At 35.8% G+C, this 144,179-nt stretch overlaps 1 protein-coding gene across 1 annotated transcript; it reads left to right on the forward strand.

Annotated features, from left to right (window-relative positions):
• The first annotated feature begins 31,861 nt into the window (after positions 1-31,861).
• Positions 31,862-89,869, forward strand: LOC110444635 (cholecystokinin receptor type A-like). Its single transcript, XM_021489004.1, has 3 exons — positions 31,862-32,735; positions 87,177-87,545; positions 87,866-89,869. Exons 1-3 carry the CDS (start codon positions 32,276-32,278, stop codon positions 88,447-88,449), a joined length of 1,413 nt encoding a protein of 470 aa, XP_021344679.1. The 5' UTR covers positions 31,862-32,275; the 3' UTR covers positions 88,450-89,869.
• Positions 89,870-144,179: the final 54,310 nt, after the last annotated feature.

Here is a 144,179-nt window from a genome sequence, read left to right on the forward strand (position 1 = left end):
GCATTACTTCACGTGTTTTGGAAAATTCATATCCTGAGACGAGACTAGTGCCATACCTGTGTCTTTTGAGATATCGCTCAAAGGACCCCAGCATCCTTCGTAAAACACTTGGTTGGTAATTGTTACCATTTTTTTGCCGGACGCCTATCATGAATTTGGACAAATGTGTATCCAGTTCCACTGGAGGTATATTGTGGGTTTCCCTCATTTCTCCATTTTCAGACAGAAATGTTTTTAATAATTTCATGTGACACAATGTTTTTTTCCTAGTATTGTTGTTCTCATTGTTGTGAACAAATTTTTCAACCTCGTCATCATCGACCGACACAAATCTTGTCATAGTACAGGAGGCAGTTTTTGGAGGGGCTCGTACAGGAGTCGGTGGTTTGGGGGTGAGAGGGGGGTGGGGCACACACACATTTTCATTTGTACTGAATTCAGACTCAGTTGCATCCATATGCATGGGTTCATTAAACAAAAAGCCAAACTCTTCATCTGGCATGCCTTTCACAAGTTCTTGTTTGGCAGCGGTTACTATTTTACCATCCTGGAACAGCTGAATTTTTACATTACATAAGTTCCAAAAGGTTTTACAATGTCCACAATTTTCCCTTTTGACCCATTTGCTCCTATTGTGACCCTGTCTGCAAGTTTAAAAACTTTTTCCATGATGTTGTCAACAACAGAAGTTGTACTTTCACAGTTTCAGCAGACAACATGAAGTTGGGGAGAAAGTAGTACCTATATGGATATTAATACGCAAAATTGCCTGTATGTGTTTCGGGTCCATGTTTATCTTTATTTCACATTAAAATACTGTTAGATATGGGAGAAAAATAATCAATCGCTACTGGTTGTGTAAGATATAGAAATCTCAACCCGAGGACTAAGTTTTTTTGTCCAGAACGAGGCTTGCCGAGTTCTGGACAAAAAATCTTAGTCCGAGGGTTGAGATTTCTCTATCTTACACAACCAGTAGCGATAGATTCTATGAATATAGCATAGGAAGTGGGGAATCGGGCTTATTTAAGAGGTTACAAAATCACCAAACATATTCAGACACTGTTTATACATTTGTCATTGTACATAAATGTAGTTTTAGAATAATTTGGTTTTGATGCCTGCCTAGGAAATAGAGAGGTGTCATCTTAAGGTTTACGATTTTCGGCGCATTCGAATGGGATGTAAAAGTGCGTTCGAGGGAAATACAATTGCTAGGGTCGGAGATAAAAAAAACTAGGGTCGGTTGGGGTACCTGAAACATACGTAGTTGATTATTTTTGGCCTTAGCATATTGTAGAGTACGTGTTTCAGATCCAACCTGTTGTTAGCATGATGACAATAACACGTGCACCAAGTCATATTGTGTACAATATAACATGCTAATTATAGGTATACTAGGGAAATTAATTGTGTCCGGCTTTCATTGAATCTGTGAACGAAAGATTGAACTTTGGATGACACGTTTGTTTGTTGAGTAAATGGATTATATTGACTTTACTCGTACTCCAATTGACAATGCCATCTTTTAGTACATGTATGTGAATGCGAGTCGCATTCTATGACACATTGATGATTATTTTGAATGCTGTTATAAATGTACACATCTTGTTTAATATCGATCTACCTTAGACACGAAATATGTGTTACGGTATTCTAAGTTTGTTCACGCAATTTTATTTTATTGTATGACGGCTATCAAAATATTTTCATTAACACTTTACTAATCATTTAATTTGAAATCGAATTAAATTTGTAATTCATAAGTCAAATGTCGTCTTATCAATTGTTATGAATCTAAAGCCCGAACGACTTTGTAGTGTATTTTTTTTTATTTTGCTTTTTTTTGCTAAATGGTACTGATAATTTGACAGATGTCAATAAAACACAAAAGAACTTTTGAAAGTGTATTTGAAAACATTTCAGAATCTGGATGACTTTCTCCTTCCATCCGTCCGACCGTCTCTCGACCGACCGTACGACCGTCCACTTTACCACCCGCCGACTGACCGTCTGCTCTACCGAACGACCGACCGACCGACCGACCGAATCAACGGTACATCGAAGGGTTACGCGCAGGTTACACGAGTATGTAGGGTTTACAACAAGTTGGTGGGGCTACACTTATTGGTGGTATTACACTAGTGATTAGGATAACCCTAGTTGCCGGTATTACACCAGTGAGTAGGATTACGCTAGTGGGCGGGGTTACAATAGTGGACAGAGTTAAAATAGTGGGCATGGTTACACTTTTTGGAAGAGCTTCACCTGTGGATTGGGTTACACTATTTGGCTAAGTTACACTATTTGGTAAGATTACAATGGTGTGTAGGGTTACACTTGTGGGTTGGGTTACACTATTTGGCTGAGTTACACTACTGGCAAAAGTTACAATGGTATGTAGGGTTTAACTAGTGGGAATGACTACACTAATGAGTAGGGCTACTACTATACTGTACAGTGATTTGGGTTGCACTAGTTGGTTGGGTCACATTAGTGGGTAGGGTTATATTAACAGAAATAGTTACGGTAGTAGGTAGGGTAATCTTAGTGGGTAGAGTTACACTTATGTCTGGGATTACACTAGTGGGCGAAGTTACAATAGAAGGTATGGTTACCCGTGTGGTTAGTGCTTTACTTATGGGGGTGGCGTTACACTCGTGGTTTAGGATATAGTAGTGGCAGGTTTTACTATTAGTTGGTAGTAGGGGTTTCAGTGTGTAGGGTAACAGTAGGTGGCGGGGTTACACTTGTGGGTAGGATTACACCAGTGGGTAGGACTTCTTTAGTGTATAGGGTTAAACAAGTAGGTGGGAGTACACTAGCTTGATCAGGATACAGTAGTGGCAGTGTTTTACTATAAGTTGGCAGTAGAGGGTTTCAGTGCGTGGGGTAACAGTAGGTGGCGGGGTTACACTTGTGGGTAGGATTACACTAGTGGGTAGGACTTCTTTAGTGTATAGGTTTAAACGAGTAGGTGGGAGTACACTAGCTTGATTAGAATACAATAGTGGCAGTGTTTTACTATTAGTTGGCAGTAGAGGGTTTCAGTGCGTGGGGTAACAGTAGGTGGCGGGGTTACACTTGTGGGTAGGATTACACTAGTGGGTAGGACTTCTTTAGTGTATAGGTTTAAACGAGTAGGTGGGAGTACACTAGCTTGATTAGAATACAATAGTGGCAGTGTTTTACTATTAGTTGGCAGTAGAGGGTTTCAGTGCGTGGGGTAACAGTAGGTGGCGGGGTTACACTTGTGGGTAGGATTACACTAGTGGGTAGGACTTCTTTAGTGTATAGGTTTAAACGAGTAGGTGGGAGTACACTAGCTTGATTAGAATACAATAGTGGCAGTGTTTTACTATTAGTTGGCAGTAGAGGGTTTCAGTGCGTGGGGTAACAGTAGGTGGCGGGGTTACACTTGTGGGTAGGATTACACTAGTGGGTAGGACTTCTTTAGTGTATAGGTTTAAACGAGTAGGTGGGAGTACACTAGCTTGATTAGAATACAATAGTGGCAGTGTTTTACTATTAGTTGGCAGTAGAGGGTTTCAGTGCGTGGGGTAACAGTAGGTGGCGGGGTTACACTTGTGGGTAGGATTACACTAGTGGGTAGGACTTCTTTAGTGTATAGGTTTAAACGAGTAGGTGGGAGTACACTAGCTTGATTAGAATACAATAGTGGCAGTGTTTTACTATTAGTTGGCAGTAGAGGGTTTCAGTGCGTGGGGTAACAGTAGGTGGCGGGGTTACACTTGTGGGTAGGATTACACTAGTGGGTAGGACTTCTTTAGTGTATAGGTTTAAACGAGTAGGTGGGAGTACACTAGCTTGATTAGAATACAATAGTGGCAGTGTTTTACTATTAGTTGGCAGTAGAGGGTTTCAGTGCGTGGGGTAACAGTAGGTGGCGGGGTTACACTTGTGGGTAGGATTACACTAGTGGGTAGGACTTCTTTAGTGTATAGGTTTAAACGAGTAGGTGGGAGTACACTAGCTTGATTAGAATACAATAGTGGCAGTGTTTTACTATTAGTTGGCAGTAGAGGGTTTCAGTGCGTGGGGTAACAGTAGGTGGCGGGGTTACACTTGTGGGTAGGATTACACTAGTGGGTAGGACTTCTTTAGTGTATAGGTTTAAACGAGTAGGTGGGAGTACACTAGCTTGATTAGAATACAATAGTGGCAGTGTTTTACTATTAGTTGGCAGTAGAGGGTTTCAGTGCGTGGGGTAACAGTAGGTGGCGGGGTTACACTTGTGGGTAGGATTACACTAGTGGGTAGGACTTCTTTAGTGTATAGGTTTAAACGAGTAGGTGGGAGTACACTAGCTTGATTAGAATACAATAGTGGCAGTGTTTTACTATTAGTTGGCAGTAGAGGGTTTCAGTGCGTGGGGTAACAGTAGGTGGCGGGGTTACACTTGTGGGTAGGATTACACTAGTGGGTAGGACTTCTTTAGTGTATAGGTTTAAACGAGTAGGTGGGAGTACACTAGCTTGATTAGAATACAATAGTGGCAGTGTTTTACTATTAGTTGGCAGTAGAGGGTTTCAGTGCGTGGGGTAACAGTAGGTGGCGGGGTTACACTTGTGGGTAGGATTACACTAGTGGGTAGGACTTCTTTAGTGTATAGGTTTAAACGAGTAGGTGGGAGTACACTAGCTTGATTAGAATACAATAGTGGCAGTGTTTTACTATTAGTTGGCAGTAGAGGGTTTCAGTGCGTGGGGTAACAGTAGGTGGCGGGGTTACACTTGTGGGTAGGATTACACTAGTGGGTAGGACTTCTTTAGTGTATAGGTTTAAACGAGTAGGTGGGAGTACACTAGCTTGATTAGAATACAATAGTGGCAGTGTTTTACTATTAGTTGGCAGTAGAGGGTTTCAGTGCGTGGGGTAACAGTAGGTGGCGGGGTTACACTTGTGGGTAGGATTACACTAGTGGGTAGGACTTCTTTAGTGTATAGGTTTAAACGAGTAGGTGGGAGTACACTAGCTTGATTAGAATACAATAGTGGCAGTGTTTTACTATTAGTTGGCAGTAGAGGGTTTCAGTGTGTGGGGTAACAGTAGGTGGCGGGGTTACACTTGTGGGTAGGATTACACTAGTGGGTAGGACTTCTTTAGTGTATAGGTTTAAACGAGTAGGTGGGAGTACACTAGCTTGATTAGAATACAATAGTGGCAGTGTTTTACTATTAGTTGGCAGTAGAGGGTTTCAGTGTGTGGGGTAACAGTAGGTGGCGGGGTTACACTTGTGGGTAGGATTACACCAGTGGGTAGGACTTCTTTAGTGTATAGGGTTAAACGAGTAGGTGGGAGTACACTAGCTTGATCAGGATACAGTGGTGGCAGTGTTTTACTATAAGTTGGCAGTAGAGGGTTTCAGTGCGTGGGGTAACAGTAGGTGGCGGGGTTACACTTGTTGGTAGGATTACACCAGTGGGTAGGACTTCATTAGTGTATAGGGTTAATCGAGTAGGTTGGGTTACACTTGCTGGTTTAAGATACAGTAGTCGTAGTAATTTACTATTAGTTGGTAGTAGAGGGTTTCAGTGTGTGGGGTAACAGTAGGTGGCGGGGTTACACTTGTGGGTAGGATTACTCCAGTGGGTAGGACTTCTTTAGTGTATAGGTTTAAACGAGTAGATGGGAGTACACTAGCTTGATCAGGATACAGTAGTGGCAGGGTTTTACTATAAGTTGGCAGTAGAGTGTTACAGTGCGTGGGGTAACAGTAGGTGGCGGGGTTACACTTGTGGGTAGGATTACACTAGTGGGTAGGACTTCATTAGTGTATAGAGTTAAACGAGTAGGTGGGGTTACACTAGTGTGTGGGATTATACAATTACATGTAGTTGAGGTTGCAGTGTGCGGGGTTAAATTAGCTGGTGTGTTACACTAGTGGTTGGAATTTAAAAAATTAGTAGGTAATGTTACACTTGTGGTTGTTACAAACCTACAACAAGCAACTATAACTCACATTTTCATATGTTTTCACTGTCGCTCATCAGTACGTTCATATGGCCAAGGGCCGTAACTCAATTCAGTGATTGTCAAAAGTCATTTTGTAACTGAAACGATGATCATATAGGACGATTTTTTGAATTGCATTACTAATTATTTGAAAAATTAAATATATTTATAAAAAAAGTATTGCAACGTCATCGTGACATTCGAATTGCTGGAGTAGATATAAAAATAAAGTTTATAATGAAATAATGCTGGTTTGAATTAAGTTGTGATATCTCAGTGTTTGGTCTTAGTATCCGTGTACTACTGTCAACGCTTTTAATGGACATGAGCCCACTTAAATGAATAATAATATAATTTTGTTCATGACCAAAAATGAAGTATATAAAATAATATCTATATTAAAATTATATGGATCTAAAATAGGTCAATAAGATATTTCTGTAGATCTGTATCACGTGCAAGCATCTTGTTTGAGAAAAAAACCTGTTTTCCCAAAAGCGAAAAAAACCACCCCATTTTCTAATCGCTTTCAACCTCAATTATTTCTAGGTGGTTGGGGGAGGGGGAAGGATCAATCTACAATCTCCTGTGGTCACTATATAATATAAGAGAGGCAAGGGAGCCACAGTCCCCTGTGGTAGTTATGTAATTTATGAGAGGCAAGTATTAATATACAGTCTCCTGTGGTACATTCACAGTGTAGCTATGTTATTTAGACAGGGATTTGTAGAGGTACTAGGGAGGGACTAACTGTAATTAGTCTACCTGGTACAGAGTGAAACAAGTCCATGGTTACCTACCCTGTACTCTCGCCAGAATTAAACGAAAATGTATTATATCTCAATATTTAACTTTCCCATTTAAAATGAAATTTAATTATAAATGTCTAGAACACATTCAATTGTGCGTCTTTAAATTGGTGACAACTTTAAATACTGCAGTAGTGTAACATTATATTATTAAAAACTGAAACAGCTCACAATATCAAATTTTCTAGGTGTATATATAGTAGGTTTTGGTAATTAGAAATAGTTTTGTTTCAAACACACAAGTGCTGGGATGTACTGACGTGTAATCAAAGGTCCCCTAAGTCCCAATTGGTCTGTAGTGTCTTTGTGTGAAAGTGTATATAGGTTGTTACGAGTACTGATAGTACAATTCTCCGGTAGGAGATTGTGGTAGGTGTATTCATTCCGATTGGTTTCTGGAATATGGATGGTAAATATATGTTAGGGAAGGCAGATTTGGAGAAGAGAGAGCGTGACGGAGTTGAAAGACATTTTGGCCCCTGTGATTCCTTTAGGGACGACCAATATGTATAACGAAAGTTTGAAGGTAACAATCACCTGTGTGTGTTGAGTTTCTCTAAAAAGATAAGGGAGTATTTAATCACACTTCCGTGGAAATTCTTGGCTCGTTTTATCAATTTGAATTAAAGACTTCTTTGATGTTTTGTTTTAAATCAAATTAAAAATGCATTAAGACTCTTTCAGTTTAAAAATACCGACAGTAACAAAAAACATTTGACAATCAATTTAATCTAAGAATAATCTCTTACTCATTAAAAAGGGTCTTGTACATGAAACTAACTAAAGCAAAGAAATATATTACCTTCACTAAAAAATATTCTGTCTTGAGGCTATAACCTTCCAAGTGCATTTCAATGGTGTCTGTTGAATAGAACCCCTCATGTTTCACTTTCATAGTAAAGACACTAACAATATTTTATGTAGTGAATGCGGAAACCTTTCAGACAGTGTTTCCCCTATTAAAATAGTGCCATTCACCTTTGCGATCGTATCATGTTAAGTAGTTTGCGTGGTGTAACAAAACCACTGACTGTAAATATAATATCTAAAATAGAAAAGAATGCTTAAATTCCTTCTAAACTGATATCCACCATTATATTTGATTTGTTCAAATCCATTTTCAAAACTCAAAATGATATTCCATCTATAGGACTTTTACTTCACAGAGGGACCATGCACCTCTATTTTTTGTTTTTAAATAAATTACTATTCAATATTCAAGGTCGTTAGTGTACCCTAGAAGTATAAGTGTATCAGGCTTTCGCATTACTTAAGTTTCGGCTATACATTCAAAACTGACACCAGACTTGACGAAACTCAACATAAAGTAGCATTAAAAGTATCAATCTTTTACCACTACACTCCTACTTTAATAAGTTTTAACTGTAGTCACACGATATAATAGTGTTTACAACACTGGACCACTTTACGTCATTATTTGCCGTAAAGTGTCATCCGGGTCTTTGCCAATAAAGAAATAAGGGATAGTGTAAGGTATATTGTCATTATTGTGTATTATTGTATGATTGGCCTATTGGTGAGGATGAGGCATTTGTTTTTGTATTAAAGTTATAGAAGTGTGACGTAAGTTTGTTATTTTATAACGAAACAATAGATTGTAGCGAACGTCATAGTAGAAGGCTTTACATGATAACAAATGTACAAAATGTTCCATGTTGAAGAAATGGGAGATAATCCCTTGCAGATTAAAATAATAACCAGAGCGCTGTCATCCGTTCTCATACGAGTTTATGAATTATCTAATATATACTATTTTTCATCCCGTTGATTTATTCCATTACAATGATACTATTGTTATAACTGTCCTATTACACTTAATAACGTATTTTGTCTGAATTCTATATTGAAATTGCTGCTCGTTTCTTGGGAAATATACAACAAACACTAAGTACAAGTTAAAAGTTATAAAAGATAACTACATGTACAACACAATCGAATGCTTATGTGATGGTGCTACATTGCTAAATATATACTAGACGTCATGATCAATAGCTATACCATTTGATGTAAGCGAGTATGCATAGGAAGTAGTTGCAACATCAAATTTAAGCCCTGAGTTCTGACAGTCAGCTACAATACCATGGCTATGGCAGGTAGCTTACACATAATTTACAGATGGGGTCTGTGAGACGAAACCCCAACATTTAACACAAGTTCTCAGTGAATATACGCATGTAGCTACATTACTACCATTAGCTATTAGTTAACGAATGGGAAGTAGGAAAGTAATGTAAAAACAAGTTACAGTATAAACGAAAAGTAGCTGCAACACTAACATTAATGTGGGGTACATGTATTTGCTATCAGAGGTAACTTCATTGTTAACATAAGGTTGAAGGTATGGGATGTAGCTACTACACTATAAAGAGGTAAAGTGGTTATAAATTGATTGGGTATGCTTTCTTAAAATTACTTAATGGTGAGTTGCTTGCTAACAATTATGAGCTGACCAAAAACATCTTGTGTGATCATCGTTTTCTGTGGTTACTGCTTCACTGTACATGCTATTGTCAATTGCGTTTATATAAGTATTGGTTGTCATATTTTTTGACATGAATTAGTGTGTAACATACATTGGCTTACCTACATATTGAATGCTGCACACTAGCGCACAATGTTAAATATGTAGGTAAGCCAATGTGCATTGTATGTTACACACCAATGCATGTCAAAAAATGACAACCAATACTTATATATACATTTTATGTTGATCAACTTACAGTTCACGCAGAAATAAAGACATAATATTAGTCTGAACACGTTTCAACGTCAGGGTAAATCCATACAGTGAACAGCCACCAGTTGACAGTGGAGCAGTGCAATTTCCAACGTTACAGTGATGACGTCATAAGCGTAGCGACGTCACAATGGCCCAATGTATGTTATACGGAAATATTTACATTTGGTGTGGCAAAGCCCTTATATATTACTACTAAAGTACTGCCAATAGCAGCTTCATCTTATGAGACTATAACTGAAGTTGGTCTTTGCACCTCCGAGCGACTTAACAGTGTCACTACCGAACTTATCGGTATCTTCTGCTTTGATCCCGAACACCAGCTGACTGTCTCAAGTGTCTGTGAGATCAACAAACAATTTTACGCCTGGATTTTTCACCAATCAACCTTCTCCGGTTGCACGATCAACATCAACAACATGCCGGACTGTAAATATAACTCTGACCCGATTACTGCGGGCTTCCGTTGAGTTCGTGCGCCGGATAAAGGTCGCAATAAAATCGGAAAATGTTTTACGACACTTGATTAGTTACTTACAAAATGTCATTTGTTACTATTTATGAATCGAGAATATGATATATATATANGTAGGTGCATTTCTAAATATTTACATTTCCACTGCACAGAGCCTAGATGTTTCTACTGGGCCAAATGTATGTTATATAAGCAATAAACTGCATAGATGTGGCAGACCAACTGGTATAACTGCCACATGTGTCACAGACAAACTAAATGGTGCGCGCTCGCGCTAGCGCACCATGATAAGTTTGTCTGTGACACATGTGGCAGTTATACCAGTTGGTCTGCCACATCTATGCAGTTTATTGCTTAAATAACATACATTTGGCCCAGTAGAAACATCTAGGCTCTGTGCAGTGGAAATGTAAATATTTAGAAATGCACCTACACAGTACTTATATACATTTTAACAAGTGTGTTATTTATTTGTATCAACAATCCTGCGTTTATGTGTTTCAGTAACAAAGATTTTAACTAAATTTGAAATGTGGGACTGTTTTTCAATCCAAAACCGCACACATGTTTGGCGTTGTAAGCGTCTAATTCGGCCTTGAAGGCGAGCGCTTGGAGTATAAATGACTTGAACTGTTTTGCAATACTGCCGACTGCTTCACACTAAACCTTAGTTAAAATCTCTACTCGTATATGTAAGCTAATTACGATGAGGATCAATTTGAGTTCACTTAATCAATACCAGAAACGTATGTTTTTGCAAACGTCATTGCTGAAACAAGTTGCAGTTTTGCTTCATTTGCTAAACCTGATATATCTACTTGCAGTTTAACGACAATAGTTGTCCGCGTGATGAAAAGGTGATCACACCAATTAACTGTGCACGTGCTAGCAGGCGCACGCTAGTAACGCAAATAACGTCTACTTAAAGCGATACATGATTTTAACGAATAGGAAGCTAGCTGTAACGGAAGATTGCTCTTAAAGAGTGCATGACATGCCTTTATCATGTGACGTTGATAAGGTGCGCAGGCGCGATGCATGAAATATCCTAGTAGGATAATCATTCAGTCTCAGCAACTAAAGTTAAAATGTGGTTATTGATGCCACATACTCACTGTCACTTTTAATACCGTTTTAATTATCTCGAAATATAACTTTAACGTAACATGCTATCTGCCCTGAGTTTCCCTGAGAAATAATAGCACTGCTGGTTGCACTTCCGTATTGGAAATCGTCTGTACAATGGTCGATCACGTAACTTCGCCGTTATCATCATGTTTGGAAAAAGGCCAAATCAGAACTTGTCGAACGTTTACTGTATTGATAGTAAACAAAATACATAACCAATATTTCCCACTTGTTTTAATGTCTTCAATAAAAAATATCGAACAAACAATACAGGTCTAGTCGACGTCATGCCACACGGCCCTCAAGAGCATGATCAATAATATTTGACACGAAATGCATTGACAGTAACTACACGGTAACTGATCACCTCCTGGTCACAGCAGCGTCAGCGGAATCTGTATCTTTCAATGGGTCAAGGCGATTGTGGAAACGAACCAATTTCATATTGGTTGTGGATATCCTCGTCAATTTAAATGCTATTTTGGGTTTCAATTATTCATGACAACGGCGATAAAAAACCGAATTTGTTATTCATGGCGTTAAAATTGCATGGATGTTTATGATATGATTTCGCGATCTGTAGATCATCAAACTGTATTTACTAAATGAAGTTTGAGGTTTGCTGCTCCGGTCGTGTCGGTTTCCGTCTGAAGTTGATGAAACCTAATGCAAACACAATAGCCCGGTCTAAAGGATATATTACTTCGGTAATGACTGGCGTCAAAGTCCTCAAAAAAACCTGCAGCGAGACAATAATAGATCATTAGTCCACGATGCTCTTTTTACTTGTCTGTGATGACATCAGGGGTGAAGTAAACTATAGCTCCATCAAACCCTACTACACTGACTCGTTTCTTCCTGGAATAAGATAAAACACACGTCTCTAGCCATCGTAATGGATTACAGCAGATAGTGATAGAGTATGCGGAATACATACGGTACATGTAAGTGATAATCAAAAATTAAAATATTGATTTAATAGTGACAAAAACACACGTTTAACATTTAACAAAAACATGGCAGAGCCAGTGTTTGGGTTCTTTCAAATACGAATTGATAATTTCATATACGTGCTTAGTCTGATGAAGAATTGAGCCAAGTGGCATTTCTCATACTCTTTGTGAAATGAGAACGATTTGTACATGTTACTTTTATCTCTTCCATTATCGCTGTAAATTTTCTTATATAAACTTGGTCTGATTTACAACAATTATGAAACAAGTTATTACAACTAATATATTGATCACTCTTGTGGGGCCGGATGTTAGTGGGCTTGGGGACTTGATGTTGGAGGAAACCGGAGTACCCGGAGAAAACCCACGTGGTCGGGTAAATTTCCTTAGAGATTGGTACACCATGTTTTACCTGTTATTTTCCCTACATCACTTATACCTGTAAATTCCCTTCCTTTTGTCAAAGCAATGATGCAATCTTTCGTTCAACTTGTTACACAATCTGATATTTCTTTGTTCCTTTATAACATCCTACCCCGCTTGCGACCGGCCCTTTTACAACCGAATTTATGCCATGCCGATTAACTGCCCATCACTTTCAACAACGCTTCATTATTAGCACCCCTACTAAATCTTGACTAATATTTGATTTAGGTTGCTTCTGCACTTGTCAAACAATTTCAATTTGCCTCTTTCCTTTGAATGTGGTACGCCAATTGGGACATGTCTGTGGAGCCCGTCACACAACCTCAGCATTGTACATAATTTAGTTATGATGATAACACCATTACCAGTAAATAGCTCAAGTTAAGATAGACAAACCCAGATTTTGATACAATAAAAGCCATCGGACGACTGATAACAAATTCTACTCGAGGTTTATTATACTCTTGAGGTCTGTACGAGAATCATCAAAGGTCATATGAGGATATTCCTCGCCAACTAAGTGTCATCACAAAATGCTCCTGTTACCTTGCAGTGATGCATTCACTGAAAGTGAGCTATTTGATCAAAAACAGTGCTCCACCAGGAATTACATGTCAGTTTAAAAACTTCACATATAGAGTTTGTGGATGCACTTTTCGTAGACGAACAGAAATCTACTCATTATTACGGAATATGGGAAGTCATCGGTTTACAAAAATCTTTTTATCCGAGAAAAACATGCCACCATGAAATACCGTTTGAGGTTTTAAGTCTCCATTAACGTGCCAACAAATTTAATACCTTGCCGTTGAAACGTGTTCTTTAGTATTTAAGGATGTACACCTCTGAGTAGTCAAACATTTCCTGTATTTTTTTTTTCTATATGTTTTTTTGGAAAAAGGAATAAATGGCATAGTAGAAAATGCAAAAAAAAAAAATGTCCGTGTTTTCGTTTTTGTGCTATGATCGGTCAAAGATACCAATTTAACACAACATATGATTTTAGGTGATTTTTTGGGGTTTTGACGATTTGCAGAACAAATTCATACAATGTCTTCCAAGTGTGTTATCAGATATGTATGAATGTTTGTAGAATTGATGAAAATATGTTTTTCTTTTAAATTATGGAAGTAATATTTCTTAATCTTATTCTTTTAACTCAGAAAGCCCGTATTTTTTACCATTTTTTTTACAGATTAAATGCTTGATATATAAAGTTCTGGTATTTAACTTTTTTTAATATTTAATAAGTAAAAATGTGTTTCTCTTTCTAAAACATCTACAAAAATTGGGGGTCAGTGTGCTTCTTTTTTTGTCCCGTTATCATTTGTGTTATTTTTTTGCCTTTTTCGGGGTCAAAAATCAAAAGTGCTTCAGTTACACTAAATACGTAAAAAACTATCAATAATGTATGATTTTCCAGTTTGTTGTATATTATTTTTATCATATTGAACATTATAAAGTTGTACAGCAAAATTGAACCTGCTACAATTAAAAATTGCAACACAATGACATTTTGAAAAGTGATCAATCTAGTTTCAAAAAGGTGAAATTTTGACCTTTTTTGAAGCGCAAAAAATACATATTAATACACATTTTCAAAATGTCCGCCGAATTAGTATTTTTTAAAATTCTTGTAAAAAATGTTCTACGAACAACAGGCAATTAGTTTTGTGACATATTTTTCAGATGCGTGTTTGCTAATAAACTTGATCATAATTGATTAAATATTCCAAAACCCATTACACCAGATTAAAACGAGACTTGAACGTGATTGAAACCTCAGAAGAGAACATCCTTAAGCGTCAATATGTTTAATAGTTTGCTACATACAGCATGATAGATGGCTATGCAATACAATGTTCCTTGACGCACTATTTCCATACAATAACGCTGTTATCTAATGTAGCAGGAACTCCGTTTTAGACGAAACTCGTTGGTAAAGTAAAATACTTACATAGGATATAATCTTAAGTAACGTTTTCCAGAATAAGGAACTATATATATATAATATACATATATGTACACTTATAGGTATGCAGCAAATGGAATAATCACGTGCAGACATCGAAAATAAGTTAATTAATGCGATGTTTACTTCTTCCTGTGAGTGACGAGTACTCGTGAATGTATTCCCCTGACAAAATCTCGCGTTATCTGCGACGTAGGATAAACACATTATAAAATGTATTGGTTTTGTGTCGAACAGCAAATGCTGGTATTTAACAATGTTACAAGCATGCTTAACGTGGCATCATGGGTGTAGTAACATGTACATGCAGTTGTATATGAAACGATTTCCTAATCAGATCAATTACCAAAACCGGTATGAAGAACAAGGAACCATAAATAGGAATAAGAAACATATTTCTTTACTTAGATTCATCAGTTATGTGCAACATCAAGCACAGTCAAAGCTAAACAAATTAAAGGGACCAGTCGGTCTTGAAACGTTGCGACACTTTTACTACGTACATTGTTTTCATAAGCATTTTTGTACTGAAATATACGTCATTAGTCAGCGCTGTATCTGTTATCACTGACACCAATATATCGTAGTTCGTATGTAAGGCACAAGAAATGTGGCGGACTAGCAAAAGGGGACAGGAGGTCGTGTAAACGTCACGGCACCATGAACAGTGATAGAGGCTCTAATGAACAGACACATCTACCAATCAAACCATCATTCTGTGAGTAAATGATTGACGACGTGAAACTAAACTTGGCCTTCCAGACAAATGTTCTAACTGGTACAGTTGTTTTATGACATTTTGCCGTTGGTGATTTATGTGTAGTCGTTTCCCTTGCATATAGGTAGTAATTACTGCTAAGATATTTTAGTCTGTGATGCTGGTAATATACCTAACGTACAGCCTTAATATAGTCTGTAACTTGTCCGGGACAGGTCTACCCTTCATCATCGGTAACAGTCTTGATAGTGGCTTTCGTCAACCAAGACTGGTTTCAATTGGTGTCGTCATCTATATTCGTTTATTTATTTGCAGGTCTTGTTATTCCAAGTTGTCATAAACCGAAGAGTTTAAGTAATGTTTATACTTTGTCTGTAAATTGTTTATATAAAATACATAATCTGGTACAATATTAAGGTATTGAAAAATGATACAAGTGTTTAAATGAAAACAAATGCCGAAAAAATCTGATGGACTACGATATATATAAGGGAAGAGTTTAAAGCTGCTAAACGTTTATTTTTACTAAGTGACAATATACAATTGTGGGACCGCACACCGCACCAAAAATAGCGTGCGCACACCGTGCATGCATCGTTCACACACCGTCCGCACATCATCCACACATGGTGCGCACAACTGTGCGATTTAGCAATCGTTCGCCCCGTTGTGCGCTTCTCTCCGTACAACTGTGCGATTTGGTATCATTTATATCTGTAATTGCTCATCACAATAATCAAGATTATACAATTTCACAATGCGTGGTACGCAGTATTACAGCGACCGTTAGGCTGTCAAAAATGGGTTTGGCTCCAAGGTAACAGAACAGGTAAATAACAATTTTATGAGTTTTACCTGACCAGTGTCTGACACACACAGCTGATATGCGATACCGTTTGACCATAATGAATAGTATTTGTTATTTGCATTCGTTTGCATAGCTCCCCTTCACCTAGATTTTCATACCCCGGCCTTACCCGACGAGTTACGTAAGTGCCCCAGGCGGGGAGAAAACTACGGTCCAGATACATGTACAAAGTGGTTATGTTTTCCTGTATACGGGATTGTGTGGTAATTTTACATGTGTCGATTAAGTTTGTTTAAAAACACAGAAAACACAATTTCTAAATATAAGAATGTATAGACAGAAAGATAAGTTTATAGATGTTGCTAGAATATAGAAACATACGTAAACATCAAGTTTATATGTTTAAACACGAAACCGTATAAATTGTTAAGGCATTCCTCAATTTACACCAACCACGATTGTTATCGCACAACGTCCGTCGTTCGTGCGCACAGATGTGCGCAAGCAATGATCGTCCAGCTTTTAATCGTTCGCCCATCGTGCACACACCGTTCACACACCGTGCACACATCGTGTGCACACCGCACATCGTGTAACGTTGTGCGATCCCACAACTGGCGTGTCAACATAAAAATAGAAGTTTGCAGTATGATCTTGTAATGCAAAATATTTGCAATATTACTTCAGCTAACCTAGTTTTGACCAAAAAAGCACCAGGTTTTCATAAAAATCGTCAACGTTTTCCAGACAGTGCTGTAGTCATTTAAAAATTAATTAAAAAAACAACCCTACAGAACAAACACATAATCACGATGGGATGGAAGGCACAGGACAGAAGAATAACGGTTTATTCTTTGTTTTGTTGTTGTTGAAACACATAGTTTATCTCTAGGTGTAAAGCCGACTATTAACCCTCTCCTTTATTTTCTTACCGTTGTACCTACAACCGACTCGCACAGGAAAACCCCTAGATTTATAAGTATAAATACATGTACATGTGGATCCCTAATAGCAAATTGTAATCATATTCCATTGCTAAAGTGAAGAAACAGGGGTTTCTGAGTGGTTTAGGCATCCTGGCGTCTTCAATCAATAGCCCTTCACCGGCGGTTTCGAGGCCTTTGTGGGGCAGTCGCCATAGTCGGTGGGATTCCTGCGGGTATTCCTGCTTTCATCCACAAGCAAAATCGGGAACGTCCTTAACTTACCATAGCTATCAATAGGACGCACTACACAGACAAACCAAACAATATCATGATTTGAGACTCCCTATCGCTTTCTCATGGTTGATTGACTGAAATACATCTCGAATTTCCAAAACAAATTAAATAATTCTCCCTGTAATTACATGTCACTCTTAATAAAACGCTTCTGTTTCATGTAAGCTATTAACATGAAGTTTGACATCATAAACTTCAGAGCATTATAGTCAAAGTTGCAATACACATCTAAATGTTTACTTCCATAAATCCACAGGAGCACGCATATTTGATTTCGAGTGAAGTAGATCGCTTTGAAAGAAAACTATAGTATCATCACAGTAAAATATTTTGCCGGAATGCAACAGAACTGTAAACAAACACTGGCATAAATATAACAACATTTTAAAAATACTTTAATATACGCTTAACGAATATCCGTGCCTTTATTAAGGTTCAAATATTTAGATAAAGTACAATCTATTTACATAAAGGGGATATTCTGAAATGTATTCACCCGTGAATTTCAAGATGAGCTACGACCACCTCATCTACCCGTGGAAGTGCAAATCTGTCGCTTTCGTATCGACTGATTGAAGACCAAAACAACAATATCTTACATGAATATATTGTAAATTTACCGGACAACTTGGTGTAGTGTTTATAACCCGCCTATTTCACGTTGAACGCACATGTGTTTTTTAAATGCCAGAACTCAACAATAAATTGCTTGTGAAACAAACCGCATATTTCTTTATAAATTTCATTTCATTTAGAATCACAACATCTCGAATAATGCAATTATTTGAGCAAAGCAATCGTGTTTAATCAGCAATTCATATTGGCACAAACTTAGTGTACACTATTACTTTGTCAAAACAATAATTTGTTTCTCTTTGCTCTCTCTGTCTGGCGTGTCATCACTTGGCTTATAACTCAATCACTTTCAAAGTGCAGATGCATGTACAATGTACATGCAAGATAGCTAATAGGCACTGCACGCTGTAAAGAGCAACGTTGCCGGTTATCTGTATTTCATTTATTGGTAAATATTTTAGAAAATGATATATACAATATATAACTAAACACTTATAGTTTTATTTAATTCTAAATATTATAGTAAGTGATTAGACGACCGCGGCTTTGCCAGCGTGACAAAACGGCGATGTTATCAGCATGACCAACCATATCGTAGACCTACTGCTAGCTCCAATCTTGCTGTGGTGCATGAAGCTAAACTGACGGAGTAATGTCCTACTGTGAATGAATGAACTGGATGGATTTCCTCATACAGTACTTTATTTTTGTCAAGTGTATCGGTTTGAGGAAATAACGAGTGTATCTCAGCAAAAAAGTACAGGGATAAATATCAACCTTCCAAAAAACGTTCAGACCAGCCAGAGCATCACTACACTAATGCCAGCGCTTATGTATCTCTAATTGACAGGCTTGGTGTTAATCAAGAAACAGGGATGAGCATAATAAGGATTTCTTTCCTGTTCAGGGAAGCGTGAGACAATCACAACAGATCAACTTTGTCCATGTGACATTTGTGGTAGAGTCATGCAGTGCTTTTCCGTGCATACCATTGAACCTTTCAGATTGCGTCCAAACATCCGAATATCAATATATGAGATATATACTTCAGACAGACTTTAAATAACATGGTCCAAGACAGATTATATGTTTATATTGACATACATGCGGATATGGTATTATGAATTACACTATCTACGAAGCGTCACTAACCACTAGCTATGACGTTAATCTGTCTTCGTCACGAAAATAAATTAAGAGGAAAATTTATCAAGTACAATCTGGTTAAAACCAGATATTTGATTCCACTCCCGATACTCTACGTTCCAGTCAAATATCCTTTGACTGGAACGTACAGTAGAGTATCAGGAGTGGAATCAAATATCTGGTTTTAATCAGATTGTATCAATTAAACAACATACCCAAAGAACATAAGCTCAATTTAGATATTGCGAATATGACTAGATGTCAACGTCATATTCTTATATCAATGGAGATTATCCCTCGGCGTCGCTCATGTAGTACATGTGTATACGTAGCTGGTGTGTTCCCTAAATCAAACGTCATATCCGTTTTCGAAATATGGTATCCTTAAACAATCATAAACGAGTTAGTAGTAGCGTTCGTCTAACCGTACTGTTCTATTACTAAATTCACACATTCGTTAACGAAACTGACGCTCATTTAAACAACATATTAAGTTAGTGTCGGGTTATTTGCGGCACCTGCAAGCCTGATAAACGACTTTGAATATTTCTAACCAAGCTAGTGTTGACATAAATTAATTTTGAAGTATTATTGACAAGGACGTAAATGTCAGTGTGTATTACCACAGCTTACAGTGCTGTAATGCTTAACCGCTATGGAAGTTAACTGATAAAAGGAAATGCCGTTTCCGAGACACGTGCATACGCATAACGTCACGGGCTTAGTTTTAGTAGAATTATAGAAATAGTCGAATTTTGAAGGAAATGTGTCACAAAGGACAAGTGAGATAAAAATATGTAAGGGTCTCTCAAAGGAGTTGACGGAGAGTTGTGCTAAACTTTGATAGACTTTCGAAGAAGAAAGAAGGAGAACATGGCTGATGCGTAGAGAAGATGAAAGAAAATTTCGTTATTGTTTTACTGACGAGATGACGAAGAACCCCGTATACAGTAATTACTAAAGGGCAGAAAGCTGTGTTGGTGCTCTTTTGGCTTATGGTTTTACCGCGTACATAGAATAATCAAAGATGACATGTAAAAAAAACACTTTTTCAGAAATATGAAAATGTATTAAAGATTAAGCACATTTTGAAAGGAATTTTGATAGTCATATCATATTTGTGTACAATCAAATATCTAACAATTCAATTCTGCATTTATAATATATTGCAATTTTAAAAATAAGGAATCGTTTTGCTTAGCTATCGACAAGTCATTAACTATTTAAAACGACACGGCTGTTCGCCATTAACTGTTTTCAATGGTAACTTAATGCTTTGATCATAGCATGAATAAGGAACGTTGGCCTCATTCGATTTCTCTATCGTTATACGCACACGTAATATCTCTGTGACGTTAAAGACAAAATAAATATAGTGTCGTCAACGAAATTATCAACTGTCCGTTTCAAATCGCGGTGAAGAAATTATGGTCACGTGACGTATATATATTGATTCCACTCCCTGAAATCGGATGCGAAAATCCAAGTCCGTTTAAACACTTCTGACGCATGAAATATATATGCGGGGAGTATGGGAATGCCAGAAGGCTTGCGACGAAATGAATATAAAAACCATGTATAATGCCCTGGCAAAAAACAAAATGTTCAAGTTAATTCTACAGTTTATTTAAACGCGCTTTTTTAGTTGGACGGAAGTTTTCAACAAACATCAAACGTGACAGATAATGACGCTTTCAGCAGCCTCTAGAAAGGATGAAAATATTTAAGGAATGTGATTCCTCATCCTTGATGTGTACTTCTTGTCAACAACACGTTGCTGCAAAACATAGCATTGCATTCTAGAAAAGAGACATTATAATTCAAATTTTGTCCAGCATTACCAGACACGAGTATGATTTTAGATACAATCATAATAACCTGAACTGTTAGAAGTGTTACCTTGAATTTTTGGTAAAAATCACTTTCAGCCAGCTGCTATGTTAAATGTCAGGACGGCTCAAATTTAGAGTATTCTGCTATTTCAACATAAGCTTTTAAAGGACAGAAAGGATATATTTTTCAATTTTAGCAACTTTGGGTAATTATATTTAACTTTTGGAATATCCTTTATTTAAAACAACGTACGATGCACTAACGAACGTTCTCTGTGCTCCCACGTACTGGGCACTATAGATAACATCAGTAGCCTGCACAATTTATGTGTTTTGTAGACGGATACAGATGTTATAAATGCGAAGATATTTCTTTACATAGATAAATCTATTTGAACCATAACTAGGCTTTAACGATGTTATATTTTGTATATATCATATTTAAGTCTTGTTTAAACTCCATGATGCCCAAAGAAATAAAGGAACGAATCCAATGACCAGTATCTTATAGATATCACGAAACAGTTTGTCTTCTTTTCTTAAAAAACCACTATTATCAGTAAAAATCTACTTTATTTTTCATTAAATAAAAAACATCAATAACTAGGAATAAGCTGAATGTAAATTTTCAACATTCAAATCTAGGGAAACCTTCCATTGATGAAATAAGTCATTGTTTGCCTTAAAACATAACTTGTTAAACTTGCTGCAATTTCCTTGCTGGTGATAGATATTTTCTTTATTATAAGACAACAAGTAACTTATGGAAATTCTTGTACCGAAATATCGTCGTCGAATATGGTAGACAAGCGCTGCCTGATATAGAAAACAAATCAGGAAAATGATATATTGGAATGCTACCACGTGCCATAAGGTCGTTTCCGTTTCTGATTTTTTAAAAGACTCTCCCCGCTGATTTCCAGCAATGATTCAGTGCTGTAAAGAACGGTTGTTTTTAAAAATAAAATTCAGTTTCAAGTGAAAACAGTCCTTACCTTTCGATATATGCTGATAGAAACACTAACTTCAACAAGAGGCCCAGGGGCCTTAACGGTCATCTGAGTTCTGATATATTTATACAGAGTTTGTTTTTATTTTTAAAACATGAACAGAAATATTATTCAAAGTGACAAAAAACATCAAAACAACATTAATCAACATCTAGCATACAGATTTAAGACTGAAAATTATTTGAAACTAGCATCTCTGATTCTAAACAAGGTAGATAAAGAAAGCTTAGCACACTGACTCCTTTGGGCCCCATCCTACAGCCCTTTGGGGTAGGGATGGCTAAAATTTTCAAAGTATCAAACTGTCAACTCAGGGTTATAATTCCAATCAAGTTATTAACATGTAATATTCAAAGTATCATTTGCCAATATAAACCATAATAAGTTTTGCCACCCTTCCCCATGGGTAAACGTGAGACTTTAGGGTCTTAAAATTCACAATTTTGGTAGAGGCGTTTTTTTTTTAATGAATGTATGTATTGTATGCACTTCCAATTATGTTACCCCGCTATCCCCATATTCATAGTCCGTTCCAAATGTCCAGTTTGACCACTTGAATTGTTCGGGAAAGCCCGGCTGAAAATAGCGCCGATAACGTCACCTGATTAGGCAGCAAACACAAGTGGTGCGAGCGAGATGAAACGGTTTACAAAGGGGCCCTCAGAGAGGGGCCGTCAGGCAACTGCAACTTCTTACCGCACTATGAAACCAAGTTATATGATTTCTAATTCCGTATTCAAACTTATTGAACAGTAATTATTCATCATCAGAAGTTAATTGCACACTTGCCAATATTAAGAATTTAAATTTATTTAGCTTTTAACATAAATTTGTTGCCAATAAAATTAAACAAAGGATGGGGCACAAGTTTTTACAATTTATCACAGCCTTCTCCCGTGACCGGTACAGGTGGTACGGGGCTAAACACTCCCTCAACAATGGGACAAACCTTTCTGTAAAAAGGAATATTCACGAGACGAATATCCCTTTTCAAATGTTTACATAAAGTGCATATATGCAATGACAAACTACACGCGAATATAAAAAGGAAACGTTTGTGAATTTATTTATTACATTAAACAACTCAATGTCTTTGGCCATTTTTTTTCTAGACCATGAATATAAATCTATGTATACTCTCTTTCCCACTTTCACTGTCTCCAAACGCTAACATTTAGGAAGTCATATTAACCATCACACACAATAAACTGTATGGCAAAACCACTACGTGTACATGTAGAATATGTGTCAATAAGGAACGTGTTGAGATACTTGATAATTATATTTTTTCAATACTTTACAGAGATTAAAGCATACTTTTAAATGGACCTTTTTATGCTGAGACAACTTTTCTTTAATCAGTTCCTTTGGTCCGAAACAGAAGCCGTAGTTATCGGCAGCACGCGCCATTTTTATAACGTAATCAAATATTTTTTCCCCTGTTTTCAATACGTATTCCGATTCTATCTGAAGTCGAAAATTTATTCTTTATAGAGAAAAGGTTGTTACATGATCATACATTCTAAGTCAACATCATATGAAAACATGAACTGTTGAAAAATTACGATTAAAAAAAAAAGTGTTATGCAATCCTATTTACTAGGAGTAGGTTCTCCTTCCTCAATTATTCATCCTGGTCCGTCATTTTGACATTTTTAATCTAGCTGCGATAACGTAGCTTTCTGACGAAGAGCGATTTTTTTTTATATATTGCGTCGTCGCGCCAGGGCAGGCCGGGTATTATATTAATTAGTACTAATTTAAAACATGCATGTCAAAACAAAAATCAATCGTTTAATTCAGCAATATAATTAAATCATACCATTTTACTGATCCCGGTAATATTATAAATTATGTAAATCTAATAGCGCACGTATCTCATTTGGCCCCGAGCACCGACAGAGGATCAGAGAACAGAATACGCCGTGGCCATCACAGCAGTTATCCCTTGGGGGGCCTCATGGCAAAATCAAACTAACCAGTCACTTATCCCTTTCGTTTGCATAAACCACTGTATAATTATAAAAAACACAAAGTAAACTCTCTCCGATACATGCCCATTAACATATTAAACTAAGTTCATCTGTGTTCAAACTCACACAATGATACTTGCGAGGTTAATAGTTTTAGATATTTATTCATAACATAAACAGCGCTAGCATTTCTGTCGATTTTATTTCAGCTTAACCGGCCGCTATCCGGAAGAAAACATGCACCGTACTGACTGCTAGGGCAGTTATTTTCTGCTTTGAATACTTCCCACTGGCAATAATGATTCCGTAACGTACCCCTTGCGCTATCTTTTGACCATTTGGCAACTATTCGCTTCGTAGCTGACACGGTACTACAACACTTTTCTTTGGCTTACTTCACACGGCCAGTCATTTTGTTTACAAAGAAATGGTGTGCTATGCGCATGCGCTAGTAGAGGAAAATCCCTGAACAAAACGTTGGTCAGACAGGTAGAAATACCGATGATTATCTTAGATTTAATCATTTTTATGAATCTATTTCAGCCAAATCCGATCGGCATTTTCCATAAGGAGTCTCACTTGATATGTTTATGTAGTATTTGGAAAAAGACAAAAAAAAAAGTTACTTCAGCGTGATGCCCCTTTCTACTATATCTGGGTCTTGAGAAGAAGATTTTGAAATTTCAGTCAATTCAACCAGTTTTGGCCCCACCCATCACCCCCCTCGGGGTCAGTCAGGGCTCATATGTGCATACCATCAAACTTCTATCCAATACTGATAATCCTTACCCAAATTGAATTACTTCCTATGGATATAAAAAAAAGTTGGTCCAAAATGTGATTTCCCTATATAAACTTAAGTAAAGTTTACCCCCTCCCCAGGGGAAAGGTCATGGAATTCACAATTTTGGTAAAGCACCTTAAGACCCTTCCATCTAAGAAGAGTATTTGGTTCTACCATATCTTGGTATTGAGAAGAAGATTTTGAAATTTCAGTCAATTCGACCCTTTTTGGCCCCCCCCATCAGCCCCTGGGGGGTCAGTCAGGGCTAATATGTGCATACCATCAAACTGCTATCCAATACTGATAATGCTAACCCAAATTGAATTACTTACAATGGAAATTAAACAAATGTTGGTCCAAAATGTGATTTCCGAATAATTATAGTAAAGTTTACTTCCTACCTAGGGGAAAACGTGAGACTCCATGGTCATGAAATTCACAGTTTTAATAAAGCACCTTACGACCCTTCAATCTATGAAGATTCTACCATATCTGGATCTTGAGAAGAAGATTTTTGAAATTTTATTCAACTTGACCATTTTTAGCCCCATTCTCATGCTTCTGGGGGCTCTGGACTATATATTCCATACATTTGGTTGACCTTTGGCCATGTAAGGTTTCTGCAAAATTTCATTGAAACTGGTTCAGGGGTTTTGGAGAAGTTGTTAAAATTGTAATTTGTTTACGGACGCACGACGGATGACGACGGACAAAAGGCGATTAGAATAGGTCACTTGATACTTTGTCTCAGGTGACCTAACACGATATTTGTCACAAAAATTAAGAGATAAATTTTAATCCAACCGGCAATACTTCAAAGTTCGCAACAGGACTTTGTTCTAGTAAAAAACACTATACCGAGAGACGCAGGTAACCGCTTCACTCTAAGCAACTGTACAATGCATTGTAGAATCGCCCAGTATTATAGAGCTCATATGGTCACGGTCTAATCTACCCAAATGGGATTCTGAACTGTATCAAAATGTATATATGTTAACCGATATGCCATATTGCTTGTATTTATTGAGCCTTCTTATGCATAACAATAGGAGAATCATAATAGAGATGCCAATAAAACGAACAAAATCAACAGAATATATTTGTATTTGGTTTAGCCTTTAGCTCCTCCACGCTCGTCCCTGCCTCTCCGGTTCCTATTCAGTTCTCGATCATAGATATTCCCATTGTACGAGCTGTTTGCCACACTGTCATTCTGTCACAGAATCTGCGCTTCTACTCATTCAATTCAATGTATATTTCAGGACTGTTGTGTGGAAATGTTGACACTTCTGAGGTGGTGGTAAAATGACACGATTACTATCCTTTTGCATTAAATATAAACAAAGCTATTGTGCTCGAATTGCATGTGTTACGTCGGATTATTTTTCTCTGAATTATTTCTGATCCAACAGTTAGGTTTATTGTCGCTGTGCATTGTGTTTCCATGTGGTTCTCTTTGTTATATTGTTTACACAGTATTTATTACGATGATAGAAAAGTTAGATTTAGAACCATAGAGAGATTGGAGATCTGCCTTCTCACCATCGGGGGCAGTAGATCCGACTAAAACAATTGGGTGGTAACAACAACAACAACCACCAACAACAACCAAAACACCAACAACAACAACCAACAACAAAAACATAAAACCAACAACAACAGCAGCAACAACAACAACAACAACAACAACAACAACAACAACAACAACAACAACAACAGTAATAACCACCACCACCACCACTACCACCACCACCACCACCACTAACAACAACAACAACAACCAACAACAACAGCAATAACCACCACCACCACCACCGACACCACCACCACCACCACCACTAACAACAACAACAACAACCAACAACAACAGCAATAACCACAACAACAACAAGAGAATACCGAACTGTCAATAGAACAGCAAAACCGTAATTCAAATTCAAATTCAATGAAATATTTACAAGGAGAATAAGGCCATGTAAGTTGAAACGTTAAATTTATTATCGTTATATCCTGATAGCGAGAACAGTGGTAATAAATCAATATAAACACTTACAAGTATCATACAAACACGGACTTTGATATATAACACAAAGAAATAACGTATTTTAAAGCATAGCATTTTGAAAATGTGGTAATAAATCAATATAAACCCTTACAAGTATAATAAAAACACGGACTTTGATATATAACACAAAGAAATAACGTATTTAAAAGCATAGAATTTTGAAAAATGTTTTATGGATCAGAAATGTCCCTTTTATTATAAAAATAGTTAGAATAAATTCAAAAATGGTTGAAAAAGAATTGGACAATATTTTCAAAAATGTATAAACATTTTTTTTTACATGTTGGTTAGTATGAGTTATAGAAAGGTTATTATCACAACCAGTAAATGTGTATGTGTGACGTTTCGATGACTTACACTATACGTACCATGCCACTTCGTTAGACAAATTACTATTGAAGTGTATGGGCATAAAGGTGTAACAAATGTCAAAGTTGGCATGTAAAAATAAACGTCAAATTGATTACGATATAAGCGTATGTACAATTACTTGTTATACAAGTTCTAAATGACGCATCAGATCGACAATTTCGTTCTGCTACGCTTTGCTTAAAAACTGGTCATAGATGTGCGAGAGTCTAGGAACCCCCTCGTCTCGATTTAGAACTGGCCCACTGCGGCATATCAACATGGCTTTCTTTATCTGCCGCTTGAATAGATTGCTCTCTCTGTCCAATACTTTTAAATTATCCTATTCAATAACATCATGTTGCTGCATGACATGATTGGTGCTCGCCTATTCATTGATCTGGGACTCTGACTGATTTCTTTCTGATTTGTTCAACGTCTTTCCCTCTTGAGTGACCATATTTTTTCGACGTTAAATATGTCGGACTCCAAATCGCTTTACAGTGTCTCTGATATACGATGTGTCACAGTCCTTGCATTACATTTTGTACACACACTCTCTTACGTTTTCATCTTAATTGATACTATTTTTGTACCGTTTTTGAGAGCTTATTCCAGATATCTCCAAGTGTTCAATACCCCTGCAATGTGGTTTTCCAATGGTTCATAAATAGTCGTGTGTCCTTATTACATTATAAACCAATTTATCCAATTTTAGTTTGCGATGACAATCTATTCATAATTTCTGAATTGCTAAGTCTACAAAAAGGTGGAATTTACACACTGCACATAAATCGAATTGAGTATATACGTCATCAGGCTTGGTTCAAGTTCGATATTCAGAATTCAAATTGTAAAATGTGACCTTGCGTACTTAGGGTAGATCCTCTTCGAATGTTATGGGTGAAAACTTAATTTCTATTCTGAGTCATTTAAGGGAGAAATGCAACAAAACACAAGGTTTTAATGGTTATCGGTGTCGCTATTTCAAATTAGAATACTAGTATCTAGATCAACAATCTTAAACTGTTTTACAGATAAAATGCACCTTTTTGTTCTGTGAAAAACAAAGATAAGGACACACATACCATATTCTTGTCTCTCCAATTATATGTAAACAACACGTAACAGTTCCGTAAGCATCCGCTTTTTTACACCCATTATGGGACATTTTCTTCGTCCATACATTTTACTATGATGTACCGGGGAGCGAGGTTTCATGACTCTCGCTGGATAGTACCGGACAATTCTTGTATGCAAGGGATGGTTACTTGACCTTTCTTTTGATTCGTTTCTTTGACGTGATAGTCTTTTTCGTTTCGATATATTCTTGAGAACCTTTTCTGGATATCTAAATATCTTTTCTTTTTTCTTACCGTGTCTTGTTATTCTTTGACAATTATATCACATCTGTGTTACAAGGTAGTGTAGTTTGGATTTCAAATCACAAATTGTTTCGTGTGTGTATTTTCCCATCTACCCACAGATACCTTGACGTGCCGTTGATTTCTTTCTCATATATGAATTTGATGTTATTCCTAGAAATTATGCTGCTACTGTATGCCAGTATGACTTGTACTCCATTGGGACATTGGTTTTGCCTCTTGCATTAGATGTTCCATAAACAAAGTATCTATGAAGGAAGACATTAGATTGCCTACAGGTATTGCGTAGCCACTGACAGATGATATCTCAGGGACTGAATTTTAAGTATATTATCTATGAGCCATGTAATAAACCAATGATGTTTTCGATTTGGAGATCTGTCTCCTTGCGCCAGGATCTGTCAGCCGCTAAGAGGCTTTAAATGCATCGTCATGCGTCGTGTTTCTAAAGAAAGGCAAAACATCATACGAGACGATGATCTGGCATTATTGTTAAGGTCAAAGTTCAGCGATTTCCCATGTTCGTTTGTCTTGGTCTGCGATTGGTCTCAAGCGTTTAATACGTAGTGGTGTTTCGAAGCAAGGTCACGATCTTGCCTTCATTATCGCCGGGGTCTATGACGACTTATCAGCGGGGAAAATGCTATATGCAAAATGTCTGCTTAGCATATTTTAAATTTCGTGGAAATTAATATCAATAGGTTCCCACACTCCTAACAGACGTATATCATAACTTGTTAATTATCTAAAATCAATCCATAGTTTATGCATCATTAATAGGAATCTCCCAGGCACTTAGCCATTCTCGACACTCCCGGAGTTACGTCCACTTTCGCGCCCTGCACCCCTGAAATATGTCATAGCAAAATCAAAGGTACATGGTTATCTATTTGATTGGTCTCAAGTTTAAAAAAAAAAAAAATGTTTTATGACGTTTCTACTCAAGATTATTCATCGATATCATTCTTTCGTTTTCTTGGACCTTGTTGTTATGTATACTTTAACGATTTCTTATAACATCAAGAGAAATGTTGGTTCAAATGCGAAGGGGCCGCTTTCGCCAATTGGTTAAGGCGTCTAACATATTATTACCACTAGCCCTCCACCACTGGGTCGCGGGTTCGAAGCATACGTTGACCGTCCTTAAGTGATCATAGCTTTGATAGGACGTTAATTAAACAATGCTAAACAAACTAAACCAAGCCTACAATGAGCAGTCGCAGTGTACTGGCCTTAGGTCGGTTTTTTCTCCGGCTTTCCTCCAACAGCAAAACCTGGCACGTCCTTTAATGACCATAGCTGTTAATAGGACGTAAAACACAAACAAAATAAACAGAAATTTAAGTGCGATACGGTCCTAGATTTTATTGCTACATGTAGTTGGTATTTTATTTTGTCAAGGGCGATATCATAATTCAAACCCTTAGTGAGTAACGTTTTATTATTATTTGTCGAATTCTTTTTTGAACATGTTTACTTCACATTCAGTGTGTAACTCAAAGCTACATCTCTCTCCTAGACGATTTAAATCAGTAAAATGACGTTGTTTGGTCGTGTTGAACGCTCGCTCATTTAAACGTTTCATGTACACGTTTTTTTTATCGATACAGTGTCAGGTGATAAGGACTCGTGTGGTTTGGCAGCGACCACAGCTACGTCATGGTTGTATGTGACAATCTCCCACACATCTTTGACCAAGTGTTAGACAAAGCTTTGTTGGTTCAAGTCATCTCGTACACGGTAAACACCTAAGTGTTCATACTCTTTACTGGCCATCTATCTGATGTAGGTGACAGAGTACACCTAGTGCTAGTCGTCGAAACGTTAATTAAACATACCATTGGCTGTTCTTTGTGAACCCATATGCAATATATATTTAACAACCCTCGGTAACATTATTTCGAAATAAACTCTGTTTGTTGTTTTGCGGTTGTTTTGCTAGATTTTCCTGTTCACTAACGAATTTCGAACGAAAATGGCATTGCTTCGCACTTCATTAAATTTGTCTGAGGACCCATACTTCATAGACGTCAACACCACATGATTCGAACCATAGATCCCCATGGCAAAAAACTCGTCTCTGACAATACATCGGAACATAGTGATGAAACATCTATGTCTAAATCTATGTAATGCTAGGTTTGCATTATGTTCCCGGCGGCCACGGCAGCCCCGTTTGCCCCAAAAACGTAGTGCGCTGTGGGATTTTGGCACTTTTCTCTCTTATTCAAGTTTTGTTATTAGGTCTTGCTAAAATGCAATGGCTTAACATATGTCTCGCACCGATACATTGCACAATTATTTAAACAGGAATTTAAAGATAATGAGAAAAGACGCTTTAAGGTATGAGCATAATGTCTTGAATAAATGTTTTAATACTTCAAAAATGATTACCCAGACGTCAGGATGCCCTCTGCATGACGAACGACAGATTACTTTAAAATGGTATTATGCCGTGATAGAACATTCTGTATCATGTTAACCCCTAGCACTAAATTGTAAGAGATATTTCCGGACATGCCTGATCCTATTTTTTTTAAATTTATAATTTACCAGTTTCCGTTTCCGCAATGTGGTATAGTTAATGAAGGGTGTCCTGGTCCGCGATTATTTATGCAGGCGGAAGTAGGGACTTAAATACTTTTATATTAATCACACCCCAAATGATATATTTCGCGTTGATGATACAACACCATAATGGAATAGGTGTTGGGATTGTGTGTCATAAACATACATTAAACAATGGAAATTGTAATGGTGAGCTGGGGTATACAGGTATAATATCAAAATTTATGTTCCCTGTGGATAATGGTAAATTCATATTAAGACACATTTGTGTATTATTGGGAAGCTTTTCAGCACATGTTAGCTTCAGTTAATGTAGGGTGGAGTTATTTAGTGGTTACTAGTGACAGGGATCACTGATACACAAACCATACCCTTTACCGAGTCTATCCGCTCCGTGCTTCCTCTCGTTATCAGGCAAGTGACCGCTTAATTAACATTTACTTGAAGTTAATTCAATAATTTTCACTACACACGCGCCATATTGATCCGTACATGATATACGCCTACCCCCATGCGTCTGTAGCTATTTGAAATATTAAACACGCCCAGTGGATGAACTTATCAAAGGAAAAATGACATGAAATATTACTTGCCAATACACATTTCACGGTTTATTATATCCGGACTTTACACCAATACTAGTGTATTTCTTAGAGTTGGAATACTTGGAGCGACGATAGTAATATATAGGTCATGTAGCGAGCCTCAACTCTAAATATAGCTACCGGACAGTAGAACTATACTTATTATGCATCCAATTGGACTAGAAACCAATTATTTCATTATGAAGACACAAGACCTATGCTTGGTAGCTCATTACAGCTAATTCATTCAATGGTGTTTGACCATCGTTAAGTTACCATCCTTTCGTCTAAATACTTTGGTATGTACAGAGTTATATTATATACAGTGTATCGATGCTAGCCGAGTCCCGTTTCTATTGGACATGACGGGGATCAGTCATCGATAGCTCATATAGTGTACGAACTGTTTAAAACACCCACCTGCTATAGACAGCTTTATAATCAATACTACCGCCGTGTCCTCACGATCATGCGCGTGAGTTTGTAGCGCTGATATTTGAGAGAGCACACTCACCCACTCGCCAGTAGATCCTCCAAACCGCGTCAGGTACACGTTGCTTGAAACGTTGAGGAAACCGTGAAAACCTTTTTTTTTTTTTCAAACTGGATGTCAACTTAAATTGCCACTTTTTGTGAATGGTGTAAATTGCGTTTGGGATAATGGTGAGAAAGGGATTATGATAGAATAATTCCAAATCTACGGGATGATAATAAAACATGAGTGAATAAACCAAAAAGAAAATCGACCATATAACGACAAAATGGCGACGGACATAGGTAATATTAGCGATATGCTTAGTGACGCACCTCTCCTGCTTATAAAAGTAAAACAGTTGACGTTGTGGAACGTTACTCAATCTTTTGATAATATTTCCGGTTGGGAAAATTCTACAATTAACGGAAGTTTTGCCAACATGACCGTCGATCCCGTACTGGAAAGATTTCTTCCGTGGTCCCCGCCTACACTCAACTGGTTATGGATACTTCTCATCCCCCTGTACATTCAAATCTTCATTCTGGCCGTGCTGGGAAACGCCTTGGTCATCTTGACCCTTATACAGAACAAACGGATGAGGACAGTGACAAACGTGTTCCTGTTGAATTTGTCTGTGAGTGATCTGCTCTTGGCTGTATTCTGTATGCCCTTCACCATTGTACCAATGATGCTCAAGAATTTCATCTTTGGGGAAACCATGTGTTACCTCATCCGGTACCTACAAGGTAAGACATACAATAGAACGCTGAAATTTCAATAAGTTAAAATAAAGTTGATTTATCATAGTACAAATTATGACATGTCTCATACGCAACTCTATTTCGCGCAATATGGCTATCTCAATACAGATATATTGAATTCAAATGAATTTTATTTACAAAATAATGAGCTCTCAAACGAACCGATTATAGAAATCATTCATAAAGTATCAGAAAAGTAATTATACTTATCATTTAAAAGGTATCACGCAGGTAAGTAATTGTACCAATGATTTATAAGGTACATGTATCAGGAAAGTAAGACAATAACTTGACTTGGATATAAACAACACACTTTGTTCTCGCGAAGTACAAATTGTACGGGGCAATAGAGCTATAGTTTTCTCTAACGAGATTGTGTAATGATTCCGTCTTTGAAATATATATACCACAATGTCCGAAGGAATGAAAATCTAACGTACACATTTTTCTATGTATTTTATACGCGAAATGTATTACAAAAGTAATTAAACATGAAGAATGTCTGTGTATATATGCATGCAAATTACTAATAGACGTAAAAATTAAATGTAGACTCGGATATTACGGAAAAGTCACAGTACGGACAATTCATATCAATCTGCTACACGAGGTCGAAAACTCGTCAGCCTGAAATATTCTTAGGCAGGAAATGTCCGTGATCTTAATGTTCGAGCATATATGCATGTATATCTCGTAATAGATTGTGGAACAATCATACATATAACAGTATGTATCTATCATCTGCCGAGAACAAAATGGGTATCACTTCACTCCTTAAAGTTCGAAACCTTCTCGAAGTACGATTGGTGACAATCGAGAGCAATGAAACAACTTCATCTATTGAACAACGAGAACAATAAAAAAACGTAAACCTGTAGCACATTTAGAACAATTAAAACTTTACATGTTTGGAACATTCTACATCTCAAGATATTTGAGCACAATGAGTATTCTACAGAGGTAGAACTTAGAGAACAATGAATATCCTACAGCTATAGAAATTAGAGAACAATGAATATCATACAGCTCTAGAACTTAGAGAACATTGGATATTGGACAGCTCTAGAACTTAGAGATCAATGGACATTGTACAGCTATAGAACTTAGAGAATAATGGATATTGTACAGCTCTAGGACTTAGAGAACAATAAATATCCTACAGCTCTAGACCTTAGAGAACAATAAATATCCTACAGCTATAGAAATTAGAAAACAATAAATATTGTACAGCTCTAGAACTTAAAGAAGAATAAATATTGTACAGCTAGAGAACTTAGAGAACAATAAAGATTGTACAGCTCTAGAACTTAGAGATCAATGGACATTGTACAGCTATAGAACTTAGAGAACTATGAATATCCTACAGCTCTGGAACTTAGAGAACAATGAAGATCCTACAGCTCTAGAACTTAGAGATCAATGGACATTGTACAGCTATAGAACTCAGAGAACAATGAATATCCTTCAGCTATAGAGCTTAGAGAACAATAAATATTCTACAGCTCTAGAACTTAGAGACCAACAAATATTGTACAGCTAGAGAACTTAGAGAACAATAAAGATTGTACAGCTCTAGAACTTAGAGACCAACAAATATTGTACAGCTAGAGAACTTAGAGAACAATAAATATCCTACAGCTATAGAAATTAGAAAACAATAAATATTGTACAGCTAGAGAACTTAGAGAACAATAAAGATTGTACAGCTCTAGAACTTAGAGACCAAGGAATATCCTACAGCTCTAGACCTTAGAGAACAATAAATATTGAACAGCTATAGAACTTAGAGAACAATAAATATCCTACAGCTCTAGAAGTTAGAGAACAATGAATATTGTACAGCTATAGATCTTAGAGAACAATAAATATTGTACATCTATAGAACTTAGAGAACAATATATTGTACAGCTATAGAACTTTGAGAATAATGAATATCCTACAGCTCGAGAACTTAGAGAACAATGAATATCGTACAGCTCTAGAAATTAGAGAACAATGAATATCGTACAGCTCTAGAAATTAGAGAACAATGAATATCCTTCAGCTATAGAACTTAGAGAACAATGGACACTGTACAGCTATAGAACTTATAGAACAATAAATATTGTACAGCTCTAGAACTTCGACAACAATGGATATTGTACAGCTCTAGAACTTAAAGAAGAATAAATATTGTACAGCTCTAGAACTTAAAGAAGAATAAATATTGTACAGCTCTAGAACTTCGACAACAATGGATATTGTACAGCTCTAGAACTTCGACAACAATGGATATTGTACAGCTATGGAACTTTGAGAACAATGAATAGCCTACAGTGAATATTGTACAGCTCTAGAACTTCGACAACAATGGATATTGTACAGCTCTAGGACTTAGAGAACAATAAATATCCTACAGCTATAGAACTTAGAGAAAAATGAATATCCTACAGCTCGAGAACTTAGAGAACAATAAATATTGTACAGCTAGAGAACTTAGAGAACAATAAATATCCTACAGCTCTAGAACTTACAGAACAATGAATATCCTACATCTATAGAACTTAGAGAACAATAAATATTCTACAGCTCTAGAACTTAGAGACCAACAAATATTGTACAGCTAGAGAACTTAGAGAACAATAAATATCCTACAGCTCTAGAACTTAAAGAACAATAAATATTGTACATCTATAGAACTTAGAGAACAATATATTGTACAGCTATAGAACTCAGAGAACAATGAATATCCTACAGTTATAGAACTTAGAGAACAATTAATATCCTACAGCTATAGAACTTATAGAACAATGAATATCATACAGCTCTAGAACTTAGAGAAAAATGAATATCCTACAGCTATATAACTTAGAGAACAATGAATATTGTACAGCTATAGATCTTAGAGAACAATAAATATTATACAGCTATATAACTTAGAGAACAATGAATATCCTAGAGCTATAGAACTTAGAGAACTATGAATATCCTACAGCTCTAGACCTTAGAGAACAATAAATATTATACAGCTATATAACTTAGAGAACAATGAATATCCTTCAGCTATAGAACTTAGAGAACTATGAATATCCTACAGCTCTGGAACTTAGAGAACAATGAAGATCCTACAGCTCTAGAACTTAAAGAACAATAAATATTGTACAGCTAGAGAACTTAGAGAACAATAAAGATTGTACAGCTCTAGAACTTCGACAACAATGGATATTGTACAGCTCTAGAACTTCGACAACAATGGATATTGTACAGCTATGGAACTTTGAGAACAATGAATAGCCTACAGTGAATATTGTACAGCTCTAGAACTTCGACAACAATGGATATTGTACAGCTATGGAACTTTGAGAACAATGAATATCCTAGAGCTATAGAACTTAGAGAAAAATGAATATCCTACAGCTCTGGAACTTAGAGAACAATGAAGATCCTACAGCTCTAGAACTTACAGAACAATGAATATCCTACAGCTCTAGCACTTAGAGAACAATGAATATTGTACAGCTCTAGAACTTAAAGAACAATAAATATTGTACATCTATAGAACTTAGAGAACATACATATCCTACAGCTCTAGAAGTTAGAGAACAATGAATATTGTACAGCTATAGAAATTAGAAAACAATAAATATTGTACAGCTCTAGAACTTCGACAACAATGGATATTGTACAGCTATGGAACTTTGAGAACAATGAATATACTACAGCTATAGAACTTAGAGAACTATGAATATCCTACAGCTCTAGACCTTAGAGAACAATAAATATCCTACAGCTCTAGAAGTTAGAGAACAATGAATATTGTACAGCTCTAGAACTTAAAGAACAATAAATATTGTACATCTATAGAACTTAGAGAACAATGAAGATCCTACAGCTCTAGAACTTAAAGAACAATAAATATTGTACAGCTCTAGAACTTAGAGAACAATGGATATTGTACAGCTATAGAACTTTGAGAACAATGAATATCCTACAGCTATAGAACTTAGAGAACAATGAATATCCTACAGCTCTAGAACTTAGAGAACAATCGACATTGTACAGCTATAGAACTTAGAGAACAATGAATATCCTACAGCTATAGAACTTAGAGATCAATGAATATCCTACAGCTTTGAACTTAGAGAACAATGAATATCCTAGAGCTATAGAACTTAGAGAAAAATGAATATCCTACAGCTCTGGAACTTAGAGAACAATGAATATCCTACAGCTCTAGAACTTAGAGAACAATGAAAACTCTACAGCTATAGAACTTAGAGAACAATGAATATCCTACAGCTCTAGTACTTAGAGAACAATGAATATTGTACAGCTATGGAACTTTGAGAACAATGAATATCCTACAGATCTAGAACTTAGAGAACAATAAATATTGTCAAGATCTAGAACTTAGAGAACAATATATTGTACAGCTATAGAAGTAAGAGAACAATGAATATCCTACAGATCTAGAACTTAGAGAACAATGTATATCCTACAGCTCTAGAACTTAGACAACAATGAATATCCTACAGATCTAGAACTTAGAGAACAATGGATATTGTACAGCTCTAGAACTTAGAGAATAATATATTGTACAGCTATAGAACTAAGAGAACAGTGAATATCCTACAGCTATAGCACTTAGAGAACAATGAATATTGTACAGCTATAGAAATTTGAGAACAATGAATATCCTAAAGCTCAAGAACTTATAGAAAAATGAATATTGTACAGCTATAGAAATTTGAGAACAATGAATATCCTACAGATCTAGAACTTAGAGAACAATATATTGTACAGCTATAGAAGTAAGAGAACAATGAATATCCTGCAGCTATAGAACTTAGAGAACATTGAATATCCTACAGCTCTAGTACTTAGAGAACAATGAATATCCTACAGCTCTAGAACTTAGAGAACAATGAATATTGTACAGCTATAGAACTAAGAGAACAATGAATATCCTACAGCTATAGAACTAAGAGAACAATGAATATTTTACAGCCGTAGAATGTTAAGCGTAGTAACATGATTTACACTACAGAAAGAGATATTCTTTCAATTTTTATCATTAACTGTGAATAAAACTCTCTACATCAATATTGTTGAAGTACTTCCGCATTATTCGACTTCCGTCTAAAAGTCTAGCATTATATGGCTCTGATTTAGTTCGGGGTCATTTTCTATCAACTTTAGGAAAATAGACATAAACCAGTTAAGATTGTACTTTTCTTTTATCGTGTATATTTAAGGTGGCTTAAGTTGTAAGCGTTAACTAATACTTAGACTCCGTATATGACACCGAGATTATATTAAACGTTGTCTTATACCTGAAATAACGACCTATACACATTGAGTAACATCCCCTGCCCAGAACACATAAGCAAATGTACCATGAGGACAGTGCGAATAGGTTGTATGAAAAATGGGACTTATAATAAAAAAGAATCGCCTGAAATGTTTGCGGTGCTTTATTACATTCATTAAAAACTCAACTTTTTTTCTTTTTTCTTTTAACGAACAAACCTTTACCACCGGCATATGACGCGCCTACTACATGTATTGATCACTCAATTACTGAAAATATAACACAATTTGCACGTGTAATTATTCATGTTCAAACTGTTGATTGTGCCATTCCATGTTTTAACCCATCATTATAAGCCCACATATCCGCGCTTTGGGCTATACCCACCCATGTCAGAGTTTAATGCTCATTCTGGTCCAATTTGAAATTGAAAATCGTTTGCTTTGATCATTTGTGAGAAACATTAACCAGGAGATCAAACTGGATCCACAACCAAACAAAATTACGGAGTCGGGCGATGTTATAAAATATAGAAAGAAAAAGAAAAAAAAAGGCGAATTAATGTCTGTTAATGTGCTACATTGTATACCGTTTATAAAACTCAACTAAATATCTTAGTATTCCTAATATTACGGAACTGTATCAACACAACTTGAGCACCCTGATTTATAACGCGTGTACTTGTATCATTTCGTGAAACGGTTCTCGACATGCTGCTTATAAAAAAGGAAGGTTGAGCCTTTACGATAGAGGGACCCTTTATTTTTCAAAATTTCCCTTTGTCGTTATCTATCGGACCGTAGTTTCATAACAAGGCTGAACCTAACGTACCATACCTATGGCACCACGCGGACTATTAAATATACAATACATAATGGCGATTGTTCAGTAATTGGTAATAAAATTACCTACGATAAGATCTATATATCATCCAGATTTGATTTTTACCGAGTCTTTTTTAACTCTGTTTCTTGCTGAAATTTACTAATAAAATCATGTCATGAAACTGTCACCGATATATATCTCGACATCAAATACAAAATGGTTCCGAACAGACTAGCAGTGTGTGAGAGTCCATTTGAGTGTGTAAACAAGTTAATTTGTAATAGATATACAAAATTATCAATACACAATTCGTCATTGAGGTTTGAGACATTGGCAAAAATTGTTTCCTACTACAACTTCTCGTAACGAGGACAGCGGTGCCGGGAACTCGGGTTAAAGGGTACCAGACTCACTTAATTCAAAAATACATGTAAAGGGTACTGGACTCAATTAATATAAGGATAAAGGGTACCGGAATCACTTAATAATGATAAAGGGTACCGGACTCAATTAATATAATGATAAAGGGTACCGGACTCAATTGATATAAGGATAAAGGGTACCGGACTCAATATTTATAATGATAAAGGTTACCGGACTCAATTAATATAAGGATAAAGGGTACCGGACTCAATTAATATAAGGATAAAGGGTACCGAACTCAATTAATATAATGATAAAGGGAACTGGACTCAATTAATATAATGATAAAGCATACTTGACTCAATTAATATAAGGATAAAGGTTACCGGAATCACTTAATATAATGAAAAATAATATAATGATGAAGGGTACCGGACTCAATTAATATAATGATAAAGGGTACCGGACTCAATTAATATAATGATTAAGGGTACCGGACTCAACTGATATAAGGATAAAGGGTACCGGACTCAATTAATATAAAGATAAAGGGAACCGAACTCAATTAATATAATGATAAAGGGAACTTGACTCAATTAAGATAATGATAAAGGATACTTGACTCAATTAATATAAGGATAAAGGGTACCGGACTCAATTAATATAATGATAAAGGGTACCTAGCTCAATTAATATAAGGATAAAGGGTACCTGACTCAATTAATATAAGGATAAAGGGTACCGGACTCAATTAATATAAGGATAAAGGGTACCGGACTCAATTAATATAAGGATAAAGGGTACCGGACTCAATTAATATAAGGATAAAGGGTACCGGACTCAATTAATATAAGGATAAAGGGTACCGGACTCAATTAATATAAGGATAAAGGGTACCGGACTCAATTAATATAAGGATAAAGGGTACCGGACTCAATTAATATAAGGATAAAGGGTACCTGACTCAATTAATATAAGGATAAAGGGTACCTGACTCAATTAATATAAGGATAAAGGGTACCGGACTCAATTAATATAAGGATAAAGGGTACCGGACTCAATTAATATAAGGATAAAGGGTACCTGACTCAATTAATATAAGGATAAAGGGTACCTGACTCAATTAATATAAGGATAAAGGGTACCGGACTCAATTGATATAAAGATAAAGGGAACCGAACTCAATTAATATAATGATAAAGGGAACTTGACTCAATTAAGATAATGATAAAGGATACTTGACTCAATTAATATAAGGATAAAGGGTACCGGACTCAATTAATATAATGATAAAGGGTACCAAAATTAGTTAATATAAGGATAAAGTATACCGGACTCAATTAATATAATGATAAAGGGTACCGGACTCAATTAATATAATGATAAAGGGTACCTAGCTCAATTAATATAAGGATAAAGGGTACCTGACTCAATTAATATAAGGATAAAGGGTACCGGACTCAATTAATATAAGGATAAAGGGTACTTGACTCAATTAATATAAGGATATAGGGTACCTGACTCAATTAATATAAGGATAAAGGGTACCGGACTCAATTAATATAAGGATAAAGGGTACTTGACTCAATTTATATAAGGAGAAAGGGAACTGGACTCAATTAATATAAGGAGAAAGGGTACCGGACTCAATTTATATAATGATAAAGGGTGGGTACTTGACTCAATTTATATAAGGAGAAAGGGAACTGGACTCAATTAATATAAGGAGAAAGGGTACCGGACTCAATTTATATAATGATAAAGGCGGGGTACTTGACTCAATTTATATAAGGAGAAAGGGTACCGGACTCAATTTATATAAGGATAAAGGGTACTTGACTCAATTAATATAAGGATAAAGGGTACCGGACTCAATTAATATAATGATAAAGGGTACTTGACTCAATTAATATAAGGATATAGGGTACCGGACTCAATTTATATAAGGAGAAAGGGTACTGGACTCAATTAATATAAGGAGAAAGGGTACCGGACTCAATTACTATAATGATAAAGGGTACCGGACTCAATTTATATAATGATAAAGGGTGGGTACTTGACTCAATTTATATAAGGAGAAAGGGAACTGGACTCAATTAATATAAGGAGAAAGGGTACCGGACTCAATTTATATAAGGATAAAGGGTACTTGACTCAATTTATATAAGGAGAAAGGGTACCGGACTTTCACTCTATATATAAGAATAAGAAGTCTCTTTACTTACTACATCATTGACTTTTGTAACAGACTGATGCGTTACTTATGTATACTGCGTAATTAAAAAGAAAATCAATCAGATGACAATTAAAACATATTAATAACTTTTATCAATATTTATCAATTTGAGAATTCTTTCGGTTTGAATAAGGATTAAAAAGTTCCAATTATGGAAAAATCTAGTTATAACAAAAAACAAGAAGTAGAATGTCTACAAAGACATGAACATACTTCCAACGACACCAACTGATCAAATAAATAAATAAATAAATATACAACATTTGATATAGCGCTCTATCTAGCTAACATAAGCCACATTGAAGCGCTTTACAGTATATATATATCCAATTTTATATAGTCAATACAATAAGCATATATATATATATATATATTAATCAATACAATACTGAGAAATTCTCAGGAGCTGACTTATCAGGCGCTAAATACTAGTCATATGCCACCTAGCTAATATCTCCCTATGTGTGTATGCCTGTGTGTGCTGGAGATGTATTGTGTATTGTGTATCAACACATTAATACAACCTGGAGCGGTATATTTCTGGAAGTCAGGAGTAGAATGTCCGTAGTAAAGTACGTGGACATACTTTGTATTTGCATTTCTCATATAATCATACTTAAAAAGACCATGCATATATACATTGGCGGTGTGCTACACGTAGGAGGGGGTCGGGGGTTGGGTGGGATGGTGGGGAGGGGGATTATTATCAAAGTTACATGGTGTTTACCTCTTGGTGAATATAGCTGGATTTACCGAATTCTTGGTACTTAAATCGGCTTGACGTCATGTTTGATCCGAAATAAATAGACATGTTGGAAAGTACATACTATCGCTACAAAGTTTCTCGGAGACTTGAATGCAAGAACATGTACGAAGTAATTAGCAATCTCGCCATAATCTCGTCATTGCCTCTTTACTTTTAGCTGTGTGTGGCAGCTCATCTTTTGTAAAGACAAAAACTCTAGTGTTACTAGCCCGTGCTGAAACGTAGATGTTTTTTGTTGATAATTGTGTGTCATTTATGACAGTAAACAATAACTTGTGTTTGTTACACTACGAGTACGTATAACCCTGCAAAATCTTTCCACGCGTTTTGTATATTAAGTACAGTGTGTGTATACATGTAACAACAGCATAGGTCCATAATAAGTGCTCCATATGTATAGCTTTATAATAGCTCCATATGTGCAACGTATAGCAATATTAAAGGTCCATATATATCTCTATACAATAGGCCCATTGGGAGAGCTATACCATAGGTCAATATGTATACATGTATCTATAATAAAGTTCCATATGTATAACTATATTATAGGTTCATAGGTGTATCTATAATAAAGTTCCATATATATAACTATATGATAGGTCCATATGTATTACTTTATCATAGGTCCATATGTATAACTATATATCAGCTCCATATGTATAACTATATCATAGGTCCATATGTGTATCTATAATAAATGTTCCATATGTATAACTATATATCAGCTCCATATGTATAAATATATCATAGGTCTATATGTATAACTACTTGTATACCATATGTCCATATGTACAGTGTATACCTAATGCATAGGCCCATATATATAGCTATACCATAGGTCCATATGTACAGTGTATAGCTATATCATAGGCCCATATGTATAACTTTACCGTTGGTCCATATGTATAACTATATCATAGGTCCATGTGTATAACTACTTGTATACCATATTACCATATGTGCAGTGTATACCTAATGCATAGGCCCATATATATAGCTATACCATAGGTCCATATGTACAGTGTATATCTATATCATAGGCCCATATGTATAACTTTACCGTTGGTCCATATGCATAACTATATCATAGGTCCATGTGTATAACTACTTGTATACCATATGTCCATATGTACAGTGTATACCTAATGCATAGGCACATATATATAGCTATACCATAGGTCCATATGTACAGTGTATATCTATATCATAGGCCCATATGTATAACTTTACCGTTGGTCCATATGTATAACTATACCAAATATCCATATGTATAACTATATAATATCTCAATATGTACAGTGTATGGATATAGCATAGGTCCATATGTTTAACTATATACATGTAATAGCCCCATATGTACAGTGTACAGCTATATAATAGGCCCATATGAATGGATGGCTATGTACATTGTATAGCTATATCGTAGGTCAATATATATAATTATACCATAGGTCCATATGTATATCTTTACCATAGCTCCATATGTACAGTGTATAGCTATATCACAAGCCCATACGTAAACCTTTACATTATAGGTCCATAGATATAGCTCTATCATGATTTTTATACAGTTCCGGGATCCATTCGGTTTATGTCCATCAGCATTTAAATCAAACAGAAAATTCAACCATATAGTCGGCAGTGTATTGTATTGTGACCAATATTCGGCTAAAAATGTTAGTTGGAGAATAAATAATATTAAAAAAACCCACCACAAACGCATTTCATACTATAAGGAATTGAGGGATGCATTAAAAGATTGAATGATATCTTATAAATTTATCTCCGGAAGTCCTGTGCTTTAATCCCTATGCTATGAGCTCTTGTCCAACACACTCTCATGCGAGGATTGAACTCAATTTTACTTGAAACTCGCAGCTTTTTTCATCAAACGTTGATTTTGTCGCCATTTACGATCCGGGAAAGTGATATCACTGTTCTATAACGATCCGGGAAATTGATATCACTGTTCTATAACGATCCAGGAAAGTGATATCGCTGTTCTATAACGATCCGGGAAAGTGATATAATTGTTCTATAACGATCCGGGAAAGTGATACACTGTTCTATAACGATCCGGGAAAGTGATATAATTGTTCTATAACGATCCGGGAAAGTGATGCACTGTTCTATAACGATCCGGGAAAGTGATGCACTGTTCTATAACGATCCGGGAAAGTGATATCACTGTTCTATAACGATCCGGGAAAGTGATATCACTGTTCTATAGCAATCCGGGAAAGTGATATCACTGTTCTATAACGATCCGGGAAAGTGATATCACTGTTCAATAACGATCCGGGAAAGTGATATCACTGTTCTATAGCGATCCGGGAAAGTGATATCACTGTTCTATAACGATCCGGGAAAGTGATATACATGAAGTAAATGATGCTGTAATTTAACATACAAAGTACGTACCATTGACACAATACAAAAACGGAAACTAAAAAAAATATATCATAACGGAACGGTAATTCATAAAATATAACATTTTGTCAAAAAATAACAATAACAAATGTATATCATTCATGAATGAGAGAAAGCAGTCCTATTTGTAATAACCAGAGCCACATAACGCGGTAAATAGGTAGTTGTCAGTTCGTCAGCCAACTAGTCCATCACTACCCTTCAGCTACTCTATAAATCCCTGTGCCTTTGTCCCACAGCGATACTGAATTTACTTCGAATAACTCCACATGATTTCTGGAAAAAAAAATGTGTTGACTTAACAAATAGTTCCTTTTTTTGCTGAATTTTTGATATTTTGCCAGCGCGAACAAAACATTAAGTAAGACAAAACATTTTTTTGGCCATTTGGAATTCTGAAAGAAAGTTCTCCACGCTGATTTGACCATTTCGGTTTCCAAAATTGTTCGAAAATATTTGCGTAAATGCTCATTATAATTCATACATACACTCTAATCGCATCTTGTTAAATATGACACATTCTTTTACACCTAATATAAGGTATATATGGCACAATATTTTATCAACGAGTATAAATGAGAAACGGCAGAATTTCCACGTAATGTATCAAAGCCCATTATAGATCTTATTATGTAAATGAGAAAAATGTATACCTACTAAACTAGTGCTAAATGTCGATATATATCCCCCTTGCTACCGATTCTTTATCACATACAACATGCTACAATCTGTAAGACAGATTTACACACGGTATCTGTGTTCCACACCATACATGTAGCCGTATAGATTTCAACAAACTTATCATTTCAGTACTTACAATAATGTAGTACCAATATCAAACGAAACATTGAGGACGATAAGCTATATTTTTTCTGTTTCGTTTCTGTAAGTATAAGATTACTCTAGGTGGAGCTTCTGTGACCTCATCTGGGGTTACCATTACAATAGAAGTATTCGTTCAAAACGCGAATTTATTTGAACTTAAACGCTTTTTGTTCCAGCATTAGTAACAGTTTTCGTTCGGAAATGAGGTATGACAAAGCAATATTAAAGCTGTTTTGGTTGGAATTCGTGTATGAATCTACATGTACATAATCAATCTAAGGAAACACATGGGTAGTGGGATGGTGAAGTGGGTAGCGCACTCGCCTTTCACCAAGACGGCCTTGGCTCAATTCCCCCGAAAAAAAAAATGTGTTGGGGCAATCTGCCCGACTATGTGGGATTTCTCCGGGTGATCCGGTTCCTCCCACATTGAAACCCGATGTGAGCTACCATCAGGACCAACAAGAGTGATTAATACAAGTTCACCGATATTCTTTCACAGTTGTTGTAAAATAGGTAAAGTTTAATTTAAGGAAACACATGAACGATAGCCAAATTTTGATGTATTCAGAACGTGGAATATAGTTATTTGACTGAGTATGCTTAATGCCGCATAACACCTGGCGTTTGGACCCGTTTAGACGTGCTGATTTGCGTGAGTTCGATACTAACTTCAATAGGATTAGCATATGTATCTTCACTGAGTATTTATCCAATTAAGGTCTAATTATAGGGACTATACGAGAAAGAAAACCAGACAGGTACGGTTTGACAGTCGCCATTGTTCCAGGAAAACAACAGAGACTCGGAAATTTGTAGGAACTATTAGATTTGTTCTTAGAAACGTGATGTTCCGGATGTTTGTTTTTGTTTTAATTCAATGTTATTAAAGCTTTCTCCGACCACACACCCGCATGTATCCAAATTAGTAATCACAACTGACGTCACCATCTTCAGTCTCGTTATCTCTTGTTGTCTTTCTGTGAGAACCTATCCTTCTCACTAGTCATGACACAATTACAACACTCGTCTCCTCTTCTTATAGAAACAATATCAACATATGTCATATTTATAAATATATCTACAATGTACTTTGATTTAGCGTTAAACTTTTCACTTGAATAAATGTATAGTACTCTTCCTTGTTGATAGGTTTGGGTTCTTTCAAGGAGGGTTGGGTTCTTACAGACAACAACAAACATAGTCTACACTGAGGACTGCCATTAGCTGTATTTCTCAAAGCGAGGTTCCACAAAGAGGCAGTACATGTAATTTTAGGAATTTTAAACTGACGGAACGCAATCATCAACACTTCACAAACCAATTCAAATGCGCTATGAACTGTTTATTTTCTTGTCTACATACAATTTATGTTCCTATATCGATTAGAATTCTTCTTATACTTCTCAATAAAACATTGTACTTGAAAATAATTCAAATTCCGTATTACCCAGTTACTTTGTTAAAACAACCTAGTAACTGAAATTTATAACGTTTTTTTTTTTTGCTTTGTTAAGAATAGTGGCGTGTTCCAAAAGTTCTTTATTGTAATTCACATTTTAACATTTATTCCACATTTGACGAGGACAATCGGATGTCCCAAGACAAATAAACTATACAATTACTTCAAAACTCAGTTAAGTATTCCGAAACGTTATGTTGCCGACGCAGTAAGTCGAGACAGCGCCTGCAACACAACGGGGTTAAAACGCTGTGAAACTTCTTAGACCTCACGACCTTTATCCAACTTATTTAAAGGGACACTCAAAAAGTACGGAATGTATCATTTAAGTCTTTTACCGAAGGACTAATGCGACTTGCAACTGATTTGATATTCCCCCTGATGCATGGTAATGCATATTGGAAAAGGATACAGTAGCAGAGGACGTTTATAAAGCTGGGAAAACAGGATTAAGGCATTATGTTTTTTCACAAACCTAAACTAAAACTTAACATGAATACAAAACAATAATATAGGCCAAACCACGGAAATTCAGAGTAGAAGGGTCATGAACGAAATCTCCGAAACAAAATTCAGATGTCACGAATCCTTCTCTGAATACAATTACGTTTTTCTATATATACTTACATGTCAGGAAACATTACGCCTATACAATGTAGGTATATTATGGGAGCATGCATTTACTTACACGTATGCATGCTATTACCTGTACGTACATGCACGAGCCCAGTGTTAACGCATGGAAGTGTATACGCGCGTCAGTCACGAGATTGTCGGCTGATTACCAATTAAGTCATAAGGTCGAGACTTCCTACGTAATGCAGCATGACTATTTACACGTGAACTTACTCTCGCCCGAGCTGATGATTGTTTTAAGTCATGCTACAGAGTACACACAATTTAATGGAGCTAACTATAGATCGGGACTCCCTACGGGCTCTATCCTATACTCAAATAAAACGTATAACGTGAGGAATCCAATTCTAATTTCCTCGAACTAATTTTGATTAATGAATATGAAATCGACATTATAATATACCAACCATTATACTCACGAATAGCTGATACGATAACCTCTAAGAAACAAGAAAATGGAATATTTTACATATCCGGCACGGTAATACCGGTTTCGGTTGACTTTTACTGAAGTGGCTAGATAATTTCTCCCCCAGGTATTAATGCTATAATCCTATTTTGAAAATGTATTGGAGATCTATGTACGTTGTACCTAGCTCTGTAGAACTACGCCTAACATATCTATGCACTTAGATGAAACCCAAAAGGATTAAACAACGTAGATAAGGATTATACCTTTTTTTTCAAAATATTTATTTCTCACAACGAGACATCTTCTTAAAAGAAAAGAGAAGTGTATCTTTACCATGATGGTATGCGATCTCTTAGATCAAGCATGTGACATACAATGTATGTCTACAAGTGAGAGTATGTGTGTATTGTCTGTTTGATGTAAATATAACAAAAAAAAACAAAATGAAAAATACAAAAAAATCAAAAAAAAAAAAACTTAGCAGGACATCCATATGAATAAATGACTGTGATGGTACCTTCTCTAAACGTCTAAAAAACGTAGCCTCGTTGTAACATTGTAATAGGCAGGTTGTATATGTTGTCGAGAACTATAGAGAAATGTATACAATATAAATAGAAAAGTGCACAACATTGGATATAACCACAATGTATTAAACACGGGGATATAGTCACAGAGCTTGCGTGGTAAATGTCAATCATCCTAGTGTATTACATGTAACACACACATAACATAAGTTAGACGCGTCGCACATGTGGTTTGATTTGCGCGCGAAGTATATATACCGACATATTTAATGTATTGATGTTTGGAGAACGTAACTGTGAATGACTTGGACGGATGCAGAAAACAGCTGATGATGACAGCGCATTGTATTACTGGCGCCACAGACACACTGGTTATGTTCCATCACACAGGGTCGTATTCACAAATTTAGAAAGTTATGTGGCTGTTGAATTGTACAAAATAATGAATTTTCATTATAAAAAGGATAGGGAAATTGTAAGTTTTAGTTCAGTTAACATGTAACACGGCATTCTATTTGTCAATCGAAATAATCATTTACCCCGATTGACCAGGTCAGGTTAGGGATTTGATTATAAATGACGTCACGACCATAAAATGTGACTTTCAAAAGTTGATGCATCAATTTGTCCTCAATTTGGATGCTACTGATGATACCAAGCATCTACGTCGTCAGTAGATTTTTTGTGATTTACTCTCGCAAATTTTAAAATAAGTAGGTTAGTTCTGAAAATGTATGGATGTATTTTGCGATTATAAGAGGTCAAGATATATTCTGTTGTTGTAAATCATGTACTCCCTCGGATGTCACAGATCATGTCTCACATCTGGTGGCAGTGCTATGTCCTGTTTTCCTCTAAACATGCATAGCAACAATGGATTTACAAATTATTAATGAGCTTCCCGTTATTTGATTAATCCTAGATACTATGCAATGGACGGATGACCTCTTGTGGTCTCCCGATGGGTCGAACATATGTTGACTGATTAATTCCCTCATTGCAATGTCGTCCTGGTCAATTCGTTAGGGATATCAACAAATACTATTAGGGTGATTCTAACGGCAAGCAAATCTAATTAGGTCAAGTCTTCTGCGGTAACTATTATACGATACTATATAGAAATATATATCTCTTAAATACAATTCAATACATAATTCAAAAATATTCATCAGAGAAATGAGATTATCCAAATCAGTAATGTAATTGTAAGAAATATGAAATGATCTGATTAGTTAAAAGATCTTGTTACTCTTACATCTGGTTTGAAGGAAAAATAACCGTTTTCTTCATTTGTTTTTGAATTGAATGGATATCGAATGTCAAGGTAACGCTGACGGTTGTCATGCTTTGAGGCACACTATATGATCGTGAATGATATGAATCGATCATTCTGCTGTTTTATTTCGGGGATAAAGTGCCGTGTTTAGTGAACTATATACAGAAATACACAGCATTGCCAAAACCATTTCAATCACAGCCACAACGTTTACGTAGAGTCCCTTTGGAGAAGAAGCTATACAGCTGACATAGATCCTCAGATAATTATGTTATTTGATTTTGTGAAAATAACGCAGGCAGAATTTGAGAAAAGGGACTGATCCAGACTGAATAAAAAAGCAAGGATATAAAGTAATATCCCGGCGGCTTAAACCACCAATGTATGCCGTTAAAACAGGCTTTGGTAAAAAATAAAGTGCTGTTTACATGGACATGTTAGGAGTGATATAGCCTCTTTTGCCTGTCAGTCTGTGCATTAAAACCACACGAGGTAATATGTATGGTCATATTATATTACTTAGTGTAAGTTATTAATTTCTAATATTACACACTATTACACTACCTTGCCAAACGACACCGTTTCTATCTGGTCATCAATCCCGTGTCTGAGACCCGGCCATGACAGACTTCTACCAGCCATTTTACGTCATACTTGTCTTTTATTTTAAAATGTGTGTAAGGAGTCTGGCAAAATAGCCGAAGAGGGCATTTGCTGACGTGAGATAAGATTCGAGTACTAGGAACTTTTCGTAAATACTTCTCAGATATATATTTTTTTCACTGAATGTCGCAATGACATTTAACGGATCCAGCAAGTGTTTTACAAACTTAACTGAAATAAAAACTCCGTGTAACATCGTAAATATAAAGGTATACGAGAGAACGAAGCGAGTGAAATTGATGACCAAACATCAATCCGGTTGATTTACATATTCCCTGTGTACTAGTATAAAATGCTTTCTTCTTTGTATCAATGGCAACAGGGTAGCAAGATAATGCAAGTTTATGAAAACCTTTGTGTTTGGAGTTACTTTTATTGTACGGCGAAGTTTTATTTCACGAGCAATTACCTTACTTTTTTCAGACTTTATTCATGGCTGACATCTTACAAAGCTGGCTTTGTAGCTTAAGAACACTATTTTAAATTCAAACGACCACTAGTGACCTTCTTAGCAAGCACAAACCGGATTATAGGGTATGTCACCATAGCATTAAAACTGTATTTCATTTGAATGACATGTGACAAATTTAAAAGGAATGTTTGAACTTCTTCCAGAGTTGGAAACATACTGTATATATCCAGCAAAATGTTAATATATTGATCGTGAACTGATACAGTTCCACTAGAAATTAGTAATGTTCAACCTACTTGCTGTCTCTATTTTCAAAAAAATAGTTGCCTCGTCAGTAACGCTCATTTTCGTATTAGAAGGGTTTCTCTTCAACGACATAACATATATCACGGAGATGGTGAAATATTCACACTCAACGTCATGACTGTAATGAAATATATTGACAGAGTTACATTTTTCTCAGAATGACAACCTTGTCATCATATTTCATGAGCGGATGATCGCTCGTTAACCTTACACGGAGTAATTACCAGGTTAGGAACCGTTCAGTTTGTTTAACCGACCTCTTATAATCGGCATTGCTTGTTTGCGTCTTTCAAAAATGAGATGTGCTGAATATGTTTGTTGTCGTAAAGGACAGATTATTATCCCACGCTTTCTCTGTTTATTATATTTCCATTTTTCCTAACACAATTATCAACAGTGACGTTTCCTTGAACCTTTAAATCTTTCTAAATGTGGTACTTTAAGAACTAAAGACCTTTTTGAACATTCATATTTTTTGACTTTTTGACTTTAAACTGTGCCGCGAGGATTCCTTTGTTTCTATGATTTTTTTTTTCCAATTCTATCATGGTTAAATACATAACTTAAAAAATATGATAATTTGGACGTTTTAAACATGATCAATGTAGAAGAGAAGCCCCACTGAAATTTCCATTGCACGAACGTTAGAGGAACTGTAACGTGGGGCTCTCTACTGTTTCGGAGCTTTTCAGCTGTTTCCACATCTTGGTAATATTGAAGAAAAATGATATATTGTTCATCCCATTTGCAACACTCTTTAACTCTTTTTTTTTTCATTTTTTTTCATTCATTCTTTTCGGTTTCTGTAAACACCCGTCATCACATGATATCAGGTCTTGCGAGGAGGATAAACCTGAAAAAAATAAAACATTGGTTCAGATCAAGCCTCTTTGGAAGTTCAAGGACCATATCAGGAATACTACAGTTGTGGGATCGCACAACGTTACACGATGTGCGCACGATGTGCGTCCGATTTGTGCACGGTGTGTGAACGATGTGTGCACGATGTGCGAACCGTAACATATTGGACGATCATTGCTTGCGCACATTTGTGCGCACGATTGACGAACGTTGTGCGATAGCAATTGTGGTTGAGTAAATTGAGGAATGGCTTAACAATATTTACGGGTTCGTGTTCAAACATATATTGATGTTTAAGTTTCTCTCTATATTCTAGTTCCATTGGTAAGCCTATCATTCTGTCTATACTTTCTTCAATTTAGAAATGATGGTTTCGATGTTTTCTAAATCGACATATGTAAAATTACCATACAGTCCCGTATACAGGTAAACAAAGCCACTTTGTACATGTACCTGGACCGTAGTTTCCCCCCGCCTGGGGAACTTACGTAACTCGTCGGGGTGTAAAAATCCAGACGAAGGCTAAACCGAATGCAAATAACAGATACTAAACGTCCCGTTGTGTTTTCATAACGATCATTCGGTACTGTATCACATAGCAGCTCTATTTGTCAGGCACAGGTCAGGTACAACTCCGGTCATTCATCAAATTGATATTTACCTGTTCTGTTACATTCTTGACAGTCTAACGGTCACTGTGATACTGTGTAACACGCATCGTAAAATTGTACATACTCTTAATTATTGTGATGAAATTACAGTCATATATACAGTGTGCATTATTGCAAACGAGTCTTCTGCATTTGTTTTCATTCCGTAATATTGATCAACAAATTGTACCAAATCGCACAGTTGTGCGGAGAGAAGCGCAGGACAGGGCGAACTATTATTAAATCGCACAGTTGTGCGCACCATGTATGGACGATGTGCGGACGGTGTGTGAACGATGTATGCACGCTAGTGTTGGTGCGTTGTGCGGTCACACAACTGTAGATATATTTAATGCCTCAAAGGCAATGCTAGGATGGATTGGTATTGTCCAAGTCCTTTCTCAGCCTCAGCCCCATTGACCTTGTAGTGGACCAGGAAACCCAAAGCGACCAGACACATTAGTTACGTCATGTGATTGCCTATACTGACTTCAAAATATTGTCATAGAATTGAATAAAAAAAATACCTATCATATATATAATAATTCGTGATAATCATATCGCATAAGTAAAGCTGTCTGGCCTTGGTGGTTTATTCTTCAGACGTGGTAATTATGTTCGCCCCCATTAACACTCTTCGGCGAGGACCTTCATACTGCCTGGTTGGCTGTATTCAATTTGTTGGGATTGGTCTGTATCTGACGTTATGATGAGTGGTTACAGAGCGGAAACGGCGAATGATATTTAAAAAACAACAACAAATATGATGTTTATATTTAAAAGAAAACTGCGTGAAAAGCATCACACTAACATATTCTTTGTTAAAGTCAGGAGATCACGAGACTTGTCTTTGACGGAAATTAATCGCCTATAATAACGGTAAAAACTGGTTAAAATCGAGTACATGACGTGCTTATAAGATGCAATGTCACAAGGAATATATAGAGTGTTTATGATTAAATGAATGCGTTTGAAAAGGCTATAATATTGCTCCAGAGATATGATTTGTCAATTATTAAGCGTCGCGCTCATTTAACTGAATCATATCGTGGCTAAACGTGGTATCCCTACTTCATGCAAAAGTACAAGACATGTATATATAAAATGGTTTTGTCCTAAAAATTGCTTAAACGTTCTCAAATATTTGTAAAGACAAGCCCCAGGAGGATATTCGTTGGTATCCATCCATGAGGCTATTACCCCTGCACAACTGGCGGGTCTTATTGAACACAGATGACAAAATATATTTCGCACACACTGCTTATAGAGAGATTTTTTTCTAATCATAAGGTCCCTCTTGTTTATAACATTTCCTGACGACACTAAGAAAAAACTCATATTGAAATGCAAGAAGCATGTTGATAATTGACTGTAATTGACATGACTAAGTATGCCGTTCCAATGCATTGTTGGTATTGTCGAGATTTAATCAGGCACCATATTCTTTCCGCATACGATTTCGATTCAGTACACCAGGAAATCGTCCGGTTCAAAGGGCCGTGGCTGTAATCAGTTCCAGCTCATTCAGCCGAACACAAACACTGACCAGATAAACAAACATCAATTTGGAAGAATGGCGCCAATAATATCATTCGTTATGTCGGCATCACTCAGCAGCCGGCCTGACCAAACACAGATAGGTAATGTGAACGATAGGGAAAAGGGAGAAAATCGCCGCATATACATACCAGAGCTAGTATTCATCAAACCGATCTAATGTTCATCCTCAGGTTCTATGCCAAGGTTCCAAATTGATAAAAAAAATCGCATTTCTTAATTAATTAGAATTCGAAGAACATTAAATCCGAATATAAATTTATGTTTATCCGTGACCTTTAGTCCGTGTCATATGGTTTCAGGACTGGCCTAGATTAGTTAGCGTGGTTCCGGATCACACGAAACACCCGTCATTATGTCTAGATCTCCTGATAGCTCTTTGGCAGCCTCACGGTCATTCTTATCAGTCATAATCAACAATGAAACCCTATGATATGAAACCGGGCCATGATACCGACTATGATATACCTTTAGTGCAGAATGAAGAATATCTGGTGGGGAAATTACTGCTAAATATTTCATTGGTTAACAGGAAGCATCTTTTCAAAATAAACCGATCCTGGTGAAGACAATAGAAAATGAAATACACAAATTAGAGTTTGGAATGTAACAACGGAGAGAAATGAACGTATAGCGATAGTGAAATTATAAAGTCGTCAGGTTTGTCATAAAGTTTGATAATAAGTTCATTGTGGATAAAAGCCAGGTAGATAAATCAGAAGGTATTTTTTTCAGATGAATAACCTACCAGTGTTTGTCATTAAATGAAGGTGGAAGTGTTCAACGCTGAAAGGTTCGCTGTGAAATAAAACGTTTTTATCAGTTCATATATTAACTGGCTCAAAAGCGGGGCGGTCTGGTGTGGCTGAAATAGCAGTGGTTTGATAAGAAAGTCTTAAAGCAACATAAATCTTGCTACCCAGTGGTTGATCTTGGTACTTTTATTACTAAGTATTTTTTTTACTGTAATCCAAATGTAAATGCATTATATGTGAATGCACTTAAACGAATCAACAAGCTCCAGCATTCACCTCGCTTCTCCTCGATGCTACATTAAATACGCATATCCATGTTGGTGAACCCGTGGACGTGTGCCACTAGTGATTCTAAACCAGTAAACTGATATGGTTTTATTTTGGCTACGTTAAATGTTTTAATTATTCTAAAACCTACTTTTAATCAAAATCACTGTACATGTATAGACTAATCAAGCATGCGTGTTTTACTGTTATATGTTAGACTAATTAGTGTTTTGACAGATGTACATGCTATTGGTACCATGCTCTTTAAATAGTCTACATCTGTGTTTTATTACTCCATCTGGTCAAGCTGTGGCGGAATCACCCTGACCCTGTGCTAAGTACGTCGTTTATTATTTTACTAATTACAGACTGAAGGCTACACCCGGCTCGCTTAATATAACTCATGCAAATGATAATCAGAAACGTGGAACGCGACCTAAATTCCTTACTTATATACACATGTATACAACAAGTTGATTTCGCAAAACTAAGATGGAGTGATAAATCAGTAATGATCAATATATATCGTAAATGATAATGAATTTTTTTTGCGTTGACACTCCGCTGAATTAATCAGAAAACGTAGTACCACTTAGTCAATACCCAAAGTCACTAAAGAAATGTTCTACATCGGCAATACTAAAAGAGGATATCTGAGCTCAAATTCATTACAAAAATTATATGACATCGGCAATACTCGAAGAGGATATTCGAACTCAAAGACTACAAACATGTACTACATCATCAACACTCAAAGGGGATATCTGAACTCAAAGTCTAAGCAAAATGTATACATCGTTAATACTCAAAGAGGATATCCGAATTCCAAGTCGATACAAAGTTTACTACATTTACAACACTCAAATGGGATATCCGTACTCACAAACAACAGAAGGAAAGACACCCCGAACCTCACTCAGAATACGGACACAATACTTTGTGCTCCTTATCATGTGTGGCATCCTTCATGATGTCAAGAGGCTACTGTGGTCAAGTGGTTAAGGCGTCTGACATTCTGCTACCACTAGCCCTCCATCACTGGGTCGCGGGTTCGAGTTCTACGTGGGGCAGTCGTCATGTACTGGGCGTAGGTCGGTGGTTTTTCTCAGGGTACTCCGGCTTTCCAGTACCACCAAACCAGGCACGTCATGAAATGGCCATAAGCTGTTCATGGGACGTAAAACACAACCAAACCAAACAAACCAAATCATGATGTCTACGGCTAAACCAATGGGATTTCAATATGAGACACAGTGACTAAGATGATATACATTGGAAATGCGCAGTTGTAAATCATGATAGAAGAAATCAAATGGATTAGTCTACCCAGCAAAAAAATAATACTTAAACACTAAACTTGTCATGAGCATGTTATGTTACATTATCTATGGAATTTGTTAAAATTGTTGTTTCACCAACATTCAGCAACGTTTCAAATTTCTTTGAATGTAACAAGGTAATGGTGTTATTTCCCTCTGTTCAGCAAGACAGGAAGTTATTTCATCATTTGTGTTTTTTTTTTCAATAGCTTGTCTGATAGGCTAGCTGGTAAACGAACAGTCAGTAGGTTATGGGGAGTGATATCTATTTACAAAATGTAACAAATACACACATTGTGAGATTTTGTTTGTTAGTATTCTTGGCAGGTTACGGGGTCGTTTCCTAAAAATAGAATACTGTTTCTTCTGTTTATATTAAGAATGTCGTTAATGTTTTGCTACTCCATATACATTCCGTAGATTTAAATGATTAGGTAACACAGGCTGTTTTTTGGAACTCTGATCAAACAAGAACAGACATACAGGTCCCATCTGGATAAAAAAAATACGAAACTCATGATATTATTACCTAGCTCAAAAATGTGATAACGAAGATTGTCTATAACAGCTAGTTGGTCTCCGTGAGCATAGAGAGGAGAAACTGATATAAATCACCATGAAGATATTGTCGGAAGTAATTACTTATGTAGTAAGAAATTTAGATATTCCAATGATACAAATATCAGCCAAATTAAATGATATCGTATCAAATGAGCAGTTTTTATAAGAAGAATGATTGAATCAGCCTGATCAGACCTGATTCAAATCTAATATATTGATGGAGTTTTCCCTTGTCAGTGATATACAGGAATGTATCACTTATGGATGTGTTGATTCTATAAATCGAATTTATCTTATAGATGCTTGAGTGTAATGATATTTTTGACAGATTCGGCATGGATAATTGTAGGTTACACGCAGCAAAGTTTCATTGCTGTGTGCCTATGAACTAAAGTTATAAGTGAAATGCACAATCAGCTATGGCATTGAAATAGTAGTTTTATACACGTTTATATTATGTTAGATATTGCAATTGCGAATGTAAAATATTATTACATAACATATATAGATACGGCGAACATATTTGGAAAGAAAAACATATGCAGATGTATATTCCGTCTTTGCGTATTACAGAGTTATCTTCTCTTGTGAGTAGGTATTACTTGTTACGTCACTGGTTGGTGAGAGTAACGTCATCAATATTTGAGAAAACGACATCATTTTCTCACACAAACCAATGACGTAACAATCATTACCTGCCACAAGAGAAGATAACTCTGCAATACGCCAAGACGGAATACGTCAATACAAGCAGTCTGTACCAAGAACCGAAGAACCCGCGGTGGCGTAGTCGTTCAGGCTCTGAACGTCTACGATCACTAGCCCTCTACCACACAGTCCGGGTTCCTACAAGTGCTGGTTGCAGGTCGGTGTTTTTACTCCTGGTACTGTGGTGTTCCTCCATCACCAAAACCTGGTATGTGGTGGTAGAGATTGTATCACTTAAACAAAATGATTATATGATGTAATAAAAAGAAATGGTATATATCAGAAAAAACAGAAATTGGAATTAATCGCCTGAAGATGGCCGTAAAACTTGAAATCGTTAGCGAAAATTAACTATATATGTCGTCTTGATGTTGTATGTTTACATAAATTATAAACCAGTATATATACTTTATTTCTAACCTGTAAAGTGTTACGGTAGTATTCACACTCCTTAATTACCGAAAGTTGTATCATTATCTTTCAGTACTTAAAAAATATGTTTTATATACTGGGGTGAATAAAATATTCATAATCTAAAATAAAAATGAATTCAGTGTGTTAATATTCAAGCAAGCAAGTTGTACGATCTAACGCAGCTTTCGGTTTGACGATGACATTGCCATAGGATTATACGTGGATCAAAGTAATGTTTTGGACGTACCATAGCAAATATCAAACAGGTTTGTACGTATCATGTCTAATGGCAATGTAGCCAATCTAAAGTCTGTGGCATTATCCAATATTTTGATGTAGAACTGATAAATCCTCAAGCAGCCATTTCTTACTCACCCCAGCCCAGGGCTTCATAAACAACTCATCCTGGCTCAGCATCTGACGAACGCGTTTTGCACGTGAATAGTCTTTCTACTTAATTAAAAGAATTTAGAAAAAAATCGGGATAAGACTTATTGGGTGTCATTTACCGGTGATTCCATCTACATGGGGCGGTTTATTGGTAGCATATCAGACAAACATTTGTAAAAACATAGCGTTTGGGGAGTGCCTTTGTCATGCTAGAGCGAGTAACGTTTAACCAGAGCCCGTGATAGATGACCCTTTCAAGGTCAAGGCATCTCGCCAAGGTCAGAACGTGTCGGGAATACGGAAGTCTAGAAGTTCTTGCACGGAAAAACGTTCGGGGAGCATCTAAAAATAATCCTTATATTGGCGACAAAACAAAAGTATGGACTTCTGGATTTGTATAAACAAAGGTCAGTTCGTTAAATTTGATGTTATACAGCCTTTAACATCCAACTTATTTCTGAAGGATAAGTTATACAATATTTTTATCCTCATATGAATTAAGTCATGCAGTACTAGTATTTCGTCATAAGGGATCTTACTGTTTGTGTGCGTGCATTGCTAGCTAGCTGCTAAATCCTGATAGACACAATGCTAATATTTGGACGATATATAGTGTTTGTATTATATTTGTATTTGCTATGCTTAAATTAATACTCTATGTGTTTATTAGCAAGCATCACGTTTCACTTTATGTTGGAGAAACAATAGCATAGTTATATAATTTATCATTTAATTTGGTTTAAAAGGGGTATCTTTGCATCATTTTAGTTATTTTTTCTAAGATTTATTTGTAAAATAATCTTCATCTTTTAAAGACGTAATTTGAATTGAAATACTGTAACTGTTCATTTCAAGAACCCAATTATCTTTCACTGTTTGTTATTGAATTTGAACAGGACAATTACAGCACTCACCGACGACTATAATATGCCAGTATTAACACCCAATCAGCAGGTTTACACTGGTAGGCGTGACCAGTGTACTCCCGGGACGGCTCAACAATAGGCCTGTTATTAGTAGAAGTTTTATGTAATGCTCGTTCTATCCTATTACGTGTATTATCGCGAGTCCATCTTTATACAAGTCGTTTGCTAATAGTCATGAGTAGTTCCTTCCACCTACATATGTACAAACAAACATCTTCCAATGACGGCTTTCTCAGAACAACATATTTGTGTTGACAGTGTTGCTTATATAATTGATTGATGGGAATTCATTATAGCTCCTTACATATTTTTATATTAAATCCTCCTAGGATGGAAATCCATGTCAAAATCTATTATTGTATGGAAACCCACGCATTTAATCACGTTGCCATATTTTGTGATAATCATAAAGGATGGTTATCTTGCATACATGTACCTCATAACACGTGTGATAATAAATGTAGTGCATGACCTCATCTACTTCTAGGGCTCTAGTCGTTGCTGTAACCTAGTATCCCCTGAATATATAAGCGAGGATGAAAATATGTTTACTTTGAACATATTTACTTTCATATATAAAGATTGAGTTGAGAATACAGTTCATGTTTTGATCTGTATACCATTTGAAACCCACGAATGACATCGTCCTTTGGCGCGGACGTCCGCTACAGGATCAACCTGCTGTTGCAGATATTTTTTTGTTAAATGAATAAAACAGAAGAAAAAAAAAACCCGTGTCAATTGTCTGTCACATAGACCTGACTATTATTTAGTAACTGATGATGAGTCTTCAGTAACCAATGCATTGGGAACAATATCAAGAATGATGAAATGCTTAATTACAAATGGACCTATAACTGTCATTTGTCTTTAACGAGGGGAATTTCTTTTCACTAACGTGTGTGGCATTTTTATGAGAGAGCAAAGCAGCATTTATTTGTATAACCTCTCTTAGGCAAAACAATAAGTGTATGCACTTGTGGACCTTTTTCAGGTAGCACAGCAATGTTAACCTTTAGTATTAGTTAGCATCAAAATGGTAATTGGTCATATTTTCGCGGATTTATTTTGGGAATAGACACAATGTTTAATTTTTACATGACATGATTGGCAGTCTTAGTTACAGGTAATTTGTGATATTTATGTTGTCATGTATTTTTTCCTTCATGCCGCTATGGGGAAGAAACAGTTGAGATTCTCCGATTTTATAGTTATATTTTATTCTGTCAAATTATATACATCACTCTTTCAAGACCGATTGGTAGAGTACAGAGAATCTCATTGAGAGGGGGAACCGGAGCACTGGTTTTATTTAAATGTTGTACAGTTTAATTTGTATATCATAATTTAGTTGAAAATTGCAGTAGTATAAGGATTTTCGCATTTAATTAATTTGATAAATGCATATGCTAATTGTGTATGCACTGTAAAGCGCTTTGGAGTGGCTTACGTTAGCTAGATAGGGCACTACATCAAATGTTGCAAATTCTTATTCTTATTATTTTTTATATTGTTGCATTCTTATCCTGTGTAGGAAGATTCTATGAGAGACGTAAGTCTGTTACTCTAAGTGACATTAAGGTAGGATGTTACTGTTTGAACAGTTCTAGGATACTTGTTTATAAGGTTTTCAGGTAGCACGAAACAAAACATCGCGAAATGTGCACATACATGTGAAATTATGGATTGATATACTACAATGTATGGATTCTCTAAAATAACAATAGGGTTATGTACCTTCCTCATACACGTGCAAGTAATAATATAACTATACCCTTTATAATAAAATCAATTTTTACGCTTTATAATGTAGTAATATGTCACGCATCGTCCTACGTTGTGTAGAATTATCAAAACATAGGATACTGCGTGGTATGTCATCTCTGTGTGTGTAAATAATTATTGTTTATTTCTGTTTTGTCCTCATTATCTTATATGTGCACAGTTGATTGATTTCCCGTGGTAATTTGTGTAATGTCGAGGCATTTGTGTACTACGCAGAAGGGAATAAAACAACTGAAAATAGGGGCCGCGGTGGCCAAGTGGTTAAGGCGTCTGACATTCTGCTACCACTAGCCCTAAACCACTGGGTTGCAGGTTCGGGACCGACGTAGGACAGTCGCCAGGTACTGACCGCAGGTCGTTGGTTTTTCTATGGGAACTCCGGTTTTCGTCCAACAACAAAACCTGGCACATCCTTAAATGACCATAGCTGTTGATAAGACGTAGAACTCAAACAAGCCAAACCTGGAAATGTCAAACCCTTAATTTGGCCCGAATCGGTATACAGTCCCCAATAAAACGGTTAGAGGGACTGAAATAGAAGTGCAGATCTAACTAATGGAATATTTTTAAGCGGAATACTACGCGGGTATTTATGACACTAGGTCAGAAAAAAATGAATTAATGTCGATAAGTATAAATTTCTAGTACGGACGTGCTTTACTGATATTATAAAATCTATAACCTTTTTCTTTTTACTAAAAGTGCATCGCTCTTCTAATAAAAAGCTTATACCGTTCTATACATGTGTGCTGTTAACTGATATTATTTTTGACAGATGCTGCTTTCACAGCAACACATTTACGGTTATCATAATGTTTGTGTATTCCGTAATCCGGCAACAATGTTTATTATGTCATTGTTTCTTGTCACGAGAGTACAATGTCGCTACAAGTTTAATCTCAATTTTGTTCGTCTTTTATCTATATTTCATGTTTTTTACTTTTTTTTCTGTGACCATCATGCAAAAGGCCAAGGCAACATTGCAACAAATAAATATTATCTTACTAAAAAAAAATGAACATTTATTTTGTAATAATGTCCAAAATTGTCGACTCATTCTTGAGATATGAGAGTTATTCAGATGACTTTGCGGCGCCATTACCAATTGTCTTAACAAATGATGGTAGTAAAATTATTTTTCCGTAAAAATCTTATCATGTCTAGTAAATTTTCCCAATGATCCATGAAAACTCCGAAAATACCACTGTATAGAAACCGATATTGATGGAAGTAAAATTATTTTTCCGTAAAAACCTTATCATGTCTAGTAAATTTTCCCAATGATCAATGAAAACTCCGAAAATACCACTGTATAGGATTCCGATATTGGTCTTTGAGGATGTGAATACTTGTTTCAACAATCAATAATTGCCTACAGGAAATTTCGAGGAATAAATGTAAAACTGCATTACATAAAGAGAAAAAAATGAATAATTGGGAAGTGGTCATCGGAGATGGGAAATGGTAAATCCAATTCGACTTTCCGCATATATCACGTAGTAACGTATATGATGTTTACACAATTAATAATAGAAATGACACATGTCGCTCAGGTAGTCACCACATATAATATACAAAACCAAACATTCGTAGCTAGGACGGCGACATCCTTTTTGTACGGAAGTCTGCAAGTGTCAGTTCCAAACATTAAACACCTATTTCCAACTAATCTTAACGCGTTAGTTAAAGAGATGATAACTACGTTATAGCGATTTAACGAAAAAACTAGCGCGTTTTGACACAGTTAGCTAAAGCGATATTGACACTTCCATAGATACATGTTTGTCTCTTAGTCATTAAATTACTTTTATTTCTAGTTTCGTTAAATGTCTCAGACGAGGTACCAGTATAAGGTGCGCCATGCAAGTTCACATTGACCTAAATGGTCATTTGATAATGCCTTACCATCGATAACAACCGTCAAAATAGCTTTAACTTCATCCGAGAACGTGGTCATATATAACCCTAACCTTTTACCGGAGTCTCAGTAGTAAGCCTATGAGAATATGACTTATGGCGGTCATGGAAATAGCATGCCGCCTACAAAGTAATTTCTACAACAGGCCAGTCCCAGATCTATCTTTCTTTTTAACTTGACTGAAAGTTTTAAAGTCACAATCATATTGACTGGAGGCACGTTAGTCTAGGTAGGACGCTTGGCTCGTGACCAAAGAGTTACGAATTGGAGTCACGACACGGCACTGTTTTGTATCTTTGAGCAAGTTACTTTACTCCGCTTGTTCCAGTCTACTCAGCTGTAAATGAGTACGTGGATGGGCAGTGCTAGAATTGTAGAGTGCTAGCTGTGAGCGCCGAAATGGCAGCTTCGGCTGTATGCTCTCCAGGGAGTTGAGAAAGATATTGGCTGGTTGCAAAGGCCCTGTAACCACGGATAATAATTTGAACCGCTTTGAAACGACCTACGAACTATGTTGTCATAAAGCGGTATATAAGAACCTCGAATTATTATTATTATTATTATTTGACGTTTTTTTTGCGATTTTGGCATCAAGATTTATTATGTCTTCAGTACAAAAAACATCAAACCCTAAAAGAAATTACCGAAAAATATATTTTCAGGCAATTTAACAGATTAAGACAGGAAAAAGAAGTTAAAATACCTACTTTACGATCACTGTGTATTGGTCCTAGTAGCGTGGCGATACATTTCTATGGTAGAGCTAATGTTTCTTTTAGAAATGTCACGGTACTTATCAACCTCGACTGAGATAAACCTATCGGTCAACAAAGCACATATCAGCACATGTTCGGATTACACGCTATTGTTACTGAATGGTGAGAGTCTCCATTAACAATGTAAAGTCAAATTAAAAAAATAGAACCGCCATAAGTGACATTCTGGCGCGAATAAGACTTGATAGTTTGACAATTCTAAGAAATCAATGTTTATAATAATTGTATATTTGTATTCATACAAAGGCTTTAGAGAACGGGAGATTATATATGCATCCGATCCTTTTGTTTGCTTTTCAGATAAATCAGGTGTATCTGTGTGAAAAACAAAACTGTGATAACTAACTGTTTCTTCATTATATCTCACATAAATGATAATCAAAACATATCCGTCGGCTTCATGTACATGTACCTCAACCTTTATCTTTAGTTTGGCAGTATTATTCGCTTTATAATAAAACATTATGATAAAAGTGACGACCTTAATTTCACTGTTGTTAACTTTCCTTTCCTTGGTAGTAACATTCCAGTCCCTCTGTGCCTTTGCTGTTTACTCATTACAGTTGATCCAGCGCCTGTTAATAAGGCATTATGTTTTGCTGAAAATATGATACTATCCTTACCACAATATGATTTCCAATCAGTGCCGATCACGATGACATGCTTACTCAATACGCGTATGGATGCAAATGACTTAAATAGACCTTTTCTTTGGGTGCCACGTATGATACAGGAAAGGCTTGCTCTTGTAATCGATTAGTTTCACATCAATTTTATTCGAGATTATTCGGGAAGGCTGTCAAAATGACTAACATTTAATTTGCTGTCATCCTGGTATCTGTGCTGCCCTTATGCATCGATTTTTAGTTTGATATTTGTGGTACGTTTTTGTCTTCATTTTTACTTCAGTACTTCTTCATACTACTGTGATAACCAATGTCTCCTCTAAAAGTATTGGATTGCCTCAAATATGTCTGTTGTATCGGAGACAACACTTCGCTTGATAACTAAATCCAGTCCTATTACGCTATTCTCACATGACACATAACGTAAATAAAACAGCTACATGTACGCGTTTTACGTCAGTTTAATAGTCTTTTCCTCCGAGAAACGTTAAAGTAGACGGGAATTTTCGTTGCCAAGTATTCTCTATACATTGTAACATGTATTGGCAAGTTTTACTTCATGACTGCAATCATGTCTGTAGGGGGATGTCGTGAAATGTAGGTCGGACAGGAATATATATTTTAACTAGCCAACGAATCCTTCATACATCTACACACATATATTTGTGTATATTATCATGTTTGCTTACAACTGTATAAGCATCATTTTTATTGCTGCACTGTCTATATATTTGCTTCCTAAATCATTGATGTCCTTATGTAAGAGATAAATATATAGGAACACACTAGTCTTATCTGTCACTGAAACAGTTACCCAGTGGAATCACAGCAGTGTATTCTCAATCTTTCTTTTTTCCAAAGAAAATTTGAAATATTTGGAAAATTCAGGAAGGCATCGTGTTGAAGGTTTGCCTTTTATATAATGCCCGTTCGAACAGCTTAACAGATAAGTTAACAAATCTATGAAGCAAATACATACTAACAATGCCGCCCGGCTGTTGTGGTACGCTAGTAGCATTGGTATACAGTGTTGCAGTTTGTTGATACCAGACTGATGGAGATGGATGGTGTACTTGTCTATACAGAACTTACTCCGTTTGTGTTGCATTTCAACATCTAATTCCGCGCCATTCATCATTCGGACAAAAGGCTCCGCGATATAAAAATATGCCCTTGAAATTATAGAGGATCACATTAGGCATTTGAATTTCTCCATAGACATGATGCATCCAGTAAGCCAAGTTGTAACAAGAACGGCAGCTATTGTGTATAATGAATGGGTAATGGATTCGATCTTAACGGCACCTCAATATCCACGTCAAAACCAGGTCAGGCGCTGATACAATTTGCCAAGACGGACACGCAGATGCAACAAATGATAACATTAATACAACTTAATTTCCAACAAACTGTTCGCTTTTTGTGACGTGCTTAATAAACGGAGTATGCAGGGGTTAAAATGTCTAAATAAAGGCAATACTTTAAGCAAAAATACAGTAGAGTTATCCCCATTACAATTCATATAAGCTTAACCCATCGAAAGGAACGACGATTTCAAAATACATTTATGCGTTTTCGTCGAAATCTAGGTCACTCTGTCATGGAATGTCGAGGTCAGGAATATTCAAAATGAGGCGGGATCATATTGCATTTCAGGGTCAAGCTATTGTTCGTGACGTCAATATAATCAACTTCATGACGTCTCGGGGTCAGTTGGGGTCATTGACGTCATTAACAATTGCTACTGGAGCTTCATATGCAAGAGAGACATATTTATTTTTCTCTTTATTTTATTGTATATCGTGATTATACTATCGCAAATGATTTCGATTGACCAATCAAATACTGCGATACAATTCAAATGAATTACAATCATAATTTACTACGTGGTACTGTTGTATGTTATAAAATATCGTAACATTTTTAACGTCATGCTGGGGCATTGGGCCTGCTGTGTCCCTTTGTCTACTGAGATATGCTATATTACGTTTATACAAAAGCGCAATACCAGTGCACCAAAGACAGCACAAAGTAATCCTCTAAGAACATCAATATGTTGGGTCTATATCCCTTATTGCACTTGCAGTATTTAAAAAGGCAATGTCACAGCTGTTTTTAAATGAGCCAACATAAGCATTTCCCTGCTACATTCTACATATTTCGCCACAATGAAAAAACAAGAAACTTTATTATATAATTTTAAACTATTGTCTATAAGCAGACGTTTTCGCATTCGTTTATTTGGGAATGGCCATCCGGTCTTTTCATTTGTTTACATTTTCTGACTTTGTTTTTTAAATCGATTGTTTACTATTTTGAATTGTTTTCTTTCACTGCGGTATATTTCATCCTTGTGCTGTCACTTTGGTCATTGTTTTCCTTGTGTTTTGACTTCACTGGTAGAATTCATTCCTGAGGGTTTCACTGTGGTATATTTCTTCCCCGTGTGTTATTATAACTTTGGTATAGTTTATCAATTTTTATCGACCCTACTGTTTCTTTTTTATAAGATATCCAATGCATAATTACTAAGTGAACAGACGAACCAATCTCTATAATGTGGTAACCTGAGTCAGTAGTGTCGTGACGACACTCAAATCAAATATATTTTTTGGCTCTTATCAACGGATTCTGTATATAATCCCTCTCCCGAGTGACGTATACCGAATATTAGTCCTCTTCACGTACATGCTTATTACGTAACTATAAATATACATCAACATTAGTTGTAAAATGAGAAAAAAAACAGTTGTGAAATTAAAGCAATCACGATATCTGTCGGCCTAAAGGCGTAGCCATCTCATGCTTACTATTCCCAGATGAGTCTCAAATTCACGTTACTCCGATCAGACACGTGATCATTATATATCGTGGACCCAAAGGAGTCTAAACAATGTTATCTACACAAGTCTTATAACAGGATTTTCTTTTGTTACGTAAGCATGACTCCGAATTCCGACGCCGCAAGCAATGTCCAAAAAGTAATACTTAACTTCCTTCTTGCCTAATTGCAATTAACAAGATTTTCATTCTTTCGGACGTTACGTTATCTCAGCTAAGAATCAGACTATCTTTGATAAACACCGATTTGGCAACAAAAACAGATTGGAATGTGCACTCAAAACCGATAAAAGATGGCAAAATATGAACACACAAAAAATATAACATGAAAACCCTCGAAAAAGTACAATTATAATAAGTCCAATCTTTCTGAGGGTAAGCGTCTTCTGAAATATCAACGCTCGAACCGACGTCCACCGTTGTACTTATCTCATAGGTATCTCATAGTTAGGACATCAATGAAAGCCTATGGCTAGTAATGATGTTATTTATCTGCCTTTCATTAATTGATTGTTGATGATGGAGTGCGCAAAACCGATACGATTTAGTTTATCTTATCGTTCTTATAAGGCAGTTGGTTCATTAGGTATTTTCATTGTCAGTATGTCTATAAATACATCACCGACAAACGTAAATCATATAGCGGAGTGATGTATTGATGATCGGTACAATTTCAATTTTAACATCTGATTTCCTGCAATACGTTGCACTGGAAGGTTTTGCAACAAATATCAGTTGCATTTCAAATAGTATCTATCATATCGTTACTGAAACATAAGATTAACATGTAGATTTTGTTTTTATGAAATATATGTAATTAAGGGGAATAGGCGTGTTTGAATAAATTTACGTTCACCTTTTATAATGAGTAAATGAACCAAACAACTGCAAAAAAAAATTGCCATGGTGCTAAAGCTACTATGCTTTGTCACGTGATGTTGACATTGTAATATAAATGTGGCACCAAACATCCGCGGTGGCTTGAATTAGTTGCTCTTTTGACTACTATGTTTGACGTGCTATTTCTTTACTGCTGAAATATGAATATAGATATAGATAAAAACACTTACGTTGCGCAAGTCACAGAGCAGTTCGTTCTATACATTTATAAAAAAAACACTCATTGCTGACGATGTTACGCAGATTAACAGAAAGTTAATGTAAAATTGCATTGTAGGAGGGAAGAACATGTAGATAATGATATGAATATAACGAAAGATTCAAAGAAAATGAGACCAAAGTATGTTTTTCAATTCTTAACCACTTTGGCATTTTAGACTTCAAATTTTAATCAGAGAATGTCGTTAACACTGTGACATAGCCGAATTTCCATATTATTTATATTGATTACATTTATATGGGAAGACTATCATACACAGGTCGTGTTAATGTCACACGTGGGAAACATGCTTGTGCATTAGTAACATTGTTTAACAATGTGTTGGTTAAGGCTGATCAATACTGCATCAATCTGCTATCACAGAAAAAATTCAAATCAACTATTACATTTGATGCTTTTGTATGATTTCGGAACATTGATGAGCTAAAATAAATCACCGTTATCAATGTAAAAGATGTCATTTACAAAACGTTAAACTACAAAATATGTCCCTCTTTGATGCTTCGGTGTTATCTTACCGTTGCAATACCAATACTATTTGTATATGCTCGATTCAAGGTTCCGTAGAACATATAAAGATTAATACAATACGAACAGGTAAACCAGAGGGGAAATCAGACATTAAAAGCGTCTCGCATTTGTAGTTTTAATTTCCTTTGATGTTCACTACTTGTGTTGAAACTAATCTAAACGAACTAAATCCTGTATATAACATGAAGCGAATAAGCTCCAGAGAAATACTTATCGATCCAAGTACAATATATATGTGAATACTAAATATCTTCACCCGCATAGAATGGTATTACTTTACACGTTCAAACAATTTATGAATACACTTACATATATACTTTCGTAGTTACAATTTATTTAATATTGCTTTCCTTGGAGAACCGCTGCCTTTGGAGGCACAGTAATCTAGTTGTAGGACGCCGGACTCATTGCCGAAGGATTGAGGGTGCGAGTCTTGTCACAGCACTGTGTTGTATCTTTGAACAAGATACTTTACTCCGCTCGTTCCAGTCTACTCAGCTGTAAATGAATACGTGGATGGGTAGTGATTGAATTGTTGAATGCTAGCTGTTAGTGCAGAAATGGCAGCACCGGCTCTCAGGGAGTTGAGAAAGATAATACGTTGTGAACCGCTTCATGGCCTGCGACTTAGTTTGTGATAAGGCGGTATATAATATCCTCGAATAATCATAATGGTATTTTTTTATTAGGTTTGCGTGTCTACATATCTGAAGTTGTATTCGTGTGCTGTTTTGGACGGACAGACTGACAGACTAACCACTGATGATATATTGACAACTCCTTTAGTCGCAATATACAGTTTGATATTTTCTTGTACATTATGGTAGTCCCGTGTATCACTTGTAATTTGTCGCCACTGTTCACCATCCTTGAAAACACTGGTTGCATGCACTTTGATACTTTAAAGTATGGCCACAAAATTGTGTGTGAATACACCACGCACTAAGCAGGCGCATCATTAAAAGAAGACTCTGTTTAATAAGTTAGACAATGCCCTGAAGGTTTTGTAGTTTTACAAATTTACTTTAGAGAGAACATGCTATGTAACTTATTTGAACAATAACTAAGTCTAATTAAAAGAAGTATCAGGATAAACAAAATACACAGATAGCACGTAACTCTTTAAGTGCTTCTGTAGAGTACATAGCTCGTTTAAGAGTATATTACAAGCTTCCAGACGACAGGGACTCGGGTAAATATTGACATCCGGTCAATTGTTCTGATCCCTTAGAATGAAATCAATTATTCTTCTCTGTAAATGGCGGCCGTCATAAGTAAACGCTGTGTTTTATGTAGACGGCAATTACGGATTCCTAAAGCCAGCGACTTACCAAATGCGAGGTTATTTGATAGAACTGTGCTAATTGGCGTTAGCGTTGTATAACGTGAATCAATAATTATGTGATTACAAAGGGTCATAATGTCGGCCGTTGAGACAAATCTGTCAGACCAGACAAATGTAACATACGTCATCGTGTTGTATGGCTTCACGTTCTTTTTGCTACCTACTTCAGTCAACGTTATAAACATACCGAGACATTATAGAAATTTTAATGTAATTTATTATTATTTCACCGAAGTAAACATCGTATAAACACTTTCTTTGAATATCATTAATCAAGTCTTTTTATCTTTAAATCTTTATAATTGCTACATTATGATATATCACGGCAGAAAACAATTCACAACCCCCCCCCCCCCCCCCCAAAAAAAACATCATCTTATTCTGTTTGTTTTAAAAAGGAAAACAATAAACCTGCATTCCAAATAGAAACGACACGTGGAAGATGTTTGGTAGAAGGTTTGTATTGTCACAACACACCAGCGTGCCAATATTGTGCATATATCGTGCTATTCAACAATCGTTCGCCCCGTTGTGCGCTTATAACTCCACACCTTTTTTTTATTTTTTTATATTTGGTTTTTAATTTTACGGAATGGAAATAATCCTGAAGATTCGAAGATTTTGTACTGAAACACTGTAGGACAGAAACATCGTAGCTTTTAATCAATTTATCTGCCTTGTTACATTTTGGAGTTTAACAACAAATTTGACAGAAGCGAACGACTAAAATAGCAATTCATTGATCGATACAAAATGTGAAAAAATACAAAGCTAACGATTTTGTCGTGTATATTGAAAAACATTTATATCAAAAAATCATTAAGATGCCTCAACTAAGATCATCAGTAAACAAAGCTGACAACATGTTTTTATCAAAGAGTAAATTGCCGCCTGCGGCGAATTCATCGAACTGGGTTCCTGGCGTTGTTCTTTATGAGACATGCTTCACATGTGATTAGAAACATTAAACGACGCCTGCGTGTTTAATAGTGTTCATTATCAAAACTTTTAATTACAGCATTCCATTACATGTACTACAATATTCCTTTTGGTAATTGCATACTGCAGGTTTTGTTGTTTATATAGCAAAACATCAAGAGGAGTTCTGTGATGGAAAACGACACAAAACTATCGTGTTAGTGATTGTGTGTGATATGAAACGGCTAATTGTGGTTGGGTGCAATATACAAACATAACATGATATGATAGCGTGTGCTATCTTTATAATAAATGTGAAGTTGTGTGGGTTGTTAACATTAAATTTGATTTCGTTTTGGGTTGTAAACAATGGATGTGGTTGTGTGTAGTATTGAGACATAAAATGTGATTATTAATGCTATACAAATACAGATTAAACCCATTAATAAATCGTATGATACCATAGAGACAGTTTGCTACTGCAGCATACTGAAAAATGTTGACAACAATAAAAGTAAAACATATTTCAACTCAGGATATGATATAATATTTCTTTTAAAGACTGAGTCAAAGATTGAGCAACCCTGTTGGACTTATATTTGATAAGTGTGAGGGCTAGTATGTGAACTGCAACGTTTTTAGTAATCATGGCGGTGCTTTGTGACATACTAATTTTGTCAATAGTTGATTTAGTGGTGATTTATTCTATGTAACTTGTATATACATTTTAACCTTTTTCGAGTGTCCACTTACAGGCCTGTTGACATTTTCATCTACTATTCCATTGTTATATTTTACAGAATCGTGTTCCACATACTCATCGCAATAGAGCAATATGATATTACCATCTGATGATCATATGTATATTGATATGTTATTCATTCCTGGTTTCCACTGCATACCAATCCATTACCCCCTCCCCTATTCCCGTAATTATTCTATTGTACATATTACTTCATTCTTGTAGCTNAACCCTGTAATAGCATTATTTATGACCGTTATGATAGCGTCTTATTTCACGTGGTTTCAGTGTAGCATTTGAAGCTTCATCGTTTCAATGTCTCGAAAACCTAATGACTAATTGACGGGATTTGTTATGCAAGAAACTGTCGGGTTTCTATTTATAACTAGCCATACTTATGGAAGCTTGGCATGCAGACATGCCTTTATTCAGGGCCACGATAAGTTTTATTCATGTAAGACATTTTCGAGTGTTCCATAACGCCATACAAAAGGCCAGACATGGGATGTGAACGTTTAAGGAGAACCAGTTGACCACACAAATATGTTTCTCGTAATTTGCTATCATGAAGAAGTCGCCATAGATTTAAAAGTGACATAAGTTAGCAAAAAAATTTATCTCTCTAAGGCACTCAGCTATGTTTCCCAATGCTAAATACAACAAGAGAACACTGAACAGAACTCAATTAAAACACAAAAAAGATGAAACGATACAGATCAGAAAACAATTGAATAATAAAAGAGAAAAAGACAAGAGTCCGTATTCGAGAAAACGTTTCTAGAAACTGGGTTTGACCACAGAATATGAGTTTATGCATAGAACGGTTTCATGAATATTGACCCAGGTGTCACGGAAGGGTTAAACGAGTTCTGTTTCTACATCTATGACAACCAATTTCACAGTCTGGAATTGTGGTGTTGAAAACGAATTACAAGGGACACTTGTGATCATGATAAAGAAAATCAACCTTTATTTCGCAAAAAAAAAAAAAAAATCTCCAATGAAGTCATGATGTCGACAATAAAGCTTGCCTACAGTCTTCACAAATCTGCCTCTCTCTTAACCTCAACGATTGACAAATATTTAACACCAGTCCTGACAAGTTACTGAATAATCTGTAAAACTGCTGTGACACGACTTTGTGGCACTTATACGAATGTTTTCATACTATGATTTTGATTTTGATTTTCCAAAAACAACGCGCTACTGTAAACCGATTCGATTTGTTTTACAAATGTCCATTACATGTAAACGATGCCGTTTACAGCTTCAAATGTTCCTTGCGTAATGGAGTTCCATAATAAGGTTTGAACATTAGTCCAGACTAGTAACTGTTTATTCACGGTGTATAATTGTGGGTAGTTTGATTGTCCATAGAAACAAAGTTTCACTGATTATTGTTGTAAGGTATTTACCTTAACAATTACATATCGGACTGTTTACAGTGTTCTAACGAAGTGGACTCACAATGTTTGTTGTATAACTCACTCAAATTGCCACGTAGCACGTTATACATTACGGAAGTGGTGTAATTCAAATTATTACACCGGAAATGTACAGTAATTATTTTTATTTAGGTCACAGACTGCCTCGATTCGATAACAAAAAAAATCGCACTATATATACTACCGAACATACAAATGAAATCAGTGTAATATAGATCCATTACACGAAAGACTGATTAAATTGTTTAAGAAGGAATTTGTTTCTATTCTTAAAACAAGGTATCATCAAAAGACCTCAGTTCTATCCTGATGTGAGCCATTCATAAAAATGCAGGCATTCATCATCACCTGTCAAAGTCCTCCGTAACGCTGTCTTGTTTTGTCTATTGCAGTTGACATATTGATGATATTAACACAAATTAGTGTTACAAAAAACTGAATATCAGTTATATTATCATATAAAAGATAATGAACATCTCCAAAATATGGTCAAGTTTAACGAACAAGGGTACAACCGGCCCTAGTTTTGTTATTATCTTGTACCGATAAGCTTACACCAAACAAACAATCAAATCTAAAATTATATTTTAGTGTTTTAATTAATAGATTTTAATAATTAATACTATATCGTATTACATAAATCATTAACGATGCCAACTTATTGCTCTGTATGGCTTCGTGCATACCTTTAGGTACTGCAGTGTAATATTTCTTAACACCGAGTCTAGTATGTATTCGTGAATAAAGTCGTTGGAAAGTAATGATAACAGCTTTCTGGGTGACTTGTGTAACACGTTGACATAGTCTCAGCACCACGTCGTCCATCATTCCCGGCCATCTCGTGATAGTTTCGGTCTTAAAGCAGCAGGTGGTCATCTAAGTACTGGTCATTCCCTGGAAAAAAAAGTCGATCTGTTCCGTGTCAGTCAAAACATCTAGTGCTTCCTCTTGGGCTTGATTTAATGCCATCAGTAAAACATTAAGCCCTTCCTCAGGGACCAGAATAATTGCCATCAAAAAATCATTAGTCAAAGTGTGTCAGTCGGTATTTCGGTATATGTCTACCTAGAACACGATACTGTCTCACTTGATTATAACTTGTGCTAAGATGCAGCTTGACCATATCTGGAAACTAATGACAAACTTTGTGAAGATTATTTCTTTTTTATTTAATTTCTAAGGTCAAATTTTAAAAGCTGTATCATATAACGTATAACTAAATTGCTTCTTTTTTGCTGAGAGACCTTTATCAGAGTAAAGAAGTAAAAAAGGGTATATCATATTAATAAGATGATCAAATTCTAAATAGAGAAACTGAAAATACCGTGAATTTAGGTAGTTGGAACAGCTCTTTACATGATAAAACAAATATTGACTCGGTCAATATTGTTTTCTTGCAGTATATTCACAAAGTAAAAAGTTCATAATTGTATGAAACCAATTAATAAGCCATCACATGTATTTCAAGTCTATCTTGTGAAATAGAATTATAGTTGTGGGACCGCACAACGCACCAAAAATAGCGTGCGCACACCGTGCATACTTCGTTCACACACCGTCCGCACATCGTCCACACACAACTGTGCGATTTAGCAATCGTTCGCCCCGTTTTGCGCTTCTCTCCGCACACCTGTGCGATTTGGTATCATTTGTAGATCAAAATTACGGAATGACAAAAATACGGAACGCTTATATGCGATAATGAACACTGTGTATGTATCTGTAATTTATCATCACAATAATCAAGATTATACAATTTCACAATGCGTGTTACACAGTATTTCAGCGACCGTTAGGCTGTCAAGAATGGGTTTGGCCCCAAGGTACCAGAACAGGTAAATAACAACTTGATGAGTGTCCGGAGTTTTACCTGACCAGTGCCTGACACACAGAGCTGATATGCAATACCGTTTGACCGTAATGAATAGTATTTGTTATTTGCATTCGTTTGCCTATAGCTCCCCTTCACCTGGATTTTCACCCCCCGGCCTTGCCCGACAAGTTACGTAAGTGCCTCAGGCGGGGAGAAAACTACGGTTCATGTACATGTACAAAGTGGTTATGTTTACCTGTATACGGGATTGTGTTGTAATTTTAAAAGTGTCAATTAAGTCTGTTTAAAAACACAGAAAACACAATTTCTAAATATAAGAATGTATAGACAGAAAGATAAGTTTATAGATGATGCTAGAATATAGAAACATACGTAAACATCAAGTTTATATGTTTAAACACGAAACCGTACAAATTGTTAAGGCATTCCTTAATTTACACCAACCACGATTGTTATCGCACAACGTCCGTCAATCTTGCGCACCGATGTGCGCAAGCAATGATTGTCCAGCTTTTTATCGTTCGCCCATCGTGCACATACCGTTCACACACCGTGCACACATCGTGCGCACACCGCACATCGTGTAACGTTGTGCGATCATACAACTGTATGTTAATATGTGGAATGGTGAACTTTAGTAAACGTTTTGGAATATTGATAACTTCAGATGTACTATTGTATGACAACCAATTAATATGCCATCACATGTATTTCAAGAATATCTTGTGAAATAGAATTATGTTAATATATGGCGTGGTGAACTTTGGTAAACGTTTTTGAATATTGATAACTTCAGCTGTACTATAAAACCTTATGAAGAATATAATGACTTGTTAGTTTGACTTTGTATTTAGGTAAACATTTGATCTGTTAATGTGATCAAATGTTTCCTCCTATTTCGATCGCATGCATTGTTATAATAAGTGTACATGATAAATACATGTATGTTCAAGGTCTCACCAGCAATAACGACTGCATGATTCTATATGGACACTGGATCAGAACACACCAATGCTCGTTGGATACGTATTACTCAAATTGGTATATGGGCAAAGAAGTAATAACGACAGTGCAAACAAAGGAATTTGTCAAATAGTTCAGGGCGATTCACAAACACATGAACATTAACATATCAAAGCATATAACAAATATGAACAAGCACTTTGAAACAATATGACAACATAAAGTACACACACACAAACCCAGTAATCACTCTTGAGATGTGCTGCTGTAATTGCACATTCCCTTGGTTAGCCTTTCACCGAAGTCTAATCATTGTAAAATATTATCTTGAATACGCGAAGTCGAGTGAGTCAATAGAAATAAAAATAAAATATTTACTAATATCTACTACGTCCATTTCATGGACCGTGCGTACTCATTATATAAGTGCGAATCTCCATACCAACCACCTGCTCCCACGAGTATTTTTCATGCGATCTTACATTAGCGATTCGTTGTATAACATTAATCCAAAGGATGTGAAAACTAGGCTTCCCAAGGAAACACATAATTGGATGAACCTCAAAAATAAACCTAGCTACCACCAAATTGTCTTAGAAATAACCCCAAAACATATATATGCAATTTTGCTATTTCACCGTTTTGATTTGCAAAACCTATTATACTAAAGACCAAAAGCAGTATTGCCATATTATATGTCAATAAAATATCACAACACATTCCGTTGACAAATATTATGTTATACAAAATCGACATTTTATTTTCGAAAAAAATTATCTAAATTATGTATCCTTTCTAACCAGACGTAAAACTGTCGTTCAACTCTTGTTTAAATGATACAGCAACCCAACCATAACGATTTTCCGATTGAATCGTCGTTACACATCTTAAATAACAATCGTTTTGTTTATGGATCTTTTGATGGTATAATGTAATTGAAGGTTATATCACATGATGACACAATGCTTAAAAATTGAAACGTTATCCCCCATTTAGGTATTTGATATCATTTGTCTTCTTTAGATTTCTAAATTGTGAAGGTGTTATGCAATTTCTGTACCATAACTTATCAAATTTAAAACCCCAAGTACATTGCGAGGAGGAGGAAGAGTTAATACACTGATGCTTCCGACAAATTGTGTAAAAAATCAGCAAATCATCCTACGTTTGTTTTATTCCTCATCAGATTAATGTCTAAACATCCAGCAATTTTCCTATGTGGTCTGTCCTCTTTTCACCAAGGATGTAATATGATGCAGATAAGCAAGATTTATAACGATAATTCGTAACGGCAAACAAAGCATCTCAATGTCATAACGACACGTCACTACATCGGCTAAACGCGTACGTTGAAAAAGTGTATAGCTCATGTTATATCTGATTGGAGTTCAGTATTCAAATAAGGAAAGTTCTCCATTCTGAAAAAATATGAAGGCTTGTCGGATACTTTCAATTCTATATTATATAAAATGAAGGAAAATCCCGTTTACATAGTAATCAGTTACTCTGTTATTAAAAATTTATTTTACGGTTTTTTTCTTTCTATTTTAATTCATTGAATGTTTATATAACAAGGAAAGCTGTGTTGGGTCTTATATATCGTTACAGTTGTGATCAATGTAGTCCCTATTCGTAATTTGTATTGTTAAACTCACTCTCGATTAAAATATAAATCAAATATAAAACCGTTCAGTGCGATTTCCATTCATAAAATCAATCACGCGCTTCAATTCTTAAACTTCTGATCGAACGAGTAAAGTACGTGAATAAAATAGAATCACATCAATTCATGTATTCAAATGTTGGGTTCCAAAGAACAGTTTCGCATTAGCAATGCCTGAACGATTAAAGGAGTTTCGATGTCATTTCCGCAGGCCGTTTGCATAAACACAACACAAACACTCTTTCCATTCACATTTCCAGACCTGGTGTCTTTTGAGGAATATACCTCAACTTCCCTTAGAATGCATAATCAGGCTTTATTAAACTTTGTTATATACGTTATAGTGAAAACGCATGGTTTTGCGTCGCTGGATTCGATAAACAAACGATGGAGTTGATACGATGTGATCAAAAGCTATTATGAAGACACATTAACACCCTTATTTTATTTAGTACATGTGAAAAAAGGAAACTATGAATAGAGTATACGTATTGTGTATCGGAATCTGCGCTTAATATATGCGAGGTTGACTGATGTGATTCCTATTGTTAAAAGCCTAGTTAGCTTATCAACAACCTGTCGACCAAGCATATTTTCAGCAAATGAAAAAAGCACTAAAAGTTGTGTTTGAATGCATTAAATCTAATCGTCTAAAAAAAACACAAACAAATTTAAGATATTTTACACAGTTATGAATAACTGAGTTCTGTTTATTTTTACGTCCACGTCTCTTTAAACTAACAGTACTTTGAACAACCGGGCCTATGTCACAAATCTCCATAGTCAGAACATTGACTGCAGCCTAATCATGTTAGAAACATCACGTAATTATATCATTCATGGAAATTTGTTTTCTTATACATGAGACCAGGAAATATATTCAAACGTACACTTGTCCTGAAGACGATTCACTCGGGAGTATAGAGTAAAGGTCAAATTAAGCTGTGTCAGCAGTTATTTTTCACAGAAGTTTGGTTTGTTTAGCCGATTTGTAAAATACGTTTTCAGTGGCAGTTACTATAATGTGTAAACATATTAAAATAGATTGATACAATTTGCTTCCGTTTAATGAAATATGTATTTATATATATGAAAAGTAGATTAAACACATTGTCCTAAAATAACTAAATTGCATTAGTGCACCATGGAAAATTATTACAGTAGAAAGTCATTATAATTATATATTTAGGTACAATCACTTGCCAAAATAAGTATGTTGCACACACATAATTATCGAAATAGGATACAAAATTATGTAACGGGATGGCGTCTAAGAAAACTATGCAACCATTTATTTTTATTTTGGAGAGCTATATTGGAGCTTATTTGATAACGTCTGCAAAAATCTCGATGATTTCCGTTTTTGTAAAATTGCGGAAAAGCACCCTCTTACCAATTACCGTCTTGTTGTTGAATGGTCCAAGTGCTACATTTGTTCCCGGTCATAAATCGAACTATATCGACCGTGCCAGAATACAAACAATGAGTGTTATGTCTGAACGGGAGGGTTTTTGATTCGACCTTTGCCAGCTCCTTTCTTCCCGTCAGTATTTACGTGTTCTATACCAATATTATTGTACAGCTGACGTAAATCTGTACATGCCTGGTTTAGATTGTCGGCGTGATCTTTTCACCAAGATACATTGTGAGTTTTCATAATACAATTGCTTATGGCTGACTGTTGTCTTAAACACCAACGCTGTTGCGTGTTAACCTTCCACGGTAATAAATCTAACACATGCAGAAAACGGTAATGGTTACGTCCGCACGTTTATCGCCGGGTTTATAGGCAAGTGTCTGTGTTTCTGAGGATTTAAGGGAGCAAGTATACAGCTATAGGTAACTTTCGCGCTATTGATCAATACACACCGTGTTTTACAACAGGTGCTCGTGGTAGTTTTATTGGATTCTGGGATAAACAACGTCCATATGTATGTAGTGTATTTTATATACAGTTACGATAAAGCAACTATACTAATATAGATTACTCAATAATATTTTCCAGATGCTTGGATCAAAATGATTTTGTTAGATTAACAAGTATATAACAATGTTAACTGACGAATCTTAGGTAGAGCCTTATGCGTCTCATATTCTTTGTACATATGCGAATGATGAAACTTACTTCATTTGTTTTCTTGATCCAGTATGAAATTTGTTTTGCCTCGTTACTCCTTTCATCAAACTCATATGAAATGGCAACATTTTTAATTATATAACTGTTTAGGTTACTTATTAACTTTTTGCACATATTTCGAAAAAAATATTGTTATTCTAAAACTTTTCTACTTTGGTTCAATATAAAATTTTGGAAGACTGAAACTTCATAACATTAGATTTAAGAAAACAATATCATGTAAATCTGATCCAAGAGTATTCACACAAAATGTACGAAAGGATGTACTCAACGAACAGTAAGTAAGTCCCGTGTATAACTTTTGTTTCATTAAGTCATATCTTTCACGAGTGGCTTTTTTGATGAATTTAATATAAGGAAACCATAATATTTCTCACCTGTCACTGAGCAAGATCACAATATCTGAGCTCAAGGCTGCCATTCTGCAATTCTCTACCAGACGCAAGCCAACATGTTGATGAAAGACAATCTGAGATAGAAAGAAAGATAACCCGATTCTGCTCAATAGTTCGATACATATTCACTTTTATCGAAGTTTAATCAGACGAAGTATTTCGTCTGATGCCACAAATCAATATTGCATATGTATTACCAAAGCTTCGTTTGAATATTTCTCATAAACAATATGGTCCGTGCTTAAAAAAAATATTTTGCGGCGTGAAATATGTCTTATATGCAATATCACGAGTCAAATGACGTCGCAGAAATCCATTTGACAGCAAAAAAAAGGCGTGTATAACTTGCGTTTTAGCACGCTAATGCATAGATAGCTGTGTAATGTTTTGCGTTTAATAACAGGTCGAGGTACCAAACAGTTGAAATGAAAAATGAAACACTCTAGCTGCGGGTATAACGTGGCGTTTCCCTGTCTGCGACGAGAAATACACTGATATTGAAGTGGAACCCGACATCTTGATAATATAGACATTAGAATCTTATCATAGTCATTGCAAGATTTGTTTTTATACATAATGACTTTTTATGCTTAAACAAACACACGCCTCAACATGAAAATGTTGAGGGTAAAAGTGATTGTCTCGAAAAGAGGGCAATATCCATTTAATTGGAAATACTAACCAAACAGTTCCAGCCATCGAAGACTTACCATGGCTATATCCAATTCATTATAAAAGTAGAAATCCTAGCAGTTGTTTTGGTCTTAATTACTATATACTTCCTGTAGTAACTTGAGTCTGCGTAATTACACATAACAGACATCTACAGGGGAAACAATTAGGATGTATTCCTATTTTGGTAGAAACACTGTATTATCGATAACCTAGACGTTTCTAATGATTAATCCATTCACAATGGCTTAATTTTTGTACATGTTGGTTCATATTTCAAGAAACATGGTAGGTCTAGAGACGTTCGAAGGTTTCTGTGCCTATCGCGATGACGCAGGATTGCGGGTTATCAACGGGACAACACACTCCCGCCACCACGACAAGTGCAGGCGTGGTGTAGATATCATACAAGGCTGTCATCAGGAACCCACAGACAATCAATATCACAGATTATACCCAAGGTTCCATCTTACCTACTCAATTCAAAAACTAAACTCATTGGAAAGTATTCTTTCGCCAATATCTCTTAATAGGTAATAGGGGATGAAGGTTTTATTTTGTTATGGTATTCTGAGCTTAAGCACCGATCGGATCGTTAAACCTGTTTGAAAAAGAGACATTTAACGGAAGGGATGATATATTACTCCACATCCATACACACACGTGAAGCTTTAATCATATTACATGTACCACGAACGCACGCATACTGGATTTGAAAACAGACATTACGGAAGGGAAAGCGCATGATGTGATACTCGATGATTTTATTTAAACCATTTTTATTGTGCATACAAATGGATTAGATACAGTTCTATCAACTAATTGTATCTTCTCTACATAAACTTATTATATAATACATTAACATCATAAGATATTCAAATCATATATACAGGCACAAAAAAATGATGACAGAACAGGATATGTACATATGTATCAATATGGATAAAGTGGGAGGGAAAACAAGAAATATGGTGAGGGTAATGGAAGGGCTAGAAAGTGTTGAGATCCGGAGTTGGAAGAACTCTTCTGCGTCTTTTGTTTAAGTGACCAAAACTGACCTGTTGCCCCCATTGCTTGGAATCGATGTCTTTTCTGTTCTTACCGTTCTACGTTTTTTTTCCGGCTGATGTTTCCATAAGCACCAGTCTTTATATGACCTTATTGGTTGCGAGGACATAAAACCCTAGTACAAAGAAGACAATTGCAATATGCATCTATCATATAACATAATTAAAACCGTTCTGAATTTGCAATAGGCGTCGAACCCCAATTGAACTTGCATTATCAGCTAAAATGTAATATGTCAGAAAAAAATAAGCGATAATAAAAATTAAATGTTAAACGATCGTTTAAGTTTATGATATGCTATGCCTTGAGCGTTTTTTTTTTTTCATCTCTTATACACTATCTTGTATCAAATAATGTTAAAATCATCTCATGGATGTATGTCACTTAATAATACATGAAGGAAATTCAACGTCTTCCCATTTATTTTATTTACAGATAAACTGAAGGGTTTGGACTAGTTTGACATTGATTCTGTCAAAAAGAGCGAGGCCCTAGTAAAGAGATCAATAGACACTTGTAAAGATGTATGTTTTCTGAGATCTCCGTGACTTTGAAAAAAAACAATATTCTTACGTGGATTATTTTCCTATTTTACAACTTTAATAAAGCGTGCGTGTTTTATGTCTAAATAGGATTTATTGGCGTTTATAAAAAGAAGAAAAAAAAATGGTCACGACATAAAGACGAAAACATATATAGTTTACTCGAAGGTATTTCTATTAAGAAAAGGACATCAAAATAATTAATCTACTTTTTTCGTTATCTGTATACAGTACCAGGTCTAGATTAATTTATACATTTTTGATTCTGCAGCTTCCCTTGTCATCTGAGGCCTTGTTTTGGAAGGCATTACATGACAACAAACAGCAAGTGTTTACCTTAAATGAATATTATGGTAAATATGTAAGAGATGGTGCTAATTAACTGCTTCGCCATATACCCATATCGCTTATATTTCACGATAATATCCTACCTGTAAGCTGATGAATACAGTAATCCTTACACACTATGAACTGAAGAACGATCAGCTATATTTGATGTATTCGGTCTTTGCGTATTGCAGAGTTAACTTCTCTTGGGAGCAGGTATTGATTGTTAGGTCATTGGTTTGTGTGAGAAAATAACGTCGTTTTCTCAAAATTTATGACGTTACTCTCACAAACAAGTGACGTGACAAACGATACCTGCTCCCAAGAGAAGATAACTTTTATAAAGAATTACCTTGTTGTATATGTCTCTCGCTTTGTTTTGATACGACATTTAAAAGTCTTATCTTTTCCCCCTTTATTAGTTCAAGATTCTTGAGAGGGAGAGAAGTCTATCGAGAGGTATATCTACTCGAGAACATATCAATTTATCCACAGGCTAAACACGTGATTCATATTTTGACCAATGATCTGTAATCAAAACGAGCTCGCTTCATATACCATCAACATCGTAGCTAATCGAAATTTTCATTTCCGACAAAATTACTTCTCTCATACCATTGATGCATGCGTTTTGTCCGCGGATTGACTTATTGTGTCAAGTAATATGCATGTACCGTTATAATAGCTAGGGGGACGGATCACAAACAGCGTGATTTCATTTCCAATTGTATATAATAAACCATTATCACTGATATTTATATCTGTGTACTTTACAACGCCATGATTCTATTTACACTAAATATCCCACCGACCCAAAGGACTTTGGGGCCTCTGTTACTGTGATAGGGCAGGTTTATTGTCAGATCCCCGAACATCTCTTTGAAATGAAATGAATTCCAACCTTATTAGCGATACTGACCGGTCCGACTCGCGTGGTGATTTAGATGTAAATACCGTTTTATTCGCTGTTTTTGGGATATCTAGTGACGGTTATTGCCGCAATTACATGCTCAAAGTATTGCGAACAGAAGGTGACGGAGAAGAAAGGGAAATGATTGATACTCGGCCAGTGTCCGTGTCGCGAACTAAGAACGATTTCTTTTACAGTGGAATTGTCCGATTGACCAATGGTACTGCCAAACGAAACATATTCTATAGGGTAGAGCCAGATTAGGGTTGTTGTTGCAATTTCCGGCAGTTTTGGTACGTTTCGTGTAAACATGCTAGACTCAATTTAATCATATTGGGCGGATATCGAACAAGTAAACACGGTACCAATACATGTTTAACACAAGAAATTGGGAACAGGTCAAATGAGGAACAATACCACAAACAGATTAAAACTTTGTATACATATGATATGAACATCCAAATACTACAATTTTTATTATCATTAGTATAGATATATATCTTCCAGCGAGCATATTGCAAACACATAGTAAAATGATTGAGGTCAGTGTCCTCTAAATTAGATTTATCTCGTCGTTTGCCTTTTGTTTTTGAAGACCATTTAGATCTTAAACATCAATACATGTTTCATTATTCTAACATTAATAAGAACATGTTTAAGTTGAAATACAATTTGATTTAAGTTAAAATTTGATCATTGATGTAATTGTTACTTTTCTCGAGTTATAGAAATATTTATGAAAATATGATTTCTTTTTTTATGTAACACAATAATGTCATTGTCACGTAAAAAGTTGACCTTTTTAACACAGTATTCCTTATTCAAGTTATTAACTAGATCAAAAGGGTTTCATTACAAACATTGTTTGTTCTACCTTATTTCAGGATTGCGCTCTGGATAAATTGATCAAAGAAGAAATCAAAGATGTGAAATCAATGATATGATAAACATGCCTTTTTTAAATATGCTTAGATGCATTTTAGTGGGATGATTCAATCTCTGTCGACTCTACTCTTAACAGTATTTAGCTTATGGTAAGTAAATAGATAAAACAAGCAATGCTTAATTAAAATATCTATACCCATAAACACTGACAAAGTTATGAAATTTCGTCCAGTCAAAGATATTAACATCAAGACCGGGTCGTCCACCAATGGACTTAAGGTCACATACGTACACCAGTGGTGTCATCAAACCAATACAATCTCGTGCAGGACAAACAACTGCAAATATATAATCTACAGACAAATTTAGGAATACGTCTCGACACAGGTGTAAATCGCGAGAGTAATTTCAGAGAAGAATAAAAACCTCGTAATAGAACACTAATGTGTCGCCATAACATACAAATCCGAGACGTGTACACCTGTGCGATGTCTGCACTTTGACATAATTTACATTACCAAGTTCGTGATTAATACCTTCTTCTAAAAAGGAAACCTGATTAAAAGCTCGATTTAATCTCGGAAAATCTCAAGAACATCTCTTCGTCATCAACAACATTTTACAAATTATTTGCTATGTCTACCAGACCATAGTGTAATTGCGTCCGTCCGAAATAGAACGCCAGAAGGTGAACTTAAAATATACCCTATGATCGTGATTGTCCGCATGGGTCACGTGGTATCAGCTGTACCTATTTGATAACAGTGACATCAATGACAACATGGTTGATATAAAACAAAAGCGAATGAATTAAATTAGTATTTTCAACGAAATAAACGGTTGTGCTAAAATGATTCCAAAATCGATACGTATATATAATCATTGAACCTTGATATAGATATGATAATACATTTCTCGTTTACTAAGTGAAAAATTGTTTATGACGAATGACACTGTTGTACAGTATATATCGATTGACGTTGTTAAATTTGAATTGTCAGACATTGCTCATGTCGTTGGACATTATGTCTGGTGGACATTCGGCCTTTTTTAGTCCGGGCAGACACTGTTATGTGTGATCATTTCCCTTGGGGCTTGCATGGAAGTGAGCAATACTTTACGTTAGCGGTAATCGTTTGTTGGTGTTTTGTTTTATATATCTGCGGGTATTTTGTTTTATATGTCTGAAACTTGTTCATCCAGACGGCCGGATGTAGATCGTATGAAAACAGATATATTTTGTACTACCAAAGAAAAACCGAGTTTATTGAATGCCATGAAATGGAACCTGTTGCTGTTTTATCGACGTCGTGTCGATTCTTTTGTCGTTACCGTATGTTAAACAAGATGTTTTTAATTAAACGCAATGGAGTATTTCTAGACTATAATTGCTACAAAAAAAAGACACACCTTCTAGCGATGCTATATTTCTCTCCTTCAACCCAATGTGATAGAACAGCAGCATTTTCTCTTTCAATCAAAGTCATTAATTGGTTGATTTTGTGCGCCTTGAGGCGGAATGTTTTTTGTTTTTTTTAAGGTTCAAATATTTTACTTCATCAGCGAATGTTTGGGAAGAATGTCAGGGTTGAGGAGCCCTGGGATCATTGTCCTCTCGGAAGGTTTTTATCGAGGAGTGTTCTGATCATACATCGCGGTTCATGTGTATTTCATACAAACCCGTTTAGGTCTGTATCGCTTTACGCGACATTTAAAATAAATGCTGTATTTATAGGTAGCAAATGCATATCGATTGTCATCTATTTTCAATAAAATCAGTAATAAAAATATAGATGTGAAGAAGAAATGCATTTATTAGCCATTTTTCTTCATAGTCTCACCTTATTGAATTGAAACACATTGTTTTGTTATTTAACTATTTAAGACATTGTGTTAAAATACACAGGTGTTAATTAATAGTTTACTCAGAAATGAGACAATTGTCATGCATTCGATGTCGGGAAACACAAGAGTCAGATTTAGATTTCACATGATGTCAGTATTGACGATATTCTATTAAGCGTAAATTCTGTCAAACATAAATAATTATCATTATCATTCTCAATTAACAAATAAGATAAATATGTTATCTTAATCCTAGATATTATTACTAATCAATATCATTTTTTCTCATGTGTTTTGACAGGTGTGTCGGTAGCCACCAGTTGCTTCACACTGGTCGCCATTGCTTTGGAGAGATACTTCGCCATTTGTAGGCCTCTTCATTCCCGGAAGTGGCAAACCTTGTCACACTCTTACAAAACCATCGCCATCTGTTGGGCGCTTTCTTTTTTCGTCATGATCCCGATCCCCGTTTACACGGAGTTTCGACACTTGAAAAGGGGAAATAATATGTGTATCGAGAGATGGGGAAACGAGGAGTGGAAAAGGGCGTACACCATCATCATTGACCTTGTTCTTCTGATACTGCCAGTCATTATCATGTCCAGTGCTTACGGAATGATTGCCATGACACTTTGGGTTGGGATGAAACGGGACGCCCAAAGTGAAAAAGGTAAAGTAATAAGATGTAAACCAGAATTGATAACAACTTAAGTTAAAACGTCTTAAAAGAATTATTAAAAAGGAATTTGCTTTCATTAATCAAATTATTACCATTTCAATTGTACATGTATACTGAGAGAATAGGCAGGAGGTACATTCGGAAGTTTCCGAATCGAATATGTAATATTTATGTTAGACCACGCTTATATTTACCTAAAATCATTCTTACTTTAAATAGCTTGGCTTTATCTAGATCAAATAAACGGTCTATACTTTTGTTGGATCAGACAGAATTTCATTTCTTTGTATGGCTGCTACTCTGTATTACAGAAGCCATGAACGGCCACACAAGTGTCCGTGAGGAGACGACAGGTTTTATGAAGGATGAGGACCTCTCTCCAGTCTCGGAAGGATTTAGCAGTAAGACGGTCGCACCCGCGGAGTCATACAGCAGTCGGGCTAAATCAAAGAGGAGGTTCGACCTACAACGGGGCATGCGTCAGTCAAACAGCGAGAAGAGCAGGGCAGCAAAGAGACGCGTCATCAAAATGTTGTTTGCAGTGGTGTATGAGTTTTTCCTGTGTTGGACACCATTATACATAATCCAAAGCTGGATAATTCTGGACGAGGAACATGCAATGCAACATATCTCAATGACGCTGTTAGCATTCATAAACTTAACTGCGTACATCTCCTCGTGTTGTAATCCGATCACATACTGTTTTATGAACCGTAATTTCCGCCAAGGTTTTTTGTCTGTTTTTCGTTGTGTTCGCAACAAAAGATGGAAGCGAGGCAAAAGTGACATGTCGTATTCTGGTAATTATCCTTCAATGTCCCGGACGGCTATAAGCACAGTGCCATCTTACGACAAAATACACGATTCCTCGGACAAACCATCTGACGACATATGAAACAATTCTCATAAAAACGTTTTGATGATGTGCCATCATGCGTGAATTATTTTTGTAATTAATGATTGGTTTGTGTTTCGTTAATTTTCAAACCGGACTAAGAATCCTTCTGCATCTATTTGTAGTTAAGTTGTTGTTATTTATCATCGACTAATGTTTTGATCGACATGATGTTGCATGGCGTTGTTGTTGTATCGCAGGAACATTGACCAGCGCTAACCTGAGTTGGATCATTGTTGATAAATATAAATGGACCAGTATCCTGATTAAACTGTTTTTTTGAGGCGATTCCTCATTTTCTCTGTGGAAATATTTGTCTGTGTGTTGTATACACAAATGTATGATTAATACTATAACATTGTAACGTCTACAGCCTGTTTTCGTGTCAATATAATCGAACGAAAATATGTTTAGATAACGGAATCCTCATAATATGAGAATGATACCATGTATACTTGACATGTCACTTCTTCAACAATATCATACACTTCACTATGTCAGAAATTGTAATAGTTCGACGAAATTGACAATGCGGGATTGATATTTAATAAATATTACTATGAATTTTTAAACAAAATATTTTTCTATGATCGCAACTTAGAGGGTGTTTGTATGACAAACGAGTACAAACTGTAACAACTGTAACTGTTGGTTTCTGATATCATAATTATGATGTATTGAATTCGATTTGAAACGATTTTGAGATTAACACGACAATAGATATGCTATTATACAAAGTGTCTTAAAATAAAAAAAAAGGTAGGCGTCTCATCAAAGCATTGTTACAAAGAATCGCTCAGTTGATCATATATCCGGGATACTAATGGTATAGTGTCAATGAATTGAAAGAACAACTTTATATGTACATACAAAACAATTCAAGGCGCATTCCAGGAACGATTTCCTGTTTTAAGTCCAATTTTCCATCTTCTTGGTCATCATTTTCATCGACTCTCTTATTTTAGTTAAATAAAATGATATATTATTGAAATGTGTCCCATTATCTTTTTCACGTGGTTTCATGTATGAGCCAACATTCTTCTCTATAACTCACTCCTGAATTGTAAATCCTGAAAACAGTTTCGGAAAATGTCATTTGAAACCCGCTACAATTTGTAAAGGAACAACACACGGCACGCGTCATATTTTAATAGGGGTTGACATTTTTGAACTGAACAAATTGTCGTTTCTGCTAGAAGAAAACGCATTAGTGTAGCACCTTCCTTTGGTTAACGTACAACTGCCAGTCAGCTGCACCCGATAATCTGTTCTATATTAATAATGACGCGAACCGATCATTAAAACGCCCTTTGTTATTCCTTCAGGGAAGGGTGCAAATGACAATGTCTTTGGATTTCTGTAAAAACAGCATGTATTCAAACTTATTTAGAATTAAATTGGAATAAAATTGCATATACATCCTCGATTGAATCAGTTTGCATTCGTTTTTTTATCACTAACAATATGACACAGGATTTGTTCCGGCGGTTCTGTTTTGCTTGTTACATTATAATTTCATTTTTTACTATTTTTTTACGATCGTTTAATTGGTCAAGGTATTAAGTGCAAATCAAGAAAGTAAAATAGAAAAGAACACGTACCACAGCGTTTGAGGCCTAAACGATTGTGATCATCCATCCTATTATGAATCAGCATACAATCTGTTAGCATGACCCTTATTTAAACTGAAGGTGAGTATAGAACTATATCTAAGCAATCAACCATACGACACGCAGTCTCATGTATCCTTTATTGATGCAAAACTATAATAACTGTTCAATTAATTTATGCTTCATGTTATATAATTTTGATTGAAAACGACGTACACATAAATTTATCCGGCATATATTGATAAACGATTGAGGTTTACTTATCATATTACGAAAAGCATTGGAATTCTCCGTACATTTCATTTCCCGAAAAAACAAAATGCTGTGTCAGGATTACTGTTTTGACATCACGTCAACATTCATTTCCCTTTGGTTTTATGATGTCCCAATATTCTCGATATATATCGTTGAGGGTATCATATCTTTAAAGATTCATGTCGTACTAACAATTCCAGTGCTTCACTGTTTAATTAACATGCAATAAAAGGCAATGTACTCAATAAGGAGAACACTGTTTCTACACATAAAGACAAGGACGCGCACGTGGGTGATTTGATCTTCACTTATTTCATATAATCAGTTGGAAACGCAGTCAACAGTATGTAGCAATTATACATGGTCAAACAGGTGTGCAACACTAACAATTAAACCAGAATCGATGCAAACGTTTATCCACTAAACCAACAAAAATTACCATATTCCCCACGAACGATGAGTCAGATCGGAGATATGCCGATCACTGTCAGTACTGTAGGCTATTTGCTATTTTGTAATTGGATTGATATTTGCGGACTGGATACCTAGCAATGTGTTCCGAGTTCGGAACCTTGTTACAGACAGTTTAGTTTTTTTGTTTTCAAACGAACATGTCATCTGATCATACCTGATTATGGTATATATATAGATATTATTAAATGATATCAGTGAATCATCACACTGAATGCGATATCAAAGACCAGGAGGCGTATTCATTAAACCGTTATTATGCTCAAACTCAGAATCTGTTATCAAGCCTTTGTTCCGAGGACACATTTTGTCGTTTATATGAAAAAATGGTTTCATACTGTAACAGAAAAATCGTTTTGAGCACATGGTCCATGCTTGATCATGGTAATGGTTTACTGAAATCGGAACCAGAATAACAAACATTTCACACTGGTAAAATATCGGTTTTATGACGTATGTATGGCATTAGTTTGCATCCCGACAAAGCAGTTACCGGGTATGCTAGAATACACTTAAGACTTTTTGTTTTCGCTCCTTCCCTCCTTGATGGAGAAATAGATTACTGATCGACGGTGTTACGACCACGATCGAGGCTATACTATTACTCTTGCTTCTATATATCCAGTTATGTTACAAACATTCCACTTTTACCATAATATGTTGTTTGTTTTTGATGATTTATGGCATCATCACGACCACCATGAAGACAAACTACAATTCATTCAACAATCATTGAAAAAGAATAGCGATTCATAGCAAATTTGATCCGCCCATCAGCCTTTTGCAGTCATTCTATTAGGGAATATTTCCTCGAACACCTACATCTTTCCAGCGGATAAACGAAAGCGGTCTTCGTTAATAATTTTCACGATTAGTATTCAAATGACATATATTTGATGATTCGAATTTTGAAGAAGGACGAATACTTTATGTTAATCGAAAGTAATTTTAATTCGCCAACGCCAACGCCAACGCCAAAAAAAAAAAAAAAAAAAAAAAAAAAAAAAAAAAAAAAAAAANAAATAAATTACTCGTGACACGTATGTAAATTATATGAAACAATATGAATGAAACATTCTAAACATGACTACCAATGCACAAGACGATCTTATGTGTCAGTATTTTCGGATATGAATCATTCAGTTGTGATTTTTTTTCAAGTTTGTATGCGAAACATGTAATCAAGTTTCAAAAAGTTTCACGCTACGTTAAAACACTCGCCGAGTATTCCAACGAAGACACAAACACATCTTATAAAAATCGAATAGATTGATCAAAGTTTATCAAATGACTTAAAAGAAAAGATATATGACTAGTAAAATTAAGTGGAGCCGCTAGCAATTTTACACATGGAACAGAAATTTTGACATTTTCTGCCATAAATCATTTGCATTCAGTACTTAGATGCGGTTGTAATAAAATCACAATAAAACCATGTTTTAAAATTTGTACATGATGAATTTTGTATTGAATATTACGGTTACGACTTAAAAAATATATCACAATTTGACATAAATATAATGCTTAAAATACGTTGGTCATCATATCTATCTACAGTTGGTAGAAATTCTTACATTATCCTTTACGCTTCTTCTGTCCATTAATGGCCGATATCCTTTACAAAACCTAACTCATTTGGGCCCACAATACCACCAGAAACACATCATAGAGATTGACGCTCCGTCGGGACTGTCGTTGTGTGTACTTTAGGGCGGCAAATTACTTTGCGTTCATTTAATTTCCATTATGGTCGGAAACGGAGCAGCCTCGACTTCATTTTTTTCTATTAAAATGGCGTTTTTTTCTCTCCGTGCTCTATAATCTTAAGGACCGTTGTTTAACCTAGATAAAATATCCCTTCATATTCTTTTATTTAACATGCCGCATTATGGATACTGAACCAAATATAAAAACCGTAATTTTTAACACATATCAGTAAATATTCCGAGTTTGATCCTTATTTTGACAATATGAAATCAACACACCATTTTTTCAAGTATGTTTCAATAACAAATAACAAAAAAAGAAATCGCTCTCAGTAGTGAAAACAAGCGGTGTTAATATCAAATCCTTTTATAAAGTCCAACGCTCCTCAAATAAAAGCATTTTTTTGTATAATTATGGATGATTAGAAAAACATAAATGTATTTGAATAATAAGAATATAACAGGTCTTCTTATTAATTTATAATTGAAACACATTGTATCAGCCAAGTCCTGATCAGTTATTGAGAAATATATAATTGAAGAGTTAACATCATTATACATTTCAATATTGTTCTTAACAATAACAGATTTTTTAATTACTTTGAAATAAGAATATATGAACAACTCACTTTCAGCGAGAGAAAACGAGGCTGATTCACATCAATAAACCTTGACAGACACTGGAGCACAGGAATGGGCAATGGCGATATGCAAGAACGATTACAAGGGAATAAAGTGCATACGACTGGAGCTATTAAATTATTGGTTATATAACAATCAATATAACACATACAAGCGGTAAAAGATTTAAAATAAGCTGAAGCGTATAGAATAAGTACGCCTCCATAACTAAATCAAAGCCAATATATAAATGTTCATAACAGTATCATATAGTCTACACCAACGGTCTACAGTGATTTTTTGCTAGAGCATTTTAATTAGTGATAGTACATTTCTAAATATCTGTGAGTTTGAGTGCTTGCATGATTATAGTTTCGTTCGTGTTTATTTCATTAAGGTTTTCTTACTCACCTTTTTTGCTAGTTTGATAATATCCAATAGGAATTGTTCAAGTGTCTGTAAGTTAAAAAAGTAAGGCTCCATGCAACAAAGCTCGGGGTTTTATAGCTTCAGTATAACACCTATCTTTGTAACTCATATGTTTTATGTAATTATATATTTTTTATGAATTGTACAAGTAACAACCAACTCGTAGCCATGCCACATATTGGTTCATCATCAATGCATTTGTCATGGTAATACGAGATATCTGCGGTAACAGATACAAATACATGTGCTACTTTGAAACAGTCATAGAACACAATGTTCAATAGGTCTATTAGATCGTTTTGAATATAATCAAAATATATGCATTTTGAGGGGGATACTCTGGCTTATGTGCTGGCTATTTAGGGATTATAAGTTTTCTTAAATGTAGTATAAACAGCCAATCCTATGATACTATGATGTTAATATTAAGCTTTGAATCATATCTGTAAATATTGAAAACAGAGTGATTTCATTATCGAAATTTCATATCAGTGCAAATTCAAGTAAGTAAACCAATTTGAAGTCTTAAGTTTTATTCTATGTATTCTGTACGAATGAAATTAATAAAAGTAATTGAACGAAAATTTAATTATTTCCATACCTAACTGAAGACATACTTCATTCGAGTATACGAGAATAAGAACTCAACCCTCCTACCCTTACTAAACATTACAAATAATAATTTCCTTTGTTAAATGTTTCAATTCTATCAATCAGAAATAATGAAAAATATAACATGAGAACCAAAACAGTTCATGATTGTTTAATTTATCATATAGCTAGGCAAAGGGAGTAGGTTATATTTGTGTTACACACGTAAAAATCATAAATCAAATATTGGTTGATTCACATAACGTAAAAGTGCATTTTTTTTCTCTCCAGAGATTGTCTGATCCAGCGAGTACAGATGACGTATGTGCACCATAAGCTAGTATTCTCTCGTCGTAATACAATATCATGTGATTGATGTCAAGTGGACACTATCGGATGGCGTACAATTGACCAGCATACCATAACCAGAGAATCTTATCACTAAAAGCTCTTTATCTAATAGCTTACTAGCTATACCGGCTGCTCCTTCTGTAAGCGTACGAGGGATCGTATTTTGTTGTCCAATAGGCTCGGGCAGTCGTGGATTAATATGTGTTTGAAAAACGGCACAGATCCGATAATGGAGCGACGTCCCTGATCTATTCCCACAATGACAATCCATCAATGGTATAGACGCCTTAAAAAAAGAGTAGTACAGTGTTAAATCCTCAAAAGCATGGCTACTTCGTTTGAGAGAAAAAAAACACTTCTAGCTTCTAAAATGGCACATCCGTCTTCATTGGACAATGCCTGAATGCACAGTCAAGGAGATATCCGTAGTTATAGGACAGGCAATTTCTGACTTATTGTTGAAAAAGAAAGACTTCAAAGATTTATTTGAGAAATGAAAGCTTAGTGTGAACTGTCAATGGATGTCTTAATATGAACTGATATATGAAGCCAGATGATACGTAATAGTTCATTGTAGAGTGCGTTTGTGGCACATTTTACAACAGTTACTGTAACAATCGTTTTGGAACACTTATTAAAACTATTTTAGTATGGATCCTCTTTTGCTGATTATATATAGAACACTTTAAACTGCATTTTGCATTTTTGAAACTTTTCCGAAAACAATTATACTTGGGCTGGTAAACTTTTCTTCTCCACGGTAATCACTATACTCAATTAATTCAGGCTCTATCTTTCATTGAGTTCTTTTTGTTCTATCACAGTGCATTTTATATTTTGGTTTTTATAGGTTTTCGCCAATTGTTGTTTTTTTATTACTACTTTCAGCAATTTTTCAGAACAAATAGTATTGTAATACAAATGTACTGTTTAGCTAGTAATTTGTCTAAAGAATTCATTGACGGTAATTTGTCTTTAAACGTCATTTATCGCTTTGTCTGTTATATGTATTCAATGTGGTTGTTCAACAGGGATGATAGCATATTCAAAAGGGGAAATATCTCCGCCATCTTTTCATTCTCAAATCAAACTAAAACAAAACTATAGGTTTACCAAAACAACTGAAATAACTCACCAACCTATATTACTGTGACAGCTTATAAACAATACATTTCATTGTAATATGAAAACTTGATAAAATCGACACAATTTTCAAGCTCGATAATGAAAGATGGTCAACAAATATAGCAATGACACTTTAAAATATACTACATATACAATGCTCGATAAATAATCGAGATCTTCCCAATGACTTGAGGATTGTGGATATCTCTAACATTTTTGAAATGGGTGATAAAGATCTACGCAAAAAATTACAGACCTTTCTCGCTAACCTCTCTCCCATGCAAAGTGTTTGAGCCATTATCTTCAAGCATTTTTTAAACACAAAGGGAACAACAAAATTGAAGAAACTTGAACCATTAATTCCGATAAGGATCTGCTTGCGAATCTCAATTAAGAACCACTTTTAAAATCCCTACAGGAATTCGACGAATGTTAACAAAAGGACATTCTCATCATAGAATTATAAAAGACGTTCGACGCCGTAACGCAAGACAAAACTGCTGCATAAATCGAATTGATATGGAGGCAAGAAGGAAAGGGGGATTACCATCACAACTATACAATAACTGAGGAGGAGGAACAATCAGATGATTCATTGGATACAAGATACAATACTTTTTATTTAACGTCGCATATTTGAAACAATAACCGAGATCTCCCGAAAGACTGGAGGAGTGCAGATATTTCAAACTTTGAACTTCTGAAGTCTGAACTTAACAAAGAGCATAACGCTACGGGCAATTCCGTTCACTGAAATAGCATGCAAGATCGCATTGAGCATGCTTATTCCATGGAGGTTTTAAATACCCCCAATAAGGAAACAACGCCATAAGCGTTCTTTGTATCCGATCTTGCCAGTAAGCAACCTTAAATAGCATTACTCTACACCTTGATTTATGTCTATTTGATTAAAGAATAATACTTATGGATTGCATGTGACAAGGTAATTTATTCAATCGTGTATTGTTCAAATAAGTTATCGGCCGAGTAACATTATCAAGACTTTATTCCCAAGATGATACAATGCGAATTAGTATAAGATGTCGTTCTTTTACACACCAATGTTATGATGTTCCATTCCAATTGAATAGAATGATAAGGAAAAAAGACCGAAACTTTATTTTTAGTATCTTTGACCTTGACCTTTAAAGAAGAATACCAAAGTTTGAATTATTTTGATCTATCTTTGTACATAATCCTATATAAAGTTTGGCTGGAATAGAAGTTTACATTAACTCGATAGAGCGATCGCAAGGAAAAGTTTACAATAATACGACCCGCCGTACGACGGGTGTATAAATCGTCCTTATCTAACTATAAAAAAAAACGTCTATACCCCACACAAATTTAAAATGAGCACGCTATAGTTAGATAAACAGGGTGATCATTCATCTCTGAATATAGATTTACATCATCGAAGAGTTCTTTGCCTAGTGATTATTTTACCTCCAAAGATGTCTTCATGTTATTCATGAAAACCAGAAAAAAACATAGTTCATCATGTTGCACATACCCCTTTACAAAGTCTTTTTTATGTACTTTACGTATTATAAAGCAAATGCAGGTTGTATTTCAAGTTCATGAAGAAGTTTCAAACAACGCTTAATCCGCCACCATTCAAATAAAATTTAATTCAGATTTCAGTTGTAATAATAATTTGTAGATTTTGTTAGTGACGCCAACATCAGATGGGGTATAAAACGTATGTGAACGAAAGAGGGCTCCTCTAAGAGAAAACAAATGCGTTGTTATCTATACTGTTCGGAAATATATCTAAGAACATACATTATTTCATATTCTATCATGTCTGCGATGTAACCAATAATCATGCAACACTGGACGATTTCAACGATGCGTGAATATATTATTTCCCAACAAATCATTCTCATGCAACGCTCTTCCAAGATCCTCCCCGGTTTTGCAAAATGTAGACAAGGGAACCGTGAGACTGATTCAATTGTCCAATAAAAATACACGCATTTGTTTTGCATGTTTTTGGAAGTCTTTTTAAAGAATAAACAAACAGGTTTGTATTTAATTACAAGATCTAGAATACTATCAAACTCCCAATCAGAATGTTCCGACGAACTTAATATGAACGTGACTTGAAAAAGTGTTTACAAGTCTGTCAAGTGTTGGTGTCGTGTGTTTACGAGCAGATCCGATAGACTGATGCTTTCGATTGATTGAAATAAGCAGCATCGTGTACAAAGCATGACGTCAATGTTTATTGTCTATCATCCGCCCAATCGAGAAACCAAATAAAGACTGTAAATAAAGCTGTTTGCTTTTCAGACCTAAACATGTAGATAGGGTTCTTACGGAAGGCGATATGTCAAGTTGTTGACTGTCACCAGCAATAGAAAAAATCGCTCGATTTTCTGACGCAGTCGACACAATATTTTCTCTTTGACTGTTATCATTTATGATAAAAGCTCGCTAATACACCACATGATGAGGCATGCATTATCCATTTCAAATAGATCCAGGTTAAAAAGGCAAATAAGACCACTGCTCAAAACGTAAAAAAAAAAATGCAGTTAGTTGTGAAATAAAGACATGAGCAGGGGAGAATAGATATAATCAACATATGTTTGCTATTTATAATATTATTTTGATTTAACACATAGACTTAAATTATTTCCAACAACCATTATTTCTTTTAACAACGTTGAGTAGATTGAAAATTCTTTCTAGATGACTTTCAGGCTATTCACAAGGGTATTGACCGACATGTATTTTTTTGTGTAATATTATATACGTTCCCGCATAACAAAACTACAAAAACAATTCATTGCATTATGATGTTCTTGTTGTCTGTAAATATCTTAGTCCTTTAAAGTGACAACTTTGTTTCATCATTTTACTACATGTAAACTGTCATATTTTCGTTTACAACAAAATTGCTGTTTACAGATATTTAAATGTTTGGTATCTTCAATTTTTAAATTTAATTCAAAAAGCAAATCAGAAGGCATTAGAACATCTGTAAATTATTGCTATATTAAACTGTGATACTGTTGATGAATAGATATAGGATTTATCTTACATGCACTCTTTTTATTCATTTTAGGAAATATGTGTCGTAGCTGTTGCTTTCGTCTCTGCTTACCTGTGTAGCGTAGATTGTTGTTACGATTCAGCTGCCATTATTAGGTATTACGGTATCATGACTCTTGATTGTCTGGGTAGTTGTACACTGAGATTTCATACGGGTTTTAACATTAAAATCAAGATGTCTTTTCTGTTTATTTGATATCCGCTCAGTTGATGATGTTGTCTTTTATCTTTTTCGTTTCAAATTGTATTCGTCTGTGTTGACGATATGATGATTCATCATTCCAAAGAGAAATTAGAAGAAAAAAAAAACCGCTAAAGAAAAAAATAATTTAACAGAATTAGAAATATATCTGGTTGGATAAGGTAAGTTTAACATATTCTATCAAGGATACGAATGTTTAATGAGGAACGAACAACCTTGTGGTCAAGCTTTAAGGTATATCAACACGATGCTACACACTTGCGACATAATTATGGCCAAATGATACACACCTGACACGAGGAGTGGCGATAAGTTACACTGAGAATAACTTCTTATCTAATAACAAGAAGGAGCAATGCCCTATGACACGTTTTTATTTCGACGAAGGTATTAGCGTGATACATTTGGATATTTTACAATGTCTGTGACCTTGTGATATTTTGTTTTGTACGAGAAACAATGGCTATTGACCCGCGATCAATCAGCAATTAACAGATATTTGGTATCTTCTGTTTGTATGATGACGAACTAAAGACCTGTTGACAGACGTGAAGATTTCCCCGCAGAATTAAGATTGGCAATATTTTCTGATTAGGCACACTTGAACAAAGCGCTACAGTGTGTGTCCATCTCGTTCTAGTGTGCCGCCATTTACATAAAACATACTAGCTAGTCAGTGGAATGGATAAGAGAAATGAAAAAAAGGAATGTCACATGACGCACGCAATACAATTGCACAACGAACCACGAAAATAAAACGTTTACTTTTTTCCTTTTTTCCTTTTAATTGAACCAAATTATTTCTTCCTTTGTTCACGAAAGTGGACTAGAAATATAGAGGCTAGCCCTGGGCATAACGTACTTCCGAATATCCATTGACACGTGATCAATGAATTAATTTAACAGTTCGTTGCATGAATGTGAGAACACTTGTACACATTACAAGATACTTGTGGTGATCATAACAACTCGAACCAATTCTTAACAAGGATTCATGGCAACAAGAAAACACCCTGCTCTGAAAGAGAAGCCTACATATACATGTTTAACGACTATGTTGCGTTTCATCGTAACCTTATTGCAAGTAAGACATTTAAACGTAGTAACAGAATTTACAATGTACATAGCCAACTTCTTTCACAACGGAAAAATCGATAAAGTATGGTGTGATGCTTAACCAAAACACATTTAAAACCATTTAGCCAATTACGAAATTGAAGCAGCCAATTTTCAAACTTATACTTGCACCGCTAATTACATCAGATCAAAAACAGACATCGTAAACAATGTTAAAAACATTCAGTCATCAAGCTTGTAATAGCGTTTTCAAATGAAGCAGTATTTACAAATCGCCACATTTGATATTTCACTGCGTAGCTTATACAGGTTTTAAATTTAGTAATCATGAGTAGAGTCTAACATCAATTTAAAAGTGCAGATATGTTATCCCTCATAACTAAAAAAAACAATATTGCACGAAAGTATTTTTTTCTTATTATGAGTTGTCGATAAAAGTGACGGTTGTCGAAAGTTTTAAATGATTCACGGAAATTGATTTTTCCCAAACTGCGACTGATTATACCAAGGTCATTCTTATGCAATGCATTCTAAATTATTATTCGGTTGAACGATTCCGTTTGGCAGTTCGATTCGTCTAGCAACTAACTGGTGACAAATGGATCAAATAAAACTACTCGCTGTTACACCGGAAGAGTGCTTACCAATGCCATGTATTACAAGTAAAAAGAATGTATTTATTGTTTGTTTTAGAGAAATATGTTGTCTCCAAGAAGAACAGTTCCAGAATGAAAAATAAACCTTACGAAAACGTAAGAAATTAATTCCCTTCGCTACTAACTAAAAGTTTCATTCTTTGGAAATGTCCTGTATACAGTGTATTGTGACCGTGATTTAGAGCTTTTATCCTGAAATACGAACACATTTCATGTATTATCATTGTTGTTGAATTCCGTTGCTTTTCATCTGTTGTTGTTCAATAGTCATTGTATGAAGTTTGAGTTAAAATCTGTCATAATATGAGGTCGCCAGATCGATGGCAAAACATTTCCTGCAATGATAAAGGTGAACTTGGTCTTGACCTTTGTATTCTGAACCCAAAGTTATAGTTTATATAAAACTTATCAATGTCCACATAAAACTGAGGTTTGTGGATAAATGACAGTTGATTTGTTAATAATTTTCTGTTAAAACTAGGAATGTCTTTAGTTTGGACCTTAGAAACACAAATCATAAGCTCAGCCTATGTGATTCCATACTTACCATATATTAACAACTTAATCAATATCTATTACAAATGATGTCATTGGCTGGACGACAGTGAATTTGGTAATCAAGTTTGTCTATCAAGAGATACAGTAAAATATGTTTTGACCTCAGAACCACAAAACAATTAATAAAAGTTAAGAAATAATCAACATATTTTAATCCCACCTGACAGTTATGCTATTTTTGTTAATTCATGATAAAATACGGGGAGGTTGTTGGAACAGCTTGCGTGCGCACTATTTCACTTGCATTGGTTATTGGCACGCGCATGGTATATCGCTCAATAATGCGCTCTTTTCAACCAATGAAAACCGTCGTCACATCACAGACATGGTAGAATAATAAATAATATACAACATTTATATAGCGCCCTATATAATTTGTAAAATTTCTCTAAAGCGCTTTACAACATAAGGATAATAGTAATGGTGATAATTGTGAAAACGAAAAACAAAAGCTTACAATCACTTCTATACATTTAAGCAAGCAATGTGCACATAATTGAACAAATAAAATAGTGGTAGTTATATGACGCCTTTGCAAGGATTCTAAAATGCAAAGGTGAAGAGGTGAGTTTTGATGTCCCTCTTGAAGTTGGCCAGGGTATTTGACTTTCTAATTGCAGATGGTAAGCTATTCCACAACGTAGCCGAAACCCTCCCAAAGCATCTGTTTCCGTAGGTCACAGTACGAGATTTTGGGACACACAATAAAGATTCTGATTCCAACCGCAGTGATTGTGACGGCTGATACAAGGTAATAAGCTCCTGTAGGTACTGAGGAGCTGTTCCATTCAGTGCCTTGTAAGTGTATACCAGAATTTTATACTGCGACCCGTATCGTACAGGTAACCAGTGCAACGAAAAAAGCACAGGTGTGATGTGCTCTCACTTTCGAGAACGAGTAACTAGCCGTGCTGCAGTGTTCTGGACCCTCTGCAGACGACTAGTTAGTTTGTCAGATATACCACAGAGCAGGGCGTTACCATAATCCAACCGAGAGGTAACAAGTGAATGCACCAAAATATTGCATGCATCTGCATTTATAAACTGCCAAATACAGCCGATATTCCAGGTCTGGTAGTAACAGGATTTGGCAATAGCTTTCACTTGTTTCTCCATGTTCAGTGAACTATCCAAGTATACCCCTAGGTTTTTAACAGCTGGAACAGTCTCAATAGTTCTGGCACCGACCTTGAGCTGGAGAACCATTGTTTGCTGACACTTTGTGGAACAGGCGATTAGTTCCGTCTTTTCCTGATTAAGCTTAAGCATGTTGGCGTTCATCCAGATACTGATATCTGTCAGACAAGCTTCCAGACTTTCTGAGACTGTATTCCATCTGTCCTGTGGTTTAATGACCATGTATATGTGTGGGTCATCGGCATAGCAATGATAGCGAAGGCTATGGCGACGACAAATCTCTCCAATCGTTTAATCAGTTAAGAAACGAAACAGCTTCAGTGATAACACTAAATTTCCTGATGATTTTTCTATCAATTGCTAGAGATGATCTTGACCTTAGATCCAGGTACTATGACGTCATCTAGTGATTTCTCATAATTGATCATCTTGCAATGTTTGATGAAAATGAAAAATACGAAATTGTGTCCCTAGAATGATCGCGCAGTATTTGCTAAGCATTTTTTACAAACATCAAAACTGACCATGGTCTTCGCATCAGAACAAAGAAATACAAACTGATCAAAGATATTCTCATGATTGACAATCGTATAACTTTATTAAAATCCGTCTAGAAACGAAGATGTTAGAGCATTGATGCTGGAATGCGACGGGAGGAAACAGATACTGTCCCCGTAAGAAGGCGGGATAATGAATAATGAAAATGATCAATTTGGTACATTTGCGGCACAAGACATGGCGTCATTCTTGACATTAGTTCCCAATTCGTTGGTTAGATTTGCCTGTAGTTTAGCACATTTAGCACTCATTCTGGTATCCTGGGTTCCTCTGTCATAACACATCTATACCCTATTTTTAGGATTTATATTGTTCAGCTCACACCGTGAGGTTTTAATTAACAGCATTAGGGTAGCAATTGTTAACTACCCCAAATGTGAAAACAACGTATCGAAATGATAAAGTATTGCTCGAAATACATACATTAACCAAACACATACAATCCCACTGCAGCATGCTACTGGCCACGAATATACGAATATTTAAATTAAAAATGTAACATTAACTCTTATTCAATATCTTGCATTATTTTGAATATTAAAAAAATATTCTCTTCGACTATGGTAGATATCACCATAAGTTGATATATTCAGCGACACGGATTTCTGTTGTTGCTAAGTGAAATGTAATACACTGTTACAAAATGCCAATACAGTTGGGTTAGGTTTTTAGATACTTAAACCAAACTCGATCAAAAACGCGAACTGAGGAGACATAAAACGCACGTAAATTCATCTCGAAACCACACAAAACGTGTTGACTAAACCAGGAAGAGTAAGTCCTTTTCTCATTATAACACGTGATGCATGTTAACCCGTCTATTCACATAAGGAACGTCTTTTATGATGGAAGACACTGAAATACCTGAGGTAGAAATCAGGTCAGCATGATGACACTTAAATTACTTCACAGTACAGTTAAGTCTCTCAGGTAGAAACAACTATGTTCCAGTACATAGTTTATGAGTGAGTAGGGCTTCTCTAGCCATAACTAATACTGGCTATAAAACAGACACCGAACACTTTCGAATGAAGTGAGATACTAACGTCATTAGAAGAATAAACTGGGATGTTACAACTGAGAAACAGAAAGTTCACGATCTTGAAATGGAAGTAGTAAGATTTGCCATAAAACCATGCTGCATTTGTTTATATAAAACATTAAGTAAAGTAGTCTGTGGGATCCTAAATTCAGGTTGTTGTTTCGGAATCAGAAAGAGTCATTATACTTAAGTCGAGAGGATGCGTGTTTATAAGGCCCTGGTTTGGGCCCCATGCCATACATTCGGATTTTGCTCTCCTTAATGTGTTCACAGATATCCTATTGTATCACATGCTAAAAAACTAAGGTAAAATTTGACCGAAAGTGAGTTTTTGGTGGTACCAAATGGGGTAGGGTAAATCACAAATATAATTTGCTATTTTCAAAATGAGCTTAAAAACCCAAAAAGTTCCATTTCTGGTTTTGAAAAACATAAAAGGGGTAGGGTAAATCACAAATATTATTTATTATTTTCAAAATGAGCTTAAAAACCACAAATTCCATTTTTGGCTTTGAAAAAACATGAGTAAACTTAACAGGCATATATAAAAGAATGAAAAATAATAGAAATTCAATCGTCACTTCAAATCGTTCATAAAAAACAGAGGTTTTAAGTCAGGAGGTGCTTTTAGGTAATTTTCAAATGAAAGGTGTTTTGTTTTCTCAATTATTTCCTTTCTAATTTATATTTTGAATTGACATTTACAACTTCACTTATTTGAGTACACTTATATAAAATGCATATTTACTACACACTTTCCTTTTATTTTATACTGAGTTATGGTTTCCGCATACATCTCAAACTTAGCAATTTCAAATACCTCTCTGTCTTAAGTGAATTAAAAGGTGTAGGACGCCCTTTATATGCTGTAAGTATATAATAGTAAAAGTTAATATTGCATATCATGTATATCATATACTATGTGTTAAGCACCTGTGGCTGAAATGAGTTCCAGGTCCTGATTTGTTTTCTAACTCATCAAAATTAATTTATAAATAAAACATGGCAGTTGCCAACACAACTACAGTAAAAAGGTTAGTTTAATAAATGAATATTGATTTGCTGATAATTTTAATCTCCTAATTTCAAGGAAACTATCTGTCTTAATTGTTTACATTACTGTAGTTGTGTTGGCAAATGCCATGTTTTATCATAAATTAATTTTGATGAGTTAGAAAACAAATCAGGACCTGGAACTCATTTCAGCCACAGGTGCTTAACACATAGTATATGATATACATGATATGCAATATTAACTTTTACTATTATATACTTATAGCATATAAAGGGCGTTCTACACCTTTTAATTCACTTAAGACAGAGAGGTATTTGAAATTGCTAAGTTTGAGATGTGTCCAGAAGCAATAACTCAGTTTAAAACAAAAGGAAAGTGTGTAGTAAATATGCATTTTATATAAGTGTACTCAAATAAGTGAAGTTGTAAATGCCAATTCAAAATATAAATTAGAAAGGAAATAATTGAGAAAACAAAACACCTTTCATTTGAAAATTACCTAAAAGCACCTCCTGACTTAAACCTCTGTTTTTTATGAACGATTTGAATTTCTATTATTTTTCATTCTTTTATATATGCCTGTTAAGTTTACTCATGTTTTTTCAAAACCAAAAATGGAATTTGTGGTTTTTAAGCTCATTTTGAAAATAATAAATAATATTTGTGATTTACCCTACCCCTTTCATGTTTTTCAAAACCAGAAATGGAACTTTTGGGGGTTTTAAGCTCATTTTTAAAAATAGCAAATTATATTTGTGATTTACCCTACCCCTTTTGGTACAACCAAAAACTCACTTTTGGTCAAACTTTTACCTTTGTTTTTTAGCATGTGATACAGTAGGATATCTGTGGACACATTAAGGAGAGCAAAATCCGAATGTATGGCCAGGGGCCCAAACCGGGGCCTTATAAACGCGCATACTCTCGACTAAAGTATAATGACTCTTTCTGATTCCGAAACAACAACCTGAATTTAGGATCCCACAGACTACTTTACTTAATGCTTTATATAAACAAATGCAGCATGCTTTTATGGCAAATCTTACTTCTTCCATTTCAAGATCGTGAACTTTCCGTTACTCAGTTGTAACATCCCAGTTTATTCTTCTAATGACGTTAGTATCTCACTTCATTCGAAAGTGTTCGGTGTCTGTTTCATAGCCAGTATTAGTTATGGCTAGAGGAGCCCTACTCACTCATAAACTATGTACTGGAACATAGTTGTTTCTACCTGAGAGGCTTAACTGTACTGTGAAGTAATTTAAGTACCATCATGCTGACCTGATTTCTACCTCAGGTATTTCAGTGTCTTCCATCATAAAAGACGTTCCTTATGTGAATAGACGAGTTGACAAGCATCACGTGCTATAATGAGAAAAGGACTTACTCTTCCTGGTTTATTTAACACGTTTTGTGTGGTTTCGAGATGAATTTACGTGCGTTTTATGTCTCCTCAGTTCGCGTTTTTGATCGAGTTTGGTTTAAGTATCTAAAAACCTTACCCAACTGTATTGGCATTTTGTTACAGTGTATTACATTTCACTGAGCAACAACAGAAATCCGTGTCGCTGAATATATCAACTTATGGTGATATCTACCATAATCGAAGAGAATATTTTTTTAATATTCAAAATAGTGCAAGATATTGAATAAGAGTTAATGTTACATTTTTAATTTAAATATTCGTATATTCGTGGTCAGTAGCATGCTGCAGTGGGATTTTCGAGCAATACTTTATCATTTCGATACGTTGTTTTCACATTTGGGGTAGTTATCAATTGCTACCCTAATGCTGTTAATTAAAACCTCACGGTGTGAGCTGAACAATATAAATCCTAAAAATAGGGTAAAGATGTGTTATGACAGAGGAACCCAGGATACCAGAATGAGTGCTAAATGTGCTAAACTACAGGCAAATCTAACCAACGGATTTGGAACTAATATCTAAAATGACGCCATGTCTTGTGCCTTAAATGTACCAAATTGATCATTTTCATTATCCCGCCTTTTTACGGGGACAGTATCTGTTTCCTTCCGTCGCATTCCAGCGTCAATGCTCTAACATCTTCGTTTCTAGACGGATTTTGATAAAGTTATACGATTGTCAATCATGAGAATATCTTTGATCAGTTTGTATTTCTTTGTTCTGATGTCAAGACCATGGTCGGTTTTGAAGTTTGTAAAAAATGCTTAGCAAATACTTAGTGATCATTCTAGCGACACAATTTCGTATTGTCTTACTGGGTTTACTCTCGTGTACATCGGGGATCTTAAACAATCGCTACAACTAACGGAGCTGTCCGTCCGGCTTTTTAGCTAACATGGAGGACAAGGCACATCCCTGGACAAGGTAAACAAAGTTTTAATTGAATCTGGAAAAAATCGGAATGTAGGTCCCGTTCGTTAGACTTTGTCCATTCAAATTGACGTGCATGACGAATTTCATTTTAGATTAAAATGCCCCATCAACGAATCTAGAGGCAGAGACGGAAACAACGGCGGGGTTCAAAAGTTTCGGGTTGTCTATATTTCCTCACTAATATTGCAGACAACAGGAAATGTCAAGTAGACTTAATGTCCGGAGTGAGGTTTTACTGTATTGTTAATCATAGTGAAATAACTATAAGCATCACTATGTTTCCATTGTACAAGTTATGCTTCAAATATTGAAAAACGATTAACATTGAAGAAACCTAAAAAAATAAATTGTACTCAAAATCTGTCCCGGGTGATACCGATGAAAGTCTTCAATTTACATCTAGAGCCACATAAAAAAAGTTCGTACCTTTGGCGTAAGGACCACAACACAGAAGAAATCAGTTCCAAAAACTACCCCGGCCATCCCCTTTTAAAACCCTTTAACCAGAGACATATATACTATACTATAATTGATTGATTGATTGATTGATAGGTTTTACGTCCGTTTCACTACCGAGTCACTATACTATAGTGTATGTACTGCGTATATATTGGTTTTATACGCCTCTGTTTGAACCGCCCGATGTTTATTTTTTAAAACAAAACTTTTTTACACAAAGTGTCTAATCAGAGACGTTTACGTTTCTGGTCTGACGTGCTGACAAAAAACGGTAGGTGAATCTTAATAAGAGCCAGTACAGATTGATTTTGATGGTTTTACGTCCGGTATGATACGTACGGCCTTGCGACCTTTCAGTAGACGACCAAGCAGTACGTACATGCGTGTGCTCTTGCTTTACTGAAATGGGGATGCCCAGGGGGCTAAACGTGAGGTACCGGTGATAGGTAGTGCACCCCCGCTGAGCTGAGGCCACCCCTGATAGCGATCATAGTCATCGTAACTAACACATCGGTCTGTTCTGGTTTACATATCCAGGTAAATTAGCAAAAAGGATTTGATATAAGATGACCTCACACGTTAGGATTTACATTGTGATTTTGCTAAAATTATCATAAAATAGTTACAAATAGAAACATAAATTTATGATTTTTATTTAGAATAAAATGTGCTTAGAGATATAAAAGAAATTGAAAAATATGATTCTTTTTAGATAGATACAGTGTAAAGTTTGATTTGTTCTTTCGAAATTCGGAATGAATACTAAACTTATATAACCTCTTGACACACGAATCAGTTGCTTATCTTATATCTGAAAGAAGTTACATATAGTCACCATACAAAAGGACGGTTTTATATACTGGACATGTTTGTGCCAATTAAAAGATATAAATGACATATTTTATTTCCTATCAAAATTCCTCTTTGTTGCAGATTTAAGAAAGGAATTTCTGAACAATAAAACTATTATGTATGTTAGAAAATTATTTTAAAAGAAATGATGCCGTCATTCGTCAGATACTGAAGTCGGCGTTGATGACATCGGTACCGCCCAACCCCTCCCCCACACACTTTTTAAATGTTTACGGTAATAGTTATCTAAATCTCATTTGAATGAAATTGATATAAAATACCTAAAGCACATTCAGACATAATCATAGCGTTATTTCAAATTATAAACACTAATCCAACCCCCTAATCCCTTGAAGTCATTTGTTATCTATGCCTCACAACCATACGTTTCCGACGCATAATGAAAAGGGCATTAAGTGTTACTCATCTTCATTCTTCATTATTATCTACACGAAGTTACACCTCCCGTGCACGGTGGTCGTCTTTATACTTTCCCTGTTCAATACTTTAATTTAATTAAAACGATACGTAATATTAAATCAGAGACGTATAAAAAGTAGTATAAGCTATTTAATTAGTTACAATAATGTGTGTTTGGACTTATCCTGATATGTCGGAGTAATCATTCTCCCCAAGTATTGGTTGAGATACATCTAATTTATACTTCCTAAATTCTCAGATTTCTTCAGAGAAATTTAATCTAGATACGTCGACAGAGGACGTATCTGCGTCCACAGGGACCCGAGAATATTAAAGTGTTCTCAGAATGAAAATGGAAACTAATACATTATTATTCTATATTATCCAAAAACAAAAATGTCGAAAACCGCATAAAAACCGGTCGTAATCGTAACTCGCGGTGAATGGGACCCTATCGGCTGTGACGTCACAAGTTCAACGCCTCTAGCAGTCATCATGGCAGGAATAGGCGAGTTCGAGAACAGCCATGGCCATACAGCGTCAGATCGCGGATTAATAGGTTTTTTTTTTTAGTTTTGAGGAATCATATTATGCTGAAAATAACATTATGTATACGATATTCAGCGATATAAAATTTGTCAGAATGTCCAGACACTGGGCGGAGTGGTCGAGTGGTTAACACGCCGGCCTTCTAAGCAGGCGGCCGGGGTTCGATCCCCGAAGTCGCCGTACGCATGGAATATTAGAGAAAGTGTTTGTCTCCTGCCCACACAACTCCAACAACCCAGGTGGAGTATAAAATGGTCTGAGGTGGGTGTTGCGGTATCTTTGCTGTATAATTCAAGTGCGTGGCACTATAAATGATACCGTTGGAAGCACGGTTCCACTACAAACAGAACACAATACATCTCCAGCACACACGCAGGCATACACACATAGGGAGATATTGGCCAGGTGGCATGGGACTAGTAGTTAGCGCCTGATAAGGCAGCTCCTGCGAATTCCTCAATATTGAATTGATTAATATATATGCTAATTGTATTGACTGCATAACATTGTATATCTATGTACTGTAAAGCGCTTTAGAGTGGCTTATGTTAGCTAGATAGGGCGCTATATCAAATGTTGTATATTATTTATAATTTATTATTATTAGTGAGTTTAATTGATATCAAACTGACGACTCTGAATAGGACGGACACTTCGGCCTTCCACGCAGGCGGTTGTTATGGTATCTGTGCTGTAGCATTCAAGTGAGGTGTCACTTTAAATGATGCCGTCGGAAGCACAGTCCCACTACAAATAGAACTTATCACATCTCCAGCATACATACATAGGGAGATATTAGCCAGGTGGCATAGGACTCGTAGTTCGCGCCTGATAAGGCAGCTCCTGCGAATTCCTCAAAATCAAATTGATTAATATAAATGCTAATTGTATTAATTGTATACATATGTACTGTAAAGCGCTTTAGAGTGGCTTATATGTTAGCTAGACAGAGCGCTATATCAAATGCTGTATATTATTATTAACACACACTGGAAGCATTGCGTGTCCTGATTCTGAGCACTGATGAGAACTTTGTGCAAATACTCTCAATGTTGTCGATCAAAAATGATTCTTTATTTTAGGCTTGAAAGTCAGTTTGCAATTATTTTCTTTACTCTACACAGACGTATACACTTTATATTCTCTGTTCTACAGTCACATACTGTGGCACCGCTACGGTCCAAATAAAACCCGGAAATATATCATTGAAAAATGTTTAAATGTCAATAAAATGTATGGCATATTTTCAGTATTACCGTTTAATGACAAATTGACGTTATTGTGTCTTCCTTATGTTAAGTAAAAGACATATAAAGCCAGTAGTATATATGTCTCTAGTTAGGTCGACACTTCAATTAAAAAGCAAAATACTGACACACATTTATTTTTATACAATACAGCACTTCTGTATGCGATGCTAAATTATATCACGGACTTAGACAATCTTATTCCGTGATTATATTTATCTCCAAAAAATAATTGAATTATAAGATTCAAACTTTTTCTCTTCATATACATGTAATAAACCCAAGTTATAATTTAACATCTTGGTTCAATAATGAAAATTGTCTCGATCCACTCCCTTAGCCTACTTAGGTGTGACATTTGTGTACAGGTAAATAACACAAAAACAACACCCGTGTCCAGTGCTGACAGCATGAGGCCCAAGACGCACCAATATACCTGTGTCCAGGTATGACATCAAAGGGGTGTTAGCAGGTGGGCTAGGGGGTACCTAAAGTTAGTATATTTATATTGATTTATTTACATTTATTTACGTCTCAACTAATTGCATATTACATTCATAACTGCCTAATCAACATTAGAATACACACATGTTAAACATATTTATCAACACTATAAATATTTGATTTACAATAGTAAATTATCACACAATTCATCTAAAATATAAACTTATAAATAAACCATATCTTTGCTAAAATATGCTCATTTTATCATGGAATCATATAAACATATTCTTGCGATAAAGCAGTTAGAAATATGATAATCTGTATGTAGATTGGTGTAGATTATGTGTCTTCCAATTTTCCATTTAACTGCAATGTCCTCAGTCTAGATAACAGGGAAATGTATCATGAAGCAGAGACGTATATATTACGTCTCTGGTATAAGGATCAATTTCAAGAAAAAGATAAATAAAATGTGTAAGTGCCAAAGAGTCACATTATATGCGAATCAAAGTCAATACAACTGCATCACCGGACAAATGAAAGTCAGTAACAAGGCAAATAATGCTGGACCCTGTTATGCACATTATATATTACTAATCTTTGTGAGCCTTGAACGGACCGGTTCTCCCTCTGCAAGATTGTTTTAAATTGTTGTGTATATCTATTATGTGTTAAATTCCATGGATTGCATAAAGAATAAAAAAAAAGTTTCAAGATTTTATAACTGGGAGTAAAAATACTCGGGTTGCTGCTCAATTTGAGCATAAAGGATTGTACCGGTGCATGTTTTCGGCTGTTTCAATCGTATATCTACATATTGTAAAGAAAAGGGTGGGGTGCTCCTACGTTAATTTGACTCAATTTTTACTCAATTGCTTTGTACTCATAAAATTTTCTAGAGATCAATTAAATAATAAAAAGTATAATATTTACATTCACTAGATGACAAGCGAGCGCTGTATAGGTAAACACAGGTCAGAGTTAGAGTCAGAGACCGACACGCTTCCGCGAGCAAGTACATCTAAATCTAAGACCGTATTTGTCTGCTATGAACTGCGTTTTAGGAGCGTGTTTAACCAAACGGTCTGTATGCGTTTACGTTGAGTTTCCGTTGCGTTTCCGTTGCGTTTGCGTTCCGTTTCCGTTGCGTTTGCGTTCCGTTTCCGTTGCGTTTGCGTTCCGTTTGCGTTGAGTTTCCGTTGCGTTTCCGTTGCGTTTGCGTTGCGTTTGCGTTCCGTTTGCGTTGCGTTTGCGTTTAAACGGACAAGAAAAACTGTCCAGGGTCTGTATAATTGATCCTTGGGTCTGGCCACAACCCTAGGGACCTAGTTTCTGAGTCACAGCTTGGAAGCAGTTGAGATCCCCACCCCATAACCATACATTAAATTGCTGGGCATGAAAAATCTAATACAGACCTACTACAAGAATTGGTATTGGGGTCTGGCATATTCCATTGGATCTCATTTGGAGAATATTTTGCCATGATTGCTTAGATACCAGGTGAGCGATACAGGCCCTCTTCGGAATAGGGACGACAAATGAATAATAGATGATCGAGAGTTGTGTTCATGAGCCATTTTACATTACTTCCATGTGAGAAATTGCGGAGTAAGGTTATTTAATGTTCTTTACATTAATACAGCTCTCCTAAATCTTATTGAATTACTCTTTCGATAATTCAATGAGCTATTTATTTTTTCTCTCCCTATTTTACCATAACGTTGACCGTATTTTCCCGTTTTGGTACGGTACACGACCATGATTATTCAAGAACACCGCTCCTTGTTTATTGCGTCTTACTCTTTTCTTTTTATCAGTGCACGTATATTTGCATGAATGTTTAACACGGAGAATTTCGCGAAACCAATCACAAAAAGCAATATTGATATAATATGTGTTACATGTCTCAATCAACAGAAAAGAAATATGTTGATGAAGGTAAATCAGGACTTGTTATGAACAAACAAAATATTAACAAGGAGACCCTTGAAGGTAGAACAGGAGGAAGACCAGGTTCTCCGGAAGGGTAAGCTTCCCATGCTTCCATAAACGACACCCATATCTAAATCTAGGTCAAATCACGGTTATCTACTTCTAAAATGTGTACATGTAAATGCATTTACTGTATATCTTCCCCGTTTTCGGGGCAGATCCTATGGTCAAATCAAAGTAATGTCATGTAAGATACGGCAGAGTAATGAGAATTAAAACAGCTTTAATATCCCTATTAATTCCCTTTGTTGTGGGGAAACAGGATTCTTTGTTTCTCTTCCATTGATCGTGTTTCATGAGGAACTTCCGAATCTAAGTGCGCTATCGACGACCATTTCCATCGAAGCAAATGCTGTATTGAAAGTAATATTTTGTTTGAAATGTATATAGAGACCAAAATATCAATATGCGTGAAATAGAATGTCTAAAAGCATTGCATGACCATACCCACCATCCTTGAGCAAGGATATGCACTTTAGTCCGTGTATTCCTAAACAAAAGAAAATGTATTTTTAAATAAAAATGCATTGTGGGATAAGTATATGAAACAACCAATATATATGCAAAGTTGCATTCTTATCCCAAAATGCCTTTTATGTACAATCAGCGCATACACATTGGAAATAGGCACAATTGATAACACAATGAAATGAGTCATTTTTATTCTTTTATATATGCCTATTTAGTTTACGATTGTTTTTCAAAAACAGAAATTGAACTTTTTTGCTTTTTAATCTCATTTTGAAAACAGCAAATTATATTTGTGATTTTCCTATCCCTTTTCGTCCCCCCAAAACTCACTTTCGGTCAAAATTTTACCTTAGTTTTTGTGCATGTAATACAATATCACATCTTTGAACAAATTAAGGAGGGCAAAATCCGAATATGCCGGTGCCCAAAAAAAGGGCCTTATAGACACTCATCCTTTGAAAGGTGGATCAAGATTTTTATCAAAATGTATCAAGATTTTTATTGACACTCAGACACTTAATATGTTACATGAGGAAATAAAGTTGCAGATATGGAAAATGAAGTAAAATATATATATTTGTATACACATGTATAACTGAAAGAATGGACATACAATGGAAAATACAAAGCACACATAAAAAAGCATACATATAATTCCCAAGTTATTTAACTATTAACAGTTATACATATGCATCATTCACAAAAGAGGAGCCATGTTGGTTAGGAAAACAGATAAACCTGTCAGAACTCGTTGATTGCATAATGATAAAAGACCTTTAAACTTGTAAATAATTAGGTTTGTACAATAATAACGAGAAATATATTTGTTACGTAAGGTGGATATAGTTATATTATTGCATTTAAATAGATAATGAAATTCGTTGAAGAGGTAAATAATCAGATTGAAACCAGCGTCATTCTGATGAAATTGTCTTTATGTGAAATATCTACAGGATGGAGATAAGAAACTTGCTCTATTCCTATATTCCGGTTTAATATCGTTGTGTTTATATAGCTTTAGAACAATGCAAAACAGATAAGCTACAAGCTATTTATATTTTACTACCGAATTTATAGAATGCCAACAACAGACCGTTGAATCATTATTCCACCAAATTTAACCGCTGTACCGACCACAAAATAAACAAAAGAAATCATATCTTAGCATAATATCTGTATTTCCTACCATATTAAAAGCATTTTTCGTTAATAGCATTGTAAAGCAACGGTCGTAATACCGATTCAGTGGTTTAAATCAAATAAAAAGTGGACTTGTTTTCCAACAAACAAACAGATTTTCACATTTCATCACGTGTCTTACAAGATCGTGGCCATGATTCCTTGGACGAAGCTGTATCATTGACCAGCCGACACCTGACACGGAGTGTCGTTAGATTTCGTGTAAGTCTTTGATAGAATTGGAGCAATGTTCACATAGATTTCATGGCGGCGAGGTCATGGGCGCTATACATCAATCCGCAGTTGTTTACCACGGTAAGAGAACCAAACACATTGAGTTATGGTAGACACCCACATATGCTTAATCGTACGGATAAAGCTAAACGGTTTTGCTTCAAAAGAAAAGATTTATTTTCATTATAACGATAATTATGTTTATATATAAATAACTATTAAAAAAAATATGCAAAGTCCTTGGAATGGTTAAATATAAGAACAAAAAAATGAAGAGAGTTTCTTAGTACCTCCCTAGCGCTTTCATCTCTTTGGAGGTTTGTCATATATAATTATTTATCACATAATCGACCTGTTATCCAGTGAATTCGCCCGTGCAATATTTTTACATATGTCGCTAGTGTAATATACCCTTTAGCGTTTTTCATTGACTGTGCCAGTCAGAAATCGATTGCGACGTCATAATATGGGCAATGACGTGACGTCATAAATTGTGAATGACGCAAGAAAATGTCTGTCTCCGTTTGATTAAGCCCTCTACAGTTTGGCTTTGAAACCTGTCGAAATACAAGTTTTCTGAGTTATGTGATAAAAAAGTATCTTAAATTTGTTTTCATTTCATGTGAGATTTTATGAAACTCGTCTCGAAATTTTAATTTTTGCTCGCCAAGTCTCGCAAAAATAAAAACTCCCAAGACCCGTTTCCTAAAATCTCATATGAAATGAAAACTCATTTAAGATACTATATATATGTGATATTATGATTTAAATACACTTACGCCAGTACTTTAATAGTTCATGTCCATTTATAATATTTTAAGCAAGTCATCAGTGTTATGTTGTGAAATAATTAAAATAGGAATCTTATTCTGCTTGGGTTTTCGATATCGGCATATTTTATCGTGATGCTCTTACATGTAACTCATGATGTCCAAGAACTCACACACAACATGTAAGTATGATAATAATTCAATAAAAACTGGACTAAATATCAGAGGTGCTGTCCCTGATCTTCGGAAATTTGTTAGAACAACGTTTTCTGTCAATGTTTTGCGAGCAAAGCAATTGTTAGACATCATCTTTAAGTATTATATTTCTTTTTTTACGGTCATATTGACGTTTGAAAACTATATATTTTTACAGCTATTTTTAGTAACCTAACATGTCTCTGTAGAAATATATATTGTTTTAAAGAGTGTACTTGCAATTTCGAAATTCAATTAAGTTTTTCGCTCTCGATATGAGGTATCTTCTCTAAAGCCTTGATATACGTCATAGCAAACACAAAGGCTCGCTGCTAGAAATGTTATTGGTTCCAGGTATAAAAACACCTAGCCTATTGCAATACTAATAGACAATGGAACCTAAACTTAGAAGACTGCTTGAGTGTTGAAATTGCATGGTTATAGTGGCAGAAGATTCGGTTATATTTTTCATCAAATTATTCCCGAGATATCATGAACACTGAAATATTAAACTTTTATGATGTTTCGTCCATTGTCGGTATGTATAGTGTTCCGTCCATTGTCGGTATGTATAGTGTTTCGTCCATTGTTGGTATGTATAGTGTTCCGGCCATTGTTGGTTTGTATAGTGTTCCGTCCATTGTCGATATGTCCCGTGTTTCGTCCATTGTTGGTATGTATAGTGTTTCGTCCATTGTTGGTATGTATAGTGTTCCGTCCATTGTCGGTATGTATAGTGTTCCGTCCATTGTTGGTTTGTATAGTGTTCCGTCCATTGTCGATATGTACCGTGTTTCGTCCATTGTTGGTATGTATAGTGTTCCGGCCATTGTCGGTATGTATAGTGTTCCGGCCATTTTCGGTATGTATATTGTTCCGTCCATTGTCGGTATGTATAGTGTTCCGTCCATTGTCGGTATGTATAGTGTTCCGGCCATTTTCGGTATGTATATTGTTCCGTCCATTGTCGGTATGTATAGTGTTCCGTCCATTTTCGGTATGTATAGTGTTCCGGCCATTGTCGGTATGTGTACAGTGTTCCGTCCATTGTCGATATGTACCGTGTTCCGTCCATTGTTGGTATGTATAGTGTTCCGTCCATTTTCGGTATGTATAGTGTTCCGGCCATTGTCGGTATGTGTACAGTGTTCCGTCCATTGTCGATATGTACCGTGTTCCGTCCATTGTCGGTATGTATAGTGTTCCGTCCATTGTTGGTAGGTATATTGTTCCATCCATTTTCGATATGTACCGTGATCCGTCCATTGTCGGTATGTATAGTGTTCCGTCCATTGTCGATATGTACCGTGTTCCGTCCATTGTCGGTATGAATAGTGTTCCGTCCATTGTCGGTATGTGTACCGTGTTCCGTCCATTGTCGATATGTGTACAGTGTTCCGTCCATTGTCGGTATATGTACCGTGTTCCTTCCATTGTCGGTATGTACCGTGTTCCGTCCATTGTCAGTAGGAATAGTGTTCCGTCCATTGTCGATATGTACCGTGTTCCGTCCATTGTTGGTATGTATAGTGTTCCGTCCATTGTCCGTATGTATAGTGTTCCGTCCATTGCCGGTATGTATAGTGTTCTGTCCATTGTCGATATGTACGGTGTTCCGTCCATTGTCGGTATGTGTATAGTGTTCCGTCCATTTTCGGTATATGTACCGTGTTCCGTCCATTGTCGGTATGTATAGTGTTCCGTTCATTGTCGATATGTACGGTGTTCCGTCCATTGTCGGTATGTGTATAGTGTTCCGTCCATTGTCGGTATATGTACCGTGTTCCGTCCATTGCCGGTATGTATAGTGTTCCGTCCATTGTCGATATGTACGGTGTTCCGTCCATTGTCGGTATGTATAGTGCTCCGTTCATTGTCGGTATATGTACCGTGTTCCTTCCATTGTCGGTATGAATAGTGTTCCGTCCATTGTCGGTATGTGTACAGTGTTCCGTCCATTGTCGGTATGTATAGTGTTCCGTCCATTGTCGATATGTACCGTGTTCCGTCCATTGTCGGTATATGTACCGTGTTCCTTCCATTGTCGGTATGTATAGTGTACCGTCCATTGTCGGTATGTGTACAGTGTTCCGTCCATTATCGATAGGTACGGTGTTCCGTCCATTGTCGGTACATTTTGTATGTATAGTGTTCCGTCCATTGTCGATATGTACCGTGTTCCGTCCATTATCGATAGGTACGGTGTTCCGTCCATTGTCGGTATATGTACCGTGTTCCTTCCATTGTCGGTATGCATAGTGTTCCGTCCATTGTCGGTATGTGTATAGTGTTCCGCCCATTGTCGGTATGTGTTGAGTGTTCCGTCCATTGTCGGTATGTGTTAAGTGTTCCGTCCATTGTCGATATGTACGGCGTTCCGTTCATTGTCGGTATGTATAGCGTTCCGTCCATTGTCGATATGTACCGTGTTCCGTCCATTGTCGGTATGTATAGTGTTCCGTCCATTGTCGATATGCACCGTGTTCCGTCCATTGTCGGTATGAATGGTGTTCCGTCCATTGTCGGTATGTATAGTGTTCCGTCCATTGTCGATATGCACCGTGTTCCGTCCATTGTCGGTATGAATGGTGTTCCGTCCATTGTCGGTATGTATAGTGTTCCGTCCATTGTCGATATGTACCGTGTTCCGTCCATTGTCGGTATGAATAGTGTTCCGTCCATTGTCGGTATGAATAGTGTTCCGTCCATTGTCGATATGTACCGTGTTCCGTCCATTGTCGATATATACCGTGTTTCGTCCATTGTCGGTATGTTTAGTGTTCCGTCCATCGTCGATATGTATAGTGTTCCGTCCATTGTTGGTATGTATAGCGTTCCGTCCATCGTCGATATGTACCGTGTTCAGTCCATTGTCGGTATGTATAGTGTTCCGTCCATTGTCGATATGTATAATGTTCCGTCCATTGTTGGTATGGATAGTGTTCAGTCCATTGTCGATATGTACCGTGTTCCGTACATTGTCGGCATGTAAAGTGTTCCGTACATTATCAGTATAGATAGTGTCCGTTATTGTAGGTATATATGATGTGTTGTCCATTTCAAAGGAAATGGTGTCAATTAACATTAAGGGATTGATGTCTTTAAAGTGTCCGCTGACCTTAGGAGCTCCTTACTCGCTAAACATACGTTTTTTTTACCCGAATTAACAGATAACAAACCAAACAGCTATCTAATGAAAGTGATCAAACCATTCGTTTGAATTAAACAAGTGCTGTTAATTGTATTTAGTACTAAACGGCCAGACTACTTCCTTTAGATTAGGCAGATTGTATGGATAGGAGGTGTTCTGTGGTAGAGACTTCCCCGACAGAGATAAGGAGATATCCCTATGTTTAACACGGTAGGGGAGAGAGGTTATTGATCCCCCTTTACAAACAATGACATGAAATACGTGTGTTGTCGTGGTTCGACCAACATTGTATTGTCACTCCTATCTTTTTCCAAGTTCGGGTTTCTTGCTAAAGAATTAAAAACATAAATGATTGTAATTTGGTTTCTTTTTCGTTTTTCTTGTTGTATACTTGTGTTAGATAAATGAAAACTACCAAGGAGATTTGTAAAGGCTAATGATTTATTTTGCATACAAAACTACATGTTAGTCACAATCTGCCATGCTTCTGCGTAATTAACTAAACGCTGATCAGATTTTCTTTGTCATCTTTGGCGAATGTTTGTAATAAGCACACACAGGAGAAGGTATCGTGCATGATCAGAACACGATGTAAAGTGAAGAGAGGTCATTATCACCTTCGCCCTATTTTCTTTTTCATTTGTATTCAGCACAAGACATGGCCTTGGAAATGCACATTAGCTTGCGAGGATTTAATTAAATAAAGTTTTTAATAACATCGTTTTAAATGTCCAATATTGGGATCTTGTGCTAATACTTGTTGAGTGTTATTTTCCGTATAAGGCAACATGTATTTTATGCATAAATACGTTGTTTGTATAGTCACATAGTCACGTGACATTCCAAACGAATACATAAATAACATTTTACATATACATCATAGAAGAATACATTCCGATATCAACGTCTTCAAGCTGAAAACACTTCCATTATACAAAGGAAATGAACCTGAATTTTGGACACGATGAACGCTTTCTTCACCTCATACGGTATTCAACAAAATCTCCCCCTGCCTATAGAGGGAAGTATTGCTTGCTTGTATGTGAGAGGTTTATTGTCCTCGCAAGGTAGGCACGGTAGTATAGTGGTAGGACGCCGAGCTCGTGACAGAAGGGTTGTGGGCTCGAGTCACGGCACGGCACTGTGTTGTATCTTTGAGCAAGATACTTTGCTCCGCTTGTTCTTATCTACTCAGCTGTAAATGAGTACGTGGTTACATGTAGGCAGTGATAGAATTGTTGAATGCTAGATGTGAGTTTGCTCCCCAGGGAGTTGAGAAAGGTATTGGCTGGTTGCAAAGGCCCTAAAACCACGGATAATAATTTGTGAACCGCTTTGAGACGACCTACGAACTAGGTTGTGATAAAGCGGTATAGAAGAACCACGAATTATTATTATTATAAGGGTCTGCCTTTTGTCGAATTGTTAAGGTGTCCGTCTGCCTACGATCACTAGCCCTTCACCACTAGGTCGCAGTTTCGAGGCCTACGTAAGGCAGTCGCCATGTACAAGTCGATGCTTTTTTTTCCCCGGGTACTCGGGTTTTCCTCCACCACGAAAACCTTGATCGCCTTTAAATTACTATAGCAGTTAAAAGGACGTAATACACAAACGAACCGAATTTATCCTTGCAACATCCAAGGCCATATGAAGACAAGTACCTAGAAAGACACCACTGTAAAGAGAGAGTAGGCAAATGAGAAAAGGAACGAAATCAATTCTATGTGTTGAAATTAGGAAAGCGATCAATTTTTATTGCTTCAATAATTTTTACGAAAGGAAATCCCGGATTCTGCATGTGCCCATATGAATTGCCTCAAATTTGAAGGAGGATACGATGGACATATTATTTCCCAGATGAGTATGTTAGTTATAAAAAACATGGCGATATGTCACAAATACTGCTGTTAATTAATCTGCTTGTTGTGTGCATCACTATAACTTTCAATCTATTCAAATCATCTAAGATTGTAACTTTTTTTGACAGCATTTGTTTATTGTTTGTTAAATGAAAAACAATTAAGTTTGAACATCAATCCTGACAATGAAAACGTATATAAGTACACATCAGCTGGCTCATGTAGTCTAGGCGTATGGTCACATGAAATATCATAATTGGGGCATGATTAGCTAAGTAACATAGATATATGGATTGTCAAAAATAGTGGCGCAACATGTTTTCAGCGCTTCAGGTACACATCTCTGTGGATGTACAATGTATGTCGGTAAAAGCTCGTTTATTCGTGGCCCCAGGCTGCACTTTTACAAACTCGCATACTGGGCAGTCTGGTTCACCGAATGTCTGTCCTGTTTTAGGTATCGACCGGACGTATCGCCGTATTACTACGCATGGCCGAATCTACAGGAAGATTCTAGTTATACACTCAATGGCAAAACTATCTCGTTGACAATTAAGATCGGTTCAGTGCCCATGGTTTCAGTGGGGATATTGCATACACACGTCTCGAATGGTGTAGTGCCGGGGATGACCTAAAGCTTTTTGTACTCATATGTGTCCCACCTTATTTTGACGGTTTTTTATTGGCGACATAATTAGTGAAGATGTCGGTTTTTATTTTTTTTGTCATCTTTTAAGTACCCATTTACGGTCATTTCGGAAATGGCTACGACAGATACCCATGAAAATGAATAGTGCCATGTCTATAAGGGTCCTTCCGGTTTCAACAGATATTTCCTGGTTAAATAATATCCATGATTTAGAGTTGATAGTTATTTTGCGTCAAGATTTCTAACAAATTTGGTTTATTTAGGAGTTATTCAATGCTTGACTAAATCGAAACGCACTAGTTCATAAACCACTTGTGAATTAGATGTGTCATCATAGAACGGTTCCAACTTACCTTATGGAGCGCAAAGTGTTCACAGACTTAATCAACTTTGATACAAAACAACGTCTTAATATAAAAAAAGATAAAAAAAGAACACACATTATTTGTCTATAATAACTTATACATGTAATAAGGTTTACCATGCCCGTTTATCATTCTATTGTCACCAACACTTTCAACTTTCTGATACATTGTAAGTCATATGTGATGAATTTAATACGGAGATTTTTTTTATGACATTACAACGATTGGATAATAGAATAAGTCAATGTCACTGTGAATCTTTTGATGAATAAGTCATCAGTTTACTACTCGGCGATATATGGACAAAGGTTCCTTGCCGATAAGATTAAAAAAAAAAAATAACACGAAATCTTGTTAACGTTAATTAACATGGGGTCCGGGCTACGTTGTCCGTAATCAGGTACAAGACTTAGTTGGAAGTTGTAAATTATTAACGTGCGATTGCGCTTTAAAGATGACCAAACGTGCGTCATACCGAAAGGAGGATTCATGCAACGATTGACTGACGATGAAGTCATACCTCATTAGAATCCGGAGCGACTATAAAAATAAAAGGTGCGCGCTTCAGCTTCAGATGGAAATCCACACCTTACCTTATTTGTTTATTTACGATATATGTAAGGAACTTGGTACATCTCATAACCCCTTTAAAGTGTTTCAATATGTTGTAATGCTAAGCGAAAATGGCTAAGATCTTACCGGCCATATTTTGGGAACGAGATGTAAATTCTTCACATGAATATCTCATTTACAAAACAATACAATGTTTCATCTATTGGAAGTGTGGATAACAAACGTATGTTAAGTTTTGCATGCGACAATCAGTTAATTGCAGTCAGTGATATCATTGTTCAACTTAAGATTATTGTATAAATGAAGATATCTTGTAAAATAAAGAGATGGGAAGCCGCATCTAACTTTGTCTGTTCATCTAAGATATAGCCAAAGGAATCCCCGCAAAAAATGCATTCATTTAATTTTGATAGATTAAACGTATTCTTCGGTTATTTAAATAGTACATAGATAAGATAACTTTGGCAACAATGTGGTACTAAGACAGATGTTTAAATCAATAAAAAAATCACCGGCATTAAACAAAATATGAATATCATTTGCGACCCATCTAGATGTTACGAAATGACATCTCAATTAATGTTCATTTTTAAACCTAGGTTTTCTTTTTTACTTCGTGTTGAAAAGCATGCCGGGCAAAAAAATCAAGCTGGATGTGCACATGTGGAAACACAAAAACCATAGTAAAATTCCCTAGTTACAATGTATGTGTTTTAGCAAATTGTGAACAAGTAAACGAAGGCAAAGTGACTTAGATTGATAAATGAACTTTACATGATATGCCATTCCATAATATTCTGTCGTTATAAATCAAATGCGTTCGGCATGTTTTAAATACTGTAAGTTTAACGAGCTATAATGATAATAACATGTAGAACCTTTTATAACGACGCTAGATTCTACAACATTTTACATATTTATCATGACCACGTGGCCTTGTATACCGATACAATATGTTACCGGAACATTTAACAACGATAATGGTTGTTTCCAAAGTCACATCAGCTTTGTTGGAAGCCAGTGAGCCTCTGGACAGCCACTATAAGATAAATTAAGCTCTGCATGACCTAAAAATATATATAAACCATAGATGCCCATACATGTATATATTTAAGTGGTTCGGATCCAGTGCCAAAATTGCACCATACTTTTGTTATTACTTATGAGACCTATATAAACCATAGATCTTCTTTCTATTTTAATAACTGAAGTACAAGTAATATAGTCAAATGACATACATGGACTCTTAAAAATGATCTTGGCCCGGAGTTGAATTTTAGGAGACGATATCCTCTTTTAGGAGGCTTGTTGAATTCTAAAACCAAGAGTTTAATGTCCTTATCGAAATATAGCATGGTTTCCTTAAATAATATTAAAAAACTACATAAAAAAACGCAAATTTCTGACGTTTCATGAAAATCAGAGTGTTCTCGATAATCACGAGCGGCCGTTATCACGCAGTAACATTGGTCATTCAGTGGAATTGTCATAGATTATATTGGCTTATGCATTACTTTATCATAGTTCATAGTTATGTAAATGAGTGAATGGATAAGTCCAGGTCAGAGTTCAGTACGTGCCGCATTAGAGGCACGTGCGATAGGTGAGCTTAGGACAGTGAGGACACTTACAGGTGTTTATGTCCTCCTAGCCATTGAGCAATACGGAATTTCCCACCCTCACGCCCCTTTTCAGAAATGCATGTTTCTGTGTCTTTCATTTTGTGATTGCAGACTTTGTAATGGTTGACTAAACCATATAAAGTTCGGGACTCGTTGTTTTTCTGAAATTTCGATTTAACATTTTATATCTTCGTCTAGCTAGGCGGATGAATTCCCAATAATGAGTTTGAGGTTATATGATAGATGTTTTATGTTCGTTTGCGAGGAGCGAACTAGAACATAAAACTCGATATTGTGAATGGAATACGTTTATTCTATACTATATTATGAGGACCTTGCCTTGACCGAATAGGAAAAGGCTCTCAAACTATACAGTGTCATTACACGCTACACGCTCCATCCTCAAAATAACACGATGCATCAAGTGGATGCTATTTTTAATAATCTGTAAAACTACTCGATCATTACTTCCTAATTACGTCATTTTGAAGCATGCGCTTGCCTTTTTTAAAAAGCAAATCGTGAGGTTTTAGGATTCAAGACGACAAAGTAAATGGCAACACCTACACATATTACAGCGCCGCCCATTTCTCCTTTGATTTGGAGAAACATCGGAAAGGAAAATAGTCCAAGTCATTTCCGGAATCGGAGAAATTGCGTTTCTAATTCTATGTTTTTAGAACGACTTCTTCCGCGACGTCTGTTCGCTGGCACCGCAATGTTACCCTGACCAACGTGGTCGTGACGTTTTATTCTGTTATCCTGGCAATGGGCTTGTCGCCTTCATTAACTCACGGTTCCAGCTGTATCAAAGATAACAAACATGCTGTCAAATCGGTAACGAGATATCACACTTGCACTCCTAGAAGGTTCCAGTAACAAGGTTAATTATGCAAATCTGCAAGCAATTTCTGTATGTAAATTTTCCACACGTAGGAGTAAAATCTACCTTAACAACGTGATCCCGGCGTTCACACTCTAGTGTGAGGCGTACGCACATTGTCATCGCTTCCGGTTTGTGTTACATGTGTTTCCATAGGGATGCTTATGTATTGGTATTTCCGTCTTTTCGAATTGCAGAGTTATCTTCTCTTGGTAGCAGGTATTGATTGTTACGTCATTGGTTTGTGAGAGAAAATTACGTCGTTTTCTCAAAAATTGATGACGTTACTCTCACAAACAAGTGACGGAACAATCAATACCTGCTCCAAAGAGAAGATAACTCTGCAATACGCAAAGACGGAATATAGTCAGAGCCGTCAAGTGGCTATTGGCTAGGGGATATTCAAAATACCGGTATATGTAACAAACAATCTATAATGACATTTTCAGAACAAACATTGCCAGTAAACACTGAGTGGTCCTTGTCAGATTGCGTCTCTATTGTCAACAGTTAAAGTTGTACAAAATAAATATTTGTATTTGTTAATATACATTTAATTTAATGGTATTTTTATTTGATAAATCGGTATAAATCGCTGACATAACATGTATACATTAAATGTACATATTCGCAATATCTAAAATGTAAAACCTCATCATCTTTGATACTTGTATATAGAAACATTCGTTTCAGAAAAGTTGCAAGCAGTTTGTGGAATAACTTCATACATATGTACCTGTACTTGCTACCAAAAAGTCAAAACACTATCACTTTCTTTATTAAGACGGATTTAAAAATCCATTAACGTATTTCTTTTTTTTATTCGCACAGGTTTTGTTTTATCCCGTCATTTAAGCTTTTCACATAAAAGACACTCCTTCGGATAATATATTGAATATTCGTAAATGAAAAGTGGGTGATAAACAGTTTTTCACATAAAACGCAATGGCAAAATAATATGAAAACGCATATTAAATAATTAGCATTTTGTATGTAAAATTAATCAGAGTTACATTTCATAAATGATAAAGCTCGCAATACAGATATTGAATACTGTTAAAGGTAGTCTTATAAGCTAATCGACATATTACGTAATTGTGTAACATTCTCCCCTTTTGTTACTCAATTTTTGAATTGATTAGATGATGAAATTAAGTTCTCTTATTAAATGTTCAGTATATTACCAAATCGTTGTATTCACAAATGTACCAACAAATTAAATGATTTTTTTACAAATGAGTTAGTTCAGTCGTTTGTGTCAATTAATTTTTCGGGACAGGGGCGTTTCAAGTACTGTTGCACGTATTTATTCTTGGGTACAATATTGCTGTGATCAGCTTGGACATTTACAATACAAATACGGTTTTATACATGTACTTCTCAGTTTAGATTTATATTTCCTAAACCTGGGTGGCTTTTCTTTTAGTGTAATTTAATTATTTAATATGTTATATGCGTTGAAATTGATCAATAAATAATAATAATGATAAAAAGAATATATTATTGGTGCGAATGCACGAACCAAGTCGGTGTTTAAAAACAAATCAAGCATTTCAATGATTCTGTTTGACTGCTAAGGATCATTTAGCATAAATGATTGATTTTATAAAAAAGTAAGTATATTCAATAGGATTTGAATTGTTGAATAGTATGAAAAATTATTGTCACAAGAGCGTTTGGATTTTCAAGATTTCCTGATTTTTATTTTTCATTAATTCTGAATGTTTAATAAGAATTACTATTACCAGTGTGAAATGACGTCGACGGAGAAATACACCGACAAACCGATCCGAAGTTATTTACAGAATTGTGAATCAGAATCAGAAGGAGAGGATTCGTGCCCAATTCTTATGTCAGAAAAACCAGATTATGATTTCTGTCATGACTCAGAGTTGCGATACGTAATCCAGGCTGGTCAGGGTCACCGACTTGACGACTGCACTGGTCGGGCTCTGTCTGTAGTTTACACTTCCGAAACCAGGAATGACAAGACTGCTTTTTTTCCCAAGAGGATATTAAAGATCCGAATCTGCCGGATTAACTGGAGACTTATCTGAAGTGAACTTTCAAATGTCTCATTGACAAATATAGAAATGTACGACAACAAAATACGTTTTATTATTATATAATTATCAGAAATGAAAATATTCAATTTCAGAAAAAAATGTGACTTAGTCTTTTTCTAGGTCCAACCGTTTAGCTCCTGACATCAACGAGGGCTCTTAGCAGGACAAAACAGCTGTTTGGCGCAATGAAATTATTTCATTCTTTTACATCAATTACAAAATTCAAAGTTGCAATCACATGTGAGTCTCATTTTCTTCCTTAAACAAAACAGTTTGCAGAAAATTACCATCCTTCCAATGATTTCAGACATTCGTGCATTTAAGAGGACCTTTGCCATTCTGTTGGCAATAGAAAGTATAAAAATAACCTCATTATGGACTTGTCTTAGGCAGGACCCCATACCTCATCACAGATCGTCTCTCCGAGAACGCTTCGAGCTTATAAGCTTGTTACACCTTGAAAAGCCCTCACTAGTAGTTACCTTAGCAACAGCTTGCAGAGAACGTACATATATATAAGTTCCAGTGGAGCGCCCGGGGGTCGTTGACAAAAGATGTCCCGGAGAGTTTAATTTTAGTACCCTAACTTTTTAATGCATTTAGGAATTCCCGTCCCACTGCACATATAAACAGTAACCTCACCGTAACCTCCGTTTGGATATCACTATAGCACAGTTGGGCCAAGACACTTCTGGTGACCAGGTAGAACGGTATTTTTCAGGGCGATAGTATATCCATACGGAGTCCATGGTTCGAATCCCGATCTAGATTTTTTTTCTTACACTCCAAATATTGTTGTTTATTATGTTTTGTTTATTTCGTCTTTGTTATTTGTCATTAAAGTCACCTTTGTTGTTGTTTTCTTTTCAGATTTGATTTATCAAAACTAACGTCATGCCAGGAAAAATAGTTTCCAACACTTCGTTGCAGTTGTTGGCAGCGGTACAGGGATCCTGTAATGGAAGTTTTTTTTTGTATTTGAAATATAGTATTCTATATAATGATGCTGACGACAGTACTCTATTTCACGTAATTGATGTAGCAGCTATTGTAAGAGTGTTCTCTGCAATAGGAACGGCAGGTTGCGATTGGATTTTAACAAATGGCATGAGAGTTAAATTTCAATCAATTAGCGCTAGTAAGAAATCCGGAAAGGAGTTGATTTTTTTAAAGTCAGGAACCAATCTGAAATGACGAAACGACTGTTAAACGTTTGGGCTTATGAAGTATTAATTATGCCTACTTAAACAGGGTGAGCTTAGAGGTTAAGTAGTGTCAATTTAGGAAGTTAAGATGTTTCCGTAATCGATGATACCGACATAAGCACATTTTGCTTGTACAATGTACATGCAAGTCAACAACGCCCTCATATTGAAATGGGAGGCGAGTTAATGAATATGTCCTAAAGAGAAACAATTTCGTACCTCCCTTGTTATAACGAGTTTACTTCAACTGATATACGAGCAGTGATAAATAACAAATACTAATAATATACAACATTTGATATAGCGCCCTATCTAGCTAACATAAGCAACTCTAAAGCGCTTTACAGTACATAGATATACAATTGTATACAGTCAATACAATTAGCATATATATTAATCAATACGATATTGAGGAATTCACAGGAGCTGCCTTATCAGGCGCTAACTACTAGTCCTATGCCACCTGGCTAAAATTTCCCTATGTGTGTATGCCTGCGTGTGTGCTGGAGATGTATTGTGATCTGTGAAAAAATCTAAATTTGGAATGTCAAAAGTCATTAAAGATATATCTAAACTGGCAGAATTTTAGACAAAGAGAATGACATAGAAACCTTTTTTTTTTTTTACAAAACAACTGTGTTCATATTGCTATGAACGCAATAACACTTTTCGTAATTTGATGTCTCTCCCCCATATTGAATAACTGAGAGATTAGATGGAAAAAGATGAATGCAAATAAGTTACATCAATATTTAGCATGAAATCTTTAAGGGCATTATTTGACATGAACGCAACTAGTTGCGTTCACACAGTGACCTGCATAGAAACAATACACAGAAGTCAGTTTGCACTCTTTGTATAGCAAAACCATCGTACGTTTTCAAAGATTTAAATACTCCTAAAACATGTTTGTTTGATACACCCGTGAGAGACAGTTTAGCCTCAAACACCAAGCATACGTTTCTCAGCGAAAACCTAGAGACGTGTCAATAAGAGCCGGACTACCGTCGTGAAACGCGGAGCGGCTCGTGTCCCGTTTTATGTCTTATAACATTTTTATATGCTGATAGTTAAGTTGTTGTGATTGCGCAAGACAGCAATATAACGGCAGGCTAACGATCAGCTATAACTTTAGCGGACGATAAAGTATGTGACTGTAGAACGTATTCGTGTCATCAACAATCTTAGTGGGGGCTTCTTTATGTCAAAAGTCCATATTACCATCTCCCCAGGTGGTTAAAAACAGCTGAGAAAGCTAATACGGTGCACAAATGAAAGCAAGTTCAGAACGCGCGATCGAACTTTCACCGTCAGCATTAGCAGGTTAACAACGGTTGAGAGATACAACACGAGAGCCTTACAACAGTTGAATAGCAACGCGTGATAAAACTGCACATTATGGACGAATATCAGCTGGCAAACAACGGTTGAAAGAAAAGTGAGACAGACACTGTTTATAAATGACGATTGTAACAGAGATAATACATTGGAAAACAATTGTTGGCTAACAAAGATTGTGACAGACTGTATCAGGTGACAAACAATTGTGGCGAAAAAGACTGCGATAGCCATTATAAAATGGACAAACAACCATTGGCTAACTTTTACAATGGACAAACAACCTTTGGCTAACTTATTCAATGTACAAACAACCATTGGCTAACTTATACAATGGACAAACAACCGTTGGCTAACTTTTACAATAGACAAACAACCGTTGGCTAACTTTTACAATGTACAAACAACCATTGGCTAACTTATTCAATGTACAAACAACCATTGGCTAACTTATACAATGGACAAACAACCGTTGGCTAACTTTTACAATAGACAAACAACCGTTGGCTAACTTTTACAATGGACAAACAACTTTTGGCTAACTTTTACAATGGACAAACAACCTTTGGCTAGCTTATGCAATGGACAAAAAACCTAAGGCTATATCATACAATGGACAAACAACCGTTGGCTATCTTATACAATGGACAAAACAACCGTTGGCTATCTTATATAAGGAAAAAACAACAACCGTTTGCTAGCTTTAACAAAGGACAAAGAACCGTTGGCTAGCTTTAACAAAGGACAAAGAACCGTTGGCTAGCTTTAACAAAGGACAAAGAACCGTTGGCTAGTGTTTACAAAAGACAACGAACCGTGTTACCTTATACAAAGGACAAACAACCGTTGGCAAGCTTTCACAAAGGACTCAACCCATGCTTGTAAGACAGAAAAGGAAAAATTGTATAAATGTTTTGATATATATATGTGTCAGAACTTTCGGTCTATCAGTTCGTTTTTTTTAAATTTTCAATGAGGTTGTCGGAAGATTATCATTTTGTATGATTCTTAAAGTTAAATAACCATTCCTATGAGCAGTTACATTTGGACGAGTACGCTTATGCCTAACTGCTGAATGCGCTTTCAATAATTTACATGTACATGGAACCAATACCATCTCCCTATGTTTCACTTTTACGAAGTCTTCAGATAGTGATATATAATTAACTTACATAATACAGTTTGCAATTTGGCAACATTTACACGAATAATAGACATTCTATACATAATGAACATCACTCTGCTGCATTAAGACCAACAAAACCATATAATGAACTGTCAAATACCACGAGTACTTCAAAAGCAGATCATAATAGCAACCGTACTATATTTTAAATGCTCTACTCTCCAGATATAATCAGGACATTAGAAAATGAACACACGTCGTATTATTTTGTTACGATGACGTAGGGAAGCAGACATGCTCGGAAATCTTGACAGGTCGTAAATAGAACGCACTTTTATATCCAAATCTCGCACATAATTGACGGAAATGAGACGCCGGTACAGTGGCTGAGTTTAAAATGACATTTCCAATTTTTGTCAAGTGACACATTTTTTAAGTGTTTCTCTTTCTGTCGTACCTTGTTTATGAATCGGAGCTATGCAATTGGCATAGAACGTTTTAGATTTGTCAATCTGTTTTAAACTGTGTGTTGTCAAAAATGACACAAGTGTAAATAATTAGACCAAATATAATCGTTTACAAAAAAATATTTTAGAATCAAGCAATTCTTGAAAAAAAAGAAAAATGTTTGCAAAACGTAAAAATAATAAATTGCAAAAATGTACCATAACAGTTTAATTAAATGTGTCTGAAAGTTGACGAGTATCACCCAGATGTGTGCCAAAAAACCATAATGCTGATATCTCGCAAATAAGTAATTTTTCCGTATGTAGTAATCTACAGCATATGATGACTTCGGACTCGATGCGATATCCGAGTATGTAATCATTTCATTTCGGCATCATCCTTCAAATTATGATGTGTCATACATGGTACTAACATAGTATAAACATAAAACCATATTACAATACAAAACAGACACGCAAACTGACAGTAATAGTACATTGTACTAATGTTTGTAATCAAACTTCAAAACTAACAGATTATCAGTCATAAATGTAGGACATACAAAATGTACCGTTACTCCTTATTCGATATCAATTTACGAATATATAATGTAGCTTAACTTTCATAGTCATTTTAGCTGCACTTTAAATATTTCATATTCTATGCCGTTTCCAAATGACATTTTGAACTGTATTGTACACAAATAATACTATAAATTATCCTCTCCCTCGTCTTGAGCTTAGTGAACACTGACGATTAAGTGTCTATGTTACTTTCAGGTTCAGCGAGATGGAACAACCTGCTGACAGCCATCGCTTGGTGCTAACAACATCTGGAAATGATGAAAGGTTTTCGAAATCCGTTATATCTAATTATACAACAATGGAGATACTAAAATACCTCAATCTCTACGGATACACGTTTAACTGTTCTTTTCTAAGAAGTAAATAATGGCAGTATTGAAATATTTGACCGCGTCATTAGCAGAGCAGTGTGTTAAAACGCGTACATAGTGATCACAATTAATGAGAGAGAAATGTGAGAATAACTACTCATATTACCTAATTTATTACTATAAAAAGGGTTGATAGATTTGTTCTAAATATACTTATATTTGCATATACATGTATATTCATTGGAACTATAGTAGCCTAGCGACCACAGCAATCGTAGTTACCATCGGTCGGAGCAACACAGTCCAACTGTTGTTTTCTTTGTGCAGCATTTATACCAAATATGATATTAAAATATGTAAATATAAGAATTGATCTTCATTTTGACGGCGTATATGATTTTGTCAACGCAAATGGCAACAAACATATTCGCTAAGGTGCGGTAACGGTCATTTCTCAGTTATCATATAAGAGGCGCTGCCTTATCAGGCGCTAACTACTAGTCCTCTGCCACTTGGCTAATATATCTCTATGTGTATATGCCTGCGTGTGTGGTATATATGTTATGTGCATTCAAAGCCATATAGTTCCAGTTTCAATGCAATTTAAACGACGTTAGAATGATAGGTTGTTTAGGTAGGTCTTTGCTTCTTACACTTATGAATTTGCCTGACTACACAATTAATATCATGTTCATAAATAATTCCTTTCAGATGATAGCAGCACTAGGCAGAATAGCGTCGAGGTTTCCTATCAAGAGGGTTTTCAGCCTTTCAGACGAGCGTTACATTACTAGAACCTGGTTTAAAAAGAACGCAACTGATTCTCGCACTTTTCTGATGAAGCAATATTTTCGTCGTTTTGCATGAATTAGATAAATAGACAAAAAATAATGTTTTCCCCATTGAATATCGTATGTAATCATACTGCACTCATTAAACTCTATATTTTACATGACAGGAAACCATTTAAAATATCTCTTATATATCACAAATAAATAAAAGCAGGGACTGTCGTTGCGAAACAATCAATTGTACGAGGACATTTGCTATCTCGCTGTTAGTCTGTGCTGAAGGTCAATCGATGTTTAGCTCTGGTTGTGGTGTATTTCTGAGATATCAAATATATAGAGGAATGATATAGTGAACATGAATGTCAGTGAAATACAATGTATGTCAAACATGTGTTCAAATTGTATAGAGTTTGAACTACTGTAGCAAGCATGGTGCATTCATTTTCACGACTTGAACATCAAGCTAAACCAAACAATATTTTAACACCTTAAAGATATAAATCCCTGAGATAAGGTTAAACTTATCGTTTCAAAAGAATAAAAACTGTAATACTAATAAGATTCCGAGGATTTAAGTGTAGTCGTATAGCAATTCATTGTTTTGTGCTTATTATTGTCATCAATGGTTCCGGTTACTATCCAATTATCAAACTGTTTCTCCACAAAGCTTTATCGCATTGTACACTTGACAATCATCTCTTCGTAATATTTATCAAATAAGTATCAATGTAATTCACATGATAATAACAGAGTATTTATATGTTATATAATATTAAACTACAATACGATATCTCTATGTATTTCACTGAAAAGAAAAAAATAGCATTTAAACATCAAGTTTCTATTTTTTCTTATAACCACAATTTTTACTTTTAACTTAGGTACCACGAAAGACGATCCAAGAGTACAGGTGCACAGTCAGGGGAAAGTCTGAATAATGAATCTGCAACAGCGGCAACAGCAGCAAGATTGACAGCCATTCAGTGGCCATAGCACCTTATACTGAATGGTGTAAAAGGCAGCAAATTACCCTGTCAATAGATAAACAGCCTCGTATCCCACACATACAAAGACAGGTTCGTCGTGAGACATAGGGTGTGATATTGATGCTGGTATCATCGTCCAAAAATGTCACCATTATTTTACCTTACTGGGTTATTCTAGTATTAAACTCCTCCACACAGATATAACCAATCCCACTTTCTTCAGCACCAGACACTCAGGAGGTTAATCGAGTAGTCGCTCATTGGAGTTAAATACCACACAACGCGCTGTGCAACGTGCCATTAAGTCGGTGGATTCAAATAAATGCTGGTGGTAATCCAATATCCAGATGATATAAAAGGAAAGACATAACCCATCTCTTAAAAAGGGTGAATTAGAAAACGATAATAACTTTTGATGTAATTGATGCTGAGATATTCCATCGAATTCAAATACTCTCGCAATCCTCAATGTCATGCAGATTCTGAACTAGGCTGACACCTGTACTTGCAATTCATATGAGAGCAAAGCTTGAACTCTTTAATGAAAAGAAATAGGGCGAACCGAGCAGAAACGAAAACAGAATGAACCGAGAAGACCGCAAAACACAACAAATGGCAATGTGAATATTTTATAATGTGAGAGGCGGATATTGTCCTTGATTTTGATGTCATAGAAGTCTGACGTTGCAAACTACAGTTGTGGGATCGCACAACGTTACACGATGTGCGGTGTGCGCGGTGTGTGAACGATGTGTGCACGAAGTGCGAACGATAAAAAATTGGACGATCATTCCTTGCGCACATTTGTGCGGGTGATCGACGAACGTTGGGCGATAACAATCGTGGTTGGTGTAAATTGAGCAATGCCTTGACAATATATACGGTTTCGTATTTGAACATAAAATTAGATTTTTTGGTATGTTTCTATACTATAGCTACATCTATAAGCTTATCCTTCTGTCTATACTTTCTTAAATTCAGAAATGGTGTTTTGTGGGGTTTTTAAACGACCTTAATCGACACGTGTAAATTTACAACACAGTATCGGCTACACAGGTAAACATTGCCACTTTGTACCTGGACCGTAGTTTACACCGCCCGGGGCACTTACGTAACTTGCCAAGGTGTGAAAACCAGATGAAGGGGAGATATAGACCAAAACGAATGCAAATAACAAATATTTAACGTCCAGTTGAGTTTTCTTAATGGTCATACGGTATCATATCAGCTCTATGTGTCAATTACAGGCCAGGTAAAACTCCGGTCACTCATCAAATTGTTATTTACCTGTTCTGTTACCGAGGAGCCGAACCCATTCTTGACAGTCTAACGGTCACTGTATACTGTATTACACGCACTGTAAACTTGTACATACTCTTAATTAAAGCAGAGACGTATACGTCTCTGATTATAGTGATGAGAAATTACAGTGATATACACAATGTACATTATTGCATACGAACATTCCGTATTTTTTCCATTCCATAATATTGATCAACAAATTGTACCATATCGCACAGATGTGCGGAGAGAAGCGTACAATGGGGCGAACGATTGCTAAATCGCACAGTTGGGCGCAACATGTGTGGACGATGTGTGGACGGTGTGTGAACGATGTATGTACGGTATTTTTGGTGCGTGGTGTGTTCCCACAACTGTAACACCCCGTCGTTTAGAAGCAATACAGCTGATTTTTAATAGGTAATTTGCCTTATTAAATGCCATATTTTGAATTTCTGATAAAGGAAAAAACATTGTGCAAAAGTATTAGAAAACATTTCAAGATATTTTCTTATGACGTAACACTTGTAGACATTTTTGAGATATTCAATGGATATGGTATTCAACGGGTCGATTGTATCTTAAAAGATCAGAGGGTGACGATTGTACGAGGGAATGAATCTTTGAAAACATTATTAAATTATGATACAATGTCATATTGTACGAAATATGAGAGCAAAGCAAGTGACACAAACAATTTTTGCACTTTTCCAATATAACCAGTAATTAAAAATAAACAATGTTTGTCCTTGAACTTTGTTTGTACATGTAGTCCCCATACAGGAATTAAGAAGCAACTATAAAAGTTTTCGTTTAATTACATTTTCATTACATCTTTAAATTCAGGAACAAAGGACTATTAACAACAATATCAAACATTGACCTACATAACTTAGCGCCATAAAATTCGCTGGAAGACACATTTTTGTTTAATCAATAACTAAAAATGTCACTTTGGGGACCCCGTGTTGATTTTTTTTTGATTTTTACACTTTTACATAGTTCAATATTTGTTAGAATAAAGCCACACATCAACAATTAATAGTGTCCATAACATTGTTAGCATCTGCATTAGAAACTTTATGGCTGACATTTCGAATTGATGACAGTTAAAGCTCAAAATATGTTGTTAAATGTGATAGATGGAACTCGGTGAAGTGTATTTCAATACTCCTTATCAGATAATGTAAAAATTCTAATAGCTTATAAAAGTCTTTCAAAATTGCAAGCTGATGAACACGTCAAACTTAAATTGCAATAACATTTATCCACAAAATACCATGCTCGTAACTGACTTTTTATCTTAAAATAAATGAGTGTATTATCTCATTGAATAACTACAAAACAAAACAAAATCCATACAATTTTCCATTTGCAACGGTACACGATATCTGATTGTCACAGGGCATTGTATGGGACAATGAGACATTCGATTTAAATATAATATTCCTTATGATGCAGTCGTACGATGGCATTGACGTAGTGTATAGTTGTAAAATTATGCAGGGTTAACATTTTGCATTTTTTAGTTAGGAACTTATTCGCGGGGGTTTAATCCACGAATAACACTTTCTGTAATTCTATTTTGGAACACCTCGCAAAGCGTTCATGTGCAGGACAAAGCAATGTTGAAAAAAACTTTCTCCTTGCCTATATTTAAACTGTGCATATTTCTGTCTTTAATGGCGTCTTTTGATAAAGTTTCTCCTACCCGCCTGTCTCCCCACTGCTCCACTGTGCTAGCATTGATCATGCATATTTAACAAATATATAAATGATCTATAAATAATCCTTTTGCAAATACAGTGTGTCTATATCACATACCGCCTAGCAAGACTTTTCCATGGACGCCAGTTGTTCTCTTCCAATTGAGATACTAAACTATACAGCCCGTTCAAAATGGTAGCGATTCTACGAATACATCTGGTAATATTGACTTGCGTCTACATATATAACACGAAACCGTTAGTATTCTAAAAGCATGATTCAAATCGACTTGCGGCGACATAAAATCATGTTTTTCATTTGTAATATAATTCTATTACGTCACAGAATACATATTCAATATGATTTGTTTTATAACGCTCCTTTGAGGAAATGAACCGGTAATATCGGAAAAGAATTGCATGTGAAAAACCGAAGTAAATCGTAAATTTAATTTTTATATCTATCATTTTCTATAGCCGTGCCTTTTTCGAAGCCATTCGTTGGTATAAAGTACAACTAATGGTTGTGATATTAATTGAAGTTATGAGTTAGATTTCGATGTATTATTCACATGGCATTATATTACTGCATGCGAACAAAACAATTAAATGCTATAAAGATATTATTATACCTCATTTTAATACCAGCGTGTCTGCTTGTATTCATCCTCGATATCCAGGGGTTACTCTAACTTTCTCTCTCTTCACCCATGGAATATGTCATAGCAAAATTGAAGGCTCAGTGTGCACCACCTTGTTGATGAAGACTAGTTCGATGCTTTGATACACATCAAAATGAACTCGCGGTCAGGTAACGGTAAAAATTGACAGGCTTTGAAGTCGGGCATCTCTCCTTTGCAATCTTCAAAGGACAGGTATCAGCCTAGCGGTTGGTCAGTTTCTTTTACCTGAGACCAATCAAGCAGCTACCTTCGTGCCTTCAATGTTGCTATGACATAGTCCAGGGGTGCAGAGAGCGAAAGTGAGCGTAACCCCTGGATATCGAGGATGGCTTGTATTATAATAACCACATGACGTTGAAATAAAACGTCCCTTTTTCTCAAGCGATCGAGTTTCCCTTATTTTCCTTATTCTCTCTAGAAAAATGTTTAAGGATCATAAGACTGAAATTCCGAGTGACAGAAGCAAACGACAGATATTTTGCGCAAGTCCAATAATTTGCAATGTTGTTTTATTGTTTGATCTATTTCGGAATATTACAATAGTTCGTGCCCTTGCGATTCGGAAACAAGCTTTTTTCATTTCCCCGATTAAACATGTTTCACGAGAGCGACGCCCCTCCTGAAACATGATTTATCTTTGGCAAACAAAGAATTGTGTTCACCTCAAGCAACCATGTTTATAAGAACATTTTTTGTCTTTGTCACTATAGTTTATCCTTTTTTTTCATAGCGAACACGAATTCACAGCCCGAAACATTTTCTTATTAACTGCTGTTAATTAATGTACAATTACAGTAACCTTGTTCATGTTCTTCACTCAACTTTGATAATAGTTGAACATAATTTCTCTAACTTCATGCAACTACAGGAACACAGAAAAAGACCAATATATGGATTTAGAAGGGGTTGATTGGACACATCATTGCCTTTAAAGTTTATTTAAATTTGGTATGACTTAATAAGATATTTAGTATGGATTTCATTTTAAAATAAGAAAGTTGAGCATTTGCTTTTTAGATAGGTAATTTTGACACAACATGGTGGCCATTATTTTTTCCGTTTTATGTTGTCCTCTCCCCCTTTCACTGTTCAATGTGGATAAAACAGTCCGTCTAATACTTACAGTTGAAAACATAATGAACAAATTAAACACACACTGCGCAAACTATTTTCAATTCATTGTAGGTTTAAGAACATATTCTAAATGCAAGGATGCATTTTAAATATTTTCAAACTGGAGGCCTTACTTACATTTAGCCCTAGACTATTACAGGCGCATTTCAATAACTAAATATAGCTCACAGTCCTAGCAAAATAAAATTGATATAAAAAGCACATCTATATAGAAATTGCTGCTTTTTGATACTGCAGCTTGTAAAGAGGCAATATCAAGTGATCAAGAGGGTAAGAATAGCAATCACAGCTTTCATTGTAAATTTAGTTCATGTATAAGCTGTCAAGAACCTTAACGCGAGGAGGTGAATGTACTATCAATGACACCTGCAGGCTGTGAAAGAAGAGTCACTTGACCTTAGTGAGCAAAACAAATGTTAAAAAAACATGTGCTACTGATGCTTTTGTTTTCTCTGTGTAACTCTAACATTTGAAATTAGCCATTATACACATTAGGAGAACAAGTATATTATTTGTATATACGAATTTTCGATTTGAAAATAAAATGGTCATCCAATTTAGGAACGAGCGTTTTAAAATAAAACAAACAAACCGATAAAGATGGACAGATAAAGATTCGTAATAAATTATGTTGTTTAGCCTGTTAAGAAGGCAGCTATCATTTCATGTGGGAAATTACACTAGTCTCATTTTCTGCATTGAGCTAGAATGCACTCGAGTGTTATTGCCACAAGAGCAAAACAATATCACAGTGTTTATGTTTGCCGCAGCCGTAGTAAAGACCTGATTGATGCTTTTACAATTAAGATGCACTGTGAGTCATCGACATTTATTTATAAAGACCTAACTAGTTGGCGTGTTTGTGCTTTACGTCCTATCAACAGCTACGGTCATTTAAAGACGTGATAGGTTTTTGTGGTGGAGGAAAGCCGGAGTTCCCGGAGAAAACCCACCGACCTACGGCCAGTACTTGGTGACTGCCCCACATAGCCTCGAACTCGCGACCCAGTGGTAGAAGAATGTACACCCAATTATCAAAATAATCTAAACTTTTAAAGTAACTTGTATTTGACTGATTCAACAGCATCATATTCCCGATGTCGTCTACAACGAATGTAAACAGGAAGTCATATACGGAAAGGCATGTGCAAAGCATGCATCTTACCTTACACAGCATGTTGCTTGTAGGAATGCTGGTGCAGGTAGTTGATTTATTGACGACAACAATACTGACGAGTATGAATTACAAGAAGGGGGAAGTTGTTGGAAGTATAGCGACTTCTTTACAATTTTCAACACGGAAACAACTGTGAATTGTAAATGCAAGGTTGTGTTCCATCACTACAGTTGTGGGATCGCACAACGTTACACGATGTGCGGTGAGCGCACGAAGTGTGCACAGTGTGTGCACGATGGGCGAACGATAAAAAGCTGGCCGATCATTGCTTGCACACATCTGTGCGCACGGTGGACGAACGATGTGCGATAACAATCGTGGTTTGTGTAAATTGAGGAATGCCTTAACAATTTAAACGGTTTCGTGTTGAAACATATAAACTTGAATTTTACGTATGTTTCTATATTCTAACTACATCTATAAACTTATTTTTCTGTCTATACATTCTTATATTTAGAAATTGTGTTTTCGGTGTCTTTAAACAAACTTAATCGACACTGGTAAAATTACAACACAATCCCGGATACAGGTAAACATAACCACTTTGTACCTGGACCGTAGTTTCCCCCCCGCCTGGGGCACTAACGTAACTCGTCGGGTAACACTGGGGTGTGAAAATCCAGGTGAAGGGGAGCTATGGGCAAACGAATGCAAATAACAAATACTACTCATTACGGTCATACGGTATCGCATATCAGCTCTGTGTGTCAGTCACTGGTCAGGTAAAACTCCGTCACTCATCAAATGTTATTTACCTGTTCGGTTACCTTGGAGCCAAACACATCCTTGACAGCCTAACGGTCGCTGTAATACTGTGTATCACGATTGTGAAATTGTATAATTTTGATTATTGTGATGAGAAATTACAAATATATTCAAAATGTACATTATCGCATACGAGCCTTCCGTATTTTTGTCATTCCGTAATTTTGATCTACAAATGATACCAAATCGCACAGTTGTGCGGAGAGAAGCGCACAACGGGGCGAACGATTGTTAAATCGCACAGTTGTGCGCACCATGTGTGGACGATGTGCGGACGGCGTGTGAACGATGTATGCACGGTGTGCACACGCTATTTTTGGTGCGTTGTGCGGTCACACAACTGTAATAAGGAGTAGTATGTGAATATGGATACAAGTTCTCAAAATGTCGCATTTAAAAAACACACAAACGTTTATATAATGCAGTTACATGTACAACTGACGAAAGCATATTGCTGAAATATCCTATATTAAAAATGCTATTTTTCAATATATAATCTTAATATAGCGAAATGTTCGCGTTATAAAGAAGAATAACGTAATCTTTTTTTCAAGTTTGCGAAAATAATAACGTCAAAACCGGGTTTTGTCTTCATTATACATATAAGGTCAACTTCAACCACGGCGTTTGGTGCCAAGTGAAATGAATGAAATCAAAAGCAATAAGTAAAACTAGTACACGTGGGATTTTGGTGTTAAGAGTGAACTATTGCCAATTGACAATCCAATGTTCATAAAGTATAGTCTTACAGTTCGTTTATTGTTAATACAATAACCAGAGATCTAATAAATAATTGGTCGTGATGCCAAAAGTGGGCATTTTATCATAAAATCGACTAAGGAAGATGATACATCACTATTGCTAGTGCTGGAAAAGTGGAATGATTATTAAATACACGTATTGTGTTGACCTTATTGTTAGGTAGGGATGTCACATAAAACAAACCATGACAGTTTCACTGTAAAAGACGTTCCCTTTGGTACATAGGCAGCGTTAGTAGTGTACTTACGGTAGTCCTAATGACAAGCTGGACTCAACCAATAGCTACAGCGTCTCCTTTACAGTAAAATAAAAAGGCACGTTATTGCCACGTTTTGAAATACCCGGTACCTTCCTGATCAGTCGGAGTGTCAAAATAGTAGCCAAGTAATTTAATTAGAACACTAAAATGGGCGATCATAAAGTAATCGATATTTTCATAAAGATTAAAATGCCTACATGTATCTAGTTGGGTAGAGTTGAACACTGCGTCTGATATTAGTTTAGATATTAATATATAACTATATAATATAGATAATGTTCTGGTATTGTACATACAATAGGTAATAAGAAACTATGTGCAAAGTACAAAATGTAATAACAATATACATATATGGTATGCATATGTGTTCGTCTTCTACATTGTAACATCGTTTCTCTGTTCGGTGTTAGCAATTCAGTACTGGCGATAGGGTATATTGTTTTTGATAGGCATCGATTCATCTATAGAAACGGAAGTGGGTATATTGGTGTGTAACATCGATTACGTGTATTGTATACAACATACGTAAATGTCCCTTTTCTACCTTCTCGCTTGCCGCTTTGGTATTGCAAAGTCTCTCTTTTGATTAATTTTCTTAACAACTCCTTTCCTCATTTTCCCGCCAAGAAGTTAATCGCAAAACAAAAATTGCAGTACAATTGCCGATGCAATGGTGTTGTTAGCCACAAAGGTAAATCAGAGACAGAAGGGGTATTTGAAATAAACAAAAAACGTAGTAGCCATGTGAGGAAACGCAAGAAAACGAATATTTCGTAGATTTTGTTGAGCAAATAGCTGTGACCTTTCGAAATATTCGGAAGAAAAATTGATGTTATATACATGTATAGGTTAATGTGAGACTTGAAAGAATCTTGTTTACAACATCTGTGGTGAAATGGAATCGGTAATGACATGCATTGGAAACGTAAACCTTTCTCTCTCCTCGATTTTGTTTTTTCAACGAAATACGCTGCACCATTCAGAAGTTAAATCAATTCCGAATGTCCTCAATGGTGATATGATCGTTACAGTTAATATCTTACATTTATAAAGTTATCTTATTACCAAAGGTAGTGTTCTCCTGGCTCCACTAAATTCAATACAAGGAAATAAAAAGGAATGCTTTATTTTGTATACATAAAATACCATTAAATGCAACTGAAGCAGGTGGATTTCATTCTCTTCTTGCACGCATTCCCAAATTTAAGAGAAGCATATTCCCAAAATTTAAGTCTAGCATACGAACATAAATGTTTCATGCCAACCATTACTAATTAATTGGTTCGCTGGATTGCAAGGTCAGGGAAGTATGTACCGTTACAACTTTTTCAAGAAATGGCAAAGAATTTCTACAATTATGTGACGTTGTGAGAGCTCGCTAACATTCCCACATTCATATCATTGATAAATCAGTTACCCCTAATCCGAGTCTATGACCAAAGGGCCTGTTGTCTACGTACCAATGCAGGAGAAACGGCATATTATTCTACGTTTAACTACCATCAAATAGAATTGCTGTTTTCAAAGCGAGCCGTTGAACGCAAACGCAGGCGATGGAAATGTAACCCTATTAAGCACTGCCCCATAGATCCATTTGTACACCGCAAAATATACGGAGCAACATTTTCCTTATGCCGACAAATGCAATGGACGAACGTGAAATAATAAATATACAGTTTGTGCTTTGTATGTCTGTCTGGACAGTAAGCTTTATGTATTGTGTATAACAAATAACATTCTGGACAAAAGCACATATCTCAAAATCTTAAAGTGCAAGTCTTTCCGGTGTTTTTTTTCACAGATGCCTGCATCTCACTCTTCAAATCTTTTTTAAGCAGAGCAATTAGATTCATTTATACACATTTATATGTGTTTACATTGTTTGGTGTTACGGATATTTTTGTGGACTCTAGTGCGTTTGACTGGGGGGAATTCATGTATGAGGTTATCCCCAATTCAAGAAATCGAGGCACACTGGATCTATGTTTAATCAGAGTGTGTACACAGACATGTACTTTTCGGATCATTGATATTGTGTTGTAGCTTCTCATTAAGTCTTTTCTATTTTGAATTAATGCCCTAACACAGAACGTTTGACTTCATATGCTGTATTATAGTACATTGCTTGCATGATATAAGTGAGTCATACAAACAAATTTAATTCCAACAAAAACTAACTTATAAGAACAAGCGGAAATTTGTACTTCTTTACCAATGAATGATAGCAGTCTAACCAACTTACAAATTAGTTTAAGAAATCGTTCAAGTAAAAATCAAACAACAATCTAATCTCCAGATCAAAGCAACGCTATCTCTCTCTCAAAAAAAGAATTAGCCACTGGTCATTAGTCATCAAATTGACAAATTACTCA

Source organism: Mizuhopecten yessoensis, unplaced genomic scaffold (genome assembly GCF_002113885.1).
Source record: "Mizuhopecten yessoensis strain PY_sf001 unplaced genomic scaffold, ASM211388v2 scaffold2049, whole genome shotgun sequence".
In the NCBI taxonomy this organism is placed as follows: domain Eukaryota; kingdom Metazoa; phylum Mollusca; class Bivalvia; order Pectinida; family Pectinidae; genus Mizuhopecten; species Mizuhopecten yessoensis.

What these genes read in the sequence shown, in the direction of transcription:
- LOC110444635 (XM_021489004.1), top strand. Translation starts at nt 32,276, where the DNA reads ATGGCGACGGACATAGGTAATATTAGCGATATGCTTAGTGACGCACCT. An exon ending in CCTCATCCGGTACCTACAAG is followed by an intron (nt 32,736 to 87,176) that starts GTAAGACATACA and finishes GTGTTTTGACAG; the next exon opens with GTGTGTCGGTAGCCACCAGT. An exon ending in GGACGCCCAAAGTGAAAAAG is followed by an intron (nt 87,546 to 87,865) that starts GTAAAGTAATAA and finishes TCTGTATTACAG; the next exon opens with AAGCCATGAACGGCCACACA.